Source organism: Hypanus sabinus, chromosome 10 (assembly GCF_030144855.1).
Source record: "Hypanus sabinus isolate sHypSab1 chromosome 10, sHypSab1.hap1, whole genome shotgun sequence".
Taxonomy (NCBI): domain Eukaryota; kingdom Metazoa; phylum Chordata; class Chondrichthyes; order Myliobatiformes; family Dasyatidae; genus Hypanus; species Hypanus sabinus.
In genome coordinates, this window is record NC_082715.1 from 153,985,102 (window position 1) to 154,129,280 (window position 144,179).

At 51.2% G+C, this 144,179-nt stretch overlaps 1 protein-coding gene across 1 annotated transcript; it reads left to right on the top strand.

Moving 5' to 3' along the window:
* The first annotated feature begins 20,564 nt into the window (after window positions 1-20,564).
* LOC132400391 (glutathione S-transferase theta-1-like) lies at window positions 20,565-115,656 on the top strand. Its single transcript, XM_059981335.1, has 5 exons — window positions 20,565-20,711; window positions 39,880-39,967; window positions 54,124-54,274; window positions 112,468-112,644; window positions 114,961-115,656. Exons 1-5 carry the CDS (start codon window positions 20,600-20,602, stop codon window positions 115,165-115,167), a joined length of 735 nt encoding a protein of 244 aa, XP_059837318.1. The 5' UTR covers window positions 20,565-20,599; the 3' UTR covers window positions 115,168-115,656.
* The last annotated feature ends 28,523 nt before the right edge of the window (window positions 115,657-144,179 follow it).

The window sequence follows — 144,179 nt, forward strand, 5'->3', positions numbered from 1 at the left end:
TCCAGTCCCCCGTCCCCCGGTCTGATTCCAGTCTCCCGTGCCCCGGTCTGATTCCAGTCCTCCGTCCCCCGGTCTGATTCCAGTCCCCCGTCCCCCAGTCTGATTCCCGTCCCCCGTCCCCCTGTCTGATTCCAGTCCCCCGTCCCCCTGTCTGATTCCAGTCCCCCAGTCTGATTCCAGTCCCCCGTCCCCCGGTCTGATTCCAGTCTCCCGTGCCCCGGTCTGATCCAGTCCTCCGTCCCCCGGTCTGATTCCAGTCCCCCGTCCCCCAGTCTGATTCCAGTCCCCCGTCCCCCTGTCTGATTCCAGTCCTCCGTCCCCCGGTCTGATTCCAGTCCCCCGTCCCCCGGTCTGACTCCAGGGTCCTCCCCCCATCTGATTCAAGTCTCCTGTCCCCTGTCTGATTCCACGGTCCTTCTCCCTGTCTGATTTCTGTCTTCTGCTCCCTGTCTGATTCCAGTCTCCTGCCTAATGACATTGATGTCTTTTCCTTCCCCTGTTCAGATACAATTGCTGCATTAGCTCTCTCCCTTTCCATAAATACATTTGGGTTACTTTCACAGTCTCTAAATCTCCTGGTGTCATGTCAACTGTTTGCCAGCTGCCTTCCCCGGATTTAGGTCTTGCACTGCCCCCTGGTGCAGGACACTTAGAAGTGCTTCTAAATATTTCACTCCATATGGGTAGAGCTGTGTCTCAAAAGTGTTCAAGCTTAATTTAATATCTAAGTACGTACATCTCTATTCTGAGATTCATTTTCTTTCAGTCATTTATAAGAAAACAAGGAAATACAATAGTCAATGTGAAACTACACACAAATACTGAGAAACAACAAAAGCTGAAGAAGTAAACTTTTGTTGAAGTACAGACACCCGAATTCTCGTTTTATGCGGGAGATACGTTCCTCACAGTCGACGCATAATATGAGTAATTATTTAAATAGAGAAAATAGGGATGCGTTCTGGAGGGCTTCCTAAATATGTTTTATCTGTAATTTATTCACATTTTCATACCAATGTGACACAAAAGCAGTACCACAAGTCCACATTCATATTATATTTCTTCAATTTAAGGTAATATTCAATGTAATAAATCATAGAAAGTTAACATACTAGGGTGTACAGTACTCACCAACAGTGGCAGGTGTGCTCACTCTGTGAGACGAATGGTTGTGGTGTCGGGCAGCTTTACAGAGTCAGGGTGGATGGTTGTGGTCGTCGGGATCATATCAAACACAGCACGGGGTGAAGGAAGACTCACAGAACTGTTAGAACTCCCGGCAGCAGGAGATGACACCGGTTTGAAGAAAGTGGTGAGGGTTGTTTGCTTGGTAACATTTTGTTTTTCAGCATAAGTTTGCTTGTAGGGAAGAAGGGTTGATGGTACGGAACTGCTGAGTCCGTTCCAAACTTGGGTCCATGTCAATCACCATTTGTGCCATGTGTTCCGACTTCCACCATTCCCTCACCGTTAGTAAACTCCCAGGATTTTCAAAATCATCTGAGATATAGTTGGCCGTTTAAAAACAAATGCCTTGAATGTGGATCACACCTTGGTCGAGTGGTTGAATCAGCGATGTTGTGTTAGGCAGCAGGAAACACACTGTTATGTTAGGATGTTCATCCAGATGTTTAGGATGGGCTGGCACATTGTCAAGCAACAAAAGAACTTTGAAGGCAAGATTCTGTTCCTGGCAGTAGCATCCCAGAGCTGTGCTACCTTCACCTGACGCCACACTGTTCATAATTTCCAACTTTTTTTATTTGATGATTCCCATCAGAACTGCATGCAAAGAGTGTGCACATTGGCAACACCAAGATACTCTTTGAGACATCTCCCTTCCCCACCATTGAGCCATTATTGCCCCCCATCACTCTGGCATTATTGACCCCATCACTCTGGCATTACTACCCCTCGTCACTCTGGCATTACTACCCCCTTTGCAGGCAGCTCCCTGCTATCCTGTTGGTAAGTGCACAGTCTTTGGAAAAAGAAATTAAAGATTCAGAGAGGGAGGCAAAAGACACTGCTGATCAGAGATAGTGTCACGGCTGTAGAAAAGGAGGAAGTCATGGAGGGATTATCTACGGAGTCTCTGTGGGTGGAAGTTAGGAACAGGAAAGGGTCAATAACTCTCCTGGGTGTTTTTATAGACCACCCAATAGTAACAGGGACATCGAGGAGCAGATAGGGAGACAGATTCTGGAAAGGTACAATAATAACAGGGTCGTGGTTGTGGGAGATTTTAATTTCCCAAATATCGATTGGCGTCTCCCTAGAGCGAGGGGTTTAGATGGGGTGGAGTGTGTCAGATGTGTTCAGGAAGGTTTTCTGACACAATATGTCGATAAGCCTACAAGAGGAGAGGCTGTATTTGATCTGGTATTGGGAAATGAACCTGGTCAGTGTCAGATCTCTCAGTGGGAGAGTATTTTGGAGATAGTGATCATAAATCTATCTGCTTTACCATAGCGTTGGAGAGGGATAGGAACAGACAAGTTAGGAAAGTGTTTAATTGGAGTAAGGGGAAATATGAGGCTATCAGACAGGAACTTGGAAGCATAAATTGGGAACAGATGTTCTCAGGGAAATGTACAGAAGAAATGTGGCAAATGTTCAGGGGGTATTTACATGGAATTCTGCATAGGTACGTTCCAGTGAGACAGGGAAGGGATGGTAGGGTACAGGAACCATGGTGTACAAAGGCTGTTGTAAATCTAGTCAAGAAGAAAAGAAGAGCTTATGAAAGGTTCAAAAAATTAGGTAATGATACAGATCTAGAAGATTATAATGCGAGCAGGAAGGAGCTGAAGAAAGAAATTGACAGAGCCAGAAGGGGCCATGAGAAGGCCTTGGCAGACAGGATTAAGGAAAACCTCAAGTCATTCTATGAGTATGTGAAGAGCAAGAGAATAAGACATGAGCGAATAGGACCTATCAAGTGGGACAGTGGAAAAGTGTGTATGGAACTGGAGGACATAGCAGAGGTACTTAATGAGTACTTTGCTTCAGTATTCACTATGGAAATGGATCTTGGTGATTGTAGTGATGACTTGCAGCAGATTGAAAAGCTTGAGCATGTATATATTAAGAAAGAAGATGTGCTGGAGCTTTTGGAAAGCATCAAGTTGGATAAGTCACCTGGACCAGATGAGACACACTCCAGGCTACTGTGGGAGGCGAGGGAGGAGATTGCTGAGCCTCTGGCGATGATCTTTGTATCATCAATGGGGACGGGAGAGTTTCCGGAGAATTGGAGGTTTGTGGATATTGTTCGCTTATTCAAGAAAGGGAGTAGAGATCGCCCAGGAAATTATAGACCAGTGAGTCTTACTTCAGTGGTTGGTAAGTTGATGGAGAATATCCCAAGAGGCAGGATTTATAAACATTTGGAGAGGCATAATATGATTAGGAATAGTCAGCATGGCCTTGTCAAAGGCAGGTCGTGCCTTACGAGCCTGATTGAATTTCTTGAGGATGTGACTAAACACATTGATGAAGATAGAGCAGTAGATGTAGTGTATATGGATTTCAGCAAGGCATTTGATAAGGTACCCCATGCAAGGCTTATTGAGAAAGTAAGGAGGCATGGGATCCAAGGGAACATTGCTTTGTGGATCAAGTATTGGCTTGCCCACAGAAGACAAAGAGTGGTTGTAGAGGGGTCATATTCTGCATGGAGGTCGGTGACCAGTGGTGTGCCTCAGGGATCTGTTTAGGGACCCTTACTCTTCATGATTTTTATAAATGACCTGGATGAGGAAGTAGAGGGATAGGTTAGTAAATTTGCTGATGACACAAAGATTGGAGGTGTTGTGGATAATGCGGAGGACTGTGAGAGGTTACAGCGGGACACTGAAAGGATGCAAAACTGGGCTGAGAAGTGGCAGATGGAGTTCAACCCAGATAAGTGTGAAGTGGTTCATTTTTGTAGGTCAAATATGATGGCAGAATATAGTATTAATGGTAAGACTCTTGGTAGTGTGGAGGATCAGAGGGATCTTGGGGTCCGAGTCCACAAAGCTGTTGTGCAGGTCGACTCTTTGGTTAATAAGGCATACGGTGTATTGGCCTTCATCAATCGTGGGACTGAGTTTAGGAGCCGAGAGGTAATGTTGCAGCTATGTAGGACCCGGGTCAGACCCCACTTGGAGTACTGTGCTCAGTTCTGGTTGCCTCAATACAGGAAGGATGTGGAAGCCATAGAAAGGGTGCAGAGAAGATTTACAACAATGTTGCCTGGATTGGGGAACATGCCTTAAGAGAATAGGTTGAGTGAACTTGGCCTTTTTTCCTTGGAGTGACAGAGGATGAGAGGTGACCTGATTGAGATGTGAATAAGATGATGAGAGGCATTGATCGTGTGGATGGTCAGAGGCTTTTTCCCAGGGCTGAAATGGCTGCCACAAGAGGGCACAGTTTTAAGTCACTTGGAAGTAGGTACAGAGGAGATGTTAGAGGTAAGTTCTTTACGCAGAGAGTGGGCTGCTGGCAATGGTGGTGGAGGCGGATACGATAGGGTCTTTTAAGAGACTCCTGGGTAGGTACATGGAGCTTAGAAAATTAGAGGGCTATGAGTAACCCGAGGTGATTTCTAAAGTAAGTACATGTTCAGCACAGTTTTGTGGACCGAAGGGCCTGTGTTGTGTTGCAGGTTTTCCATGTTTCTAAAGATCTCAGAACTAGGCTGCAGTATCAGAGGAATGTCAGAGTCTGCTGCGTGTTTTGCTTTACAGAAACATGGCTCAATCCCACCATTTCAGACACAGTGCTGCTTCTGAGTGTTTCACCATCCACCGCAGAGAGAGCTTACCTGCTGCACCCACTGATCAAGGTTCATTTTATTACCTGCCGAGGGATTTTTCCACCCTCACCCTGACAGCAGTGTGCCTTCCAGAGATCAGTTGTCTCGTCCGGCCGGTGTCACGTCTCCTCCACCATCAGATTTCTGAATTGTCAATGAATCCATTCACACTATCTCACGGAGGCAAAAAAAATCTGTGGATACCAGAAATCTGAGCAGCACACACAAAATGCTGGAGGAACTCAGCAGGCCAGGCAGCATCTACAGGGAGAAGCGCTGTCGACATTCCGGGCCGAGACCCTTCGTCAGGACAGACAACACACACAAAATGCTGGAGGAACTCAGCAGGCCAGGCAGCATCTACAGGGAGAAGCACTGTCGACATTCCGGGCCGAGACCCTTCGTCAGGACAGACAACACACACACAATGCTGGAGGGACTCAGCAGGCCAGGCAGCATCTACAGGGAGAAGCGCTGTCGACGTTCCGGGCCGAGACCCTTCGTCAGGACAGACAACACACACAAAATGCTGGAGGGACTCAGCAGGCCAGGCAGCATCTACAGGGAGAAGCGCTGTCGACGTTCCGGGCCGAGACCCTTCGTCAGGACAGACAACACACACAAAATGCTGGAGGGACTCAGCAGGCCAGGCAGCATCTACAGGGAGAAGCGCTGTCGACGTTCCGGGCCGAGACCCTTCGTCAGGACAGACAACACACACACAATGCTGGAGGGACTCAGCAGGCCAGGCAGCATCTATGGAAACAGTTGATATTTCAGGCCAAAACCCTTCAGTAGGACTCTTCATCACCTTTTCTTTCTCTAATTTTGCTCTGTTTTCACTACTCACTTAATTTAATTATTTTCTATGTATGTTTTCTGATTGAAATTTGTAGTTTTTTTATTATGTATGCACTGAACTCTGCCATCACTGAGGTCTGATCTTTGGGACAGTGAGCTGTTTACTGTTCACCTGGTCTGTACTTTACTACATGTGTTTTGAATGATGTTTTGTTTACCTGTTTAGAGGACATTTTGATTTATGTGCTGTATATGGTATATGTTTTGTGGGTGCACCATGGTACGTAATTCCATTTGGTTGTATATATGTACAGTCAGATGACAACAAACAAACTAGAACTTGAAAACAACAAATTTCATGACATATGCCAGAGATATTAAACCTGATTTTGATTCCAACACTACCCAACACCCCTTTTGGAAAGTGCTCTAGGGCTATTAAAATAGAAACTTAATGTCATCTTCAAAGACTTTTCTCTAGGTAGTTAATCTGATCAATCATTCTGAACAGCACCTGTCACCCTCACCCTTCACTCTTCACTCCCCACCCCTCCACCTTCACCCCCACCACTCATCCCCCATCCCTCACCCCCACCCTGAGTCTGCTCTACCATTTCAGCATATCTGATTTATTACCCCATCATCCCCATTCTTGGCCTCCCCCAGTAAACCCTAATGCCCTTGTTAGTTTGCATCCAGAAGACAAGGGGGTATGTACAATGAACTTTAACAATGTTGTTGAAGAGATTACAACTTCTTTTTAAGTTAGTTGTTTGGGAGATGGTGATGAACAGTCGGCTTCCAGCAGAGAAAACAAAACACTGGCAAAGACTACAGGCTGAACATTTTCTTTCATTCTGCTCTGCTCGAGTGATGACTTTTTTATGTGGTCTTTATGCAATTTTTATTCCAAGTCTGTGTTTGACCTACAGTCGTCGAGGCTATCCCTCGAGGTCGAGGATGATGGTCTTCGTTCCATTGATCTATCACAGAGTGAAGACACCTGTGCGTGTATTTGTTTAACGTGTACTCGATATTGCACTCCAAGAAGCACACGATATTTCACAAATCAGCCAACTGATTATAGTGGCATGGAAACCACGACGACTGGAGCTGATGGATTTGTTGCAGCCTTCATCCGCCTTCACAGCCATTGAGTTTGAAGTAACTTCGTCTGCCTGTTCCACCGTTGAGGTTCTTTGTCAGGGACCTCACCCTCGACCTTACCGCCATGGGTGACCCTACCAGGAGCAAAGCGCCAGACGGCATCACTCTCGGTATCTCAGGACCACACAAGCTTCTCCAGCACGACAAGGTGACAATCCACGGAGAAGGTTTGACCTGTATTTATATTTGATATCATTCTTTATCATTGTTGAAAGTTGCAGATTCCTAATCTAAATATACTGCACCAAGTACACCAGTGGACCTGCTCGTTAGTACAATTATCTAAGCAGCCAATCTTCGTAAAGTGGCCACTGTGTACATTGATCATTGAATCCCACCAGTCTCACCTCCTCCCCTCCTCACCCCATCCCCTTTGTAGAAACTTCACCCCTGTTCGTCCAACTCCCAGGTGGCCGTGCGCGTGCCACACTCACAGGAAGTAGGCTCGGTCTCGTGACCGCGCTTGGCGCGAGAAGGGCCTCGTTTCGCATCCTCTCCCTTTCAGCTGGGTTCAGCAGTGGGCCGTGGAAGGCTTCCAACCGCACTACCTGGCTTGGCCCCCTGGTGGCAGCGGTTAGCACGAATTTGCAGCTCTCCCCCAAAGAGTGAATGATAAACAGAAGAAATTCTACAGAGGCACGCACAAGGCACTGGTGGGACTCAGCAGGCCAGGCAGCATCAATAAACCGTCAACGTTTCATCCGAGATCGCTCTTCAGGACTGGAAAGCAAGGGGGAAGACGCTCGCATGAAGAGATGGGGTGTCGGGGAGGAGGATAGCTAGGTGATAGGTGAAACCAGGAGGGAAGGGGAGGGGCTGGAGAAGAAGCAATCTGATAGGAGAGGAGAGTGGACCACAGGAGAAAGGGAAGGGGAGGGAACCCAGGGAAACCTGATTCAAATGCCCTTAACTATTAGTTCTACTTTCTCCCAAGCTCAGTGGAAAAAGCCTGCTTGCATTTAACCTTTCTATAATGTTGTAGACCTCCATCAAATCTCCCCTCATCTCCTGTGCTCCATGAGTAGTTATTCACCTTTCCCCGTAAACCAGGAAACACCCTTGCAGCCACTCCTTTGAGGATTAACATGACAGAGTCACCGGTTGCTGTTGGTAACACCAGCTGAACTGTCAAACACCATTCTGTTTTCTGACCATGGCAGCAGCTCATGCTGAAGGGCTGAAACATCAATGGTCTCTTCCCCACATTGATTGCGCCTGGCTGGCTGGGTTCCGCAGTAGTTTGTGCGCTACTTTGTACGGGCTGAGGTTGGGCTCCATGAACCTTCGTCCACAAAGGGAGCAGATCAGGAGCTAGTGGTGCTGACCAGGCACGCGCACGGGGCTGCGTGGCCTGCTCCTCGCATTTCTTGTGCTCTGATGAAGCATGAAATTGAGAGTGGAGATGGACATCATCGCTGTTGCGGGTTTGAAATGGTCAGTAGTTCAGGGAGCCCCGGTGGAGAGAGAGGCAGGGGAACCCCTCCCAAGAACCACCCTGCACCCACTCCTGCCCTGAGCCTTTGCTCTGGACCCCACTTTCCCCTGCCATCGAGCCACACAGGCCCTCTGGCCCATCAGATTTGTGCCAACCATTTACACTGATCCTACATCAATCCCAGATCTTATCCTGCCCACGTTCCCATCAGCTCCGCCCTGCACCCATTCACCAGGGGCAATTAACTCACTGAGCTGCGTGCCTTTGGGTTACGGGAGGACCCGGAGCACCAAGAAAACTCACAAGGTTACCGGGAGAAGGTGCAAAGTCGAGGTTGAACCGGTCTCTGCTGTTGTGAGGTAGCAGCCCTACTCGGTGTGGTCCTGTACAGCACGTCTCCCAGCCCACAGACTGGACGGCATCCCTCCCTGGTCCCCTGCAACACCAAGTTCTCATGACCTCCTGCTTTCTCGAGTCAGTGAGGGCAGTGTTTGGGGCCTGGTGGTCGAAGTCCCATGATCAGCGAGGCCTAGTGACTCACTGGGGCGGTGGAAGGTTAAGGGCTGTGCTGGAGCTGGGGTTAGAAGGCTGGCTGTGTGAGGGAGGAATGAGGCTTGTTTTGTTGCTGAGCACCAGTTGGAACGTGTGGCGATGGTAGTCGGCAGCCCCGAGCACCACCCTCGTGTGTGCTGGCTGTCACTACTAACGCTGCCTTTCACTGTGTGTTTCAGTGTAAAAGGGAATCCTGAATCTTGCTCCTTGTGGATTTATGCGACTCTGTGCTGCTGGAGCACCAGACTCCCTTCCTCCTTCCACAAAGATAGACAATAGACAATAGGTGCAGAAATAGACCATTCGGCCCTTCGAGCCTGCACTGCCATTCTGAGATCATGGCTGATCATCTACTATCAATACCCGGTTCCTGCCTTGTCCCCATATCCCTTGATTCCCCTATTCATGAGATACCTATCTAGCTCCTTCTTGAAAGCATCCAGAGAATTGGCCTCCACTGCCTTCCGAGGCAGTGCATTCCAGACCCCCACAACTCTCTGGGAGAAGAAGTTTTTCCTTAATTCTGTCCTAAATGACCTATCCCTCATTCTCAAACCATGCCCTCTGGTACTGGACTCTCCCAGCATCTAGAACATATTTCCTGCCTCTATCTTGTCCAATCCCTTAATAATCTTACATGTTGCAATCAGATCCCCTCTCAATCTCCTTAATTCCAGCGTGTACAAGCCCAGTCTCTCTAACCTCTCTGCGTAAGACAGTCCAGACATCCCAGGAATTAACCTCGTGAATCTACGCTGCACTTCCTCTACAGCCAGGATGTCCTTCCTTAACCCCAGAGACCAAAACTGTACACAATACTCCAGGTGTGGTCTCACCAGGGCCCTGTACAAATGCAAGAGGATTTCCTTGCTCTTGTACTCAATTCCCTTTGTAATAAAGGCCGACATTCCATTAGCCTTCTTCATTGCCTGCTGCACTTGCTCATTCACCTTCAGTGACTGATGAACAAGGACTCCTAGATCTCTTTGTGTTTCTCCCTTACCTAACTTTACACTGTTCAGATAATAATCTGCCTTCCTGTTCTTATTCCCAAAGTGGATAACCTCACACTTATTCACATTAAATGTCATCTGCCAAGTATCTGCCCACTCACTCAGCCTATCCAAGTCACCCTGAATTCTCCTAACATCCTCATCACATGTCACACTGCCACCCAGCTTAGTATCATCAGCAAACTTGCTGATGTTATTCTCAATGCCTTCATCTAAATCGTTGACGTAAATCGTAAACAGCTGTGGTCCCAATACCGCGCCTTCAGGCAAAGTGGGCTTGTTGAGGGAGAGATTGCACACCCCCAACCTGATTGACATCTACGACCCTGCGAGTCAGGATATACGAGGGTCTGTAGGAACAGCCCCTCAGACGCACCAGAAGAAACGTTAAGTGACCACGTAACAGCAGAAAGTCATCTGACGGAGGCCACGTGCGTTCAGTTCCGTTGCTGGAATTGGTGGCTGGAACCACGGAAAACAGCTTGTAGCTAACAACGGGGAAGCCCGCTCCCCTGACTCAACGGATTGACATCATAAAAGACCTGGGGCAAGTTTAAAACGCATCGCTCTTAAACCCAAAAACGCTGCAGCATGAACTAACAGTGACTGTTATCTTTCCATCGGACAATACATTAGCTCCTAGACAATGATAGAGCGATTTCTTATTGATTATTATTATACCCACGCTTTAGATTTAGTATTGACGACGTATATTATCTGTATGTTTGCATTAATCTTATTTTTGTGCCCTTTATCAATAAATACTTTTAAAAATAGTACCATCAGACTTCAACGGACCTCTCTATCTTTGCTGGTAAGTGATCCAGTTACGGGATTTCATAACAAAATTGGGGTTCTCGCCTCGAGATTTGACACCAAATTGGGAGGCCAGTGAATCGGGCTTGTAAGTCCAAACTTGGATCTGGTACGTGGGTAGCCAGACGGGAAACCAGCAAAGATAGACGTGGGTGAATTTATAGAAAACCCGACTCTGGAGGCGCTGGAGGTGGCCTCCAAATCGGACTTGATAAAATTGGCAAAGGAGTTAAACCTCGCAGGGGTGAGGTTGTCAATGAAAAAGCAGGAGGTGCGAAGGGCAATAACTCAATATTATATCGGGAAGGACGTGTTTGCAGCTGCAGTGTTGGAGAACATCTCTGAAAAGGTACCTGCTAGTGGGACGGCTCAGTTGGAGTTGGAGAAATTAAAGTTGGAACCTGCAATTAAGTTAAAGCAGCTGGAGGCAGCTGAGAGAGAGCAAGAGAGGGAAAGCGTTGAGAGAGAGAGAGGGAGCATGTGCTCCAGCTGAAGGAGTTAGAGGTGAAACGAGAGCATGAAATTCAGTTAAAACAGCTGGAAGCAGCTGAGAAAGAGAAACAGAGGAAACATGACTTGGAGATGGAGAAGTTACGGCAGGAGCCACGAGTTCCGGGGTCAGACCGAGAGGAGTGGTTCAATGTTAGTCGAGAGTTGAGGTTAGTACCCCTGTTCGAGGAGACCGATGTTGATAGTTATTTCTTGCTTTTTGAAAAGGTGGCAGTGAATCAGAAGTGGCCCAGAGGTCAGTGGGTGGTGATGCTACAAAGTGTGTTAAAAGGGAAGGCACAGCGGGTATATACGGCGTTGGCCATGGAGGAGGGAGAGGACGAGAGTTATGACAAAGTAAAGGCGGCCATTCTCCGGAGTTATCAGCTAGTACCTGAGGCGTATAGACAAAAGTTTAGAAATTTAAAGAAAGGGTGGAATCAGACATATACTGAGTTTGCCTATGAGAAGGGTGTGCTCTTGGACCAGTGGTGCACCGCAGAGAGAGTGGGAGAGGATTATGGGCATCTCAGGGAGTTAATTCTGATTGAAGAATTTAAAGGTTGTGTTTCGGAGGATATCCGGACGTATTTGAATGAGAAGCCACATAAATCCATCTCGGAATTTGCTAGGTTCGCAGATGAATATGCCCTAACACACAAGACAAAGTTTTCCTCGAATAAAAGTTCCCAGAGAGACCGTGGGAACGATCGAGAAAGTCCACCGACTGAGGCAGAGGTCCCGCTGGGAGCTAGTGGTAAGGTTGAGGGGGAAAGGCCAGACGGCCAGAGATTTCCGGGCTTGACCTGTTTTAATTGTGGAAGGGGGGAGCATATTGCATCTCAGTGCTTTGCTCCAAGGAAAGAGACAGGAAAAGGGAAAGCAGCAGTCCCTATCGGATGTGCCGTGGTAATCAGTAAATCGACAAGAGAGCCCCGGGTAGACAGAGTACGAGAAGGGTCTGAGACTTGTCTGTCACACGGAACTGTGTCTGTGAGGGAGGGGGACACACCAGTTCCCATACGGATCTGGAGAGATACGGGGGCTGAGCTGTCGTTGATCAGCAGTAAGGTGCTAGAGTTTGGTCGCAAGATGAGAATGGTAGCTGTGAAGGGAATAAGTAAAGGGACAGAAATGGTGCCCTTACATGAGGTCATTATGGATTGTGAGCTGGTATCTGGACCAGTTGAAATAGGGGTGCGGTCAGAATTCCCGAGAACTGACGCGGACGTCCTTCTCGGTAACGATTTAGCAGGTGGTAAGGTTTGGGCAGCAATGATGCCGACCCGCCGACCGGCGAGTGCGGTGGCCCCGTCCCTAGAGTCCCAGATCTATCCCGCATGCGCGGTCACTCGCAGCCTGCCAAGAGAGGCAGCTGAGAACGAGAGCAGTTTAAATCCGGCCAGTTTTGATTTGGCCGAGACATTTCTACTGACCCTGTACCACGAGGGTTTAGAGGGTGGTAAAACGAAGAGTAGTAAAGTGGAAGAGGGTAAGGGAGAGGAGGTAGACCTGCCCTTAGCGAGGAGAAAGGTCCTAGAGGCAGAAAATAAAGATGAGGAACTGATAGACCGGTTAAGAGGTCCAGAGTTGGACAGGGATGATCTGTCTGGTTTGGCAGAACTGTTTGAAGAACAGTTTGAAAATTCTGAAGGTGTTCCCAATAATGAAATGAGGGCAGTCCTAGATGAAAAGGGTGCCCTTGCCTTGAAGAAGTCTGCTGATGAGGCAGAGGAGGTTGTTTCAGCCCGCGGGGTTGAGCTTACTCCGGAAGGGAGTTGCCCAGAGAGTAACTAGGAGGATCGGGGGAACTTAGAATTTGAAATGGGTACGGGTATTGAAAGCCTGGAAGAGGCCAATGTCCCGTTTGAGTGTGTCCAAGATGGGGATGCACGTGGTACTGAACCTAGTAATGGAGCGCAGAAAAAGTCTGAGGTATATGATTCAGTGGAACGAGACGGCCGTCCTCGTGGGTCAGATAGATTTGGTTCAGTGAAGAAAGGGTTAGCCTTGGTAATAGTGGGAAGTGAGAGTTCCCAGGTGTTTGTGCTCGAAAGTGTGTTGAAAGTTAATGCGGAGTTCACAAATGGGGAGATAAATATTATCATTGAAGGAAACGGGAAATCTGTAGTTCCCAAATCGAATGAAGAAATTTAAAACCCTGCCAATCGCTTACCGATTCAGCCGGAAGGTGATGGGGCCCCCCACGCTATTATTATTCCAAAATGCGGTGTGAAGAGGCAGAATTTGAAATGCTGCTCGAGCAAAGCGGTCGAATGAGAAACACATAGCCTGAAGGGTCCTGACTAGAGGGTTAGCCACCTGTGTAAAATTAAAGAGTTGGGTGGAAAGTCAGAAGATGGTCTAAGTTTGGGACACGGTGTTGATAAAATAATTCCTATATTTCGCCACATTACCCAAGCTCCCCACGTGGGAAGTACCTGGAAACAAGGCGAGGGTTAATGGGAACGCCATTTTTAAATAGCAAAGCCGGTTGTACGGGATTTCGACGCAGCCTGTGAATAATAAAGACAACCCCCTGGAAGCCTGCCAGTTCAGTTTGAAAACAACAGAAAGATTAGTATTTACATAAACTTTTGTAGATGCGCGGAAGCTAAGAGCACACCTCTTTAGTTTTGTTGCTGAAGGAAAGAAAAAAAATTAGGTGGTTATTAAATTGAAGTCTGATGCTACAAGACTTTAGTACGGTACACGATGGTAAGATATTGAAGAAAGTGACACTGTAATCGTTAACTGTTTAGATACTGAAGTGAATGTATCACTGTATTACTCTGTAGAAAAAACACTTTGGTGTTGTGTTAGATTCTAACACCCTGTAAGACTCTGTATTATTTCGTTTTTTCCCGATGGTAAAAAAACGCGGTGAAGAAAGGGGGTGTTACGTCTGTAGCCCCCTCCTTTGTGAGAATCGCAAGATCACTGTTTGGTTGGGTGAAGGGGCCCAGGAAATGAGAGAGAGATGTGCAGAATGTCTCATTTCCCCGGCGATGTAAAGCTACGGGACATGGCCATTGTCTCCGGAAGACAAAGTTGTGGATTGAGATACTATGCTGCTACGTGAACGCTCTCAGGCAAAGTGGGCTTGTTGAGGGAGAGATTGCACACCCCCAACCTGATTGACATCTACGACCCTGCGAGTCAGGATAAATGAGGGTCTGTAGGAACAGCCCCTCAGACGCACCAGAAGAAACGTTAAGCGACCACGTAACAGCAGGAAGTCATCTGACGGAGGCCACGTGCGTTCAGTTCCGTTGCTGGAATTGGTGGCTGGAACCACGGAAAACAGCTTTTAGCTAACAACGGGGAAGCCCGCTCCCCTGACTCAACGGATTGGCTTCATAAAAGACCTGGGGCAAGTTTAAAACGCATCGCTCTTAAACCCAAAAACGCTGCAGCGTGAACGAACTAACAGTGACTGTTATCTTTCCATCGGACAATACATTAGCTCCTAGACAACGATAGAGCTATTTCTTAATGGTTATTATTATACCCGCGCTTTAGATTTAGTATTGACAACGTATATTATCTGTATGTTTGCATTAATCTTATTTTTGTGCCCTTTATCAATAAATACTTTTAAAAATAATACCATCGGACTTCACCGGACCTCTCTATCTTTGCTGGTAAGTGATCCAGTTATGGGATTTCGTAACAATTGCAACAGACAGCTACGGATTCGTTGGGAACATTTAAAGCAGAGGTTGATAGGTTCCTGATTATTAAAGGTGTCAAAGGTCACAGGGAGAAAGCAGGAGAATGGGGTTGAGAAGGATAATTAATCAGCCATGATCTGCTGTGGAGTAGACTCGATGTGCAGAACGGCCTAATTTTGCTTGGACAGAACGTCTCAAGGTCTCATGATCTGACCTCTTACTTCCACCAAGATCGATTGAATCACCAACCTTCGTCCAAACTTACTTCCTCGTCCAAGTCTGAAATATTGTGAGGGTCTCTGCCCCCACCAACCCTCAGGCAGTGAGAAATCCAAACTCCACTTTCCCTCAGGGGCAAACATTCTTCATCAGTTACCCTTCAAACCTTTTACCACTTAAATACAATGCAATGGAATCAATGCTGTACCTCTCCTAATTTTGTATCTCCCCATCAGGTCCTCCACCTCAAGGGAACAGAAACGCTTGTGTCCTGTCAGTCCTCCCGCTTCACACGTAGCGGTACTAACCCAGGGGATGTAGAGACCAAATAGCAGGGCACTGGAGAACACAGTCAAACAGAGAGACCTTGGGTACAGGTACACAGTTCCCTGAAAGCAGAGACACAGGCAGACAGGGTGGTGAGGAAGGTGTACAGACACAGCACTGAGCACGGCAAGTCCATCTCTACCATGTGTTGGTGAGAGCTCAGTGCACAGTTTTACTGCCAAACTCTGGGAAGGATGGGATTCAGTAAGAGAGGATGCAGAAAACATTCAAACTGGCGTTGCTGGGACTGGAGGGCTTGTGTTATAAGGAGAGGCTGGATTGGCTGGGATTGAAGGGCTTGTGTTATAAGGAGAGGCTGGATTGGCTGGGATTGGAGGGCTTCTGTTATAAGGAGAAGCTGGATTGGCTAGGATTGGAGCAGTGGCATATCTAAGGTATGGCAGGTATGGCACGTACCCTGGGCACCACTGAGTAGTTTCTATTAAAGTCAGACAAGCCATCCTCGGATAGTGAAAAAGGAATTTTCTCCAGATGTATGACCTGTCTTTGATTATCATGGGTGAGAAGCACTAGGATGGCCTTATTTCAGAGCATTGTGTAAGACCATGAAACGTTTCTTCACGAAGAAGAAGGAAAGTGGAGCTGAAGGACAGAAGAGATGAAAGTTGGAAGTGGAGGAAGCCAAGAAGTCGAACAAGTTCTTCATGCCCTTCTTTGAAAAGCCCGGAACAAGTAGTTCGACACGTTCCATGGAGTCGCCTGCACCTGCTACAAATTTGTTAGAATCCGAAGGTGGATCAGGTGGAAATGCGTCACAAGCCGAGGAGGAAGTCAAGTCAGATAAATCCGAGTATGATGAGATAAGAGTGAGGCTGCCACGGAGAACGTGGACATGACAGGAGGGGAAGATGATGGTGGTGGTGGTGACGTCAGGTTTATTGACGAGATTGTACCTGACGAGATTGAACCTAGTGAACTGGATGGTGTCAAAGAGCCTCAAACTGTCATACCAGAAGTGATTAAACTGCACGATGCTGGACTTCTGAACTTCGACTAGGATACTGGAAAAGCAATTCTGCCTGAGGCGTTGAGAACAGGTATTGTTGAGAACAGATGTTGGAGCAGCATCTCCAACACCATCACACTGAGCACGAGGGCTCCCCAGGTTTGCGTGCTCAGTCCACTGCTGTTCACTCTGCTGACCCATGACTGTGCTGCAACACACAGCTTGAACCACATCATCAAGTTCACCGATGACACGACCGTGGTGGGTCTCATCAGCAAGAACAACGAGTCAGCTTACAGAGAGGAGGTGCAGCAGCTAACGGACTGGTGCAGAGCCAACAACCTGTCTCTTAATGTGAACAAAACAAAAGAGATGGTTGTTGACTTCAGGAGGGCACAGAGCGACCACTCCCCGCTGAACATCGACGGCTCCTCGGTAGAGATCGTAAACAGCACCAAATTTCTTAGTGTTCACCTGGCGGAGAATGTCACCTGGTCCCTCAACTCCAGCTCCATAGCAAAGAAAGCCCAGCAGCGTCTCTACTTTTTGCAAAGGCTGAGGAAAATCCATCTCCCACCCTCCATTCTCATCACATTCTACAGGGGTTGTATTGCGAGCATCCTGAGCAGCTACATCACTGACTGGTTCGGGAATTGCACCGTCTCGGATCGCAAGACCCTGCAGCAGATAGTGAGGTCAGCTGAGAAGATCATCGGGGTCTCTCTTCCTGCCAACATGGACATTTACACTACATGCTGCATGCACAAAGGAAACAGCATTATGAAGGACCCCATGCACCCCTCATACAATCTCTTCTCCCTCCTGCATCTGGGAAAAGGCTCCGAAGCATTCGGGCTCTCATGTCCAGACTTCCCCCAAGCTATCAGTTTCTTCCCCCAAGCTATCAGTTTCTTCCCCCAAGCTATCAGACTCCACAATACCCGAATCCCGGACTGACACCTTGCCCTACAGTCCTGTTTATTATTTATTGTAATGCCTGCACTGTTTTTGTGCACTTTATGCTGTCCAGTGTAGGTCTGTAGCTTTCTCTGTGTTTTTTTAATTATGCAGTTCAGTCTAGTTTTTGTACTGTGTCATGTAACACCATGGTCCTGAAAAACGTTTTCTGATTTTTACTATGCACTGTACCAGCAGTTATGGTCAAAATGACAATAAAAGTTGACTTGACTTGACTAAAGCTAGGTTCAAAGTATTTCCAGAACAGTGAGGGGCCTTTCCTACCAACAAATAACCATTCAATGAACAAAACTTGATTGAAGAGGAAATTGGGAAATTGGAAGTGCTGTTGTCTTCTCTACTCCCAGTCAGAACACCAATCCTCATTGGAGCAGGAAAGTGGATTCAACCAGTGGAAAGCACCTGAAAGGATTAGTGTTCATGAAAACGCCAAGAATCATTGGGAATGCTTCACACAGTGGAAAGAAATGGCAAGACATTTAGCTGGAAATGGAGTTATTGACACAGTATTTCGGTCACAGATTGAGAAGGAAAAGCAGAAGTGGCGTGATATCTTGACAAGAATCCTTCACTGCATAAAATTCCTTGCGACTCAGAACCTGGCTTTGCGAGGACACAGGAAGTCACTTCAGCTAGACGATAAGTCCAATGTGGGAAATTTCTTTGGCTTACTGAAACTACTGACCATCTTTGACCCTGTCATAAAAGAACACCTCACTCATTTGGAAAGTCATCCTGGATCCACATCTTATCTTTCACCGGGTGTCCAGAACGAATTCGTCCACATGACGGCATCCACTGCTTGCCAGAGTTTACTGAGAAGTATTCGTAAAGCCAAGTACTATGGTCTCATGTTCGACTCGACTCCTGATCAGGCACACCTTTGGCAGATGTCAGAAGTAGTGGGGTGTGTGGAAGTTGATTCTGACAGGAAAACAGTCCGTGTTAGAGAGTCTTTCCTTGGTTTTATCCACTTAAGCCAGAAGGATGCTGAGGAACTGGTTGAAGACATCTTGGAACAGCTAGAAAAGGACGAAATGGAGCTACAAGATTGTCGGTCACAGTGCTATGACAACGCTCCTGTGATGGCTGGACACAGAAGTGGTGTTCATCAGAGAATGTGAGAAAAACAACCTGGCAGTGTTTGTGAACTGTGACAATCACTCACTCAGCTTGATGGGTGTACATGCAGCCAAGCAGGATACAATGATGGTCACATTTTTTGGAACCATCAAAGCTCTCTACATGTTTTTCTCTCATTCAACACAGCGCTGGGAAAAACTCAAAACTGCTGTGCCTGTGGTTGTTAAGTCGGAGTTGTTAACCCGGAAACCAGGTGGAGTGCAAGGACAGAAGCAGTGAAGCCCATCAGCAATTACCTTCAGGAGATACTACAAGTTCTCCAGGACCGGATAGAAAATGAAAACGAGACCAATGTAACAAGAAATGATGCAAGGCAGCTGTACAACTGCATGTTGAGTTAAGATTTTCTGATTTTGCTAGGATTTTGGAATAAAGTACTCATTTGACTGTGTTCAAGAGGCTGCAGAATCCTAGCATGAACTTCCACGATGCTGCCCTGGATTTGAAAGCCCTCCGAGATCATTTTTATGATGAAAGAGAAGTGTTGGTCAGTGAGTCACTCAAAGAAAGAGTCGGTCTCTGTCAAGAATGGAATATTGAAGTTGAAAGTCGTCAGAGACAAAAGAAGCGAATGGCTGATGAGAACTCGAGAGACGCTGGGTTAACAGCTAAGGAAGAAATGGAAAGAGTCATGAAGGGAACACTCGACCATCTTCACAGAGAAATGGATGAAAGGATCACTCGTTTACACGACACTGACGCCAAGTTTGGGTTCCTTCTCGATGTAGAGGGACTGTGTTACGGTGCTGACAGTAACGACCTAAAGAAGAAGTGTGAAAATTTGGGTGAATTGTACAGCTCTGATGCTGGTGGACAGCAGCTATATGAAGAAATTTTGGATTGCAGAATGTTGCTATCAAGGCGGGTCAACATGAAAATATCAAGGCCTGAAGAGCTTCTTGAATTTATTGTTCAGTATGGAGATGAGAGCATCTTCCCCAATCTTCGCATTGCTATTCAGATAACGCTAACCATTGTAGTTTCCATCGCCAGCTGTGAGAGATCATTCAGCGAGTTAAAACCAATACTTTGGTATTTGAGAGCCTCCACGGGTCAAGGCAGACTCTGTGATCTTGCTCTGCTGAGTGTAGAAAGAGAAGAAACTGAGTTTGATCACATCGTCGACCAACTTGCGTCAGTGAAAGCAAGGAAGGTGCAGTTATAATTTTCACATAGTGCCGTAATCTGTTAATTAAAAGATTAATGAGCTTGACTTGTATTTTTGAGCTGATATTATTGGTAAAGTTATCTAAAAGATGGGTGTCAGATGTTTGGACAGGGGCGCAATTTCAGTGCTTGCCATAGGCGCTATTTTCCATAGATTCGCCCCTGGATTGGCGGGTTTGTGTTATAAGGAGAAGCTGGATGGCTGGAACTGGTTTCCCTGGAATGAAGGAGATGCTTATCAGTCATGAGCCATGGGGATAAACTGAATGATCACTTTGTTTTTGGTAGGGGAACATAAAAATAGAGAGTATAGGTTTAGAGTGGTAGTGGTTGGGGAGGGGAGATTTAAACGGAACTTGAGTTTAGTTTTTCACACAGAGGTTAGTGCTTATATGAAACAAGCTCCCAGAGGAGATGGTACAATGACATATATAAAAAGTATTTGGGCAGCTACATGGATAGGAAAGGTTGAGAGGGACATTGGCCATTTGCAGGAAGGCAGGGATGAGTTGAGCCGAACAGCCTAATTCTGTGTTATATAACTATTCTCTCGCAGCTGGCCGACACCTCTCTGTAACCTCCACTGACTTTCCTCCAATTTGCAAACTTACTCCTGTACCCACACTCAAATCACCAACATAGATGACTCCTGTGCTACACTGTTGGTCACTGACTTCTAAGATATCCCTCCACCATCACCCTCTGCCAGCTGTCCCCAGGCCTGTCATTTATTCAATTCCCTGGATCCCTTGTGCTCTGGTCTTTAGGGCCGGTCCTTCTCAGAGACTCACTGAAACCCAGCTGGACCAAAGCAGCTACATTATACTCATGGGTACACTTCAGTAACTTTCTGAAAACATTCAAATCAACGAGGCCAGGTGTGGGAGGGGCATGAGGCCAGGTGTGGGAGGGACATGAGACCAGGTGTGGGAGGGGCATGAGGCCAGGTGTGGGAGGGACATGAGATCAGGTGTGGGAGGGACATGAGATCAGGTGTGGGAGGGCCCAGGGATTAGTTTGGGTGGGGAAGAGCTTTAGGAAGTAGCCATGGCTCTGCAGCTGTATGGAGATCTGAGCTCCCAGCCCTGCCGCTCCGTCTACATCTTCCTGAAGAAGAATGCCATTCCTTTTGAGTACAAGGAGGTGCAGTTGTTCATGGGTAAGATCCATCTCTCTGAGGATGTGTGTGAGGTGGTGAGGGCTGGGGAAATATGGTGGAGGGGGGAGAGAGAGAGAGAGGGGGAAAGAAAGTGAAAGCAAGTGACAGTGAGATAGAGAGAGTGAGACAGACTGAGAGAGAAAGTGAGAGAGAGAGAGAGAGAGAGAGAGAGAGGGGGAAAGAAAGTGAAAGCAAGTGACAGTGAGATAGAGAGAGTGAGACAGACTGAGAGAGAAAGTGAGAGAGAGAGAGAGAGAGAGAGAGAGAGGGGGAAAGAAAGTGAAAGCAAGTGACAGTGAGATAGAGAGAGTGAGAGCGAAAGAGTGAGACAGACTGAGAGAGAAAGTGAGAGAGAGAGAGAGAGAGAGAGAGGGGGAAAGAAAGTGAAAGCAAGTGACAGTGAGATAGAGAGAGTGAGACAGACTGAGAGAGAAAGTGAGAGAGAGAGAGAGAGAGAGAGAGAGAGAGAGAGAGAGAGAGAGAGGGGGGGAAAGAAAGTGAAAGCAAGTGACAGTGAGATAGAGAGAGTGAGACAGACTGAGAGAGAAAGTGAGAGAGAGAGAGAGAGAGAGAGAGAGAGAGAGAGAGGGGGAAAGAAAGTGAAAGCAAGTGACAGTGAGATAGAGAGAGTGAGACAGACTGAGAGAGAAAGTGAGAGAGAGAGAGAGAGAGAGAGAGGGGGAAAGAAAGTGAAAGCAAGTGACAGTGAGATAGAGAGAGTGAGAGCGAAAGAGTGAGACAGACTGAGAGAGAAAGTGACAGAGAGTGAGAGAAAGAGAGTGAGATAGGGTGAGAGAAAGTGAGAGAGTGAGTGAGAAAATGAGAAACTGAGAGAGTGAGAGAGAGAGTGAGAGAGAGAGTGAGAGAGAGAGTATATGAAGGTATCAGCAGCTTCTTGTTACGTCAGTCTCCCTGTAAGAATAGTTTTTGAAGATAAAGCTGCAAGGGCCAGTAAAGGTGAGCTTTATTTGTTACACACACGGAAACATATGGTGAAATATTTCATTTTGTGTCGAGTCAAACAAATCAGGGTTGAGCTGTGCAGTCCACACTTGCAACACCAACAGAGCTTGCCTGCAACTTTTTCATCTTTATTGTACTTCAGTGGAGTGTGGGAGGAAACCGGAGCACCCGGAGGAGACCCTCGCAGTCACGGGGAGAACATGCAAACTCCTTACAGACAGCGACGGGAATTAAACCCTGATCTGATTGGTGCTTTTATTTACATGAAGGCATTGGAAGTGAAGTAGGGAACTCTGCAGCAGACTCAGGGCCCAGGTTCTAGGCATGATCTGCACTGGCCTAGATGATTCTGAGAAAGATGTGACATAACGTGACCCTATTATCTAAAGTTGTGTTCATATTCCACCAATCAGTCATCCCGTGTGATATCTGCCCACATCCTCTCTGTTAACACGAGTCCCAAGCTGGGCCATCTCAGTTCACCCGACAGCGCTCACACGCAGAGCACCGACCCCCCACCCCCATGGCGAGTGGCTGCTCCTGCTAACACAACACCATCATCATAGTGTCCTACTGCAAGCAAACAGGCCACTCAGCCCCTCATCCGTGCTAGTCCCAAATACAGGCAAATGGAATGAGACAGCACTGTATCGGTACTACCATGTCAGCAACCCCGGCCCAATGCCCCCACTGTCTGTACTTTCTCCCCGGATCCATGTGTTTCAGCTTCTTGCTCTGCGGGTTAATCAGTAAATGGTAGCACAGCTTCCATGCTGTATCAGTAAATAAAATTAATTTCAACCTTTATATCTATACAACCGTCCAAAAGCTTTTTCAACCATCTCCTCTTCCAAATATCAGCAGTGAAAATGTAGGTTCATTGGAGACAGAACCATAGAACATTACAGCACAGAAACAGGCCTTTTGGCCCTTCTTGGCTGTGCCGAACCATTTTTCTGCATAGTCCCACTGACCTGCACCTGGACCATATCCTTCCATACACCTCTCATCCATGTACCTGTCGAAACTTTTTCCTTAAATGTTAAAAGTGAGCCTGCAATTACCACTTCATCTGGCAGCTCATTCCACACTCCCACCACTCTGTGTGAAGAAGCTCCTACTAATGATCCCTTTAAACTTTTCTCCCTTCACCCTTAACCCATGTCCTCTGGTTTTTTTCTCCCCTAACCTCAGTGGAAACAGCCTGCTTGCATTCACTCTATCTATACCCATCATAATTTTATACACCTCTATCAAATCTCCCCTCATTCTTCTACACTCCAGGGAATAAAGTCCTAACCTATTCAACCTTTCTCTGTAACTCAGTTTCTCAAGTCCTGACAACATCCTTGTAAACCTTCTCTGCACTCTTTCAACCTTATTAATATCCTTCCTGTAATTAGGTGACCAAAACTGCTCACAATACTCCAAATTCGGCCTCACCAATGTCTTATACAACCTCACCATAACATTCCAACTCTTTTAATATTTTGATATATAAAGGCCAATGTACCAAAAGCTCTCTTTACGACCCTATGACGCCCCTTTTAGGGAATTATGTATCTGTATTCCCAGATCCCTCTGCTCTACTGCACTCCTCAGTGCCCTACCATTTACCTTGTATGTTCTACCTTGATTTGTCTTACCAAAGTGCAATACCTCACACTTGTCTGCATTAAACTCCATCTGCCATTTGTCAGCCCATTTTTCCAGTTGGTCCAAACCCCTTTGCAAGCTTTGAAAATCTTCCTCACTGTCCACTACACCTCTAATATTTGTATCATCAGCAAATTTGCTGATCCAATTTACCACATTATCATGCAGATCATTGATATAGATGACAAATAACAATGGACCCAGCACTGATCCCTGTGGCACACCACTAGTCACAGGCCTCCACTCAGAGAAGCAAACCTCCACTACCACTCTCTGACTTCTCCCATTGAGCCAATGTCTAATCCAATTTACTACCTCTCCATGTATACCTAGTGACTGAATCTTCCTAACTATCCTCCCATGCAGGAACTTGTCAAAGGCCTTACTGAAGTCCATGTAGACAACATCCACTGCCTTCCCTTCATCCACTTTCCTGGTAACCTCCTTGAAAAATTCTAATACATTGGTTAAACATGACCTACTATGCACAGAGCCATGTTGACTCTCCCCAATAAGTCCCTGTGTATCTAAATACTTGTAGATCCTATCTCTTAGTATTCCTTCTGTTACATACTTGTGACACGTGACAGTGGTACCCTTGTCACGTGACTGGGGTTGAAGCTATACTGGACTTGAGGTAATGGTCTTGTGATGGTGGAGTGACGTCATTTTCCCACCAGTAGAGGTCATGTGACAGGTTTTTTTTACAGGGTATAAAAGGAGTGTTCCACAGGGGTCTGTATTGGGACAGCTTGTTTTTTACATCATGTATCAATGATTTGGATGGCAGAGTTGATGGCTTTGTTGCCAAGTTTGAGGATGATTCGAAGTTATGTGGAGTGCAGGTAGTGTTGAGGAAGCAAGGAGCCACAGGACTTAGACAGATGAGGAGAATGGGCAAACTGGCTGATGGAATACAGTACAGGGAAGTGTAGGGTCATGCACTTTGGTAGAAGGAATAAAGATCTAGATGATTTTCTAAACGGGCAGAAAATTCAAAAATCCAAGGTGCCAAGGGATTTGGGAATCCTTATGCAGGATTTCCAAAAGGTTAACATGGAGGTTGAATTGGTGATGTTAGGATTCATTTCAAGAGGACTAGAATATAAAAGCAAAGATGAAATGCTGAAGCTTTGAAAGACACAGGTGAGGCCTCACTTGGAGTATTGTGAGCAGTTTTGACCCCATATCTAAGAAAAGATGTGTTGATTGATGCACCATCAATAACTCTCGGAGACGTGAGGCGAGATATCAGCTTTCATTGGCTGGAAGAAAGAACAAGCAGCAATTGACCACCACACTACATCCTGGAGACTGAGGCCGGGGCTGTGTCTCCAATCGCCTTTATACTGGGGTCTGTGGGAGGAGCCACAGGAGCAGTCAGCGGAGGTGGGGGGGGGGGGGCATGTCCAGACAGGTATATGTAGTTCACCACACTGATATGGAGAGGGTTCGGAGCAGGTTCACAAGGATGGTTCCGATAATGAAAGGTTTATCGTACAAGAAGCATTTGATGGCTCTGGACTTGTACTCACTGGAATTTAGAAGAATGAGGGGAGATCTCACTAAAACTTATCCAATGTTGAAAGGCCTGGAGAGAGTGGATGCGAAGAGGATGTTTCTTATAGTGGGGGAGTCTAGAACCAGAGGACACAGCCTCAGAATAGAGGGGTATCCTTTGAGAATGGAGATGAGGTGGAATTTCTTTAGTCAGAGGGTCGTGAATCTGTAGAATTCATTGCCACGGGCAGCTGTGGAGGTCAGATCAATGGGTGTATTTAATGCAGAGGTTGACAGGTTCTTGATTAGACAGGGTGTCAAAAGTTATGGGGAGAAGGCAGGAGAATGGGGTTGAAAAGGGAAAATGGATCAGCCATGGTAAAATGGCAGAGCAGACTCAATGGCTGAATTGCTCATTTATCATCCACCACACAAGCTGCTCTGTAGAATTCTGACAAACTTTCATGTAGCTTTCTCTCTCTCTCGGCATACTCTGAATCTCTCGACATATGTACATGTCTCTATCCAGTACTAGTCCTAAGAGATGAATCCCTCTCCCTTTCTCATCTCTCCTTCTCTCTCTCCCTCTTCCCCCCTCTATTCCTCTCTCTCTCCCTCTCTCTCTCCCTCCCCCTCTCCCCCTCCAACCTCCCCTCCCCTGCCCCTCCCTTTGCCCCATTTTATACCCTTCAAACCCCCTTACACAAGTAATTCCCCATAATGTTCCCTTGCATTTGGTTCCTGCACCCACAGAATGCTCTCACCTTCCCCGGACAAACACATTTTTTACCATTATCCATAATCATGGCTGAAGCCTTGCACTCCCATAACTTTCTCAAAACATTGCTGTGGACTTGTTCTCTTGAACTTCCCCACTCCATGCTAACACCATTTTCTCTTACATACTTCCATTGTTTTTCAGCATACACCAATGGGGCATTGCATTTAACTCTTTCCTTACAATCCTCTTCAGCAGGAGGGGATCAGTACATTGGGTATGTCAGGGAGAGAGGGGGCCTTTCACCGCAGAAAAATATTGCAGGTGCTGGAAACTACAAACGTTTGTAGAAAGCAAAACAGAAAATCCTGGAAATACTCAGCAGATCCGCCAGCACATGTGGGGAAAGAAACTGAGTCAATGTTTAGGACCAGGGACTCTCCTACAGAATTGGAAAACTGAGAAAACTCCAGACAAATGGACTCAGAATGAAATGTTGACTGTTTGCCCGACAACCATAGATGCTGCCTGACCTGCTGAGTTCCTCCAGGTTTTGTGTGTGATATTCCGGATTTGCAGAATCTGCAGAGTCTTCTGTGTCTAGAAAACAAACATGATTACTGTTCTGCAGCAAAAAAAAACTGCTGGAGACACAAGAGACTTAGCACTAAATGTCAATGATTAGGAAATCTCCCAGTGGTTACTGAAGAGTATGGAATTCAGGAAATCTCCCAGTGGTTACTGAAGAGTATGGAATTCAGGAAATCTCCCAGTGGTTACTGAAGAGTATGGAATTCAGGAAATCTCCCAGTGGTTACTGAAGAGTAGGGAATTCAGGAAATCTCCCAGTGGTTACTGAAGAGTACGGAATTCAGGAAATCTCCCAGTGGTTACTGAAGAGTATGGAATTCAGGAAACCTCCCAGTGGTTACTGAAGAGTATGGAATTCAGGAAACCTCCCAGTGGTTACTGAAGAGTATGGAATTCAGGAAATCTCCCAGTGGTTACTGAAGAGTATGGAATTCAGGAAATCTCCCAGTGGTTACTGAAGAGTATGGAATTCAGGAAATCTCCCAGTGGTTACTGAAGAGTACGGAATTCAGGAAATCTCCCAGTGGTTACTGGAGAGTATGGAATGAAGAACTCACACCTGGGTTAATTTCCAGAAGCAGGGAATCAACGTTCATGCCATCAGGTTGGAGGCTACCTAGATGGAGTGTGGGATGTTGCTCCTCCACCCTGAGAGTGGCCTCATTGTGGCAGTAGAGGAGGCCATGGACCGACATGTCAAATTGGGAATAGGCATTGGAATTAAGTTGTTTGGCCACCGGGAAATCCTACTCTTGCTGGATGAAGCAGAGGTGCTCAACACAGCAGTGTCCGATTTATATTCTCAGTATTACTTTTGTTTGCAGTTTGTCTTCTTTCTACGTCAGTTGTCTGCCAGTCTTGTATCTTTCTGGATAGCTTCCATAAAATTACATTTTATTGTTTCCTTGTAAATAACTGCAGGAAAATGAAACTTTCTTAGTAAATTTACTTTGCTCTTTGAATAATTACAGCCTGTGAGGAATATTTGCTGTAGAACACAAATTTGGAGTTTAATGCTGAGAAGTGTGAGGTTCTACATTTTGGCAGGAATAATCCAAATAGAACATACAGGGTAAATGGTAGGGCATTGAGGAATGCAGTGGAACAGAGAGATCTAGGAATAACAGTGCATAGTTCCCTGAAGGTGGAGTCTCATGTAGATAGGGTGGTGAAGAAGGCTTTTGGAACGCTGGCCTTTATAAATCAGAGCATTGAATACAGAAGTTGGGATGTAATGTTAAAATTGTACAAGGCATTGGTAAGGCCAAATTTGGAATATTGTGTACAGTTCTGGTCACCGAATTATAGGAAAGATATCAATAAATTAGAGAGAGTGCAGAGACGATTTATTAGGATGTTACCTGGGTTTCAGCACTTAAGTTACAGAGAAAGGTTGAACAAGTTAGGTCTCTATTCATTGGAGTGTAGAAGGTTGAGGGGGGATTTGATCGAGGTATTTAAAATTTTGAGAGGGATAGATAGAGTTGACGTGAATAGGCTGTTTCCATTGAGAGTAGGGGAGATTCAAACAAGAGGACATGATTTGAGAGTTAGGGGGCAGAAGTTTAAGGGAAACACGAGGGGGTATTTCTTTACTCAGAGAGTGAAAGCTGTGTGGAATGAGCTTCCTGAAGAAGTAGTAGAGGCCAGTTCAGTTGTGTCATTTAAGGTAAAATTGGATAGGTATATGGAGAGGAAAGGAGTGGAGGGTTATGGGCTGAAGTCAGGTAGGTGGGACTAGGTGAGATTAAGAGTTCGGCACAGACTAGGAGGGCCGAGATGGCCTGTTTCCGTACTGTGATTGTTATATGGTTATATGTTATATGGTTAACACCCAAAACGTTACCAACTTTAGGCATGTTATTCAGGGAGGATGCATTCTGGCAGTGTGCCAGCGGTCAGGAGCGGCCAGTGGTATAAGAAAAATCTCGCAGAACCAGATATTGTTGCCAGGTTGGAACAATACTCATTCAGAACAGCCAGAGATTGTATTCTGGCAGAAATGCAGGACCAGAAAGGCTGCTCAGATGTGAAATCAAGCCAGTGATCTCAGTGAGTGGGAGAGAGAAGCAGCAGTGGTGGTCTAGAGCAACTAACAAAGTGCTGAGGAACTCTGTGGGTCAGGCAGCATCTATGGAAAGGAATAGACAGTCGACATTTCGAGTCAAAACCCTCTTCAGGATCGGAAAGGAAGGGTGAAGACACCAGAATAAAAAGATGGGGGGAGGGAACTGAGGATAGTTGAAGGTGATAAGTGAAGCCAGGTGGGTAGGAAAGGTCAAAGGCTGGAGAAGAAAGAATCTGATAGGAGAAGATTTTGGACCATGGGAGAAAGAGAAGGAGGAGGGGACTCAGGGGGAGTGTGATAGGCATGTGAGAGGAGGTAAGAGGCCAGAGTGAGGAAGAGGAGATAAGGGGAGGGGAGGGACTGCTTTTACAGGAAGGAGAAATCAATATCCATGCCATGAGGTTGGAGGCTACCCAGACAGAATATAAAGAGTTGCTCCTGCACCACGAGGGTCATCCTAGCACAACAGGAGGCCACGGACTGACATGTCAGAATAGGATGGGAACTGGAATTAGAATGTTTGGCCAATGTGACGTTCTGCCTTTGCCGGCTGGAGCGGAGGTGCTCGACAAAGCCCTCCCCCAGTGTTGTAGAGGAGGCATAGTCAATGTGGTTTCTTCAAGGGAAGATATTGCATGACAAATCTGTTGGAATTCTTTGAAGAAATAACAAGCAGAATAAACAAAGGAGAATCAGCGGATGTTGTGTACTTGTATTTTCAGAAGGTCTTTTACAAGGTGCTACGCATAAGTCTGTTTAACAAGTCAAGAGCGCATGGTATTACAGGACAGATACTAGAATGGATAGAGCATTGACTGATTGGCAGAAGTTAAAGAGTGGGAATAATGGGGGCCTTTTCTGGTTGGCTGCCAGTGACTAGTAGTGTTCCACAGGGGTCCAAGTTAAGAGCCCATGGTATTACAGGAAAGTTACCGGCATGGTTAGAGCATTGGCTGATTGGTAGGAGGCAGTGAGTGGGAATAAAAGGATCCTTTTCTGGTTGGCTGCCAGTGACTAGTGGTGTTCCGTAGGGGTCGGCGTTGGGACCACTTCTTTTTATGCTGTATATCAATGATTTAGATGATGGAATAGATGGCTTTGTTGCCAAGTTAGCAGATGATACGAAGATTGGTGGAGGAGCAGGTAGTGTTGAGGAAACAGGTAGGATGCAGGAGGACTTAGACAGATTAGGAGAATGGGCAAGCAAGTGGCAAATGAAATATAATGTTGGAAAATACATGTTCCTACACGTTGGCAGTAGAAATAAATGTGTGGACTATTTCCTAAGTGGGGAGAATATCCAAAAATCTGAAAGGCAAAGGGGTTTGGGAGCCCTTGTGCAGAACACCCTAAAGATTAACTTGCAGGTTGGGTCGGTGGTGAGGAAGGCAAATGACATGTTGGCATTCATTTCAAGGGGTCTAGAATACAAAAGCAAGGATGTGATGCTGAGGCTTTATAAGGTACTGGTGAGGCCTCACCTTGAGCATTGTGAACAGTTTTGGGCCCCTCATCTTAGAAAAGGTGTGCTGGCATTGGAGAGGGTCCAGAGGAGGTTCACAAGGATGATTCTGAGAGTGACAAGGTTATCATACGAGGAACGTTTGATGGCCCTGCATCTGTACTCACTGGAATTCAGAAGGATAAGGGTGGGGGATCTCATTCAAGCCTTTTGAATGTTGAAAGGCCTAGAAACATAGAAAACCTACAGCACAATACAAGCCTCTTGGTCCACAAAGCTGTGCTGAACATGTACTTACTTTAGAAATTACCTACGGTTACCACAGTTGTCGGCAGCCCATTCCATACACACACCACCCTCTGCATAAAAACTTATCCCTGACATCTCCTCTGTACCAGGCACCTTAAAACTGTGTCCTCTCATGTTAGCCTTTTCAGCCCTGGGAAAAAGCCTCTGACTATCCACGCGATCAAAGCCTCTCATTATCTTATACACCTCTATCAGGTCACCTCTCGTACTCCATTGCTCCAAGGAGAAAAGGCCGAGTTCACTCAACCTATTCTCACAAGGCATGCTCCCCAATCCAGGGAACATCCTTGTAAATCTCTCCTGCACCCTTTCAATGTTTTCCACATCCTTCATGTAGTGAGGTGACCAGAACTGAGCACAGTACTCCGAGTGGGATCTGACCAGGGTCCTATATAGCTGTAAAATTGCCTCTTAGCTCTTAAACTCAATCCCATGGTTGATGAAGGCCAATGCACTGTACGCCTTCTTAACCACAGAGTCAACCTGCGTAACAGCTTTGAGTGTCCTGTGGATTTGAACCCCAAGATTCCTCTGACCCTCCACACTGCCAAGAGTCTTACCATTAATACTATATTCTGCCATCATATTTGACCTACCACAATGAACCACCTCACACTTACCTGGGTTGAACTCCATCTGCCACTTCTTAGCACAGTTTTGCATCCTATCGATGTCCCACCATAACCTCACCCCAAGCCTTGGGGTTTTCCTTAACCCTGCTCACCAAGGCCTTCTCATGGCCCCTTCTGCTCTCCTAATTTTATTCTTAAGGTCATTCCTGCTGGTCTTATAATTTTCTAGATCTCTAGCATTACCTGGTCAGAGTAGATGTGAAAAGGATGTTTCCCACGGTGGGAGAGTCCAGGAAAAGAGGGCGCACTCAGAATAGAGGGGTGCCCTTTCAATACAGAGATGCAGAGAAATCTCCTTAGCCAAAGTGTAGTGAATTTGTTGCCACATGCAACTGTGGAGGCCAGGTTTTTAGGTGTATTTAAGGCAGATCTTGATTGGATCTTGATTGGACATGGCCTCAAACCAAGACCAATCAAGAACCTATCAATCTCTGCCTTAAATATGGGGAGAAGGCCGGGAACTGGGTTTGAGGAGGAGAGGGAAAAAAGGACCAGCCATGATTGATGGAGGAGCAGACTTGATGGAGCAGATGGCCAAATTCTTCTCCTATGTTTTATGGTCTTATGGCATCTGTGTAAGTAATCAGATTGAGTTAATTATTATTATTCTTTTTGTATTTGCACTATTTGTTGGCTTTTGCACTTTGGCTGTTGTCTGTTTCTGTGTGCAGTGTTTCACTGATTCTATTGTGTTTCTTTGTATTTACCATGAATGCCCACAGGAAAACAAATCTCAGGGTAGAACATGGTGACGCATATGTACTTTGATAATAAATTTACATTGAACTGTAAACTTCGAGTAAAAAAGTGATACAGAGAACATGAGATGTAGAGTCCTGATTTGTGAAATCAGCTCAGTGTTGAGGTGAGTGAAATTCTCCAAGCTGGTTCCGGAGCCTGATAGTTGTAGGATGATAAGCTCTGCTGAACCCGGTGGTGTGGAACCTGCTTCCCATTAGTATCAGGAGCTTGGCCTGGATGGTGGGAACCCATCGTGCCTATCATGGGGAGCTTTCCTTTGCTTTCTTCCCTGGATAACCCATTTCAGCCCCACTGTGCACGAGCAGAGAAGATGCAAGTGTGGTCAGCTTTATTATCACTGAGAAATGCCACAAAACGTGTTGCTTCATGGCAGCAGTACTATGCGGTACATGAAAAATCACCGTTACAATTCAGAGTATAACCCCCAGTGGAAAGGAGGGACAGTTAGGTCATGTTCACGGTCTGTTTAGAAATCTGAAGGCAGAGGGGAGAGGCTGCTCCTGACTTGTTGTGTGCATATCTCAGGCTCCCGAATCTCCTCTCTGATGGTAGTGATGACTTGTCCTTGACGGTGATGGTCCTTAGAGATGAATGTCCCTTTCCTGAAGCATTGCCTTCTAAAGATGTCTCCACAGATGGGGAGGGAGCTGACTGAAGCTGCCAGCTTTTTCCGATCCTGTTCAGTGGCCTCTCCACACCTGACAGCAATGCAACTCATCAGAATGCTCTGTGGAACGTTGCTAGAGTCTTAGGGAGCATCCTGAACCTCGAACGTTCTGAGACCAAGGCATCCACATGTGTCTGTGCACACGTACACTGACTCTTTCCAAGGACAAATACTGGGTCAGTGAGGCCTGTGCTGACACACATTGTCCACAGGTGACCTCTCCACACGTACACTGACTCTTTCCAAGGACAAATACTGGGTCAGTGAGGCCTGTGCTGACACACATTGTCCACAGGTGACCTCTCCACACGTACACTGACTCTTTCCAAGGACAAATACTGGGTCAGTGAGGCCTGTGCTGACACACATTGTCCACAGGTGACCTCTCCACATGTACACTGACTCTTTCCAAGGACAAATACTGGGTCAGTGAGGCCTGTGCTGACACACATTGTCCACAGGTGACCTCTCCACACGTACACTGACTCTTTCCAAGGACAAATACTGGGTCAGTGAGGCCTGGGCTGACACACATTGTCCACAGGTGACCTCTCCACATGTACACTGACTCTTTCCAAGGACAAATACTGGGTCAGTGAGGCCTGTGCTGACACACATTGTCCACAGGTGACCTCTCCACACGTACACTGACTCTTTCCAAGGACAAATACTGGGTCAGTGAGGCCTGGGCTGACACACATTGTCCACAGGTGACCTCTCCACACAGACCCTGCCTCCTCCAGAACATCCCTATGTACACACACACACACACACACACAGATACACAGACACACACACAAACAAGTATATGCGCACTCACTCACATACACTCACACAAAACTACCAACATAAAAACATACCCACACACACATACACACAGACATACACAGACACATACACCCACACACGCGCACTCACACATACACACTCACAAACTGATGCACACACACAAAAATACAACACAAAAACACACAAACACATATAGACACACACACAGATGCACACACAGAGACACACACACACATACACAAACACTTGCATATGCACACTAATGCGTGCACTCATACACACATGCACACACACACTCACAGACACACAGAGACTCATACTATACATGCACACTGACTCTCGCGCGCGCGCACACACACACACAAACACGCAGAAATACATACACAGACACTCACACACACATTAACATGCACACACACACACACACAGAAGCACACATATAGACACGCATGCACACACACAAACACTTGCACATGCATACTAACATGCACACTAACACACACTCACAAACACACAGAGACACATACTACACACACACACTCACACATAAACACGCATGCACACACTCACTCACATATACATACTCACAAACTCACACACACACGGACACACACACAGACGCACAGACATGTACTGAGACACAGTCACACACACACTCGAACATGCACACTCACACATGCACACTCACTCACATATGCTCACACGTATACACTCACAAATTCACACACACACAAAAATACCAACACAAAAACATACACACACAAAACTGACAGACACACGTAGACACACACTCACACACACTGACACGCACACTCGCACACTCATAAACACACAGAGACGCATACTACACACGTGCACTCACACATGCACACACACTTGCACACACACATTCATACTCACGTTCACACTCATGCAGACTTTCACTCACATACACTCACACATACACACTCACAAACCCACCTACATACACACACAAATACCAACACAAAACATACACAAACACAGAGAAACACATTCATACACTTGCACACTCACACACAGACACACAGAAACACAAAAACACAGGGACACACACACACACACAAACACTCACACATGCACACTCACACACATGCATACACACTAACACACTCATGTGCACACACACACATACGCACATGCAGATGCACACACTCACATGTGCACACACATACTCACCCACAAACATACTCACAGATAAACATACTCACCCATATACACACACAAACACACTCACTCACAGATAAACATACTCACCCATACACACACACAAACACACTCACTCACAGAGATGCATACACAGACACGCATCACACAGAGACCCAGACCCATGATCTAGACCCAGTATTAGATCGTTCTTCTCTTAAGTCTGCCACACCTAATAAATCAGCTTTATTTATTCAATCCTTTCTAACAAAGTATGATATTGTTAATGTCTGGCAGTTTTTTCACCCAGCAGAAAGGTAGTATTCATTTTTCTCTCATGTCCATCATTCCTTTACCAGGATTAATTATGTTTTTATTGATAATCAAATGATTCCATTAGTTCGATCCACTGAATATAAAGAAATAGCTCTATCTGACCATTCTTCTGTATTTCTATCTTTAAAGCTTCCTGGTTTCACTCATATGTACAGATCCTGGCATTTTAATTTAACTTGGTTATGTGATAAGGACTTTTTTAAGTTTCTGGAGAATCAAATGACTCTATTTTTGAAGAAAATTATTATTATTTGGATGCTTTTAAGGCATATATTAGAGGACAAATTATCTCCTATACTGCGCATATTAAGAAAAATGCTAATAAAGAGAGAACTGATTTAGTTAATCAATTAAAACAATTAGACCAGAAATATGTTTTGGCACCAGACCCTGAACTATACAAAAGACGTATTGAAATTAAAACTAAATATGATCTTCTTAAATCATATCCAATTGAAAGCCAACTTTTAATAGATAGAAGCCAATTCTATATACATGGAGAAAAAAAACAAGTAAACTATTGGCTAATCAATTGAAGACCTCTATATCTAAACAGCAAATTAAAGAAATTTTCAAAACCAATGGTGATATGACAACTGACCATTTTGAAATAAATGACACTTTTAGAGAATTATATTCTAAATTGTATAGCCCTGATTCTGTTAAAGATAATACTGAAAGGAACAATTTTTAGACCAATTAAATATTCCTGGACTTTCAGTAAATAATCAAAAGTAGTTGGATCAACCTATTTCTCAGGAGGAAATCAATGAGGCTATACGTTTATTGTTTTCTGGGAAATCTCCAGGTCCTGACGGATTCTCTGGAGAATTTTATAGTCTTTTTCTTCATTGCTTGTACCTTATTTATGTTCTACCCTTTCTGATTCCTTCAAGATGGGTAGGTTGCCACAGTCTTTTCATGAAGCTTCCATTCCACTTATTCTTAAAAAGACTAAAAATCACACTGAATGCTCTTCATATAGACCAATCTCTTTACTCAATGTTGATGCTAAGATCTTATCTAAAGTTCTGGCCTGTAGACTCAAAAATATTTTACATTCTTTAATATCTGATGATCAGACAGGAGTTATTAAAATCGATATTCCCATTTTAATATATGGCAATTGTTAAATGTTACGTATTCACCATCTAAGGAAATATTGGAAGGTGTGATTTCTTTGGATGCGGAGAAGGCCTTTGATCGAGTTAAATGGAATTACCTATTTAAAACCTCAGAAAAATTTAATTTTGGGCCCAATTTTATTTATTGGATTAAATTACTTCACTTATCTCCCTCTGCTTGGGTCCTTACTAATTCTCAGATTTCCAAACCAATTAAACTCCAACATGGAACCAGACAAGGATGTCTGTTGAGCCCTTTGCTTTTTGATTTGGTATTAGAACCTTTAGCAATTGCCTTTCAAGAGTCTAAAGATATCACCGGCATCTTAAGGAAAGGTACTATTCCAAAAGTCTCGCTTTATGCTGATGACCTATTGCTTTTTATATCTAATGTTACAACTTCTTTACCCTCTAAGTTTCTTTTGCTGACTAATTTTAGTCCATTTTCGGGATATAAATTGAATTTACGTAAGAATGAATTGTTTCCTTTAAATAATTTGATACCAACCGATATTAACCTTCCTTTTAAAATTGTAAAAAAAACAATTTACATATTTGGGTGTAACAATCACTAAGAATTATAAAAACCTATTCAAAGAAAATTTTCTAACCTTAAAGAATTATGTGAAAAAGACACTTTCTAATTGGTCACCTCTCTCTTTATCATTGATTGGTCGAAACAGTTCTATTAAGATGAATATTTTACCTAAGTTTATATACCTTTTTCAAGCCATACCTGTTTTTATTCCTAAGTCTTTTTTTGATTCTTTAGATTTGACTCTTTCTTCCTATATATATGGAAGAATGAAAAACCTCGATTAAATAAAGCCCACCTTCAAAAAATTAAAAAGAATGGAGGCCTTGCTCTACCCAATTTTAAGTTATATTATTGGGCAACTAATATATGAAATCTTATGTTCTGGTTATATTATATTAATTGTGAGGATTGTCCAGTGTGAGTCTTTTTGGAAGCCAACTCTGTTATGAAATTTTCTATTATTTCTCTTATATATAATCATATAACAATTTCGTCACAGAAACAGGCCATCTCGGCCCTTCTAGTCCGTGCTGAATGTTTACTCTCACCTAGTCCCACTGACCCACACTCAGCCCATAACCCTCCATTCCTTTCCTGTCCATATACCTATCCAATTTTACTTTAAATGACAATACCGAACCACCCTCTCTCACTTCTACTGGAAGCTCGTTCCACACAACTACCATTCTCTGAGTAAAGAAATTCCCCCTCGTGCTGCCCCTAAACTTTTGCCCCCTAACTCTCAACTCATGTCCTCTTGTTTGAATCTCCCCTCCTCTCAGTGGAACCTCTCTTCTTGGATCCTCTCTTCCTCTATCTTTAAATAAACTATCTGACAGTTCGGTGGTTAAACACACTTTGAGGATCTAGCTACAATTTAGAAAACATTTTGGTTTATTGAGATTTTCCCTTTCTAGTCCTATTTTTTCTAAGTTTTATTTAAACCATCTATGACCGATCTGGTTTTTAGAGAATGGGATAGATCAGGCATTAAACAATTTCAGGATCTGTTTGTTGGAGGGACTCTTCCTTCTTTTGAGCAGCCCTCAGTGACATATAACCTATGAAGTACCCTCTTATTTTGATATCTACAGATTAAAGATTGTTTAAGATTTAAACTACATATATTTCCTACCAACCCAGATAAGAACATAATAGATGTAATTTTTAATTTGAAACTTTTTGATAATGGCTCAATATCTTCTATTTATGGTCTGTTGTTGGGATTGAGAATGGCTCCTTTAGACAAAATTAAAAAAGATTGGGAAAAGAATTTACAGACTTCATTATCTGATGAGACCCGGAGGGCTATTTTCAAAATGGTTAATTCTTCATCATTATGTGCTCATCATTCCCTCCTACAATTTAAAGTGGTACAGAGGGCTCATATGTTTAAAGATAAGCTTTCTCGTTTTTTTGCAGATATATCTCCTTATTGTGACAGATGTAATAACGAAGAAGCTTCATTAATTCATATGTTTTGGTCATGTTCAAGCCTTGAAAAATTTTGGAAAGATGTATTCCAAACTTTTTTTGTCCTTTTTAAAGTTAATTTTAAGCCCAATCCTTTAACTGCCTTATTTGGTATTGTTGAGGAAAGAGCTCTAATTTTGGAGCCTTCTCATTTGCGGTACTGGTTTTTATTTCTCTTATGGCTAGGAGGGCGATCTTGCTTAATTGCTTTGTGGATCCAGAACTGGCTTGCCCACAGAAGGCAAAGAGTGGTTGTAGAGGGGTCATATTCTGCGTGGAAGTCAGTGACCAGTGGTGTGCCTCAGGGATCTGTTCTGGGACCTCTACTTTTCGTGATTTTTATAAATGACCTGGATGAGGAAGTGGAGGGATGGGTTAGTAAATTTGCTGATACACAAAGGTTGGGGGTGTTGTGGATAGTGTGGAGGACTGTCAGAGGTTACAGTGGGACATTGATAGGATGCAAAACTGGGCTGAGAAGTGGCAGATGGAGTTCAACCCAGATAAGTGTGAGGTGGTTCATTTTGGTAGGTCAAATATGATGGCAGAATATAGTATTAATGGTAAGACCCTTGGCAGTGTGGAGGATCAGAGGGATCTTGGGGTCCGAGTCCACAAAGCTGCTGTGCAGTTTGACTCTGTGGTTAAAAAGGCATATGGTGTATTGGCTTTCATCAATCGTGGGACTGAGTTTAAGAGCCGAGAGGTAACGTTACAGCTATATAGGACCTGGGTCAGACCCCACTTGGAGTACTGTACTCAGTTCTGGTTGCCTCAATACAGGAAGGATGTGGAAACCATAGAAAAGGTGCAGAGGAGATTTACAAGGATGTTGCCTGGATTGAGGAGCATGCCTTATGACAATAGGTTGAGTGAGCTTGGCCTTTTCTCCTTTGAGCGACGGAGGATGAGAGGTGACCTGATAGAGGTGCATAAGATGATGAGAGGTATTGATCGTGTGGATAGTCACAGGCTTTGCCCCAGGATTGAAATGGCTAGCACTAGAGGGCATAGTTTTAAGTCACTTGGAAGTAGGTACAGAGGAGATGTAAGGGATAAGTTCTTTACACGGAGAGTGGGCTGCCGGCAACGGTGGTGGAGGTGGATACGATAGGGTCTTTTAATAGACTCTTGGACAGGTACATGGAGCTCAGAAAAATAGAGGGCTATGAGTAACCCTGGGTAATTTCTAAGGTAAGGACATGTTCAGCACAGCTTTGTGGACCAAAGGGCCTGTATTGTGCTGTAGGTTTTCTATGTTTCTAAATGGAAGGAGGTTACCCCCCCCCCGCACACATGCTCAATGGTTACGTGATGTTATGTCATGTTTAAGTCTAGAGGAGGTTCATTGTTTGATTTCTAATTCTAACCAAGATGTTCAAATGCTATGGGGACCCTTTCTGAACTATTTTAAAATATTTGAATTGTTATTAAAGTATAGATCTGGGCTATTATTATAAAACACAATGTGGTAAAGTACTCTTTTTTCTCTTGTTTTTTTTACCAACCAGCTTTGTCTTGGTAGTGGGTGTAGATTTTTTATATAATATAATTAACCATATTATTATTGTATTTCATAATTCAATGTATTTTATTTGATTGATCGTGAATATGGGATACCATGATTGTATCAGTGTGATTTATATATAGTGCATTTTGTGCTATCTTATTTTGATTTATAATAAGTATCCTTATGAATTCTGTATTTGTGTACATGAAATTTAATAAAAATATTGAAAGAAAGAAACACACACACCCATACACACGCACAACCACACTCACACACAGAGATGCATACACAGACACGCATCACACAGAGGAACACACCAAGACACAGATAGACATACAGACACTCACACACACAGGTACTCACACAAGCACATGCAAACACACACACACACACACACACACACACACACACACACACACTCTCTCACACACACACACACACACACTCACACACACACATGCAAACACACACACACACACACACACACACACACACACACTCACACACACACATGTAAACACACACACACACACACACACACACACAGACACACACACACACACACACACACACACACAGACACACACACACACACACACACACAGAGTCACACACACACACTCTCACAGACACAGTCACACACACACACACACACACACACACACACATGTAAACACACACACACACACACACAGACACACACACACACACACAGAGTCACACACACACACTCTCACAGACACAGACACACACACACACACACACACATACAGTCACACATTCACACTCACAGACTCACGCACACACACACACGCACGAGCCAGGGTGAATGAACGCGATTGGGGAAAGGCAGAGGGAGAGACAGGACTGACACAAAATGACCTGAAGCCATATGTTTCTACACAGGAGAACAGTATGCTGCACAATTCCAGAAAATCAACCCCTTGGGGAAGGTGCCAGTTATAAAGGAGGGGGACTTTGTGCTGACTGAGAGGTGGGTAAACTATGGCTTCTCTGATATCTGGAATGTTCTGCAACCACTGGGAGAGCTGGGCTGTGTGGAGGGGATTGGCTGTTGTGGGAGATGGGCTGTGAGGGGAGACAGGCTGTGAAGGGGGACGGGCTGTGGGAGAGACAGGTAGTGGGGGTGATGTGGTGTGGGGTACGGGGATGGGAAGGGAGGGATGTGGGGAGGGGGTATGGGGAAGGGAGGGGAGGGATGTGGGGAAGGGGATATGGGGAGGGGAGGGGAGGGATGTGGGGAAGGGGATATGGGGAGGGGAGGGGAGGGATGTGGGGAAGGGGATATGGGGAGGGGAGGGGAGGGGAGGGATGTGGGGAAAGGGATATGGGGAGGGGAGGGATGTGGGGAAGGGGATATGGGGAGGGGAGGGGAGGGATGTGGGGAAGGGGATATGGGGAGGGGAGGGGAGGGGAGGGATGTGGGGAAAGGGATATGGGGAGGGGAGGGATGTGGGGAAGGGGATATGGGGAGGGGAGGGGAGGGATGTGGGGAAGGGGATATGGGGAGGGGAGGGGAGGGATGTGGGGAAGGGGATATGGGGAGGGGAGGGGAGGGATGTGGGGAAGGGGATATGGGGAGGGGAGGGGAGTGGAGAAAGGGATATGGGGAGGGGAGGGATGTGGGGAAGGGGATATGGGGAGGGGAGGGGAGGGATGTGGGGAAGGGGATATGGGGAGGGGAGGGATGTGGAGGGGGGAGAATGTGTCCGTGAGGTTTTGGCCTGAGTCCTCCAGCTTCTTTTGTTTCCACGTCTTCAAACTGCTGTTTCATACCGCTAGGACGCTCAACAGGACATCTGTAAAAGTTTGTCAGATCAGTTAGTGACCAGCTGAACCTCCTTAGGAGTGCAGAGTGCAGGTAGTGTTGAGGAAGCAAGGAGCCACAGGACTTAGACAGATGAGGAGAATGGGCAAACTGGCTGATGGAATACAGTACAGGGAAGTGTAGGGTCATGCACTTTGGTAGAAGGAATAAAGATCTAGATGATTTTCTAAACGGACAGAAAATTCAAAAATCCAAGGTGCCAAGGGATTTGGGAATCCTTATGCAGGATTCCCAAAAGGTTAACATGGAGGTTGAATTGGTGATGGTAGGATTCATTTCAAGAGGACTAGAATATAAAAGCAAAGATGAAATGCTGAAGCTTTGAAAGACACAGGTGAGGCCTCACTTGAAGTATTGTGAGCAGTTTTGACCCTTTACCTAAGAAAAGATGTGCTGATTGATGCACCATCAATAACTCTCGGAGACGTGAGGCGAGATATCAGCTTTCATTGGCTGGAAGAAAGAACAAGCAGCAATTGACCACCACACTACATCCTGGAAACTGAGGCCGGGGCTGTGTCTCCAATCGCCTTTATACTGGGGTCTGTGGGAGGAGCCACAGGAGCAGTCAGCAGGTGGGGGGGGGGGGGGCATGTCCAGACAGGTATATGTAGTTCACCACACTGATATGGAGAGGGTTCGGAGCAGGTTCTCAAGGATGGTTCCGATAATGAAAGGTTTATCGTACAAGAAGCATTTGATGGCTCTGGACTTGTACTCACTGGAATTTAGAAGAATGAGGGGAGATCTCACTAAAACTTATCCAATGTTGAAAGGCCTGGAGAGAGTGGATGCAAAGAGGATGTTTCTTATAGTGGGGGAGTCTAGAACCAGAGGACACAGCCTCAGAATAGAGGGGTATCCTTTGAGAATGGAGATGAGGTGGAATTTCTTTAGTCAGAGGGTAGTGAATCTGTAGAATTCATTGCCACGGGCAGCTGTGGAGGTCAGATCAATGGGTGTATTTAATGCAGAGGTTGACAGGTTCTTGATTAGACAGGGTGTCAAAAGTTATGGGGAGAAGGCAGGAGAATGGGGTTGAAAAGGAAAATGGATCAGCCATGGTAAAATGGCAGAGCAGACTCAATGGCTGAAGGCTTCTATAGCTAAAGCAAAAAGTAAAGGACTAAGAGGACAACCTTGTCTAGTTCTCCGCTGTAATTTAAAGGGCTTAGAAATCTGAGAGTTAGTAATAATCTGAGCGGTAGGAGACAAGTAAACTAATTTAACCCAACAAATAAAATTAGGCCCAAAATTAAACTTTTCTAAGGTCTTAAGATAATTCCACTCAATCCTATCAAAGGCTTTTGCTGCATCTAAGGATAATATACACCCTGATTTTTTTTTTGGTTGGTGAATATATCACATTCAATAACCGACGTATATTAAAATGTGAGTAATGATTTTTAATAAATCCTGTCTGGTCATGTGATATAATAGATGGTAAAATATTTTCAAATTAAAATCTCCACCCATCACTAAGGAATACCGATTCAAATCAGGCAGAAAAGAGAAAAGCCATTCAAAGAACAAGGAGTCATCTGTATTTGGAGCGTATACATTCACAAATACGATTAGTTTATTCTCAAGACTACCCAAAACAATAACAAAACGGCCATTTATATCAGAAATTACATTATGTTGAATAAAGGATACATTCTGATCAAACAAGATAGAGACGACTCTCAATCTAGATTCAGAGGGTGAGTGAAAATGTATACCCTTCCATCCTTTGAAAGAACATGAAATATCATCTTTACGAATATAGGTTTCTTGAAGAAAGATTATACGAGTTTTAAGTTTCCGGATATGAGAAAATCTTATTTCGTTTAACAGGGTTATTTAGATCTTTCACATTAAAACTGAGTACATTAATAAAAGAATCCAACAAGTATCCTTTAGTAATGTATAAAAGAATATCACAGACATGTAGAAGGCGAATAAATAAAACAGTAAAAACTTCCAATCAGCTTTATGGAAGATCCCATTTCCCCCCTCGTTCCCCCCAAAGAGAGAAATCAGCCAAGGGAGGCTGAAGACTAATTCTAACGTTCCCAACCCAAAACTCTGGTGGCTCCAGAAAATATATATGTGTACCTGTGCTGAATAAACGATTGTAAATATATATATATACAAAAACAAAATATCAAAGTAAATAAGTTCGCTATTTACGAAAAAAAACCATGGGAAGATATAAGTATGAGTCTCGGTAAAAAGGAAAGACAATAAAATCAAGTATCAGTAGAAGCCAATCAGGAAAACAACATATGCTTGCGGGTGTAAAAAGTAAGAAGTATAGTATACTATTGAAAACCAGTAAAAGACCGAAAGGTATATAAATAATCAAAAGATAGGAAAAATCAGAGAGAATTTAAAGTGAACCAAAACACCCTACAGTTTCATTCCTCAGTAATTACTACATGTACACCCTACATAATCACTTTCAGTCAAGTTACCAAAAGGAAGGTAAAAATCAACATAACACTGAGAGAATATAACATATTGTTTAAAAAGAGCTGCGAAAAAGTAACATCAGAGAACCCGTGTAATGGCGGAAAACAGCAAAAGAAAAATTGGATGCGATCTGCCTGCATATTTTGCATAGTTTGAAAGATAACAAGGCTTCAATTACTTAAATCAAACAAATAATTAAGGCTTCGTAAACCAAGAAACCTTGTTATCAACGAAGCGCCAATTACTTGATTGAACACCTGAAATTAAAACATTTAGCATCAAGCAACTCAAGGTTGAATTTAAGTATGGAGACTATGTAAAAATTTCTTAGCTTTTTCAGGCTTCGTAAACCAAGCAACCTTATTATCAGAAGTAGTAACCTTGAGTTTACACGGATCTCTGAGAGAAAGGCGACAGCCAAGCTTAAAAAGATCAGACATGAGACATGACCGCTTTAAAAGCCTGTCTAGCTCTTAGAACTTCCGGTGGATAATCTTGAACGATCCGAAACTGTTGATCACGAAATTCACAAAGGATCTGTTCTTTAATCTGATAGTCATGAAAGTGAATGATAATAGAGCGAGGTTTGGCAGGATCCCAGTTAGGCAGGGTAACTCGGTGAAGGCGTTCAAATTTTGGTCGTTCCGATAATATATCAGGGAATAAATCTTTCAGCATTTGAGCACAAAAATCGGTAGGTTGATTCCCCTCCAGTTTTTTAGGAAGCCCAAGAATTCTGATATTGCACCTTCGGTTCCTGGTCTCCAAATCTGTCAGTTTCTTCAGTAACGTGTTGTATTTTTTAAGTTGTTCCTTAGAAGTTTTCTTGTGACCTGCAACACTGGCAGGGATTCTTCGTGTAGCTTAATACAAATTTCCTGGTCATTCACAGTCTGCTGTATACTTCCAAGTTTCCGATTAAGCGTTTTCAGTTCAGATTTAACCAGGTCGAAGGAATTCTGTAACAAGTCAAACTTGGATTCCAAGTCGTCCAGTTTATCCAATTTTTTGAGTCTCTCTGACATTTGTTGAAACATTTCAGTCAAAGTCTCTAAAGTAGCCTCTTTTTTAGAGTGTTAGGCCAGCTTAGTCACAGCCGGGCATAGGTGCAGGGGTCACTTGCTGTGTCAGTCTCGTTGGGTGTGAGGAGAGGGATGTTTCCTGGCTGGGTCCTTGTAGACTAAGGGAGGTTTACTTGAGGTGGGATCAGGAGGGAGATGTGTGATGCACCATCAATAACTCACACTGAGACGTAAGGCGAGATATCGGCTTTTATTGACTGGAAGAAGGAACCAGGAGTGAGTGTCTATCATACAATGTCCTGGAGACTGAGGCCGAGCGTCAGGCCTCAGATCTCCTTTATACAGGGGCCTGTGGGAGGAGCCACAGGAGCAGTCAGCAGGGGGCGTGTCCCGACAGGCACATAGTTCACCACAATGTGCCGTGAGGTGAGGCTCCTTCCCCAGTGTGTAGGGACTGATGAAGGAGGGAGCTGGAGGGCTGTGAAGAGCTGATGGTGGGCAGTGATGTCCTCTGGGCTGTCCCTGGATGCTGTCAGAAGATGTTACCGAAGTTCTGCCGTTTATGGATGGGACAGGACTCTTTCAGTTTGATGGGTTTCAGATTTTGTGATTTCACCCAGTCTTTCTCATTACTGTTTGGCAAGATTTTAAGCTTTTGTGCGGGGGGGGGGGGGGGTGTGGTGTGGGGGGTTTGGTGTTCTTGTCATTTTGACCAATTCTGTTAGTTTTTGTGCAGGTGGCGCGGGGGGGGGGGCGGTTGTTGGTAGGCAGGGGGTGAGGGGGTAGCAGTTAGATTTTCTTCCCATTTCTACGACTTGTTTTTTGGCATGAGGAGGATGCTTGATGTTCTAGGTGCTGTTTGCACGATGTTTTCATATCGGGGGTGTGATGATGGTGTTGGCATTCTTTCTTGTTGCTGTTTGGCACAATTTGTTATTTTTTTGTGCAGGGAGTTGGGTTTAATGTTCTTGCCGTTTGCATGATTTGTTTTTCTGCCTGTTGGGAGGAGTTGATGTTTTTCTTTGTTTATGGCTATCTGGAGAAGAGGAATCTCAGAGTTGTATAGTGCACGTGTACTTTGATGATAAGTGAACCTTTGAGATCCAGGTGCAGGTGAATGACCTGCAGGCTTCCCTGCCTCCTGCTGGCCAACACATTACTGGAGCTCCTGCACTGACGAGTGAGTTCCTGGGACCTCAGCGGCTGTGAACTACATATCTCTGTTGTGCAAAGACTGTGGTGTCAGTGAGTGGCTCAGCTCCCTCCCCTTCCTCTGGAGGGTGTGTGAAAGTCACTGAGAGGGTCAGTTTGGGAAGGGAAGGGGGCAGACTGAGGGAGGGAGCTTAAGTACCAATGGGGGATATAGGGGAAGGAGAGGAACCGAGGACGAGGGTGTGAGGATATTCACGTGTGTGTGATTCAAGGTCAAAATTGAGTTTGTTTTCTATGGGATAACGGATAACCTGACTGGCAGACCACAGTCTGTGTGATTTCAGAGCTGTGTGTCAGACATGGCTATGAGCAGCACTGGGGCAATACTGAGCCATGTCATTCGCAGAAATTCTCTGATGACTCTGGGTGTCTAATGGGAGGACGGGAGGATGAGTACAGGGCCCTGGTGGAGGAATTTGTCAAATGTGCAAGTTGAATCATCTGTAGCTCAACACCAGCAAGACAAGTGAGATGGTGAAGGGCTTCAGAAAGACTAAGGCTGCACTGCTCCCTATTATAGTTGATGGTGAGGATCCGGTAAGGGCCTACAAGCACCTGGAGGTGAAGCTGGATGACAGACTGTGTACAAGAAGGTGCCAGAGTCACCTCTACTTCCTGAGGAGACTGAGGTCTTTTGGAGTGTGCAGGCCCCTCCTTCACATGTTCTACCAGTCTGTTGTTGACAGTACAATCTCTATGTGGCGTGTGCTGGGGCAATGGCATCAGCAAAATGATTAGAAAGGCTGGCTTTGATATATGGACAAAATGGACCCACTGGAGGCTGTGGTAGAACAAAGGACCCTACTGAAAATCCTGGCAATTCTGGACATGTTTCTCACCCTCTGCATACCACCTTGGCTGAACAGAGGAGCAACTTTGAGCAACAGACTAAGACAACAGCGCTGCTCCAAAGGGTGCTATGGGAGGTCATTCTTACCCTTGGCATTAGGCTCTCTAATGATCGCCGGAGAAGTGATGACCCCCATTAGACTGTTCTTGGTAACCTTTTGTTACTCCTCTTTTAATATTTATTTAGCTGTGCATTTGTGCTGAATCAAAGGGACATTAGGACCGCTTGTGTCCTTTGTTTCATGGAATCCTGGTTAACCCTTCTGTGCCGGATGCAGCGATGCAGATCAACGGGTTTACTATACACTGCCAGGATAGATCCATAGATTCTCTCAAAAGTCAGAGGTGGAGGAGTATGTCTCATGATCAACTCTTCATGGTGCACAATTATATCAGTGCTGTCCCAATTCTGCTCACCAGACCTGGAATATCCAGCAGTAAAGTGCCATCCATTTTACCCACCACGGGAGTTCTCCAGGGTCATTTTGGTAGCTGATTACATTCCACCTCAGGTAAATGTCAATCGGGCTTTAGATGATCTGAGCAATGGCATCAGCATTCAGGAAACGCCTTTGCCATCGTTTTGGGAGATTTTAACCAGGCCAGTCTGAAAAAATCACTAAGTAACTACCATCAACAGATCACTTGCAATACTAGAGGAAACAACACACTGGACCATTGTTAAGACACCATCTAGAATGCCTACCGTGCTATTCCACACCCTCACTTCGGGAAGTCTGATCACCTGGCTGTACTTCTACTCCCCGAGTACAGGCAGAGACTGAAGGCTGCAGCACCAGCAGAGAGGACCAAGAAGGTTTGGACAAGGGAAGCACAGGAGCATCTGCAGGACTGCTTTGAATCGGTGGACTGGACTGTATTCAGGGATTCATCTTCAAACCTGGATGAGTATGCTGCAGTTGTTACCAACTTCATTAAAACCTGTGGGGATGAGAGTGTGCCCACAAAGACTTACTGTACATTCCCAAACCAAAAGCCGTGGATGAACCAGAAGGTTTGTCGTCTGCTGAAGGCTAGATCTGTGGCATTCAAGTCTGGTCACCCAGGCCTGTACCAGAAAGCCAGGTATGATTTGTGGAGGGCTATTTCAAGGGTGAAGAGACAATTTGAAATGAGGTTGGAGTCAACATTGGATGAACAGCAACTCTGGCAGAGTCTGCAAGACATTATTTCCTACAAAGCGAAACCCAGTAGCATGAATGACAGTGATTCTTCACTACCAGGTGAACTTAACTCCTTCTATGCCCACTTTGAAAGGGAGAACACAACTACAGCTGTGAAGATCCCTGCTGCACCTGATGACCCTGTGATCTCCGTCTCAGACGCCGATGTTAGGCTGTCTTTAAAGAGAGTGAACCCTTCAAGGCAGAAGGTCCCGATGGAGTACCTGGTAAGGCTCTGAAAATCTGTGCTGACCAACTGGGAGGAGTATTCAAGGACATTTTTAACTTCTTACTGTTACGAATTCCCGTAACTGGATCACTTACCTGGAAAGATAGAGAGGTCCGTTGAAGTCTGATGGTACTATTTTTAAAAGTATTTATTGATAAAGGGCACAAAAATAAGATTAATGCAAACATACAGATAATATACGTCGTCAATACTAAATCTAGCGCGCGGGTATAATAATAATCAATAAGAAATCGTTCTATCGTTGTCTAGGGGATAATGTATTGTCCGATGGAAAGATAACAGTCACTATCAGTTCGTTCAAGCTGCAGCGTTGTTGGGTTTAAAAGTGATGCAGTTTAAACTTGCCCCAGGTCTTTTATGATGCCAACCCGTTGAGTCAGGGTAGCGGGCTTCCCCGTTGTTAGCTAAAAGCTGTTTTCCGTGGTTCCAGCCACGGAATTGAATGCACGTGACCTCCTTCTAATGACTTCCTGCTGTTATGTGGTCGCTTAACGTTTCTTCTGGTGCATCTGAAGGGATTGTTCCCCAGACCCTCTTTTATACTTCCTCACGGGGTCTCAGAAGTCAATCAGGTTGGGATGATGCAATCCCTCAACCAGCCCACTCTGGTCATTCCCTGAGGGGCTTCAATGAATAGTACAGTATTCAATACACAACTTGGTCTTCCGGAGACAATGGCCATGTCCCTTAGCTTTACATCGCCGGGGAAACGAGCCAGCCTGCAGGTCTCTCTCTCATTTCCTGGGCCCCTTTACCCAACCCAACAGTGATCTTGCGATTCTCACAAAGGAGGGGGCTATGGACGTAAAACCCCCCTTCTTCAGGGCGTTTTTTACCATTGAAAAAAAACGAATACAGAGTTTCACAGGGTGTTAGAATCTAACACAACACCAAAGTGTTTTTTTCTACGGAGCAATACAGTGATACATTCACTTCAGTATCTAAACAGTTAACGATTACAGTGTCACTTTCTTCAATATCTTAACATTGTGTACCATACTAAAGTCTTGTAGCATCAGACTTCAATTTAATAACCACCTAATTTTTATTTCTTTCCTTCAGCAACAAAACTAAAGAGGTGTGCTCTTAGCTTCCGCGCATCTACAAAAGTTTATGTAAATACTAATCTTTATGTTGTTTCCAAACTGAACAGGCAGGCTTCCAGGGGGTTGTCTTTATTATTCACAGGCTGTGTCAAAATCCCGTACAACCGGCTTTGCTATTTTAAAATGGCGTCCCCATTAACCCTCGCCTTGTTTCCAGGTACTTCCCACGTGGGGAGCTTGGGTAATGTGGCGAAATATAGGAAAGATTTTATCAACACCGTGTCCCAAACTTAGACCATCTTCTGACTTTCCACCCAACTCTTTAATTTTACACAGGTGGCTAACCCTCTAGTCAGGACCCTTCAGGCTATGTGTTTCTCGTTCGACCGCTTTGCTCGAGCAGCATTTCAAATTCTGCCTCTTCACACCGCATTTTGGAATAATAATAGCGTGGGGGGCCCCATCACCTTCCGGCTGAATCGGTAAGCGATTGGCAGGGTTTTAAATTTCTTCATTCGATTTGGGAACTACAGATTTCCCGTTTCCTTCAATGATAATATTTATCTCCCCATTTGTGAACTCCGCATTAACTTTCAACACACTTTCGAGCACAAACACCTGGGAACTCTCACTTCCCACTATTACCAAGGCTAACCCTTTCTTCACTGAACCAAATCTATCTGACCCACGAGGACGGCCGTCTCGTTCCACTGAATCATATACCTCAGACTTTTTCTGAGCTCCATTACTAGGTTCAGTACCACGTGCATCCCCATCTTGGACACACTCAAACGGGACATTGGCCTCTTCCAGGCTTTCAATACCCGTACCCTTTTCAAATTCTAAATTCCCCTGATCCTCCCAGTTACTCTCTGGGCAACTCCCTTCCGGAGTAAACTCAACCCCGTGGGCTGAAACAACCTCCTCTGCCAACCCAGCAGACTTCTTCAAGGCAAGGGCACCCTTTTCATCTAGGACTGTCCTCATTTCATTATTGGGAACACCTTCAGAATTTTCAACTTCTTCAAACAGTTCTGCCAAACCAGACAGATCATCCCTGTCCAACCCTGGACCTCTTAACCGGTCTATCAGTTCCTCATCTTTATTTTCTGCCTCTAGGACCTTTCTCCTCGCTAAGGGCAGGTCTACCTCCTCTCCCTTACCCTCTTCCACTTTACTACTCTTCGTTTTACCACCCTCTAAACCCTCGTGGTACAGGGTCAGTAGAAATGTCTCGGCCAAATCAAAACTGGCCGGATTTAAACTGCTCTCGTTCTCAGCTGCCTCTCTTGGCAGGCTGCGAGTGACCGCGCATGCGGGATAGATCTGGGACTCTAGGGACGGGGCCACCGCACTCGCCGGTCGGCGGGTCGGCATCATTGCTGCCCAAACCTTACCACCTGCTAAATCGTTACCGAGAAGGACGTCCGCGTCAGTTCTCGGGAATTCTGACCGCACCCCTATTTCAACTGGTCCAGACACCAGCTCACAATCCATAATGACCTCATGTAAGGGCACCATTTCTGTCCCTTTACTTATTCCCTTCACAGCTACCATTCTCATCTTGCGACCAAACTCTAGCACCTTACTGCTGATCAACGACAGCTCAGCCCCCGTATCTCTCCAGATCCGTATGGGAACTGGTGTGTCCCCCTCCCTCACAGACACAGTTCCGTGTGACAGACAAGTCTCAGACCCTTCTCGTACTCTGTCTACCCGGGGCTCTCTTGTCGATTTACTGATTACCACGGCACATCCGATAGGGACTGCTGCTTTCCCTTTTCCTGTCTCTTTCCTCGGAGCAAAGCACTGAGATGCAATATGCTCCCCCCTTCCACAATTAAAACAGGTCAAGCCCAGAAATCTCTGGCCGTCTGGCCTTTCCCCCTCAACCTTACCACTAGCTCCCAGCGGGACCTCTGCCTCAGCCAGCGGGCTTTCTCTATCGTTCCCACGGTCACTCTGGGAACTTTTATTCGAGGAAAACTTTGTCTTGTGTGTTAGGGCATATTCATCTGCGAACCTAGCAAATTCCAAGATGGACTTATGTGGCTTCTCATTCAAATACGTCCGGATATCCTCCGAAACACAACCTTTAAATTCTTCAATCAGAATTAACTCCCTGAGATGCCCATAATCCTCTCCCACTCTCTCTGCGGTGCACCACTGGTCCAAGAGCACCCCCTTCTCATAGGCAAACTCAGTATATGTCTGATTCCACCCTTTCTTTAAATTTCTAAACTTTTGTCTATACGCCTCAGGTACTAGCTGATAACTCCGGAGAATGGCCGCCTTTACTTTGTCATAACTCTCGTCCTCTCCCTCCTCCATGGCCAACGCCGTATATACCCGCTGTGCCTTCCCTTTTAACACACTTTGTGGCATCACCACCCACTGACCTCTGGGCCACTTCTGATTCACGGCCATCTTTTCAAAAAGCAAGAAATAACTATCCACATCCGTCTCCTCGAACGGAGGTACTAGCCTCAACTCTCGACTAACATTAAACCACTCCTCTCGGTCTGACCCCGGAACTCGTGGCTCCTGCCGTAACTTCTCCATCTCCAAGTCATGTTTCCTCTGTTTCTCTTTCTCAGCTGCTTCCAGCTGTTTTAACTGAATTTCATGCTCTCCCTCTCTTTCTCTCTCTCAGCCCTTTCCCTCTCTTGCTCTCTCCCGGCCCTTTCCCTCTCTTGCTCTCTCCCGGCCCTTTCCCTCTCTTGCTCTCTCTCGGCCCTTTCCCTCTCTTGCTCTCTCTCGGCCCTTTCCCTCTCTTGCTCTCTCTCCTGGCCCTTTCCCTCTCTTTCTCTCTCTGGGCTGCCTCCAGCTGCTTTAACTTAATTGCATGTTCCAACTTTAATTTCTCCAACTCTAACTGAGCCGTCCCACTAGCAGGTACCTTTTCAGAGATGTTCTCCAACACTGCAGCTGCAAACACGTCCTTCCCGATATAATACTGAGTTATTGCCCTTCGCACCTCCTGCTTTTTCATTGACAACCTCACCCCTGCGAGGTTTAACTCCTTCACCAAATTTACCAAGTCCGATTTGGAGGCCACCTCCAGCGCCTCCAGAGTCGGGTTTTCTATAAATTCACCCACGTCCACCTTTGCTTGTTTCCCGTCTGGCTACCCACGTACCAGATCCAAGTTTGGACTTACAAGCCCGATTCACTGGCTCCCCAATTTGGTGTCAAATCTCGAGACGAGAACCCCAACTTTGTTACGAATTCCTGTAACTGGATCACTTACCAGCAAAGATAGAGAGGTCCATTGAAGTCTGATGGTACTATTTTTAAAAGTATTTATTGATAAAGGGCACAAAAATAAGATTAATGCAAACATACAGATAATATACGTCGTCAATACTAAAACTAGCACGTGGGTATAATAATAATCAATAAGAAATCGTTCTATCGTTGTCTAGGGGATAATGTATTGTCCGATGGAAAGATAACAGTCTCTATCAGTTCGTTCAAGCTGCAGCGTTGTTGGGTTTAAAAGTGATGCAGTTTAAACTTGCCCAGGTCTTTTATGATGCCAATCCGTTGAGTCAGGGGAGCGGGCTTCCCCGTTGTTAGCTACAAGCTGTTTTCCGTGGTTCCAGCAACGGAACTGAACCAACGTGACCTCCTTCTAATGACTTCCTGCCGTTACGTGGTCACTTAACGTTTCTTCTGGTGCGTCTGAAGGGGTTGTTCCCCAGACCCTCTTTTATCCTTACTCACGGGGTCTCAGATGTCAATCAGGTTGGGATGATGCAATCCCTCAACCAGCCCACTCTGGTCATCCCCTGAGGGGCTTCAATGAATAGTACAGTACTCAATACACAACCTGGTCTTCCGGAGACAATGGCCATGTCCCGTAGCTTTACATCGCCGGGGAAACGAGCCAGCCTGCACGTCTCTTTTCCCCTTTTCTGGGCCCCTTGACCCAACCCAACAGTGATCTTGCAATTCTCACAAAGGAGGGGGCTACAGACGTAACATTACTGCTACGGGCGGAAGTTCCCACTTGCTTCAAAAAAGCAAAAATTATACCAGTGTCCAAGAATAATCATGTGGGCTGCCTTAATGACTACTGCCCGGTAACACTCACATCGACAGTGATGAGATGCTTTGAGAGGTTGGTCATGACTAGACTGAACTCCTGCCTCAGCAAAGACCTGGACCCACTGCAATTGGCCTATCGCCACAATAGGTCAACGGCAGATGCAGTCTCAGTGGCTCTCCACACGGCTTTAGACCACCCGGACAACACAAACACCTACGTCAGAATGCTGTTCATCAACTATACCACAGCATTTAATACCATAACACATAGAAAACCTACAGTACAAAACAGGTTCTTCGGCCCACAAAGCTTTGCCGAACGTACTTTAGAAATTACCTAGGGTTACCTATTTTTCTAAGCTCCATGTACCTATCCAGGAATCTCTTAAAAGACCCTATCGTATCCACCTCCACAACTGCCACCAGCACCCCATTCCACGCACTCACCAGTCTTCTGTGTAAAAAACTTACCCCTGACATCCCCTCAGTACCTACTTCCAAGCACCTTAAACCTGTGCCCTCTCGTGTTAGCCATTTCAGCCCTGGGGAAAAGCTTCTGACTATACAGTGCATTGGACTTCTTCAACTGTGGGATTGAGGTTAAGAGCCGAGAAATAATGTTGCAGCTATATAGGACCCTGGTCAGACCCCACTTGGAGTACTGTGCTCAGTTCCGGTCACCTCACTATACAGGAAGGACGTGGAAAACATAGAAAGGATGCAGAGGAGATTTACAAGGATGTTGCCTGTATTGGGGAGCATGCCTTATGAGACTAGGTTGAGTGAACTCGGCCTTTTCTCCTTGGGGTGACAGAGATTGAGAGGTGACCTGACAGAGGTGTATAAGATGATGAGAGGCATTGATTGTGTGGATAGTCAGAGGCTTTTTCCCAGGGCTCCAAGTGGGGTCTGACCAGGGTCCTATACAGCTGTAACATTACCTCCCGGCTCTTGAACTCAATCCAACAATTGAAAAAGACCAATGCACTGTATAAGAACACAAAATGCTAGCAGAACTCAGCAGGCCAGACAGCATCTATGGGAGGAGGTAGTGAAGATGTTTTGGGCTGAAACCCCTCATCAGGAGTGAAGTAAAATGGGATGGCCGAGGGGGGATAAGAGGTGAGGGGAGGGATGAAGTAGAGAGCTGGGAAGCGGAAGAGGGTGTTTGATGTTGGCTGGAAGGTAACCTGATAAGAGAATGATGCTCCCTATCTCCTCCCCCCCCTCCCAGTGTGGCCATCCTGAAGTACCTGGCTGGTAAATACCGGACCCCCAACCACTGGTACCCCTCCGATCTGAAGCTGAGAGCCCGTGTGGACGAGTACCTGGCCTGGCAGCACACCAATCTGCGCCCACACGCTTCAAAAGTCTTCCTGCTCAAGGTGAGAGGCACTGGGATGAGTTGTCCAGAAATCTCCCCTGGGCCATGTTCGACAGTGACCCTCCTATCACACCAATGCCAAGTCACCAGTAGGGTTGTACTGGGTCTCTGAATACCCTGGAACAAGGACCTTTCTTGGTTCGATCCCTCTCTGTGAACAGCCTGGAGTCAGAAATAGACACTGAGATTCCTGTCCTCTAATTCCTCTCCCAAATCCATACCGTGCCCCCTCCCCCAGGCACCCGGCACTGGGCACACTGACACATCCCATGCTGGTTTTACCACCCAGTGTCCCCTCCCTGGGCACCGGGCACACTGACACATCCCATGCTGGTTTTACTCCACCCAGTGTCCCCTCCCTGGGCACCGGGCACACTGACACATCCCATGCTGGTTTTACTCCACCCAGTGACCCCTCCCTGGGCACCGGGCACACTGACACATCCCATGCTGGCTTTACCACCCAGTGACCCCTCCCTGGGCACCGGGCACACTGACACATCCCATGCTGGCTTTACTCCACCCAGTGTCCCCTCCCTGGGCACCGGGCACACTGTCACATCCCATGCTGGTTTTACCACCCAGTGTCCCCTCCCTGGGCACCGGGCACACTGACAACATCCCATGCTGGTTTTACTCCACCCAGTGTCCCCTCCCCGGGCACCGGGCACACTGATAACATCCCATGCTGGTTTTATCACCCAGTGACCCCTCCCTGGGCACTGGGCACACTGACAACGTCCAATGCTGGTTTTACCACCCAATGACCCCTCCCCCGGCACCGGGCACACTGACACATCCCATGCTGGTTTTACCACCCAGTGTCCCCTCCCTGGGCACCGGGCACACTGACACATCCCATGCTGGTTTTACCACCTAGTGTCCCCTCCCTGGGCACCGGGCACACTGATAACATCCCATGCTGGTTTTACCACCCAGTGTCCCCTCCCTGGGCACCGGGCACACTGATAACATCCCATGCTGGTTTTACCACCCAGTGACCCCTCCCTGGGTACCGGGCACACTGACAACATCCCATGCTGGTTTTATCACCCAGTGTCCCCTCCCTGGGAACTGGCACACTGACACATCCCATGCTGGTTTTACTCCACCCAGTGTCCCCTCCCTGGGCACTGGGCACACTGACACATCCCATGCTGGTTTTACCACCCAGTGTCCCCTCCCTGGGCACCGGGCACACTGACAACATCCCATGCTAGTTTTACCACCCAGTGTCTCCTCCCTGGGCACTGGGCACACTGACACATCCCATGCTGGTTTTACTCCACCCAGTGACCCCTCCCCGGGCACCGGGCACACTGACACATCCCATGCTGGTTTTACTCCACCCAGTGTCCCCTCCCTGGGCACCAGGCACACTGACACATCCCATGCTGGTTTTACTCCACCCAGTGTCCCCTCCCTGGGTACCGGGCACACTGACAAATCCCATGCTGGTTTTACCACCCAGTGTCCCCTCCCTGGGCACTGGCACACTGACACATCCCATGCTGGTTTTACTCCACCCAGTGTCCCCTCCCTGGGCACCGGGCACACTGACACATCCCATGCTGGTTTTACTCCACCCAGTGACCCCTCCCAAGGCACCGGGCACACTGACGCATCCCATGCTGGTTTTACTCCACCCAGTGTCCCCTCCCTGGGCACCGGGCACACTGACACATCCCATGCTGGTTTTACCACCCAGTGTCCCCTCCCTGGGCACCGGGCACACTGACAACATCCCATGCTGGTTTTACCACCCAGTGACCCCTCCCAAGGCACCGGGCACACTGACACATCCCATGCTGGTTTTACTCCACCCAGTGACCCCTCCCAAGGCACCGGGCACACTGACACATCCCATGCTGGTTTTACCACCCAGTGTCCCCTCCCTGGGCACCGGGCACACTGACACATCCCATGCTGGTTTTACCACCCAGTGACCCCTCCCCGGGCACCAGGCACACTGACACATTCCATGCTGGTTTTACCACCCAGTGACCCCTCCCTGGGCACCGGGCACACTGACACATCCCATGCTGGTTTTACTCCACCCAGTGTCCCCTCCCTGGGCACCGGGCACACTGACACATCCCATGCAGGTTTTACCACCCAGTGTCCCCTCCCTGGGCATCGGGCACACTGACACATCCCATGCTGGTTTTACTCCACCCAGTGTCCCCTCCCTGGGACCGGGCACACTGACACATCCCATGCTGGCTTTACTCCACCCAGTGACCCCTCCCCGGGCACCAGGCACACTGACACATCCCATGCTGGTTTTATCACCCAGTGTCCCCTCCCCGGGCACCGGGCACAGTGATAACATCCCATGCTGGTTTCATCACCCAGTGACCCCTCCCTGGGCACTGGGCACACTGACACATCCCATGCTGGTTTTACTCCAACCAGTGTCCCCTCCCTGGGCACCGGGCACACTGACACATCCCATGCTGGCTTTACTCTACCCAGTGTCCCCTCCCTGGGCACTGGGCACACTGACACAACCCATGCTGGTTTTACTCCACCCAGTGTCCCCTCCCTGGGCACTGGGCACACTGACACATCCCATGCTGGTTTTACTCCACCCAGTGACCCCTCCCTGGGCACCGGGCACACTGACACATCCCATGCTGGTTTTACTCCACCCAGAAACCCCTCCCCAGGCACCGGGCACACTGACACATCCCATGCTGGTTTTACCATCCAGTGTCCCCTCCCTGGGCACTGGGCACACTGACACATCCCATGCTGCTTTTACCACCCAGTGTCCCCTCCCTGGGCACCGGGCACACTGACACATCCCATGCTGGTTTTACCACCCAGTGTCCCCTCCCTGGGCACTGGGCACACTGACACATCCCATGCTGGCTTTACTCTACCCAGTATCCCCTCCCTGGGCACCGGGCACACTGACACATCCCATGCTGGTTTTACCACCCAGTGTCCCCTCCCTGGGCACCGGGCACACTGACACATCCCATGCTGCTTTTACCACCCAGTGTCCCCTCCCTGGGCACCGGGCACACTGACACATCCCATGCTGGTTTTACTCCACCCAGTGACCCCTCCTTGGGCACCGGGCACACTGACACATCCCATGCTGGTTTTACCACCCAGTGTCCCCTCCCTGGGCACCGGGCACACTGACACATCCCATGCTGCTTTTACCACCCAGTGTCCCCTCCCTGGGCACCGGGCACACTGACACATCCCATGCTGGTTTTACCACCCAGTGACCCCTCCCTGGGCACTGGGCACACTGACACATCCCATGCTGGTTTTACTCCACCCAGTGTCCCCTCCCTGGGCACCGGGCACACTGACACATCCCATGCTGGTTTTACTCCACCCAGTGTCCCCTCCCTGGGTACCGGGCACACTGACACATCCCATGCTGGTTTTACCACCCAGTGTCCCCTCCCTGGGCACCGGGCACACTGACAACATCCCATGCTGGTTTTACTCCAACCAGTGTCCCCTCCCTGGGCACCGGGCACACTGACACATCCCATGCTGGTTTTACTCCACCCAGAAACCCCTCCCTGGGCACCGGGCACACTGACACATCCCATGCTGGATTTACCACCCAGTGACCCCTCCCTGGGCACCGGGCACACTGACACATCCCATGCTGGATTTACCACCCAGTGACCCCTCCCTGGGCACCGGGCACACTGACACATCCCATGCTGGTTTTACTCCACCCAGTGACCCCTCCCTGGGCACCGGGCACACTGACACATCCCATGCTGGTTTTACCACCCAGTGACCCCTCCCCAGGCACCGGGCACACTGACACATCCCATGCTGGATTTACCACCCAGTGACCCCTCCCTGGGCACCGGGCACACTGACACATCCCATGCTGGTTTTACCACCCAGTGTCCCCTCCCTGGGCACCGGGCACACTGACAACATCCCATGCTGGTTTTACCACCCAGTGTCCCCTCCCTGGGAACCGGGCACACTGACACATCCCATGCTGGTTTTACCACCCAGTGACCCCTCCCTGGGCACCGGGCACACTGACACATCCCATGCTGGCTTTACCACCCAGTGTCCCCTCCCTGGGAACCGGGCACACTGACACATCCCATGCAGGTTTTACCACCCAGTGTCCCCTCCCTGGGCACCGGGCACACTGACAACATCCCATGCTGGTTTTACCACCCAGTGTCCCCTCCCTGGGAACCGGGCACACTGACACATCCCATGCTGGTTTTACCACCCAGTGTCCCCTCCCTGGGAACCGGGCACACTGACACATCCCATGCTGGTTTTACCACCCAGTGACCCCTCCCTGGGCACCGGGCACACTGACACATCCCATGCTGGCTTTACTCCACCCAGTGACCCCTCCCTGGGCACCGGGCACACTGACACATCCCATGCTGGTTTTACTCCACCCAGTGTCCCCTCCCTGTGTACCGGGCACACTGACACATCCCATGCTGCTTTTACCACCCAGTGTCCCCTCCCTGGGCACCGGGCACACTGACACATCCCATGCTGGTTTTACCACCCAGTGTCCCCTCCCTGGGCACCGGGCACACTGACACATCCCATGCTGGTTTTACCACCCAGTGTCCCCTCCTTGGGCACCGGGGACACTGACACATCCCATGCTGGCTTTACTCCACCCAGTGTCCCCTCCCCGGGCACCGGGCACACTGACACATCCCATGCTGGTTTTACCACCCAGTGTCCCCTCCCAGGGCACCGGGCACACTGACACATCCCATGCTGGTTTTACCACCCAGTGTCCCCTCCCTGGGCACCGGGCACACTGACACATCCCATGCTGGTTTTACTCCACCCAGTGACCCCTCCCTGGGCACTGGGCACACTGACACATCCCATGCTGGTTTTACTCCACCCAGTGTCCCCTCCCTGGGCACCGGGCACACTGACACATCCCATGCTGGTTTTACTCCACCCAGTGACCCCTCCCTGGGCACCGGGCACACTGACACATCCCATGCTGGTTTTACCACCCAGTGTCCCCTCCCTGGGCACCGGGCACACTGACACATCCCATGCTGGTTTTACCACCCAGTATCCCCTCCCCGGGCACCGGGCACACTGACACATCCCATGCTGCTTTTACCACCCAGTGTCCCCTCCCTGGGCACCGGGCACACTGACACATCCCATGCTGGTTTTACCACCCAGTGTCTCCTCCCTGGCACCAGGCACACTGACACATCCCATGCTGGCTTTACTCTACCCAGTATCCCCTCCCCGGGCACCGGGCACACTGACACATCCCATGCTGGTTTTACCACCCAGTGTCCCCTCCCTGGGCACCGGGCACACTGACACATCCCATGCTGGTTTTACTCCACCCAGTGACCCCTCCCTGGGCACCGGGCACACTGACACATCCCATGCTGGTTTTACCACCCAGTGTCCCCTCCCTGGGCACTGGGCACACTGACACATCCCATGCTTGTTTTACCACCCAGTGTCCCCTCCCTGTACACCGGGCACACTGACACATCCCATGCTGGTTTTACTCCACCCAGTGACCCCTCCCTGGGCACCGGGCACACTGACACATCCCATGCTGGTTTTACCACCCAGTGACCCCTCCCTGGGCACCGGGCACACTGACACATCCCATGCTGGTTTTACTCCACCCAGTGTCCCCTCCCTGGGCACCGGGCACACTGACACATCCCATGCTGGTTTTACTCCACCCAGTGTCCCCTCCCTGGGCTCTGGGCACACTGACACATCCCATGCTGGTTTTACCACCCAGTGACCCCTCCCTGGGCACCGGGCACACTGACACATCCCATGCTGGTTTTACTCCACCCAGTATCCCCTCCCTGGGCACCGGGCACACTGATAACATCCCATGCTGGTTTCATCACCCAGTGACCCCTCCCTGGGCACTGGGCACACTGACAACATCCAATGCTGGTTTTACCAGCCAGTGTCCCCTCCCCGGGCACCGGGCACACTGACATATCCCATGCTGGTTTTACTCCAACCAGTGTCCCCTCCCTGGGCACCGGGCACACTGACACATCCCATGCTGGCTTTACTCTACCCAGTGTCCCCTCCCTGGGCACCGGGCACACTGACACATCCCATGCTGGTTTTTCTTCACCCAGTGTCCCCTCCCTGGGCACCGGGAACACTGACACATCCCATGCTGGTTTTACTCCACCCAGTGTCCCCTCCCTGGGCACCGGGCACACTGACACATCCCATGCTGGTTTTCCTCCACCCAGTGACCCCTCCCTGGGCACCGGGCACACTGACACATCCCATGCTGGTTTTTCTTCACCCAGTGTCCCCTCCCTGGGCACCGGGAACACTGACACATCCCATGCTGGTTTTACTCCACCCAGTGTCCCCTCCCTGGGTACCGGGCACAATGACACATCCCATGCTGGTTTTCCTCCACCCAGTGACCCCTCCCCGGGCACCGGGCACACTGACACATCCCATGCTGGTTTTACCACCCAGTGTCCCCTCCCTGGGCACTGGGCACACTGACACATCCCATGCTGGTTTTACCACCCAGTGACCCCTCCCTGGGCACCGGGCACACTGACACATCCCATGCTGGTTTTACCACCCAGTGTCCCCTCCCTGGGCACTGGGCACACTGACACATCCCATGCTGGTTTTACCACCCAGTGTCCCCTCCCCATGCACCGGGCACACTGACACATCCCATGCTGGTTTTACCACCCAGTGTCCCCTCCCTGGGCACCGGGCACACTGACACATCCCATGCTGGTTTTACCACCCAGTGACCCCTCCCTGGGCACCGGGCACACTGACACATCCCATGCTGGTTTTACTCCACCCAGTGACCCCTCCCTGGGCAGCGGGCACACTGACACATCCCATGCTGGTTTTACTCCACCCAGTGACCCCTCCCTGGGCACCGGGCACACTGACACATCCCATGCTGGTTTTACTCCACCCAGTGACCCCTCCCTGGGCACCGGGCACACTGACACATCCCTTGCTGGTTTTACTCCACCCAGTGACCCCTCCCTGGGCACCGGGCACACTGACACATCCCATGCTGGTTTTACCACCCAGTGACCCCTCCCTGGGCACTGGGCACACTGACACATCCCATGCTGGTTTTACCATCCAGTGTCCCCTCCCTGGGCACCGGGCACACTGACACAACCCATGCTGCTTTTACCACCCAGTGTCCCCTCCCTGGGCACCGGGCACACTGACACATCCCATGCTGGTTTTACTCCACCCAGTGTCCCCTCCCCATGCACCGGGCACACTGACAACATCCCATGCTGGTTTTACCACCCAGTGTCCCCTCCCTGGGCACTGGGCACACTGACACTTCCCATGCTGGTTTTACTCCACCCAGTGTCCCCTCCCCGGGCACCGGGCACACTGACACATCCCATGCTGGTTTTACTCCACCCAGTGTCCCCTCCCTGGGCACTGGGCACACTGACACATCCCATGCTGGTTTTACCACCCAGTGTCCCCTCCCTGGGCACTGGGCACACTGACACAACCCATGCTGGTTTTACCTCCCAGTGACCCCTCACTGGGCACCGGGCACACTGACAACATCCCATGCTGGTTTTACCACCCAGTGTCCCCTCACTGGGCACCGGGCACACTGACAACATCCCATGCTGGTTTTACCACCCAGTGTCCCCTCACTGGGCACCGGGCACACTGACAACATCCCATGCTGGTTTTACCACCCAGTGTCCCCTCACTGGGCACCGGGCACACTGACACATCCCATGCTGGTTTTATCACCCAGTGTCCCCTCCCTGGCACCAGGCACACTGACACATCCCATGCTGGTTTTACCACCCAGTGACCCCTCCCTGGGCACCGGGCACACTGACAACATCCCATGCTGGTTTTATCACCCAGTGACCCCTCCCTGGGCACCGGGCACACTGACACATCCCATGCTAGTTTTACTCCACCCAGTGTCCCCTCCCTGGGCACCGGGCACACTGACACATCCCATGCTGGCTTTACTCTACCCAGTGTCCCTTCCCCGGGTACCGGGCACACTGACACATCCCATGCTGGTTTTACTCCACCCAGTATCCCCTCCCTGGGCACCGGGCACACTGATAACATCCCATGCTGGTTTTACTCCACCCAGTGTCCCCTCCCTGGGCACCGGGCACACTGACACATCCCATGCTGGTTTTACTCCACCCAGTGTCCCCTCCCTGGGCACCGGGCACACTGACACATCCCATGCTGGTTTTACTCCACCCAGTGTCCCCTCCCTGGGCACTGGGCACACTGACACATCCCATGCTGGTTTTACTCCACCCAGTGACCCCTCCCTGGGCACCGGGCACACTGACACATCCCATGCTGGTTTTACCACCCAGTGTCCCCTCCCTGGGCACCGGGCACACTGACACATCCCATGCTGGTTTTACCACCCAGTGTCCCCTCCCTGGGCTCCGGGCACACTGACACATCCCATGCTGGTTTTACTCCACCCAGTGTCCCCTCCCTGGGCACCGGGCACACTGACACATACCGTGCTGGTTTTACCACCCAGTGTCCCCTCCCTGGGCTCCAGGCACACTGACAACATCCCATGCTGGTTTTACTCCACCCAGTGTCCCCTCCCTGGGCACCGGGCACACTGACACATCCCATGCTGGTTTTACTCCACCCAGTGTCCCCTCCCTGGGCTCCGGGCACACTGACACATCCCATGCTGGTTTTACCACCCAGTGTCCCCTCCCTGGGCACTGGCACACTGACACATCCCATGCTGGTTTTACCACCCAGTGACCCCTCCCTGGGCACCGGGCACACTGACACATCCCATGCTGGTTTTACTCCACCCAGTGTCCCCTCCCTGGGCTCCGGGCACACTGACACATCCCATGCTGGTTTTACCACCCAGTGTCCCCTCCCTGGGCACCGGGCACACTGACACATCCCATGCTGGTTTTACTCCACCCAGTGTCCCCTCCCTGGGCACCGGGCACACTGACACATCCCATGCTGGTTTTACCACCCAGTGTCCCCTCCCTGGGCACCGGGCACACGGACACATCCCATGCTGGTTTTACCACCCAGTGACCCCGCCCTGGGCACTGGGCACACTGACACATCCCATGCTGGCTTTACTCTACCCAGTATCCCCTCCCTGGGCACTGGGCACACTGACTCATCCCATGCTGGTTTTACCACACAGTGTCCCCTCCCTGGGCACTGGGCACACTGACACATCCCATGCTGGTTTTACTCCACCCAGTGACCCCTCCCGGGGCACCGGGCACACTGACACATCCCATGCTGGTTTTACTCCACCCAGTGTCCCCTCCCTGGGTACCGGGCACACTGACAACATCCCATGCTGGTTTTACTCCACCCAGTGTCCCCTCCCTGGGCACCGGGCACACTGACACATCCCATGCTGGTTTTACCACCCAGTGTCCCCTCCCTGGGCACTGGCACACTGACACATCCCATGCTGGTTTTACTCCACCCAGTGTCCCCTCCCTGGGCACCGGGCACACTGACACATCCCATGCTGGTTTTACCACCCAGTGTCCCCTCCCTGGGCACCGGGCACACTGACACATCCCATGCTGGTTTTACTCCACCCAGTGACCCCTCCCTGGGCACCGGGCACACTGACAACATCCCATGCTGGTTTTACCATCCAGTGACCCCTCCCTGGGCACTGGGCACACTGACACATCCCATGCTGGTTTTACCATCCAGTGACCCCTCCCTGGGCACCGGGCACACTGACAACATCACATGCTGGTTTTACCGCCCAGTGTCCCCTCCCTGGGCACTGGGCACACTGACACATCCCATGCTGGTTTTACCACCCAGTAACCCCACCCCGGGCACTGGGCACACTGACACATCCCATGCTGGTTTTATCACCCAGTGTCCCCTCCCCGGGCACCGGGCACACAGACACATCCCATGCTGGTTTTACTCCACCCAGTGTCCCCTCCCTGGGTACCAGGCACACTGACACATCCCATGTTGGTTTTACCACCCAGTGTCCCCTCCCCAGGCACCGGGCACACTGACACATCCCGTGCTGGTTTTACTCCACCCAGAAACCCCTCCCCAGGCACCGGGCACACTGACACATCCCATGCTGGTTTTACAACCCAGTGTCCCCTCCCTGGGCACTGGGCACACTGACACATCCCAAGCTGGTTTTACCACCCAGTGTCCCCTCCCTGGGTACCGGGCACACTGACACATCCCATGCTGGTTTTACCACCCAGTGACCCCTCCCTGGGCACTGGGCACACTGACACATCCCATGCTGGTCTTACCACCCAGTGTCCCCTCCCTGGGCACTGGGCACACTGACACATCCCATGCTGGTTTTACTCCACCCAGTGTCCCCTCCCTGGGCACCGGGTACACTGACAACATCCCATGCTGGTTTTACCACCCAGTATCCCCTCCCTGGGTACCGGGCACACTGACAACATCCCATGCTGGTTTTACCACCCAGTGACCCCTCCCCAAGCACCGGGCACACTGACAACATCCCATGCTGGTTTTACTCCACCCAGTGTCCCCTCCCTGGGCACCGGGTACACTGACACATCCCAGGCTGGTTTTACCACCCAGTATCCCCTCCCTGGGTACCGGGCACACTGACAACATCCCATGCTGGTTTTACCACCCAGTGACCCCTCCCCAAGCACCGGGCACACTGACAACATCCCATGCTGGTTTTACCACCCAGTGTCCCCTCCCCGGGCACTGGCACACTGACACATCCCATGCTGGTCTTACTCCACCCAGAAACCCCTCCCCAGGCACCGGGCACACTGACACATCCCATGCTGGTTTTACTCCACCCAGTGTCCCCTCCCTGGGCACCGGGCACACTGACACATCCCATGCTGGTTGTACCGCCCAGTGTCCCCTCACTGGGTACCGGGCACACTGACACATCCCATGCTGGTTTTACTCCACCCAGTGTCCCCTCCCTGGGCACCGGGCACACTGATAACATCCCATGCAAGTTTTACCACCCCGTGTCCCCTCCCCGGGCACTGGGCACACTGACACAGCCCATGCTGGTTTTACCACCCAGTGTCCCCTCCCCGGGCACTGGCACACTGACACATCCCATGCTGGTCTTACTCCACCCAGAAACCCCTCCCCAGGCACTGGGCACACTGACACATCCCATGCTGGTTTTACCACCCAGTGTCCCCTCCCTGGGCACTGGGCACACTGACACATCCCATGCTCGTTTTACCACCCAGTGACCCCTCCCTGGGCACCGGGCACACTGACACATCCCATGCTGGTTTTACCACCCAGTGTCCCCTCCCTGGGCACCGGGCACACTGACAACATCCCATGCTGGTTTTACCACCCAGTGACCCCTCCCTGGGCACCGGGCACACTGACACATCCCATGCTGGTTTTACCACCCAGTGTCCCCTCCCCGGGCACTGGGCACACTGACACATCCCATGCTGGTTTTACTCCACCCAGTGACCCCTCCCTGGGCACCGGGCACACTGACAAATCCCATGCTGGTTTTATCACCCAGTGACCCCTCCACGGGCACCGGGCACACTGACACATCCCATGCTGGTTTTACTCCACCCAGTGTCCCCTCCCTGGGCTCCGGGCACACTGACACATCCCATGCTGGTTTTACTCCACCCAGTGACCCCTCCCTGGGAACTGGGCACACTGACACATCCCATGCTGGTTTTACCACCCAGTGTCCCCTCCCTGGGCACCGGGCACACTGACACATCCCATGCTGGTTTTACTCCACCCAGTGACCCCTCCCTGGGCACCGGGCACACTGACACATCCCATTCTGGTTTTACTCCACCCAGTGACCCCTCCCTGGGAACTGGGCACACTGACCCATCCCATGCTGTTTTTACCACCCAGTGTCCCCTCCCTGGGCACCGGGCACACTGACAACATCCCATGCTAGTTTTACCACCCAGTGTCCCCTCCCTGGGCACCGGGCACACTGACAACATCCCATGCTAGTTTTACCACCCAGTTACCCCTCCCTGGGCACTGGGCACACTGACACATCCCATGCTGGTTTTACCACCCAGTGTCCCCTCCCTGGGCACCGGGCACACTGACACATCCCATGCTGGTTTTACCACCCAGTGTCCCCTCCCTGGGCACCGGGCACACTGACAACATCCCATGCTGGTTTTACCACCCAGTGACCCCTCCCTGGGCACCGGGCACACTGACACATCCCATGCTGGTTTTACCACCCGGTGTCCCCTCCCCGGGCACCGGGCACACTGACACATCCCATGCTGGTTTTACCACCCGGTGTCCCCTCCCTGTACACCGGGCACACTGACACATCCCATGCTGGTTTTACCACCCGGTGTCCCCTCCCCGGGCACCGGGCACACTGACAACATCCCATGCTGGTTTTACTCCACCCAGTGACCCCTCCCTGGGAACTGGGCACACTGACAACATCCAATGCTGGTTTTACCACCCAGTGTCCCCTCCCTGGGCACCGGGCACACAGACACATCCCATGCTAGTTTTACCACCCAGTGTCCCCTCCCCGGGCACCGGGCACACTGACACATCCCATGCTGGTTTTCCCACCCAGTGTCCCCTCCCTGGGCACCGGGCACACTGACACATCCCATGTAGGTTTTACCACCCAGTGACCCCTCCCCGGGTACTGGGCACACTGACACATCCCATGCTGGTTTTACCACCCAGTGTCCCCTCCCTGGGCACTGGGCACACTGACAACATCCAATGCTGGTTTTACCACCCAGTGTCCCCTCCCTGGGCACCGGGCACACAGACACATCCCATGCTAGTTTTACCACCCAGTGTCCCCTCCCCGGGCACCGGGCACACTGACACATCCCATGCTGGTTTTACTCCACCCAGTGACCCCTCCCTGGGAACCGGGCACACTGACACATCCCATGCTGGTTTTACCACCCAGTGACCCCTCCCTGGGCACCGGGCACACTGACACATCCCATGCTGGTTTTACCACCCAGTGTCCCCTCCCTGGGCACCGGGCACACTGACACATCCCATGCTGGTTTTACCACCCAGTGTCCCCTCCCTGGGCACCGGGCACACTGACACATCCCATGCTGGTTTTACCACCCAGTGTCCCCTCCCTGGGCACCGGGCACACTGACAACATCCCATGCTGGTTTTACTCCACCCAGTGACCCCTCCCTGGGAACTGGGCACACTGACACATCCCATGCTGGTTTTACCACCCAGTGTCCCCTCCCTGGGCACCGGGCACACTGACACATCGCATGCTGGTTTTACTCCACCCAGTGACCCCTCCCTGGGAACTGGGCACACTGACACATCCCATGCTGGTTTTACTCCACCCAGAAACCACTCCCCAGGCACATGGCACACTGACACATCCCATGCTGGTTTTACTCCACCCAGTGACCCCTCTCTGGGCACCGGGCACACTGACACATCCCATGCAAGTTTTACCACCCCGTGTCCCCTCCCCGGGCACTGGGCACACTGACACAGCCCATGCTGGTTTTACCACCCAGTGTCCCCTCCCCGGGCACTGGCACACTGACACATCCCATGCTGGTCTTACTCCACCCAGAGACCCCTCCCCAAGCACCGGGCACACTGACAACATCCAATGCTGGTTTTACCACCCAGTGTCCCCTCCCTGGGCACTGGGCACACTGACACATCCCATGCTTGTTTTACCACCCAGTGTCCCCTCCCTGGGCACCGGGCACACTGACAACATCCCATGCTGGTTTTACCACCCAGTGACCCCTCCCTGGGCACCGGGCACACTGACACATCCCATGCTGGTTTTACCACCCAGTGACCCCTCCCTGGGCACCGGGCACACTGACACATCCCATGCTGGTTTTATCACCCAGTGTCCCCTCCCTGGGCACCGGGCACACTGACACATCCCATGCTGGTTTTACCACCCAGTGACCCCTCCCTGGGCACCGGGCACACTGACACATCCCATGCTGGTTTTATCACCCAGTGTCCCCTCCCCGGGCACCGGGCACACTGACACATCCCATGCAGGTTTTACTCCAACAAGGGTCCCCTCCCTGGGCACTGGGCACACTGACACATCCCATGCTGGTTTTACTCCACCCAGTGACCCCTCCCTGGGAACTGGGCACACTGACACATCCCATGCTGGTTTTACCACCCAGTGTCCCCTCCCTGGGCACCGGGCACACTGACACATCCCATGCTGGTTTTACCACCCAGTGTCCCCTCCCCGGGCACTGGCACACTGACACATCCCATGCTGGTCTTACTCCACCCAGTGACCCCTCCCCAGGCACCGGGCACACTGACACATCCCATGCTGGTTTTACCACCCAGTGTCCCCTCCCTGGGCACTGGGCACACTGACACATCCCATGCTAGTTTTACCACCCAGTGTCCCCTCCCTGGGCACTGGGCACACTGACACATCCCATGCTGGTTTTATCACCCAGTGTCCCCTCCCCGGGCACCGGGCACACTGACACATCCCATGCAGGTTTTACTCCACCCAGTGTCCCCTCCCTGGGCACCGGGCACACTGACACATCCCATGCTGGCTTTACTCCACCCAGTGTCCCCTCCCTGGGCACCGGGCACACTGACACATCCCATGCAGGTTTTACTCCAACAAGGGTCCCCTCCCTGGGCACTGGGCACACTGACACATCCCATGCTGGTTTTACTCCACCCAGTGACCCCTCCCTGGGTACCGGGCACACTGACACATCCCATGCTGGTTTTACCACCCAGTGTCCCCTCCCTGGGCACCGGGCACACTGACACATCCCATGCTGGTTTTACCACCCAGTGTCCCCTCCCTGGGCACCGGGCACACTGACAACATCCCATGCTCGTTTTACCACCCAGTGTCCCCTCCCTGGGCACCGGGCACACTGACAACATCCCATGCTGGTTTTACCACCCAGTGACCCCTCCCTGGGCACCGGGCACACTGATAACATCCCATGCTGGTTTTACCACCCAGTGACCCCTCCCTGGGCACCGGGCACACTGATAACATCCCATGCTGGTTTTATCACCCAGTGTCCCCTCCCTGGGCACTGGGCACACTGACAACATCCAATGCTGGGTTTACCACCCAGTGTCCCCTCCCAGGGCACCGGGCACACTGACACATCCCATGCTGGTTTTACCACCCAGTGTCCCCTCCCTGGGTACCGGGCACACTGACACATCCCATGCTGGTTTTACTCCACCCAGTGTCCCCTCCCTGGGTACCGGGCACACTGACAACATCCCATGCTGGTTTTACTCCACCCAGTGTCCCCTCCCTGGGCACCGGGCACACTGACACATCCCATGCTGGCTTTACTCCACCCAGTGTCCCCTCCCTGGGCTCCGGGCACACTGACACATCCCATGCAGGTTTTACTCCACCCAGTGTCCCCTCCCTGGGCACCGGGCACACTGACACATCCCATGCTGGTTTTACTCCACCCAGTGTCCCTTCCCCGGGCACCGGGCACACTGACACATCCCATGCTGGCTTTACTCCACCCAGTGTCCCTTCCCCGGGCACTGGGCATACTGACACATCCCATGCTGGTTTTACCACCCAGTGTCCCCTCCCTGGGTACTGGGCACACTGACACATCCCATGCTGGTTTTATCACCCAGTGACCCCTCCCCGGGAACCGGGCTCACTGACACATCCCATGCTGGTTTTATCACCCAGTGACCCCTCCCCGGGAACCGGGCTCACTGACACATCCCATGCTGGTTTTACCACCCAGTGACCCCTCCCTGGGAACTGGGCACACTGACACATCCCATGCTGGTTTTATCACCCAGTGTCCCCTCCCTGGGCACCGGGCACACTGACACATCCCATGCTGGCTTTACTCCACCCAGTGTCCCCTCCCTGGGCACTGGGCACACTGACACATCCCATGCTGGTTTTACTCCACCCAGTGTCCCCTCCCTGGGCTCCGGGCACACTGACAAATCCCATGCTGGTTTTACCACCCAGTGTCCCCTCCCCGGGCACCGGGCACACTGACACATCCCATGCTGGTTTTACCACCCAGTGTCCCCTCCCTGGGCACCGGGCACACTGACACATCCAATGCTGGTTTTACTCCACCCAGTGACCCCTCCCCAGGCACCGGGCACACTGACACATCCCATGCAGGTTTTACTCCACCAAGTGACCCCTCCCTGGGAACTGGGCACACTGACACATCCCATGCTGGTTTTACCACCCAGTGTCCCCTCCCTGGGCACCGGGCACACTGACAACATCCCATGCTGGTTTTACCACCCAGTGACCCCTCCCTGGGCACCGGGCACACTGATAACATCCCATGCTGGTTTTATCACCCAGTGACCCCTCCCTGGGCACTGGGCACACTGACAACATCCAATGCTGGGTTTACCACCCAGTGTCCCCTCCCAGGGCACCGGGCACACTGACACATCCCATGCTGGTTTTACTCCACCCAGTGACCCCTCCCGGGGCACCGGGCACACTGACACATCCCATGCTGGTTTTACTCCACCCAGTGTCCCCTCCCCGGGCACCGGGCACACTGACACATCCCATGCTGGTTTTACTCCACCCAGTGTCCCCTCCCCGGGCACCGGGCACACTGACACATCCCATGCTGGTTTTACTCCACCCAGTGACCCCTCCCCGGGCACTGGGCACACTGACACATCCCATGCTGGTTTTATCACCCAGTGTCCCCTCCCTGGGCACCGGGCACACTGACACATCCCATGCTGGCTTTACTCCACCCAGTGTCCCCTCCCTGGGCTCCGGGCACACTGACAAATCCCATGCTGGTTTTACCACCCAGTGTCCCCTCCCCGGGCACCGGGCACACTGACACATCCCATGCTGGTTTTACCACCCAGTGTCCCCTCCCTGGGCACTGGGCACACTGACAACATCCAATGCTGGTTTTACCACCCAGTGTCCCCTCCCTGGGCACCGGGCACACAGACACATCCCATGCTAGTTTTACCACCCAGTGTCCCCTCCCTGGGCACCGGGCACACTGACACATCCCATGCTGGTTTTACTCCACCCAGTGACCCCTCCCTGGGAACTGGGCACACTGACACATCCCATGCTGGTTTTACCACCCAGTGTCCCCTCCCTGGGAACCGGGCACACTGACAACATCCCATGCTAGTTTTACCACCCAGTGTCCCCTCCCTGGGCACCAGGCACACTGACAACATCCCATGCTAGTTTTACCACCCAGTGTCCCCTCCCTGGGCACCAGGCACACTGACACATCCCATGCTGGTTTTACTCCACCCAGTGACCCCTCCCCGGGTACCGGGCACACTGACACATCCCATGCTGGTTTTACCACCCAGTGACCCCTCCCCGGGTACCGGGCACACTGACACATCCCATGCTGGTTTTACCACCCAGTGTCCCCTCCCTGGGCACCGGGCACACTGACACATCCCCTGCTGGTTTTACCACCCAGTGTCCCCTCCCCGGGCACTGGGCACACTGACACATCCCATGCTGGTTTTACTCCACCCAGTGACCCCTCCCCATGCACCGGGCACACTGACACATCCCATGCTGGTTTTACTCCACCCAGTGACCCCTCCCTGGGCACCGGGCACACTGACAACATCGCATGCTGGTTTTACTCCACCCAGTGTCCCCTCCCTGTACACCGGGCACACTGACAACATCGCATGCTGGTTTTACTCCACCCAGTGTCCCCTCCCTGGGTACCGGGCACACTGACAACATCGCATGCTGGTTTTACTCCACCCAGTGTCCCCTCCCTGGGTACCGGGCACACTGACACATCCCATGCTAGTTTTACCACCCAGTGTCCCCTCCCTGGGCACCGGGCACACTGACACATCCCATGCTAGTTTTACCACCCAGTGTCCCCTCCCTGGGCACCGGGCACACTGACAACATCCCATGCTGGTTTTACCACCCAGTGTCCCCTCCCCTGGCACTGGCACACTGACACATCCCATGCTGGTTTTACTCCACCCAGTGTCCCCTCCCTGGGCACCGGGCACACTGACACATCCCATGCTGGTTTTACTCCACCCAGTGTCCCCTCCCTGGGCACCGGGCACACTGACACATCCCATGCTGGTTTTACTCCACCCAGTGACCCCTCCCAAGGCACCGGGCACACTGACACATCCCATGCTGGTTTTACCACCCAGTGTCCCCTCCCTGGGCACCGGGCACACTGCCCATGCTGGTTTTACTCCACCCAGTGACCCCTCCCTGGGCACTGGGCACACTGACACATCCCATGCTGGTTTTACCACCCAGTGTCCCCTCCCTGGGCACCGGGCACACTGACACATCCCATGCTGGTTTTACCACTCAGTGTCCCCTCCCTGGGCACCAGGCACACTGACACATCCCATGCTGGTTTTACCACCCAGTGTCCCCTCCCTGGGCACCGGGCACACTGACACATCCCATGCTGGTTTTACTCCACCCAGTGTCCCCTCCCTGGGCACTGGGCACACTGACACATCCCATGCTCGTTTTACCACCCAGTGACCCCTCCCTGGGCACTGGGCACACTGACACATCCCATGCTGGTTTTACCACCCAGTGTCCCCTCCCTGGGCACCGGGCACACTGACAACATCCCATGCTGGTTTTACTCCACCCAGTGACCCCTCACTGGGTACCGGGCACACTGACAACATCCCATGCTGGTTTTACTCCACCCAGTGTCCGGTCCCTGTACACCAGGCACACTGACACATCCCATGCTGGTTTTACTCCACCCAGTGACCCCTCCCTGGGCACCGGGCACACTGACACATCCCATGCTGGTTTTACCACCCAGTGTCCCCTCCCTGGGCACCAGGCACACAGACACATCCCATGCTGGCTTTACTCCACCCAGTGTCCCCTCCCTGGGCACCGGGCACACTGACACATCCCATGCTGGTTTTACCACCCAGTGTCCCCTCCCTGGGCACCGGGCACACTGACACATCCCATGCTGGTTTTACTCCACCCAGTGACCCCTCCCTGGACACCGGGCACACTGACACATCCCATGCTGGCTTTACTCCACCCAGTGTCCCCTCCCTGGGCTCCGGGCACACCGACACATCCCATGCTGGTTTTACTCCACCCAGTGACCCCTCCCTGGGAACTGGGCACACTGACACATCCCATGCTGGTTTTACCACCCAGTGTCCCCTCCCTGGGCACCGGGCACACTGACACATCCCATGCTGGTTTTATCACCCAGTGTCCCCTCCCTGGGCACCGGGCACACTGACACATCCCATGCTGGTTTTACTCCACCCAGTGTCCCCTCCCTGGGCACCGGGCACACTGACAACATCCCATGCAGGTTTTACCACCCAGTGACCCCTCCCCGGGTACCGGGCACACTGACAACATCCCATACTGGTTTTACCACCCAGTGACCCCTCCCCGGGCACCGGGCACACTGACACATCCCATGCTGGTTTTACCACCCAGTGTCCCCTCCCTGGGCTCCGGGCACACTGACAAATCCCATGCTGGTTTTACCACCCAGTGACCCCTCCCTGGGAACTGGGCACACTGACACATCCCATGCTGGCTTTACTCCACCCAGTGTCCCCTCCCTGGGCTCCGGGCACACTGACAAATCCCATGCTGGTTTTACCACCCAGTGACCCCTCCCTGGGAACTGGGCACACTGACACATCCCATGCTGGTTTTACCACCCAGTGTCCCCTCCCTGGGCACCGGGCACACAGACACATCCCATGCTAGTTTTACTCCACCCAGTGTCCCCTCCCTGGGCACCGGGCACACTGACAACATCCCATGCTGGTTTTACTCCACCCAGTGACCCCTCCCTGGGAACTGGGCACACTGACACATCCCATGCTGGTTTTACCACCCAGTGTCCCCTCCCTGGGCACTGGGCACACTGACAACATCCAATGCTGGTTTTACCACCCAGTGTCCCCTCCCTGGGCACCGGGCACACAGACACATCCCATGCTAGTTTTACCACCCAGTGTCCCCTCCCTGGGCACCGGGCACACTGACAACATCCCATGCTGGTTTTACTCCACCCAGTGACCCCTCCCTGGGAACTGGGCACACTGACACATCCCATGCTGGTTTTACCACCCAGTGTCCCCTCCCTGGGAACCGGGCACACTGACAACATCCCATGCTAGTTTTACCACCCAGTGTCCCCTCCCTGGGCACCAGGCACACTGACACATCCCATGCTGGTTTTACCACCCAGTGACCCCTCCCTGGGCACCGGGCACACTGACACATCCCATGCTGGTTTTACCACCCAGTGTCCCCTCCCTGGGCACCGGGCACACTGACAACATCCCATGCTAGTTTTACCACCCAGTGTCCCCTCCCTGGGCACCGGGCACACTGACAACATCCCATGCTGGTTTTACCACCCAGTGTCCACTCCTTGGGCACTGGGCACACTGACACATCCCATGCTGGTTTTACTCCACCCAGTGACCCCTCCCTGGGAACTGGGCACACTGACACATCCCATGCTGGTTTTACTCCACCCAGAAACCACTCCCCAGGCACATGGCACACTGACACATCCCATGCTGGTTTTACCACCCAGTGTCCCCTCCCTGGGCACCGGGCACACTGACAACATCCCATGCTAGTTTTACCACCCAGCGTCCCCTCCCTGGACACCGGGCACACTGACACATCCCATGCTGGTTTTACTCCACCCAGTGACCCCTCCCTGGGAACTGGGCACACTGACACATCCCATGCTGGTTTTACCACCCAGTGTCCCCTCCCCGGGCACCGGGCACACTGACACATCCCATGCTGGTTTTACCACCCAGTGTCCCCTCCCTGGGCACCGGGTACACTGATAACATCCCATGCTGGTTTTATCACCCAGTGTCCCCTCCCTGGGCACTGGGCACACTGATAACATCCCATGCTGGTTTTACCACCCAGTGTCCCCTCCCTGGGCACTGGGCACACTGACACATCCCATGCTGGTTTTACCACCCAGTGTCCCCTCCCTGGGTACCGGGCACACTGACACATCCCATGCTGGTTTTACTCCACCCAGTGACCCCTCTCTGGGCACCGGGCACACTGACACATCCCATGCAAGTTTTACCACCCCGTGTCCCCTCCCCGGGCACTGGGCACACTGACACAGCCCATGCTGGTTTTACCACCCAGTGTCCCCTCCCCGGGCACTGGCACACTGACACATCCCATGCTGGTCTTACTCCACCCAGAGACCCCTCCCCGGGCACTGGGCACACTGACACAGCCCATGCTGGTTTTATCACCCAGTGTCCCCTCCCCGGGCACCGGGCACACTGACACATCCCATGCTGGCTTTACTCCACCCAGTGTCCCCTCCCTGGGCACCGGGCACACTGACACATCCCATGCAGGTTTTACTCCAACAAGGGTCCCCTCCCTGGGCACTGGGCACACTGACACATCCCATGCTGGTTTTACTCCACCCAGTGACCCCTCCCTGGGAACTGGGCACACTGACACATCCCATGCTGGTTTTACCACCCAGTGTCCCCTCCCTGGGCACCGGGCACACTGACACATCCCATGCTGGTTTTACCACCCAGTGTCCCCTCCCCGGGCACTGGCACACTGACACATCCCATGCTGGTCTTACTCCACCCAGAGACCCCTCCCCAGGCACCGGGCACACTGACACATCCCATGCTGGTTTTACCACCCAGTGTCCCCTCCCTGGGCTCCGGGCACACTGACACATCCCATGTTGGTTTTACCACCCAGTGACCCCTCCCTGGGCACTGGGCACACTGACACATCCCATGCTAGTTTTACCACCCAGTGTCCCCTCCCTGGGCACTGGGCACACTGACACATCCCATGCTGGTTTTATCACCCAGTGTCCCCTCCCCGGGCACCGGGCACACTGACACATCCCATGCTGGTTTTACCACACAGTGACCCCTCCCCGGGTACTGGGCACACTGACACATCCCATGCTGGTTTTACTCCACCCAGTGACCCCTCCCTGGGAACTGGGCACACTGACACATCCCATGCTGGTTTTACCACCCAGTGTCCCCTCCCTGGGCACCGGGCACACTGACACATCCCATGCTGGTTTTACTCCACCCAGTGACCCCTCCCTGGGAACTGGGCACACTGACACATCCCATGCTGGTTTTACCACCCAGTGTCCCCTCCCTGGGCACCGGGCACACTGACACATCCCATGCTGGTTTTACCACCCAGTGTCCCCTCCCTGGGCACCGGGCACACTGACAACATCCCATGCTGGTTTTACCACCCAGTGACCCCTCCCTGGGCACCGGGCACACTGATAACATCCCATGCTGGTTTTACCACCCAGTGTCCCCTCCCAGGGCACCGGGCACACTGACACATCCCATGCTGGTTTTACTCCACCCAGTGTCCCCTCCCTGGGTACCGGGCACACTGACACATCCCATGCTGGTTTTACTCCACCCAGTGACCCCTCCCCGGGCACCGGGCACACTGACACATCCCATGCTGGCTTTACTCCACCCAGTGTCCCCTCCCTGGGCACCGGGCACACTGACACATCCCATGCTGGCTTTACTCCACCCAGTGTCCCCTCCCTGTACACCAGGCACACTGACACATCCCATGCTGGTTTTACTCCACCCAGTGTCCCCTCCCTGGGTACCGGGCACACTGACACATCCCATGCTGGTTTTACCTCCCAGTGTCCCCTCCCTGGGTACCGGGCACACTGACACATCCCATGCTGGTTTTACCTCCCAGTGACCCCTCCCTGGGTACCGGGCACACTGACACATCCCATGCTGGTTTTACCTCCCAGTGTCCCCTCCCCGGGCACCGGGCACACTGACACATCCCATGCTGGTTTTACCTCCCAGTGACCCCTCCCTGGGCACCGGGCACACTGACACATCCCATGCTGGTTTTACTCCACCCAGTGTCCCATCCCTGGGCACCGGGCACACTGACACATCCCATGCTGGTTTTACTCCACCCAGTGACCCCTCCCCGGGAACCGGGCACACTGACAAATCCCATGCTGGCTTTACTCCACCCAGTGTCCCCTCCCTGGGCTCCGGGCACACTGACACATCCCATTCTGGTTTTACTCCACCCAGTGACCCCTCCCTGGGAACTGGGCACACTGACACATCCCATGCTGGTTTTACCACCCAGTGTCCCCTCCCTGGGTACCGGGCACACTGACACATCCCATGCTGGTTTTACCACCCAGTGTCCCCTCCCTGGGCACCGGGCACACTGACACATCCCATGCTGGTTTTACTCCACCCAGTGACCCCTCCCCGGGCACCGGGCACACTGACACATCCCATGCTGGTTTTACCACCCAGTGTCCCCTCCCTGGGCACCGGGCACACTGACACATCCCATGCTGATTTTACTCCACCCAGTGACCCCTCCCCGGGCACCGGGCACACTGACACATCCCATTCTGGTTTTACTCCACCGAGTGTCCCCACCCCGGGCACCGGGCACACTGACACATCCCATTCTGGTTTTACTCCACCGAGTGTCCCCACCCCGGGCACCGGGCACACTGACACATCCCATGCTGGTTTTACTCCACCCAGTGACCCCTCCCTGGGCACTGGGCACACTGACACATCGCATGCTGGTTTTACTCCACCCAGTATCCCCTCCCCGGGCACCGGGCACAATGACACATCCCATGCTGGTTTTACCACCCAGTGACCCCTCCCTGGGAACCGGGCACACTGACACATCCCATGCTGGTTTTACCACCCAGTGTCCCCTCCCCGGGCACAGGGCACACTGACACATCCCATGCTGGTTTTACCACCCAGTGTCCCCCCCTGGGCACCGGGCACACTGACACATCCCATGCTGGTTTTACCTCCCAGTGTCCCCTCCCTGGGCACAGGGCACACTGACACATCCCATGCTGGTTTTACCACCCAGTGTCCCCCCCTGGGCACCGGGCACACTGACACATCCCATGCTGGTTTTACTCCACCCAGTGAACCCTCCCCGGGCACTGGGCACACTGACACATCCCATGCTGGTTTTACCACCCAGTGACCCCTCCCCAGGCACCGGGCACACTGACACATCCCATGCTGGTTTTACCACCCAGTGTCCCCTCCCTGGGCACCGGGCACACTGACACATCCCATGCTGGTTTTACTCCACCCAGTGTCCCCTCCCTGGGCACCGGGCACACTGACACATCCCATGCTGGTTTTACTCCACCCAGTGTCCCCTCCCTGGGCACCGGGCACACTGACACATCCCATGCTGGTTTTACTCCACCCAGTGTCCCCTCCCTGGGCACAGGGCACACTGACACATCCCATGCTGGTTTTACCACCCAGTGTCCCCCCCTGGGCACCGGGCACACTGACACATCCCATGCTGGTTTTACCTCCCAGTGTCCCCTCCCTGGGCACAGGGCACACTGACACATCCCATGCTGGTTTTACCACCCAGTGTCCCCCCCTGGGCACCGGGCACACTGACACATCCCATGCTGGTTTTACTCCACCCAGTGAACCCTCCCCGGGCACTGGGCACACTGACACATCCCATGCTGGTTTTACCACCCAGTGACCCCTCCCCAGGCACCGGGCACACTGACACATCCCATGCTGGTTTTACCACCCAGTGTCCCCTCCCTGGGCACCGGGCACACTGACACATCCCATGCTGGTTTTACCACCTAGTGTCCCCTCCCTGGGCACCGGGCACACTGATAACATCCCATGCTGGTTTTACCACCCAGTGTCCCCTCCCTGGGCACCGGGCACACTGATAACATCCCATGCTGGTTTTACCACCCAGTGACCCCTCCCTGGGTACCGGGCACACTGACACATCCCATGCTGGTTTTACTCCACCCAGTGTCCCCTCCCTGGGCACCGGGCACACTGACACATCCCATGCTGGTTTTATCACCCAGTGTCCCCTCCCTGGGCACTGGGCACACTGACACATCCCATGCTGGTTTTACCACCCAGTGTCCCCTCCCTGGGCACCGGGCACACTGACAACATCCCATGCTAGTTTTACTCCACCCAGTGACCCCTCCCTGGGAACTGGGCACACTGACACATCCCATGCTGGTTTTACCACCCAGTGACCCCTCCCTGGGAACTGGGCACACTGACACATCCCATGCTGGTTTTACTCCACCCAGTGACCCCTCCCCGGGCACCGGGCACACTGACACATCCCATGCTGGTTTTACCACCCAGTGTCCCCTCCCTGGGCACCGGGCACACTGACAACATCCCATGCTAGTTTTACTCCACCCAGTGACCCCTCCCTGGGAACTGGGCACACTGACACATCCCATGCTGGTTTTACCACCCAGTGACCCCTCCCTGGGAACTGGGCACACTGACACATCCCATGCTAGTTTTACCACCCAGTGTCCACACCCTGGGCACTGGGCACACTGACACATCCCATTCTGGTTTTACTCCACCCAGAAACCCCTCCCCAGGCACCGGGCACACTGACAACATCCCATGCTAATTTTACCACCCAGTGTCCACTCCCTGGGCACCGGGCACACTGACACAACCCATGCTGGTTTTACCACCCAGTGACCCCTCCCTGTGCACCGGGCACACTGACACATCCCATGCTGGTTTTACCACCCAGTGTCCCCTCCCTGGGCACTGGGCACACTGACACATCCCATGCTGGTTTTACTCCACCCAGTGTCCCCTCCCTGGACACCAGGCACACTGACACATCCCATGCTGGTTTTACTCCACCCAATGACCCCTCCCCGGGCACCGGGCACACTGACACATCCCATGCTGGTTTTACTCCACCCAGTGTCCCCTCCCTGGGCACTGGGCACACTGACACATCCCATGCTGGTTTTCCCACCCAGTGTCCCCTCCCCGGGCACCGGGCACACTGACACATCCCATGCTGGGTTTACAACCCAGTGTCCCCTCCCTGGGCTCCGGGCACACTGACACATCCCATGCTGGTTTTACTCCACCCAGTGTCCCCTCCCCAGGCACCGGGCACACTGACACATCCCATGCTGGTTTTACCACCCAGTGTCCCCTCCCTGGGCACCGGGCACACTGACACATCCCATGCTGGTTTTACCACCTAGTGTCCCCTCCCTGGGCACCGGGCACACTGACACATCCCATACTGGTTTTACCACCCAGTGTCCCCTCCCTGGGCACCGGGCACACTGACACATCCCATACTGGTTTTACCACCCAGTGTCCCCTCCCGGGGCACCGGGCACACTGACACATCCCATGCTGGTTTTACTCCACCCAGTGTCCCCTCCCCCGGCACCGGGCACACTGATAACATCCCATGCTGGTTTTACCACCCAGTGTCCCCTCCCTGGGCACAGGGCACACTGACACATCCCATTCTGGTTTTACCACCTAGTGTCCCCTCCCTGGGCACTGGGCACACTGACACATCCCATGCTGGTTTTACCACCCAGTGTCCACTGCCTGGGCTCCGGGCACACTGACACATCCCATGCTGGTTTTACTCCACCCAGTGTCCCCTCCCCCGGCACCGGGCACACTGATAACATCCCATGCTGGTTTTACCACCCAGTGACCCCTCCCTGGGCACCGGGCACACTGACACATCCCATGCTGGTTTTACCACCCAGTGACCCCTCCCTGGGCACTGGGCACACTGACACATCCCATGCTGGTTTTACTCCACCCAGTGTCCCCTCCCCCGGCACCGGGCACACTGACAACATCCCATGCTGGTTTTACCACCCAGTGACCCCTCCCTGGGCACCGGGCACACTGACACATCCCATGCTTGTTTTACCACCCAGTGTCCCCTCCCCAAGCACCGGGCACACTGACAACATCCCATGCTGGTTTTACTCCACCCAGTGTCCCCTCCCCCGGCACAGGGCACACTGACACATCCCATGCTGGTTTTACCACCCAGTGACCCCTCCCTGGGCACTGGGCACACTGACACATCCCATGCTGGTTTTACCACCCAGTGTCCCCTCCCTGGGCACTGGGCACACTGACACATCCCAATGCTGGTTTTACCACCCAGTGTCCCCTCCCTGGGCACCGGGCACACTGACACATCCCATTCTGGTTTTACCACCCAGTGTCCCCTCCCTGGGCACCGGGCACACTGACAACATCCCATGCTGGTTTTACCACCCAGTGTCCCCTCCCTGGGCACCGGGCACACTGACACAACCCATGCTGGTTTTACTCCACCCAGAGTCCCCTGCCCCGGCACCGGGCACACTGATAACATCCCATGCTGGTTTTACCACCCAGTGACCCCTCCCTGGGCACTGGGCACACTGATAACATCCCATGCTGGTTTTACCACCCAGTGACCCCTCCCTGGGCACCGGGCACACTGACACATCCCATGCTGGTTTTACTCCACCCAGTGACCCCTCCCTGGGCACCGGGCACACTGACACATCCCATGTTGGTTTTATCACCCAGTGTCCCCTCCCCGGGCACCGGGCACACTGACACATCCCATGCTGGTTTTACCACCCAGTGTCCCCTCCCTGGGCACTGGGCACACTGACACATCCCATGCTGGTTTTACCACCCAGTGTCCCCTCCCTGTACACCAGGCACACTGACACATCCCATGCTGGTTTTACTCCACCCAATGACCCCTCCCCGGGCACCGGGCACACTGACACATCCCAATGCTGGTTTTACCACCCAGTGTCCCCTCCCTGGGCACCGGGCACACTGAGACATCCCATGCTGGTTTTACCACCCAGTGACCCCTCCCCGGGCACCGGGCACACTGACACATCCCATGCTGGTTTTACTCCACCCAGTGACCCCTCCCTGGGCACCGGGTACACTGACACATCCCATGTTGGTTTTATCACCCAGTGTCCCCTCCCCGGGCACCGGGCACACTGATAACATCCCATGCTGGTTTTATCACCCAGTGACCCCTCCCTGGGCACTGGGCACACTGACACATCCCATGCTGGTTTTACCACCCAGTGTCCCCTCCCTGTACACCAGGCACACTGACACATCCCATTCTGGTTTTACTCCACCCAGTGTCCCCTCCCTGGGTACCGGGCACACTGACACATCCCATGCTGGTTTTATCACCCAGTGTCCCCACCCCGGGCACCGGGCACACTGACACATCCCATGCTGGTTTTACTCCACCCAGTGACCCCTCCCCGGGCACCGGGCACACTGACACATCCCATGCTGGTTTTACTCCACCCAGTGTCCCCTCCCTGGGTACCGGGCACAATGACACATCCCATGCTGGTTTTACCACCCAGTGTCCACTCCCTGGGCACCGGGCACACTGACACATCCCATGCTGGTTTTACCACCCAGTGACCCCTCCCTGGGCTCCGGGCACACTGACAAATCCCATGCTGGTTTTACCACCCAGTGACCCCTCCCTGGGCACCGGGCACACTGACACATCCCATGCTGGCTTTACTCCACCCAGTGTCCCCTCCCTGGGTACCGGGCACACTGACACATCCCATGCTGGTTTTACCACCCAGTGACCCCTCCCTGGGCTCCGGGCACACTGACAAATCCCATGCTGGTTTTACCACCCAGTGACCCCTCCCTGGGCACCGGGCACACTGACACATCCCATGCTGGCTTTACTCCACCCAGTGTCCCCTCCCTGGGTACCGGGCACACTGACACATCCCATGCTGGTTTTACCACCCAGTGTCCCCTCCCTGGGTACCGGGCACACTGACACATCCCATGCTGGTTTTACCACCCAGTGTCCCCTCCCTGGGCACCGGGCACACTGACACATCCCATGCTGGTTTTACCACCCAGTGTCCCCTCCCTGGGCACCGGGCACACTGACAACATCCCATGCTAGTTTTACCACCCAGTGTCCACTCCCTGGGCACTGGGCACACTGACACATCCCATGCTGGTTTTACCACCCAGTGTCCCATCCCTGGGCACCGGGCACACTGACACATCCCACTCTGGTTTTACTCCACCCAGAAACCCCTCCCCAGGCACATGGCACACTGATAACATCCCATGCTGGTTTTATCACCCAGTGACCCCTCACTGGGTACTGGGCACACTGACACATCCCATGCTGGTTTTACCACCCAGTGTCCCCTGCCCCGGCACCGGGCACACTGATAACATCCCATGCTGGTTTTACCACCCAGTGACCCCTCCCTGTGCACCGGGCACACTGATAACATCCCATGCTGGTTTTATCACCCAGTGACCCCTCACTGGGTACTGGGCACACTGATAACATCCCATGCTGGTTTTACCACCCAGTGTCCCCCCCTGGGCACCGGGCACACTGACACATCCCATGCTGGTTTTACCACCCAGTGTCCCCTCCCGGGGCACCGGGCACACTGACACATCCCATGCTGGTTTTACCACCCAGTGTCCCCTCCCTGGGCACCGGGCACACTGACACATCCCATGCTGGTTTTACCACCCAGTGACCCCTCCCTGGGCACCGGGCACACTGACACATCCCATGCTGGTTTTACTCCACCCAGTGACCCCTCCCTGGGCACCGGGCACACTGACACATCCCATGCTGGTTTTACCACCCAGTGTCCCCTCCCCGGGCACCGGGCACACTGACACATCCCATGCTGGTTTTATCACCCAGTGACCCCTCCCTGGGCACTGGGCACACTGACACATCCCATGCTGGTTTTACCACCCAGTGTCCCCTCCCTGTACACCAGGCACACTGACACATCCCATGCTGGTTTTACTCCACCCAATGACCCCTCCCCGGGCACCGGGCACACTGACACATCCCATGCTGGTTTTACTCCACCCAGTGACCCCTCCCCGGGCACCGGGCACACTGAGACATCCCATGCTGGTTTTACCACCCAGTGACCCCTCCCTGGGCACCGGGCACACTGACACATCCCATGCTGGTTTTACTCCACCCAGTGACCCCTCCCTGGGCACCGGGCACACTGACACATCCCATGTTGGTTTTATCACCCAGTGTCCCCTCCCCGGGCACCGGGCACACTGATAACATCCCATGCTGGTTTTACCACCCAGTGACCCCTCCCCAGGCACCGGGCACACTGACACATCCCATGCTGGTTTTACCACCCAGTGTCCCCCCCTGGGCACCGGGCACACTAACACATCCCATGCTGGTTTTACCACCCAGTGTCCCCTCCCTGGGCACTGGGCACACTGACACATCCCATGCTGGTTTTACTCCACCCAGTGAACCCTCCCCGGGCACTGGGCACACTGACACATCCCATGCTGGCTTTACTCCACCCAGTGTCCCCTCCCTGGGAACTGGGCACTCTGACAACATCGCATGCTGGTTTTACCACCCAGTGTCCCCTCCCTGGGCACCGGGCACACTGACACATCCCATGCTGGTTTTACCACACAGTGTCCCCTCCCCGGGCACCGGGCACACTGACACATCCCATGCTGGTTTTACCACCCAGTGACCCCTCCCTGGGCACCGGGGACACTGACACATCCCATGCTGGTTTTACCACCCAGTGACCCCTCCCTGGGCACCGGGGACACTGACACATCCCATGCTGGTTTTACCACCCAGTGTCCCCTCCCCGGGCACTGGGCACACTGACACATCCCATGCTGGTTTTACTCCACCCAGAAACCCATCCCCGGGCACTGGGCACACTGACACATCCCATGCTGGTTTTACCACCCAGTGTCCCCTCCCTGGGCACCGGGCACACTGACACATCCCATGCTGGTTTTACCACCCAGTGTCCCATCCCCGGGCACTGGGCACACTGACACATCCCATGCTGGTTTTACCACCCAGTGTCCCCTCCCTGGGCACCGGGCACACTGACACATCCCATGCTGGTTTTACCACCCAGTGTCCCCTCCCCGGGCACTGGGCACACTGACACATCCCATGCTGGTTTTATCACCCAGTGACCCCTCCCTGGGCACCGGGCACACTGACACATACCATGCTGGTTTTACCACCAAGTGTCCCCTCCCTGGGCACCGGGCACACTGACACATCCCGTGCTGGTTTTACCACCCAGTTACCCCTCCCTGGGTACCGGGCACACTGACACATCCCATGCTGGTTTTACCACCCAGTGTCCCCTCCCTGGGCACCGGGCACACTGACACATCCCATGCTGGTTTTACCACCCAGTGTCCCCTCCCTGGGCACCGGGCACACTGACACATCCCATGCTGGTTTTACCACCCAGTGTCCCCTCCCTGGGCACCGGGCACACTGACACATCCCATGCTGGTTTTACCACCCAGTGTCCCCTCCCTGGGCACCGGGCACACTGACACATCCCATGCTGGCTTTACCACCCAGTGTCCCCTCCCTGGGCACCGGGCACACTGACACATCCCATGCTGGTTTTACCACCCAGTGTCCCCTCCCTGGGCACCGGGCACACTGACACATCCCATGCTGGTTTTACCACCCAGTGTCCCCTCCCTGGGCACCGGGCACACTGACACATCCCATGCTGGTTTTACCACCCAGTGTCCCCTCCCTGGGCACTGGGCACACTGACACATCCCATGCTGGTTTTACTCCACCCAGTGACCCCTCCCCGGGCACTGGGCACACTGACACATCCCATGCTGGTTTTACCACCCAGTGTCCCCTCCCTGGGCACTGGCACACTGACACATCCCATGCTGGTTTTACTCCACCCAGTGTCCCCTCCCCAGGTACATGGCACACTGACACATCCCATGCTGGTTTTACCACCCAGTGTCCCCTCCCTGGGAACCGGGCACACTGACAACATCCCATGCTAGTTTTACCACCCAGTGTCCCCTCCCTGGGCACCGGGCACACTGACACATCCCATGCTGGTTTTACCACCCAGTGTCCCCTCCCTGGGAACCGGGCACACTGACAACATCCCATGCTAGTTTTACCACCCAGTGACCCCTCCCTGGGCACCGGGCACACTGACACATCCCATGCTGGTTTTACCACCAAGTGTCCCCTCCCTGGGCACCGGGCACACTGACACATCCCATGCTGGTTTTACCACCCAGTGTCCCCTCCCTGGGCACCGGGCACACTGACACATCCCATGCTGGTTTTACCTCCGAGTGTCCCCTCCCTGGGCACCGGGCACACTGACACATCCCATGCTGGTTTTACCACCCAGTGTCCCCTCCCCGGGCACCGGGCACACTGACACATCCCATGCTGGTTTTACCACCCAGTGTCCCCTCCCTGGGCACCGGGCACACTGACACATCCCATGCTGGTTTTACCACCCAGTGTCCCCTCCCTGGGCACCGGGCACACTGACACAACCCATGCTGGTTTTACCACCCAGTGTCCCCTCCCTGTACACCAGGCACACTGACACATCCCATGCTGGTTTTACCACCCAGTGTCCCCTCCCTGGGCACCGGGCACACTGACACATCCCATGCTGGTTTTACCACCCAGTGTCCCCTCCCTGGGCACCGGGCACACTGACACAACCCATGCTGGTTTTACCACCCAGTGTCCCCTCCCTGTACACCAGGCACACTGACACATCCCATGCTGGTTTTACCACCCAGTGTCCCCTCCCCGGGCACTGGGCACACTGACACATCCCATGCTGGTTTTACCACCCAGTGTCCCCTCCCCGGGCACTGGGCACACTGACACATCCCATGCTGGTTTTACCACCCAGTGTCCCCTCCCCATGCACCGGGCACACTGACACATCCCATGCTGGTTTTACCACCCAGTGTCCCCTCCCTGGGCACTGGGCACACTGACACATCCCATGCTGGTTTTACCACCCAGTGTCCCCTCCCTGGGCACCGGGCACACTGACACATCCCATGCTGGTTTTACTCCACCCAGTGACCCCTCCCCAAGCACCGGGCACACTGACACATCCCATGCTGGTTTTACCACCCAGTGTCCCCTCCCTGGGCACTGGGCACACTGACACATCCCATGCTGGTTTTACCACCCAGTGTCCCCTCCCTGGGCACCGGGCACACTGACACATCCCATGCTGGTTTTACTCCACCCAGTGACCCCTCCCTGGGCACCGGGCACACTGACACAACCCATGCTGGTTTTACTCCACCCAGTGACCCCTCCCTGGACACCGGGCACACTGACACATCCCATGCTGGTTTTACTCCACCCAGTGTCCCCTCCCCATGCACCGGGCACACTGACACATCCCATGCTGGTTTTACCACCCAGTGTCCCCTCCCTGGGCACTGGGCACACTGACACATCCCATGCTGGTTTTACCACCCAGTGTCCCCTCCCTGGGCACCGGGCACACTGACACATCCCATGCTGGTTTTACTCCACCCAGTGACCCCTCCCTGGGCACCGGGCACACTGACACATCCCATGTTGGTTTTATCACCCAGTGACCCCTCCCTGGGCACCGGGCACACTGACACATCCCATGCTGGTTTTCCCACCCAGTGTCCCCTCCCTGGGAACCGGGCACACTGACACATCCCATGCTGGTTTTACTCCACCCAGTGTCCCCTCCCCGGGCACCGGGCACACTGACACATCCCATGCTGGTTTTCCCACCCAGTGTCCCCTCCCTGGGCACTGGGCATACTGACACATACCGTGCTGGTTTTACCACCCAGTGACCCCTCCCCGGGCACCGGGCACACTGACACATCCCATGCTGGTTTTACTCCACCCAGTGACCCCTCCCCAAGCACCGGGCACACTGACACATCCCATGCTGGTTTTTCCTCCCCCCGGTGTCCCCTCCCTGGGCACTGGGCACACTGACACATCCCGTGCTGGTTTTACCACCCAGTGACCCCTCCCCGGACACATCCCTTGCTGGTTTTACTCCAGCCCTGTGCCCTCTCCCCGGGCACTGGCACATCTGAAGGTGTGTCTGAATTCCCTCTGCCCTGTACTTGCTCTCTATAAAGTGCATTCTCCACAGCTGGCAAAGCACTAATCCTTGGCCTGATTCTCCACGTGGTCAGTGGGGGAACTCCCAGCCTTAACTCAGCTTACGTCCCAGACTTGCAGGCAAACTGTGGCAGTGTGATCTGTCACAGGGCAGAGGGTAGAATTCAGTATCCCACGGGCCAGGTACCCCTCTGTGGGGAGGTGGGGGTTCTGGGGGGCTGGAAGGGAGGGGAAGGTAGGGGAAGGGAGGGGAGAGAAGTGGACCGGAAGGTAGAGGAGTGGACAGGAGGGAAGTGGAGTGTAAGGGAGAGGATGGGCATGGACAGTAGGAGAGGGGAGGGAAGGGAAGTGGAAGTAAGATGAGTGGGTGGGGTGGGGTGGGAAGGAAAGGGAAGGGGAGAGGAATGTAGTGAGTCGGAGGGGAGGGATGGGGAGTTGAAGGGAGGGGACAGGGAGTGTTGGGGGGGGGGGAGAAATTCTGATTCTCCATGCCACAGCCCCAGGCCCTGGAATGACTTTGCACAATTTCAAAGTGTGTGCTGTAATACCTTGGTGTTTGTGGAATCATGAGACCATGAATCAGCCCCTCAAACCTCCTCCCATATATCTCAACCCCTGTAAACTCCTCCCCATATAACTCAACCCCTCTAACCTCCTCCCCATGTAACCCAACCCCCCTAATCTCCACAACACATAACCCAACCCCCCTAACCTCCAGACCACATAACCCAACCACCCTAATCTTCCATACCACATAACCCAACACCCCTAATCTCCTCCCCAGATAACCCAACCCCCTAATCTCCACACCACATAACCCAACCCCTCTAATCTCCACTCCACATAACCCAACCCCCCTAATCTCCACACCACATAACCCAACCCCCTAATCTCCACACCACATAACCCAACCCCTCTAATCTCCACTCCACATAACCCAACCCCTCTAATCTCCACTCCACATAACCCAACCCCCCAAATCTCCTCCCCAATTAACCAACCCCCCTAATCTCTCCCCACATAACCCAACACCCTTAATCTCCACACACAATAACCCAACCCCCTAATCTCCTCCACACATAACCCAACCCCCTAATCTCCACACCACATAACCCAACCCCCTAATCTCCACACCACATAACCCAACCCCCCTAATCTCCACACCACATAACCCAACCCCTCTAATCTCCACTCCACATAACCCAACCCCCCTAATCTCCACACCACATAACCCAACCCCCCTAATCTCCACACCACATAACCCAACTCCCCAATCTTCTCCCCACATAACCCAAACCCTCTAATCTCCACTCCACATAACCCAACCCCCCTAATCTCCACACCACATAACCCAACCCCCCTAATCTCCTCCCCACATAACCCAACCCCCTAATCTCCACACCACATAACCCAACCCCCCTAATCTCCACTCCACATAACCCAACCCCTCTAATCTCCACTCCACATAACCCAACCCCCCAAATCTCCTCCCCAATTAACCAACCCCCCTAATCTCTCCCCACATAACCCAACACCCCTAATCTCCTCCACACATAACCCAACCCCCTAATCTCCACACCACATAACCCAACCCCCTAATCTCCACACCACATAACCCAACCCCCCTAATCTCCACACCACATAACCCAACCCCTGTAATCTCCACTCCACATAACCCAAACGCCCTAATCTCCACACCACATAACCCAACCCCCCTAATCTCCACACCACATAACCCAACCCCCCAATCGTCTCCCCACATAACCCAAAACCTCTAATCTCCACTCCACATAACCCAACCCCCCTAATCTCCACACCACATAACCCAACCACCCTAATCTTCTCCCCACATAACCCAACCACCCTAATCTCCACACCACATATATCAACCCCCCTAATCTCCACACCATATAACCCAACCCCCCAAATCTCCACTCCACATAACCCAACACCCCTAATCTCCACAACACATAACCCAACCCCCCTAATCTTCACCCCACATAACCCAACCCCTCTAATCTCCACTCCACATAAACCAACCCCCCTAATCTCCACACCACATAACCCAACCCCCCTAATCTCCTTCCCACATAACCCAACCACCCTAATCTCCACACCACATAACTCAACCCCCAATCTCCTCCCCACATAACCCAACCCCCCCTAATCTCCTCACCACATAACCCAACACCCCAATCTCCACACCACATAACCCAACGCCCCTAATCTCCTCACCAGATAACCCAACCCCACTAATCTCCTCCCCACATAACCCAACCCCCCTAATCTCCACACCACATAACCCAATCGCCCAATCTCCTCCCCACATAACCCAACCCCCTAATCTCCACACCACATAACCCAACCCTCCTAATCTCCTCACCAAATAAGCCAACCCCCTAATCTCACCATATAACCCAACCCCCCCTAATCTCCACACCACATAACCCAATCCCCCTAATCTCCTCTCCAGATAACCCAACCCCCCTAATCTCCTCCCCAAATAACCCAACCACCCTAATCTCCACACCACATAACCCAACCCCCCCAGTCTCCTCCCCACATAACCTAACCCACCTAATCTCCACCCCACATAAACCAACCCCACCGAATCTACACACCACATAACCCAACCCCCCAATCTCCTCCCCACATAACCCAACCCCTCTAATTTCCACACCACATAACCCAATCCCCCAATCTGCTCCCCACATAACCCAACCCCCTGATCTCCACACCACATAACCCAATACCCCTAATCTCCTCACCAGATAACCCAACCCACCTAATCTCCTCCCCATATAACCCAACCCCCATAATCTCCACACCACATAACCCAACCCCACTAATCTCCTCCCCACATAACCCAACCACCCTAATCTCCACCCCACATAACCCAACTCCCCCTAATCTCCACACCACATAACCCAACCCCTCTAATCTCCACTCCACATAACCCAACCCCCCTAATCTCCACACCACATAACCCAACCCCCCTAATCTCCACACCACATAACCCAACCCCCCAATCGTCTCCCCACATAACCCAAACCCTCTAATCTCCACTCCACATAACCCAACCCCCCTAATCTCCACACCACATAACCCAACCCCCCTAATCTCCTCCCCACATAACCCAACCACCCTAATCTCCACACCACATATATCAACCCCCCTAATCTCCTCCCAACATAACCCAATCCCCCTAATCTCCTCACCACATAACCCAACCCCCCTAATCACACCACATAACCCAACCCACTAATCTCCACACCACATAACCCAATCCCCCAATCTCCTCCCCACATAACGCAACCCCCATAATCTCCACACCACATAACCCAACCCCCCTAATCTCTCCCCACATAACCCAACCCCCCAAATCTCTCCCCACATAACCCAAACCCCCTAATCTCCACACCACATAACTCAACCCCCTAATCTCCACACCACATAACGCAACCCCCCTAATCTCTTCCCCATATAACTCAACCCCCTAATCTCCTCCCCACATAACTCAACGCCCCTAGTCTCCACACCACATAACACAACCCCCCAATCTCCACACCGCATAACCCAACCCCCCTAATCTCCTGCCCATATAACCCAACCCCCTAATCTCCTCACCACATAACCCAACCACCCTAATCTTCTCCCCATATAACCCAACCCCCCTAATCTGCACACCACATAACCCAACCCCCCTAATCTCCACACCATATAACCCAACCCCCCAAATCTCCACAACATATAACCCAACCCCCCTAATCTGTCCCCACATAAACCAACCCCCCTAATCTCCACACCACATAACTCAACCCCCCAATCTCCACACCACATTACTCAACCCCCCTAATCTCCTCACCATTTAACCCAACCCCCCTAATCTCGACCCCACATAACTCAACCCCCCCGAAGCTCCTCACCACATAACGCAACCCCCCAAATCTCCTCCCCACATAACCCACCCCCCTAATCTCCACACCTCATAACCCAACCCTCCTGATCTCCTCCCCACATAACCCAACCCCTCTAATCTCCACTCCACAAAACCCAAACCCCCTAATCTCCTCCCCACATAGCCCAACCCCCCTAATCTCCACACCACATAACCCAAACCCCCTGATCTCCTCCCCACATAACCCAACCCCCCTAATCTCCTCCCCACATAACCCAACCCCCAGTCTCCTCCCCAGATAACCCAACCCCCCTAATCTCCACACCACATAACCCAACCCCCTAATCTCCTCACCAGATAACCCAACCCCCCTAATCTCCTCCCCACATAACCCAACCCCCCTAATCTCGACAGCACATAACCCAATCCCCAATCTCCTCCCCACATAAACTAACCCCCTAATCGCCACACCACATAACCCAACCCCCCTAATCTCTCCCCACATAACCCTACCCCCCTAATCACTCCCCAAATAACCCAACCCCCCTAATCTCCACACCACATAACCCAACCCCTCTAATCTCCACTCCACATAACCCAACACCCCTAATCTCCACAACACATAACCCAACCCCCCTATTCTTCACCCCACATAACCCAACCCCTCTAATCTCCACTCCACATAAACCAACCCCCCTAATCTCCACACCACATAACCCAACCCCCCTAATCTCCTCCCCACATAACCCAACCCCCCTAATCTCCACACCACATAACTCAACCCCCAATCTCCTCCCCACATAACCCAACGCCCCCAATCTCCACACCACATAACCCAACCCCCCAATCTCCACACCACATAACCCAACGCCCCTAATCTCCTCACCAGATAACCCAACCCCACTAATCTCCTCCCCACATAACCCAACACCCCTAATCTCCACACCACATAACCCAATCGCCCAATCTCCTCCCCACATAACCCAACCCCCTAATCTCCACACCACATAACCCAACCCTCCTAATCTCCTCCCCAAATAAGCCAACCCCCTAATCTCACCATATAACCCAACCCCCCCTAATCTCCACACCACATAACCCAATCCCCCTAATCTCCTCTCCAGATAACCCAACCCCCCTAATCTCCTCCCCAAATAACCCAACCCCCCTAATCTCCACACCACATAACCCAACCCCCACAGTCTCCTCCCCACATAACCTAACCCCCCTAATCTCCTCCCCACATAAACCAACCCCACCGAAACTACACACCACATAACCCAACCCCCCAATCTCCTCCCCACATAACCCAACCCCTCTAATTTCCACACCACATAACCCAATCCACCAATCTGCTCCCCACATAACCCAACCCCCTGATCTCCACACCACATAACCCAATCCCCCTAATCTCCTCACCAGATAACCCAACCCCCCTAATCTCCTCCCCATATAACCCAACCCCCATAATCTCCACACCACATAACCCAACCCCGCTAATCTCCTCCCCACATAACCCAACCACCCTAATCTCCACCCCACATAACCCAACTCCAACTAAACTCCACTCCACATAACCCAACCCCCCTAATCTCCACACCACATAACCCAAAACCCCTGATCTCCTCCCCCATAACCCAACCCCCCAATCTCCTCCCCGCATAACCCAACCCCCCTAATTTCCACACCACAAAACCCAAACCCCCTGATCTCCTCCCCACATAACCCAACCCCCCTAATCTCCACACCACATAACCCAACCCCATAATCTCCTCCCCATATATCCCAAGCCCGCTAATCTCCTCACCACATAACCCAACCCCCCTAATCTCCACACCACATAACCCAACCCCCCTAATCTCCACACCATATAACCCAAACCCCCTAATCTCTCCCCACATAACCCAACCCGCCTAATCTCCACACCACATAACTCAACCCCCCAATCTCCACACCACATAACCCAACCCCACTGATCTCCTCACCACATAACCCAACCCCCCTAATCTCCACACCACATAACGCAACCCCCCAAATCTCCTCCGCACTTAACCCAACCCCCTAATCGCCACACCACATAACTCAACCCCCCTAATCTCCACACCACATAACCCAACCCCCCTAATCTCCTCCCCAAATAACCCAATCCCCCTAATTTCCTCACCAGATAACCCAACCCCCCTAATCTCCTCCCCACATAACCCAACCCCCCTAATCTCCACACCACATAACCCAACCCCCCCAGTCTCCTCCCCACATAACCTAACACCCCCTAATCTCCTCCCCTCATAAACCAACCCCCCCGAATCTCCACACCACATAACCCAACCCTCCAATCTCCTCCCCACATAACCCAACCCCTCTAATTTCCACACCACATAACCCAATCCCCCAATCTGCTCCCCACATAACCCAACCCCCTTATCTCCACACCACATAACCCAACCCCCCTAATCTCCTCCCCACATAAACCAACCCCCTAATCTCACCATATAACCCAACCCCTCCAATCTCCACACCACATAACCCAACCCCCCTAATCTCCTCCCCACATAACCCAACCCCCCTAATCTCCACACCATATAATCCAAACCCCCTAATCACACCACATAACCCAACCCCACTAATCTCCACACCATATAACCCAACCCCCCTAATCTCTCCCCACATAACCCAACCCCCCTAATCTCCTCCCCACATAACCCAACCCCCTAATCTCCACACCACATAACCCAACCCCCTAATCTCCACACCACATAACCCAACCCTCCTGATCTCCTCCCCACAGAACCCAACCCCCCTAATCTCCACACCACATAACCCAACCCCGCTAATCTGCTCCCCACATAACCCAAAAACCCTAATCTCCACACCACATAACTCAACCCCCCTAATCTCCTCCCAAGATAACCCAACCCCCCTAATCTCCTTACCAGATAACTCAACCCACCTAATCTCCTCACCACATAACCCAACCCCCCTAATCTCCTTACCAGATAACCCAACCCCCCTAATCTCCTCCCCACATAACCCAACCCCCCTAATCTCCACACCACATAACCCAACCCCCCCATTCTCCTCCCCACATAACCTAACCCCCCCTAATCTCCTCCCCTCATAAACCAACCCCACCGAATCTCCACACCACATAACCCAACCCTCCAATCTCCTCCCCACATAACCCAACCCCTCTAATTTCCACACCACATAACCCAATCCCCCAATCTGCTCCCCACATAACCCAACCCCCTTATCTCCACACCACATAACCCAACCGCTCCAATCTCCACACCACATAACCCAACCCCCCTAATCTCCTCCCCACATAACCCAACCCCCCTAATCTCCACACCATATAACCCAAACCCCCTAATCACACCACATAACCCAACCCCACTAATCTCCACACCATATAACCCAACCCCCCTAATCTCTCCCCACATAACCCAACCCCCCTAATCTCCTCCCCTCATAACCCAACCCCCTAATCTCCACACCACATAACCCAACCCCCTAATCTCCACACCACATAACCCAACCCTCCTGATCTCCTCCCCACAGAACCCAACCCCTCTAATCTCCAATCCACATAACCCAACCCCCCTAATCTCCACACCACATAACCCAACCCCGCTAATCTGCTCCCCACATAACCCAAAAACCCTAATCTCCACACCACATAACTCAACCCCCCTAATCTCCTCCCCAGATAACCCAACCCCCCTAATCTCCTTACCAGATAACTCAACCCACCTAATCTCCTCACAACATAACCCAACCCCCCTAATCTCCTTACCAGATAACCCAACCCCCCTAATCTCCTCCCCACATATCCCAACACCCCTAATCTCCACACCACATAACCCAACCCCCCTAATCTCACCATATAACCCAACCCCCCCTAATCTCCACACCACATAACCCAATCCCCCTAATCTCCTCTCCAGATAACCCAACCCCCCTAATCTCCTCCCCAAATAACCCAACCCCCCTAATCTCCACACCACATAACCCAACCCCCCCAGTCTCCTCCCCACAAAACCCAAACCCCCTGATCTCCTCCCCACATAACCCAACCCCCCTAATCTCCACACCACATAACTCAACCCCCCAATCTCCACACCACATAACCCAACCCCCCTGATCTCCTCACCACATAACCCAACCCCCCTAATCTCCATACCACATAACGCAACCCCCCAAATCTCCTCCGCACTTAACCCAACCCCCTAATCGCCACACCACATAACTCAACCCCCCTAATCTCCACACCACATAACCCAACCCTCCTAATCTCCTCCCCAAATAAGCCAACCCCCTAATCTCACCATATAACCCAACCCCCCCTAATCTCCACACCACATAACCCAATCCCCCTAATCTCCTCTCCAGATAACCCAACCCCCCTAATCTCCTCCCCAAATAACCCAACCCCCCTAATCTCCACACCACATAACCCAACCCCCCCAGTCTCCTTCCCACATAACCTAACCCCCCTAATCTCCTCCCCACATAAACCAACCCCACCGAAACTACACACCACATAACCCAACCCCCCAATCTCCTCCCCACATAACCCAACCCCTCTAATTTCCACACCACATAACCCAATCCCCCAATCTGCTCCCCACATAACCCAACCCCCTGATCTCCACACCACATAACCCAATCCCCCTAATCTCCTCACCAGATAACCCAACCCCTCTAATCTCCTCCCCATATAACCCAACCCCCATAATCTCCACACCACATAACCCAACCCCGCTAATCTCCTCCCCACATAACCCAACCACCCTAATCTCCACCCCACATAACCCAACTCCCACTAAACTCCACTCCACATAACCCAACCCCCCTAAACTCCACACCACATAACCCAAAACCCCTGATCTCCTCCCCCCATAACCCAACCCCCCAATCTCCTCCCCGCATAACCCAACCCCCCTAATTTCCACACCACAAAACCCAAACCCCCTGATCTCCTCCCCACAAAACCCAACCCCCCTAATCTCCACACCACATAACCCAACCCCGTAATCTCCTCCCCATATATCCCAAGCCCGCTAATCTCCTCACCACATAACTCAACCCCCCAATCTCCACACCACATAACCCAACCCCCCTGATCTCCTCACCACATAACCCAACCCCCCTAATCTCCACACCACATAACGCAACCCCCCAAATCTCCTCCGCACTTAACCCAACCCCCTAATCGCCACACCACATAACTCAACCCCCCTAATCTCCACACCACATAACCCAACCCCCCTAATCTCCTCCCCACATAACCCAATCCCCCTAATTTCCTCACCAGATAACCCAACCCCCCTAATCTCCTCCCCACATAACCCAACCCCCCTAATCTCCACACCACATAACCCAACCCCCCCCAGTCTCCTCCCCACATAACCTAACCCCCCCTAATCTCCTCCCCTCATAAACCAACCCCCCCGAATCTCCACACCACATAACCCAACCCCCCAATCTCCTCCCCACATAACCCAACCCCTCTAATTTCCACACCACATAACCCAATCCCCCAATCTGCTCCCCACATAACCCAACCCCCTGATCTCCACACCACATAACCCAACCCCCCTAATCTACTCCCCACATAAACCAACCCCCTAATCTCACCATATAACCCAACCCCCCCAATCTCCACACCACATAACCCAACCCCCCTAATCTCCTCCCCACATAACCCAACCCCCCTAATCTCCACACCATATAACCCAAACCCCCTAATCTCCACACCACATAACCCAACCCCACTAATCTCCACACCATATAACCCAACCCCCCTAATCTCTCCCCACATAACCCAACCCCCCTAATCTCCTCCCCACATAACCCAACCCCCTAATCTCCACACCACATAACCCAACCCCCTAATCTCCACACCACATAACCCAACCCTCCTGATCTCCTCCCCACAGAACCCAACCCCTCTAATCTCCACTCCACATAACCCAACCCCACTAATCTCCACACCACATAACCCAACCCCGCTAATCTCCTCCCCACGTAACCCAACCACCCTAATCTCCACACCACATAACTCAACCCCCCTAATCTCCTCCCCAGGTAACCCAACCCACCTAATCTCCTCACCACATAACCCAACCCCCCAATCTCCACACCACATAACCCAACCCCCCTAATCTGCTCCCCACATAACCCAACACCCCTAATCTCCACACCACATAACCCAACCCCCCTAATCTCACCATATAACCCAACCCCCCCTAATCTCCACACCACATAACCCAATCCCCCTAATCTCCTCTCCAGATAACCCAACCCCCCTAATCTCCTCCCCAAATAACCCAACCCCCCTAATCTCCACACCACATAACCCAACCCCCCCAGTCTCCTCCCCACAAAACCCAAACCCCCTGATCTCCTCCCCACATAACCCAACCCCCCTAATCACCACACCACATAACCCAACCCCGTAATCTCCTCCCCACATATCCCAAGCCCGCTAATCTCCTCACCACATAACCCAACCCCCCTAATCTCCACACCACATAACCCAACCCCCTAATCTCCACACCATATAACCCAAACCCCCTAATCTCTCCCCACATAACCCAACCCCCCTAATCTCCACACCACATAACTCAACCCCCCAATCTCCACACCACATAACCCAACCCCCCTGATCTCCTCACCACATAACCCAACCCCCCTAATCTCCACACCACATAATGCAACCCCCCAAATCTCCTCCGCACTTAACCCAACCCCCTAATCGCCACACCACATAACTCAACCCCCCTAATCTCCACACCACATAACCCAACCCCCCTAATCTCCTCCCCACATAAGCCAATCCCCCTAATTTCCTCACCAGATAACCCAACCCCCCTAATCTCCTCCCCACATAACCCAACCCCCCTAATCTCCACACCACATAACCCAACCCCCCAGTCTCCTCCCCACATAACCTAACCCCCCCTAATCTCCTCCCCTCATAAACCAACCCCCCCGAATCTCCACACCACATAACCCAACCCCCCAATCTCCTCCCCACATAACCCAACCCCTCTAATTTCCACACCACATAACCCAATCCCCCAATCTGCTCCCCACATAACCCAACCCCCTGATCTCCACACCACATAACCCAACCCTCCTAATCTCCTCCCCACATAAACCAACCCCCTAATCTCACCATATAACCCAACCCCCCCAATCTCCACACCACATAACCCAATCCCCCTAATCTCCTCACCAGATAACCCAACCCCCCTAATCTCCTCCCCACATAACCCAACCCCCCCAAATCTCCACACCACATAACCCAACCCCCCAATCTCCTCCCCACATAACCCAACCCCTCTAATTTCCACACCACATAACCCAAACACCCTGATCTCCTCCCCACATAACCCAACCCCCCCAATCTCCTCCCCACATAACCCAACTCCCCAGTCTCCACCCCACATAACCCAACACCCCAGTCTCCTCCCCACATAACCCAACCCCCCTTATCTCCTCCCCACATAACCCAACCCCCCTAATCTCCACACCACATAACCCAACCCCCCTAATCTCCACATCACATAACCCAAGCCCCCTGATCTCCTCCCCACATAACCCAACCCCCACAATCTCCTCCCCGCATAACTCAACCCCCCTAATTTCCACACCACAAAACCCAAAGCCCCTGTTCTCCTCCCCACATAACCCAACCCCCCTAATCTCCACACCACATAACCCAACCCCCTAATCTCCTCCCCATATAACCCAAGCCCGCTAATCTCCTCACCACATAACCTAACCCCCCTAATCTCCACACCACATAACCCAACCCCCCTAATCTCCACACCATATAACCCAAACCCCCTAATCTCTCCCCACATAACCCAACCCCCCTAATCTCCACACCACATAACCCAACCCCCCCTAAGCTCCACACCACAAAACCCAACCCCCCTGATCTCCTCCCCACATAACCCAACCCCCCTAATCTCCACTCCACATAACCCAACCCCGTAATCTCCTCCCCATATATCCCAAGCCCGCTAATCTCCTCACCACATAACCCAACCCCCCTAATCTCCACACCACATAACCCAACCCCCCTAATCTCCACACCATATAACCCAAACCCCCTAATCTCTCCCCACATAACCCAACCCCCCTAATCTCCACACCACATAACTCAACCCCCCAATCTCCACACCACATAACCCAACCCCCCTGATCTCCTCACCACATAACCCAACCCCCCTAATCTCCACACCACATAACGCAACCCCCCAAATCTCCTCCGCACTTAACCCAACCCCCTAATCGCCACACCACATAACTCAACCCCCCTAATCTCCACTCCACATAACCCAACCCCCCTAATCTCCTCCCCACATAACCCAATCCCCCTAATTTCCTCACCAGATAACCCAACCCCCCTAATCTCCTCCCCACATAACCCAACCCCCCCAGTCTCCTCCCCACATAACCTAACCCCCCTAATCTCCTCCCCTCATAAACCAACCCTCCCGAATCTCCACACCACATAACCCAACCCCCCAATCTCCTCCCCACATAACCCAACCCCTCTAATTTCCACACCACATAACCCAATCCCCCAATCTGCTCCCCACATAACCCAACCCCCTGATCTCCACACCACATAACCCAACCCCCCTAATCTCCTCCCCACATAAACCAACCCCCTAATCTCACCATATAACCCAACCCCCCAATCTCCACACCACATAACCCAATCCCCCTAATCTCCTCACCAGATAACCCAACCCCCCTAATCTCCTCCCCACATAAACCAACACCCCCAAATCTCCACACCACATAACCCAACCCCCCAATCTCCTCCCCACATAACCCAACCCCTCTAATTTCCACATCACATAACCCAAACACCCTGATCTCCTCCCCACATAACCCAACCCCCCCAATCTCCTCCCCACATAACCCAACTCCCCAGTCTCCACCCCACATAACCCAACACCCCAGTCTCCTCCCCACATAACCCAACCCCCCTTATCTCCTCCCCACATAACCCAACCCCCCCCTAATTTCCACACCACAAAACACAAACCCCCTGATCTCCTCCCACATAACCCAACCCCCCTAATCTCCACACCACATAACCCAACCTCCTAATCTCCTCCCCATATAACCCAAGCCCGCTAATCTCCTCACCACATAACCCAACACCCCTAATCTCCACACCACATAACCCAACCCCCCTAATCTCCACACCATATAACCCAAACCCCCTAATCTCTCCCCACATAACCCAACACCCCTAATCTCCACACCACATAACCCAACCCCCCCTAAGCTCCACACCACATAACCCAACCCCCCAAATCTCCTCCCCACATAACCCAACCCCCAATCTCCACACCACATAACCCAACCCCCCAAATCTCCTCCCCACATAACCCAACCCCCTAATCTCCACACCACATAATCCAACCCCCCTAATCTCCACACCACATAACCCAACCCCCCTAATCTCCTCCCCACATAACCCAACCCCCCTAATCTCCACACCATATAACCCAAACCCCCTAATCTCCACACCACATAACCCAACCCCACTAATCTCCACACCATATAACCCAACCCCCCTAATCTCTCCCCACATAACCCAACCCCCCTAATCTCCTCCCCACATAACCCAACCCCCTAATCTCCACACCACATAACCCAACCCCCTAAACTCCACACCACATAACCCAACCCTCCTGATCTCCTCCCCACAGAACCCAACCCCTCTAATCTCCACTCCACATAACCCAACCCCCCTAATCTCCACACCACATAACCCAATCCCGCTAATCTCCTCCCCACATAACCCAACCACCCTAATCTCCACACCACATAACTCAACCCCCCTAATCTCCTCCCCAGATAACCCAACCCACCTAATCTCCTCACCACATAACCCAACCCCCCAATCTCCACACCACATAACCCAACCCTCCTGATCTCCTCCCCACAGAACCCAACCCCTCTAATCTCCACTCCACATAACCCAACCCCCCTAATCTCCACACCACATAACCCAATCCCGCTAATCTCCTCCCCACATAACCCAACCACCCTAATCTCCACACCACATAACTCAACCCCCCTAATCTCCTCCCCAGATAACCCAACCCACCTAATCTCCTCACCACATAACCCAACCCCCCAATCTCCACACCACATAACCCAACCCCCCTAATCTCCTTACCAGATAACCCAACCCCCCTAATCTCCTCCCCACATAACCCAACACCCCTAATCTCCACACCACATAACCCAACCCCCCTAATCTCCTCACCACATAACCCAACCACCCAATCTCCACACCACATAACCCAACCCCCCTAATCTCCTCCCCACATAAGCCAACCCCCTAATCTCACCACATAACCCAACCCCCCCTAATTTCCATGCCACATAACCCCATCCCCCTAATCTCCTCACCAGATAACCCAACCCCACTAATCTCCTCCCCACATAACCCAACCCCCTAATCTCCACACCACATAACCCAACCCTCCTAATCTCCTCCCCAAATAAGCCAACCCCCTAATCTCACCATATAACCCAACCCCCCCTAATCTCCACACCACATAACCCAATCCCCCTAATCTCCTCTCCAGATAACCCAACCCCCCTAATCTCCTCCCCAAATAACCCAACCCCCCTAATCTCCACACCACATAACCCAACCCCCCCAGACTCCTCCCCACATAACCTAACCCCCCTAATCTCCTCCCCACATAAACCAACCCCACCGAATCTACACACCACATAACCCAACCCCTCTAATTTCCACACCACATAACCCAATCCCCCAATCTGCTCCCCACATAACCCAACCCCCTGATCTCCACACCACATAACCCAATCCCCCTAATCTCCTCACCAGATAACCCAACCCCACTAATCTCCTCCCCATATAACCCAACCCCCATAATCTCCACACCACATAACCCAACCCCACTAATCTCCACACCATATAACCCAACCCCCCTAATCTCTCCCCACATAACCCAACCCCCCTAATCTCCTCCCCACATACCCAACCCCCTAATCTCCACACCACATAACCCAACCCCCTAAACTCCACAGCACATAACCCAACCCTCCTGATCTCCTCCCCACAGAACCCAACCCCTCTAATCTCCACTCCACATAACCCAACCCCCCTAATCTCCACACCACATAACCCAACCCCGCTAATCTCCTCCCCACATAACCCAACCACCCTAATCTCCACACCACATAACTCAACCCCCCTAATCTCCTCCCCAGATAACCCAACCCACCTAATCTCCTCACCACATAACCCAACCCCCCAATCTCCACACCACATAACCCAACCCCCCTAATCTCCTTACCAGATAACCCAACCCCCCTAATCTCCTCCCCACATAACCCAACAACCCTAATCTCCACACTACATAACCCAACCCCCCTAATCTCCTCACCACATAACCCAACCACCCAATCTCCACACCACATAACCCAACCCCCATAATCTCCTCCCCACATAAGCCAACCCCCTAATCTCACCATATAACCCAACCCCCCCTAATTTCCATGCCACATAACCCCATCCCCCTAATCTCCTCACCAGATAACCCAACCCCACTAATCTCCTCCCACATAACCCAACCCCCCTAATCTCCACACCACATAACCCAATCGCCCAATCTCCTCCCCACATAACCCAACCCCCTAATCTCCACACCACATAACCCAACCCTCCTAATCTCCTCCCCAAATAAGCCAACCCACTAATCTCACCATATAACCCAACCCCCCCTAATCTCCACACCACATAACCCAATCCCCCTAATCTCCTCTCCAGATAACCCAACCCCCTAATCTCCTCCCCAAATAACCCAACCCCCCTAATCTCCACACCACATAACCCAACCCCCCCAGTCTCCTCCCCACATAACCTAACCTCCCTAATCTCCTCCCCACATAAACCAACCCCACCGAATCTACACACCACATAACCCAACCCCTCTAATTTCCACACCACATAATCCAATCCCCCAATCTGCTCCCCACATAACCCAACCCCCTGATCTCCACACCACATAACCCAATCCCCCTAATCTCCTCACCAGATAACCCAACCCCCCTAATCTCCTCCCCATATTACCCAACCCCCATAATCTCCACACCACATAACCCAACCCCGCTAATCTCCTCCCCACATAACCCAACCACCCTAATCTCCACCCCACATAACCCAACTCCCACTAAACTCCACTCCACATAACCCAACCCCCCTAATCTCCACACCACATAACCCAAACCCCCTGATCTCCTCCCCTCATAAACCAACCCCCCCGAATCTCCACACCACATAACCCAACCCCCCAATCTCCTCCCCACATAACCCAACCCCTCTAATTTCCACACCACATAACCCAATCCCCCAATCTGCTCCCCACATAACCCAACCCCCTGATCTCCACACCACATAACCCAACCCCCCTAATCTCCTCCCCACATAAACCAACCCCCTAATCTCACCATATAACCCAACCCCCCAATCTCCACACCACATAACCCAATCCCCCTAATCTCCTCACCAGATAACCCAACCCCCCTAATCTCCTCCCCACATAACCCAACCCCCCCAAATCTCCACACCACATAACCCAACCCCCCAATCTCCTCCCCACATAACCCAACCCCTCTAATTTCCACACCACATAACCCAAACACCCTGATCTCCTCCCCACATAACCCAACCCCCCCAATCTCCTCCCCACATAACCCAACTCCCCAGTCTCCACCCCACATAACCCAACACCCCAGTCTCCTCCCCACATAACCCAACCCCCCTTATCTCCTCCCCACATAACCCAACCCCCCCTAATCTCCACACCACATAACCCAACCCCCCTAATCTCCACACCACATAACCCAAACACCCTGATCTCCTCCCCACATAACCCAACCCCCCCAATCTCCTCCCCGCATAACTCAACCCCCCTAATTTCCACACCACAAAACCCAAACCCCCTGATCTCCTCCCACATAACCCAACCCCCGTAAACTCCACACCACATAACCCAACCTCCTAATCTCCTCCCCATATAACCCAAGCCCGCTAATCTCCTCACCACATAACCCAACCCCCCTAATCTCCACACCACATAACCCAACCCCCCTAATCTCCACACCATATAACCCAAACCCCCTAATCTCTCCCCACATAACCCAACCCCCTAATCTCCACACCACATAACCCAACCCCCCTAATCTCCACACCACATAACCCAACCCCCCTAATCTCCTCCCCACATAACCCAACCCCCCTAATCTCCACACCATATAACCCAAACCCCCTAATCTCCACACCACATAACCCAACCCCACTAATCTCCACACCATATAACCCAACCCCCCTAATCTCTCCCCACATAACCCAACCCCACTAATCTCCTCCCCACATAACCCAACCCCCTAATCTCCACACCACATAACCCAACCCCCTAATCTCCACACCACATAACCCAACCCTCCTGATCTCCTCCCCACAGAACCCAACCCCTCTAATCTCCACTCCACATAACCCAACCCCCCTAATCTCCACACCACATAACCCAACCCCGCTAATCTCCTCCCCACATAACCCAACCACCCTAATCTCCACACCACATAACTCAACCCCCCTAATCTCCTCCCCAGATAACCCAACCCACCTAATCTCCTCACCACATAACCCAACCCCCCAATCTCCACACCACATAACCCAACCCCCCTAATCTCCTTACCAGATAACCCAACCCCCCTAATCTCCTCCCCACATAACCCAACACCCCTAATCTCCACACCACATAACCCAACCCCCCTAATCTCCTCACCACATAACCCAACCACCCAATCTCCACACCACATAAGCCAACCCCCTAATCTCACCATATAACCCAACCCCCCCTAATTTCCATGCCACATAACCCCATCCCCCTAATCTCCTCACCAGATAACCCAACCCCCCTAATCTCCTCCCCACATAACCCAACCCCCCTAATCTCCACACCACATAACCCAATCCCCCCAGTCTCCTCCCCGCATAACCTAACCCCCCTAATCTCCTCCCCACATAACCCAACCCCCCGAATCTCCACACCACATAACCCAACCCCCCTAATCTCCACACCACATAACCCATCCCCCCAGTCTCCTCCCCACATAACCTAACCCCCCTAATCTCCTCCCCACATAACCCAACCCCCAGTCTCCTCCCCACATAACCTAACCCCCCTAAACTCCGCCCCATATAACCCAACCCCCCAGTCTCCTCCCCACATAACTCAACCCCCCTAATCTGCTCCCCAGATAATCCAACCCACCTAATCTCCTCACCACATAACCCAACCCCCCAGTCTCCACACCACATAACCCAACCCCCCTAACCTCCTTACAAGATAACCCAACCCCCCTAATCTCCGCCCCATATAACCCAACCCCCCAGTCTCCTCCCCACATAACCCAACACCCCTAATCTCCACACCACATAACCCCATCCCCCTAATCTCCTCACCAGATAACCCAACCCCCCTAATCTCCTCCCCACATAACCCAACCCCCCTAATCTCCACACCACATAACCCAATCCCCCTAATCTCCACACCACATAACCCATCCCCCCAGGTTCCTCCCCACATAACCTAACCCCCCTAATCTCCTCCCCACATAACCCAACCCCCCAGTCTCCTCCCCACATAACCTAACCCCCCTAATCTCCGCCCCATATAACCCAACCCCCCAGTCTCCTCCCCACATAACCCAATCCCCCTAATCTCCTCACCAGATAACCCAACCCCCCTAATCTCCTCCCCATATTACCCAACCCCCATAATCTCCACACCACATAACCCAACCCCGCTAATCTCCTCCCCACATAACCCAACCACCCTAATCTCCACCCCACATAACCCAACTCCCACTAAACTCCACTCCACATAACCCAACCCCCCTAATCTCCACACCACATAACCCAAACCCCCTGATCTCCTCCCCTCATAAACCAACCCCCCCGAATCTCCACACCACATAACCCAACCCCCCAATCTCCTCCCCACATAACCCAACCCCTCTAATTTCCACACCACATAACCCAATCCCCCAATCTGCTCCCCACATAACCCAACCCCCTGATCTCCACACCACATAACCCAACCCCCTAATCTCCTCCCCACATAAACCAACCCCCTAATCTCACCATATAACCCAACCCCCCAATCTCCACACCACATAACCCAATCCCCCTAATCTCCTCACCAGATAACCCAACCCCCCTAATCTCCTCCCCACATAACCCAACCCCCCCAAATCTCCACACCACATAACCCAACCCCCCAATCTCCTCCCCACATAACCCAACCCCTCTAATTTCCACACCACATAACCCAAACACCCTGATCTCCTCCCCACATAACCCAACCCCCCCAATCTCCTCCCCACATAACCCAACTCCCCAGTCTCCACCCCACATAACCCAACACCCCAGTCTCCTCCCCACATAACCCAACCCCCCTTATCTCCTCCCCACATAACCCAACCCCCCCTAATCTCCACACCACATAACCCAACCCCCCTAATCTCCACACCACATAACCCAAACACCCTGATCTCCTCCCCACATAACCCAACCCCCCCAATCTCCTCCCCGCATAACTCAACCCCCTAATTTCCACACCACAAAACCCAAACCCCCTGATCTCCTCCCACATAACCCAACCCCCGTAAACTCCACACCACATAACCCAACCTCCTAATCTCCTCCCCATATAACCCAAGCCCGCTAATCTCCTCACCACATAACCCAACCCCCCTAATCTCCACACCACATAACCCAACCCCCCTAATCTCCACACCATATAACCCAAACCCCCTAATCTCTCCCCACATAACCCAACCCCCTAATCTCCACACCACATAACCCAACCCCCCTAATCTCCACACCACATAACCCAACCCCCCTAATCTCCTCCCCACATAACCCAACCCCCCTAATCTCCACACCATATAACCCAAACCCCCTAATCTCCACACCACATAACCCAACCCCACTAATCTCCACACCATATAACCCAACCCCCCTAATCTCTCCCCACATAACCCAACCCCACTAATCTCCTCCCCACATAACCCAACCCCCTAATCTCCACACCACATAACCCAACCCCCTAATCTCCACACCACATAACCCAACCCTCCTGATCTCCTCCCCACAGAACCCAACCCCTCTAATCTCCACTCCACATAACCCAACCCCCCTAATCTCCACACCACATAACCCAACCCCGCTAATCTCCTCCCCACATAACCCAACCACCCTAATCTCCACACCACATAACTCAACCCCCCTAATCTCCTCCCCAGATAACCCAACCCACCTAATCTCCTCACCACATAACCCAACCCCCCAATCTCCACACCACATAACCCAACCCCCCTAATCTCCTTACCAGATAACCCAACCCCCCTAATCTCCTCCCCACATAACCCAACACCCCTAATCTCCACACCACATAACCCAACCCCCCTAATCTCCTCACCACATAACCCAACCACCCAATCTCCACACCACATAAGCCAACCCCCTAATCTCACCATATAACCCAACCCCCCCTAATTTCCATGCCACATAACCCCATCCCCCTAATCTCCTCACCAGATAACCCAACCCCCCTAATCTCCTCCCCACATAACCCAACCCCCCTAATCTCCACACCACATAACCCAATCCCCCCAGTCTCCTCCCCGCATAACCTAACCCCCCTAATCTCCTCCCCACATAACCCAACCCCCCGAATCTCCACACCACATAACCCAACCCCCCTAATCTCCACACCACATAACCCATCCCCCCAGTCTCCTCCCCACATAACCTAACCCCCCTAATCTCCTCCCCACATAACCCAACCCCCAGTCTCCTCCCCACATAACCTAACCCCCCTAAACTCCGCCCCATATAACCCAACCCCCCAGTCTCCTCCCCACATAACTCAACCCCCCCTAATCTGCTCCCCAGATAATCCAACCCACCTAATCTCCTCACCACATAACCCAACCCCCCAGTCTCCACACCACATAACCCAACCCCCCTAACCTCCTTACAAGATAACCCAACCCCCCTAATCTCCGCCCCATATAACCCAACCCCCCAGTCTCCTCCCCACATAACCCAACACCCCTAATCTCCACACCACATAACCCCATCCCCCTAATCTCCTCACCAGATAACCCAACCCCCCTAATCTCCTCCCCACATAACCCAACCCCCCTAATCTCCACACCACATAACCCAATCCCCCTAATCTCCACACCACATAACCCATCCCCCCAGTCTCCTCCCCACATAACCTAACCCCCCTAATCTCCTCCCCACATAACCCAACCCCCCAGTCTCCTCCCCACATAACCTAACCCCCCTAATCTCCGCCCCATATAACCCAACCCCCCAGTCTCCTCCCCACATAACCCAAACCCCCTAATCTCCGCACCACATAACCCAATCCCCCAATCTCCTCCCCACATAACCCAACCCCCCTAATCTCCTCCCCACATAACCCAACCCCCTAATCTCCACACCACATAACCCAACCCCCCTAATCTTCTCCCCACATAACCCAACCCCTCTAATCTCCACTCCACATAACCCAACCCCTCTAATCTCCACACCACATAACCCAACCCCGCTAATCTCCTCCCCACATAACCCAACCACCCTAACCTCCACACCACATAAATCAACCCCCCTAATCTCCTTCCCACATAACCCAACCCCCCTAATCTCCTCACCACATAACCCAACCCCCCAATCTCCACACCACATAACCCAACCCCCCTAATCTCCTCACCAGATAACCCAACCCCCCTAATCTCCTCCCCCACATAACCCAACCCCCTAATCTCCTCACCACATAACCCAATCCCCCAATCTCCTCCCCACATAACCCAACCCCCTAATCTCCACACCACTTAACCCAACCCCCCTAATCTCCTCCGCACATAAGCCAACCCCCTAATCTCACCATATAACCCAACCCCCCTAATCTCATCCCCACATAACCCAAACCCCCTGATCTCCTCCCCACATAACCCAACCCCCCCAATCTCCTCCCCACATAACCCAACCCCCCTAATTTCCACACCACATAACCCAAACCCCCTGATCTCCTCCCCACATAACCCAACCCCCCTAATCTCCTCCCCACATAACCCAACCCCCCTAATCTCCACACCACATAACCCAAACCCCCTGATCTCCTCCCCACATAACCCAACCCCCCCAATCTCCTCCCCACATAACCCAACCCCTCTAATTTCCACACCACATAACCCAAACCCCCTGATCTCCTCCCCACATAACCCAACCCCCTAATCTCCACACCACATAACCCAACCCCCCTAATCACCCCCCGACATAACCCAACCACCCTAATCACCACACCACATAACCCAACCCCCCTAATCACCACACCACATAACCCAACCCCCCTAATCTCCTCCCCACATAACCCAACCCCCCTAATCTCCTCCCCACATAACCCAACCCCCCTAATCTCCACACCACATAACCCAAACCCCCTGATCTCCTCCCCACATAACCCAACCCCCCCAATCTCCTCCCCACATAACCCAACCCCTCTAATTTCCACACCACATAACCCAAACCCCCTGATCTCCTCCCCACATAACCCAACCCCCTAATCTCCACACCACATAACCCAACCCCCCTAATCACCCCCCGACATAACCCAACCACCCTAATCACCACACCACATAACCCAACCCCCCTAATCACCACACCACATAACCCAACCCCCCTAATCTCCACACCATATAACCCAACCCCATAATCTCCACACCACATAACCCAACCCCCCTAATCTCCACACCACATAACCCAACCCCCCTAATCTCCTCCCCACATAACCCAACCCCCCCAATCTCCTCCCCACATAACCCAACCCACTAATCTCCTCACCATATAACCCTACCCCCTTAATCTCCACACCACATAACCCAACCCACTAATCTCCACACCACATAACCCAACCCCCCTAATCTCCACACCACATAACCCAACCCACTAATCTCCACACCATATAACCCAACCCCCCTAATCTCCACACCACATAACTCAACCCACTAATCTCCACACCATATAACACATCCACACCCCAACCTCCCCATATAACCCAACTGCCGGACAGCAGGCAGCCTGACAACAAGCCAATCTCCCGGTGCCTTCGTCTGCCAGGTCCTGGACCCAGCCTCAGCTCCCTGGTGCTGTGAACCCAGTGGTCAGTGATCAATATTGTATGAATTTACCTGTGCCCAACCCATCCCCCTGGAGAGTCACTATCACCCACATTTGGAATTCTCTTCTCCTCACCTACCCATCTAGTGCCCATCCTCCCCTTTCTTCCATGGGTTTCTGTCCCCCTTCATCTTCACTCCTTTAACTCTTCCATCTATCAGACCAGCTTCTGACTTTGTCTCCAGCCATTCACCTTCCCCTCACCTTGGTCTCACCTATCACCTGCCCAATTGTACATCCCCCCCCCCCCACCCCACCCCACTCCTCCACCTTCTTATTCTGGCCTCTGCCTCTTTCCTTTCCAGTCCTGGTCGGAGGTCTCAGCCCAAAACATCCCACACAGATGCTACCTGCCCTGTGTGCGTTCTGAATTAACAGCTTCTGTAGAATCTCTTGTCTTTATTAAACATCTCCGCCACCAACCCTGACAGATTATTCCAGGCACCCACGATACTCTGTAAAAGACTTATCCAAACAGCTTCTTTAAATGTTCGCACTCTCACCTCAATACCTGCCCCATGCTATAAGGCATTTTGACTCTTGGTAAAGATTCCTGCTCTCTACTCTATGCCTCTCGTAGGTTTAAAAATCTCAGCTGGTCAGTCAGTGTCCGTGGAGGGGAATCAACAGTCAACATTTCAGGACTGGAAAGGAATGAGGAAGATGCCAGAGTAGGAAGTTGGGGAGGGAAGGAGTCCCAGCTGGCAGGGTGAAGGAGACAGGCAGTGGGTGAGGGGGAAAGGGAATGAAGTAAGAAGCTGCGAGGTGATAGGTAGAAGAGGGAAAGGGCTGAAGAAGAAGGAATCTGATAGGAGAGGAGAGTGGACAACAGAAAGGGAAGGAGGAGGAGGAGCAGCAGAGGAGAGGAGAAGGGATAAGAGAGGAGTCAGAATGAGGAATAGAAAAAGGGGGGGGAGAAGGAGAAATGCCCCCCCTTGTAGATGCCCATCCACAGGTTGCCAGGGGCAGCTCTCTGCCCTTCCCTCAGCCTCAGCCTGTGTTGTGTGGTTCCCACAGGGTCTGGTGCCGGTCATTGCTGGGAAGCTGGAGTCAGACACCGGGTCGACGGCAGCTGTGAACGAGCTGAGCCAGAGCCTGGGGAGGTTCCAGCAGAAGTTCCTGCAGGACAAGCCCTTCATCGCCGGAGCTGAGATCTCTCTGGCAGACCTGGTGGCCATTGTGGAGCTGATGCAGGTGGGTAGGAGATCTTCAGCACCAGAGACTGTTCATTTGTTATCATCCCGTTTCCTCTCTGTTTTCTCCCACATTCTTATCATCTGCATCCCTTGGCCGTTGGACCATAAAACACAGCAGCAGAATGAGGCCATCGAATGTCCTGTCAGAGAATATGGTACAGCACATTACAGGCCCTTCGGCCCACAATGTTGGGCTGAGCATGCAACAGCCTCGAGAAACTGCCGAGAATTCCCCGACAGCATAGCCCTCTACTTTTCTAAGCTCCATGTACCTATCTAAGAGGCCCTTAAAAGACCCTATCGTATCCACCTCCATCACCACTCGAAAGAGAAATTCTTCCTTCTTCATCTCTGTTCAGAGTGGACACCCCTCTATTCTGAGGCTGTGCCCTCTGGTCCTAGATTACCCCCCCATTACAGGAAACGTCCCCTCAACCTCCACTCTCAATAGGTGTTTCAATCACTCTCCCCACACCACCTCTGCAGTGAAGCCGTTGATGGTTGAGCAACCATTACCCCCCACCACGGGGGGGGGGGGATCTCCCTGCGACACCACGCTGCCCACCGGAAAGCCCCTGTGATACCGCAAGCATAGGGAGAGGCCATGATCACTGACACTTTTCCACTTGCCCAAACACCTGGCTACGGGCTTTATGAGCTGGGATCTCCTCCTCATTCAAACACAAACAAGTTGTGTGGGGGGGGAGAGGTTGGGAAGGAATGGGGGAGAGAGTGGGTGGGGGAGGGAGGGGGAGAGGTTGGGAAGGAATGGGGGAGAGAGTGGGTGGGGGAGGTGGGAAGGAATGGGGGAGAGAGTGGGTGGGAGGGAGGGGGAGAGGTTGGGAAGGAATGGGGAGAGAGTGGGTGGGGGGAGGGAGGGGGGAGAGGTTGGGAAGGAATGGGGAGAGAGTGGGTGGGGGAGGGAGGGAGGTGGGAAGGAATGGGGGAGAGAGTGGGTGGGGGAGGTGGGGAGGTGGGAAGGAATGGGGAGAGAGTGGGTGGGGAGGGGGAGAGGTTGGGAAGGAATGGGGAGAGAGTGGGTGGGGAGGGGGGAGAGGTTGGGAAGGAATGGGGGAGAGAGTGGGTGGGGGAGGGAGGGGGAGAGGTTGGGAAGGAATGGGGGAGAGAGTGGGTGGGGAGGGGGGGAGAGGTTGGGGAGGAATGGGGGAGAGAGTGGGTGGAGGAGGGGGAGAGGTTGGGAAGGAATGGGGGAGAGAGTGGGTTTGGGAGGGGGGAGAGAGAGTGGGTGGGAGAGGGGGGAGAGGTTGGGAAGGAATGGGGAGAGAGTGGGTGGGGGAGGGGGGAGAGAGAGTGGGTGGGAGAGGGGGGAGAGGTTGGGAAGGAATGGGGAGAGAGTGGGTGGGGGAGGTGAGGAATGGGGGAGAGAGTGGGTGGGGGAGGTGGGAAGGAATGGGGAGAGAGTGGGTAGGGGAGGGAGGGGGAGAGGTTGGGAAGGAATGGGGGAGAGAGTGGGTTTGGGAGGGGGAGAGAGAGTGGGTGGGAGAGGGGGGAGAGAGAGTGGGTGGGAGAGGGGGGAGAGGTTGGGAAGGAATGGGGAGAGAGTGGGTGGGGGAGGTGAGAAGGAATGGGGGAGAGAGTGGGTGGGGGAGGGAGGGGGAGAGGTTGGGAAGGAATGGGGGAGAGAGTGGGTGGGGGAGGGAGTGGGGAGAGGTTGGGAAGGAATGGGGGAGAGAGTGGGTGGGGGAGGGGGTGGAGAGAGTGGGTGGGAGAGGGGGGAGAGGTTGGGAAGGAATGGGGGAGAGAGTGGGTGGGGGAGGGGGTGGAGAGAGTGGGTGGGGGAGGGAGGGGGGAGAGGTTGGGAAGGAATGGGGGAGAGAGTGGGTGGGGGAGGTGGGAAGGAATGGGGAGAGAGTGGGTGGGGGAGGGGGTGGAGAGAGTGGGTGGGGGAGGGGGTGGAGAGAGTGGGTGGGAGAGGGGGGAGAGGTTGGGAAGGAATGGGAGAGAGAGTGGGTGGGGGAGAGAGTGGGTGGGGGAGGTGGGAAGGAATGGGGAGAGAGTGGGTAGGGGAGGTGGGAAGGAATGGGGAGAGAGTGGGTGGGGGAGGGGGTGGAGAGAGTGGGTGGGAGAGGGGGAGAGGTTGGGAAGGAATGGGAGAGAGTGGGTGGGGGAAGGAGGGGGGAGAGGTTGGGAAGGAATGGGGGAGAGAGTGGGTGGGGGAGGAAAGGAACACAGTCCCCTCTCGCTCTCAGAGGTCTTGAGGTGAGTGTTGGGACACTGGCTCTCCCAGCAGGTGAGGTGTGTGATTACATTGCAGGCATCTCATTGGCGACACCTTGTGCCCTCTGTCCCACAGCCCCTGGGTGCCGGTTATGACCCACTCGATGGAAACTCCTCCCTCACCGCCTGGCGAGAGCGGGTGATATCCGCGGTTGGGCGAGGTCTGTTTGATGAAGTCCACGAACCGGTCCTAAACACACAGCAGAGGTTGAAGTGGATTGCAGAGAACCAGCCAGCTCTGTTAGAAGCCCTAAAAACGATGCTCCTCAAAGAGGGGAAGTAAAGTGTGGACCCAGAACACTCTCAGCTCTCCTGGACCCTGAGCCTGCGGAGAAGGCACTGTCCCACACGCCTGGAGACACACGAGGGAAGTCAGATGTTGGAGCAACACACGAGTCAGGCACCATCCCTGGATGGAAATGAAGAGTTTTGGGCCAGTCCTCATGAAGGGTCTCAGCCCGAAACATTGACTGTTTTTCCAGCATTTTGTGTGTTGTCCTACGCACACTGTACACGTACAAAAGCTGGATGAGCTCAGCAGGTCGGGCAGCATCCGTTGAAATGAGCAGTCAACGTTTCGGGCCGAGACCCTTCGTCAGGGTTGACTGCTCCTTTCAACGGATGCTGCCCGACCTGCACAGTTCATCCAGCTTGTTTGTACACACCCGTCCCTGCGCGCCACCCTGTGATGACATTTCTAGCAGGAATGGATTCGGTGTTGCTCGTCACAAAAGTCTCCCTGTGTCACTTCTCCTAGCAACAATGGAATAAATGTTTGTGCTGATGTTTGTTTACAGTCTTCACTGCCTCGCTGTCTGCTGTTGCTTCATTCGCCCTGGGCAGCAGCATCCGATCGCTCGTGCTCAGTCAGGATTGAAAGGGAAAGTGAGGCTGGTATTTATATCGTCCCTTCACCTTGTAGACGTGCCAAGGATCCACACAAACACAGATAACAAATCATACATGGGACCTCAGACAGTTTGGGCGGGGTTTTGCAGAACGGCTAGGTTATACAAATTAGAAGATAGAACACTACAGTAAGCCCAGGCCCTTCGGCCCACAATGCTGTGCTGACCTTTAAAACTAGTCTAAGATCAATGTAATCCTTCCCTCCTGTGCAGCCCTCTGTTTTTCTATCTTGTACCTACCTAAGAGTTTCTTAAACGTCCTGATGTATCTACCTCTGGCCCCAGTGTATTCCATGCACCCAGCACCCTCCGTGTAAAAATCCTACCTCCAACATTCCCGTTTAACAAATCATGTTAAAATTATGCTGCCTCGTATGGGATATTTCCACCCTGACCACTCTAACCATGTCTCTCACGTATTTCTGTTCATTCACCCTCATCCTCCTTTGATACAAAGAGAAAAGCCCTCGCTTGCTGAACCTATCCTCAAAAGACACGCTGTCTGATCCTGGTAAATCTACTCTGCATCCTCTCTGAAGTTTTCATATCTTTCCAGTCATGAGAACACCAGAAGTGACCACCCCAAGCTTAGTCTGACCAGAGCTGATACTTGGCCTTGGACTCAGTACCGTGACTAATGGAGACTAACACCTTGTTAACCACTCTGCCAACTTCCACGAGGGGTCTACGTACATCAGATTCCTAAATTCCCCCGCATCACCAAGAGTCCTAAGGGAGGGAATTTCCTGACATGATTAGTGAGGAATACAGCTGGTAACAATGGGGTGGCCGCAGAAAGTTTATTAAAACTGAGAGGCCTTAAATGAAAGGGCTCCAATCTAAACAGCAGGGTAAACATTTCCACCCATGGGGTGTGTTTGTTCTTTGGCCTCTGGTGTGTCCAGGCCAATGCCCCACGGCATGAGCACAGCACACAGTGGCCTGCAGCAGGAGGCTCAGGCATCGGACCCCCCGCCATCTCCGAGGTCACACAGCCAACAGCCCACCGGGGTGACGAACAGGAACATGAACTGAGCAGGTGAAAGGCTGTATCCAAGGGTCAGGCCCCATGGACAGCTCGACCCACCCCGCCCGAGAGACTGTCTGAAACCACCTCCTTCTGCGACCGACCCTGAGTGGCCACCAGACCACAAACCTGAGTAGCCAGGCAGTCATCCAGAGCCCCGGATGATCAGACAAGCAAGGACCACAATAACTCCAGCTCAAATCCCGTACATCAACTCCTATCCCACTTCTCATCTCCTATCCCTCTTCTCGTCTCCTATCCCACTTCTCGTCTCCTATCCCACTTCTCGTCTCCTATCCCTCTTCTCAGCTCCTATCCCTCCTCTCGTCTCCTATCCCTCTTCTCGTCTCCTATCCCTCCTCTCGTCTCCTATCCCACCCTCACCTCCTATCCCACTTCTCGTCTCCTATCCCACTTCTCGTCTCCTATCCCACTTCTCGTCTCCTATCCCTCTTCTCAGCTCCTATCCCTCCTCTCGTCTCCTATCCCTCTTCTCGTCTCCTATCCCACTTCTCGTCTCCTATCCCACTTCTCGTCTCCTATCCCTCTTCTCAGCTCCTATCCCTCCTCTCGTCTCCTATCCCTCTTCTCAGCTCCTATCCCTCCTCTCGTCTCCTATCCCTCCTCTCGTCTCCTATCCCTCCTCTCGTCTCCTATCCCTCTTCTCGTCTCCTATCCCTCTTCTCGTCTCCTATCCCACTTCTCGTCTCCTATCCCTCTTCTCGTCTCCTATCCCTCTTCTCAGCTCCTATCCCACTTCTCAGCTCCTCTCCCACTTCTCAGCTCCTCTCCCACTTCTCGTCTCCTATCCCACCCTCACCTCCTATCCCACTTCTCGTCTCCTATCCCACCCTCACCTCCTATCCCACTTCTCGTCTCCTATCCCACCCTCACCTCCTATCCCACTTCTCGTCTCCTATCCCACTTCTCGTCTCCTATCCCACTTCTCGTTTCCTATCCCACCCTCACCTCCTATCCCACTTCTCGTCTCCTATCCCACTTCTCGTCTCCTATCCCACCCTCACCTCCTATCCCACTTCTCGTCTCCTATCCCACTTCTCGTTTCCTATCCCACCCTCACCTCCTATCCCACTTCTCGTCTCCTATCCCACTTCTCGTTTCCTATCCCACCCTCACCTCCTATCCCACTTCTCGTCTCCTATCCCACTTCTCGTCTCCTATCCCACCCTCACCTCCTATCCCACTTCTCGTCTCCTATCCCACTTCTCGTCTCCTATCCCACTTCTCGTCTCCTATCCCACTTCTCGTCTCCTATCCCACTTCTCGTCTCCTATCCCACTTCTCATCTCCTATCCCACCCCTCAGCTCCTTCCCTACTTCTCAGACCCTATCCCACCCTTTGGCTCCTTTCTCATTCCTCACCAACCAACTCCTCAGCTCCTCTCCCATCCATAACCCGCTATCCCTGCCATCCACTCGTTTCCCACTCATCATCTCCATTGGGTTCAAGAGCCTGATGGTTGAGGGGTAATTCCTGTTCCTGGTGGCATCAGTGAGAAGAGAGCATGGCCTGTGTGGTGGGGGGTCTTGATGATGGACGCTGTTTTCCTGTAACTGCACTCCATGTCGGTGTGCTCAGTGGAGGGGAGGGCTTTACTCATGATGGACTGGGCCGAAGTACTGGCACTCACGTGCTGGTCCCAGGACAGATCCTTTGAAATGAAAACACCGAGGGTCTTAAAGTTGCCGACCCTCTCCACCTCCGATCTGCTGATGAGGACTGGCTCGGGGAGCTCCGCTTTCCTCCTCCTCTGATCAATAATCAGCTCTTCGGACATTGTGTGAGGGTTTGTCAATGGGGCACCTCCCTCCTACACGCTGATTCGTCACCACCTTTGACTCAGCCTACGACAGAGACGTCGTCAGCAAACTTGAACATGGCACTGGAGCTGCGCTTCACCACACAGTCGTAAGCGTAAGGTGAGTAGATCAGGGGGCTAGGCACACAGGCCTGTGCTGATGGAGATTGTGCAGGAGATGCTGTTGCCAATCCACACTGACCTGGATCTGCAAATGAGGAAATCAGGGATCCAGTTGCACAAGGAGATATTGAGGCTTAGGTTTTGAAGCTTATTGATGAGTTTGATGGGGTAGTGTTGAATGCAGAGCTGTAGTCGAAGATGATCATCCTGATGTATGCATCTTTACTGCCTAGATGTTCCAGGACTGAATGAAAAGAATGAAGTGGCGTTTGCTGTTGATCTGTTGTGCTGGTAGGCACATTTGATGGATCTAAGTCACCCCTCAGGCAGGAGTTAGAAACATAGAGAACCTACAGAGCAATACAGGCCCTTTGGCCCACAATGCTATGCTGAACATGTACTTATTTTAGAAATTACCTAGGGTAACCCACAGCCCTCTATTTTCCAAGCTAAATGATATGTTTCATCACCAACCTTTCAAAGCACTTCATTACAGTGGATTTAAGTGCTATTGAATGATAGTCACTGATGCAGGTAACCACATTCTTCTTGGGCACTGGTACAATCGAAGCCTGCTTGAAGGAGACGAGAACCTCAAACTCCCAAAGCAAGGTACACTGTCCGGGCACAATGCTTTCATCCTGCTGATGGATGCTCTGTCATCAATCTCAGAGACTGAAATCACAGGGTCATCGTGGGCTTTTCTGATGCTTTTCTGGAGATCATACCTGGATCTCTTGTATTTCACCTGCTTGCTAGACTCAGCCGATTGTGGATCTCTTGGTTCATCCAGGGCTTCTGATTGGGGAAGACTGAATGATTTTGTGGGGAATACTCATCCATGAGTGACTATTAAGTTTATGACAACCGTGGCTCATTTGTTCAGACCCCCGATGAGTCCTTGAACACGGCCAGTCCACCAACTCAACGCAGTCCTGTAGTTGCTCCTCTCCCTCTTGCAACCACCTCTTCGTTGTCCTTATCGCTGGAGCCTTGCTCACTGGCTTCTGCCTGTCTGCAGCCAGATGTTCAAATTTCCCTAAATGTGGTGTAGGGATGGGATAGTGGGCACTCCTAATTGTAGTGTAACAGTGGGTGAGCGTGTTTGAACCCTTGATGATGCAAGTTATATGTGATACATTTCTTCAACAAATCTGATTGAAATCCCCAGCAGTGACTTGAAGGTAGTGTCAGGAGCAGACATAGAATGGACCCAAATGCAGGACGCAGGCACTGAAGTACTAGGGGTAGGGTAGGATGAGGATGCCATGGCGTGCAAGGGGTAATGCAGGTGGGGCTGGACCCCAGAGTTCGGGCAGGCAGAAGAGCCCCCTGGGGCGGGCACATAACTCCTGGGCAGGGCTGCCTCCCATGCAGGAACACGGAGGCCCGGGCAAGACGTGGAACACCAGGGCAGGTGCGGGCACAACCCATGGGAAACGAGGGGAAGAAAGGGTAGGAGTCCTCGGGGGGTGGGGGGGGGGCCACATGGATCCCAGGCAGAAACACGGAGGCCTGGGCAGGTGCAGGGCACAACCCATCAGAGATGAGGGGTAGGAAGGGACAGAACAACCCATAGGGTAACAGCAACAACCTGGCTTACCCGACAGAGGCAAGGGACAGGAAGGGAGCTGGGTCCAGGGTGGGCAGCAGGACAACCGGGATACACCGGGAAATAGGAAAAGGCAAGCAGACAGTGCGACAGCCCGGGCAAGGCAGCAGGACCAGTGCACACGAGAGAAGCAGGGGAACAAGACCAACCGGACACAACAGATACAGATCAGGATGACCGCCCCCCCCCCCCCAACTAGGCTCAGCCCCCGAGCCCCTTATAAACACCTGCCCCCTAATAGGCGACAGGTGTACCTCCTTAAGCCAAGATGATCCAATGGCTCCGGGTGACAGGAGTGCCGGCTGCACGGTCTGGAGTCTGGAGTCCGCGGACCGGAGCAACACCCGGCAGTTGGGCTCCGGACCGGACCCTAACAGGTAGGCATCAGGTGAACGAGGTACGATGACCCTTTAGGGTCATGAATCATTGAGACTGGAGTTTGAGGCCTAGTGTTTGGGATGCCATCACCAAGGCCTGTTGTTCAGGGTCAGTGGGTCCTGGGGTTGATGCTGAGGGTCAAATTGGAAGTCTGCAATTTGAAGCCCATTGGCCACAGACCTGGGTCTGCAAATCACTACAAGCCTGCTGAAGTGGTTGAAGGCCCAATGTCTGCATGTCCAAGCCTGCTGGTGGCCGGAGGCTGAAGAGATCAGCCTGCCTTGGGGTTAGAAGATCGTGTTTGTGTGTGTTTGCTTTGTTGTTGTCTTGTTGCTCGTGGTGTTCTGTGTTGTGCTGCCTGGCATTGTGGGCCTGCCATGTTGGCATTGGAGTGTGTGGTGACACTTGCAGGCTGCCCCTAACACATCCCTCACACTTGTTGGTTGCTAGGCAACATGGTGGTGTAGTGGTTGGCACCACGCTTTACAGTACAGCTGACCTGGGTTCAATTCCCGTCACTGCCCGTAAGGAGTTTGTATGTTTCCCCATCTGCTCTGGTTCCCTCCCACAGTCCAAGGACCTTTGGTCATTTGGTCATCGTAAATTGTCCCGCGATTAGGCTGGGGTTAAATCGGGGCAGTGCAGCTCAAATGGCTGGAGGGCCTATTTCACATCATAATAAATAAATGAACACAAACAACACATTTCACTAGAAAACATGAGGAAGTCTGCAGATGCTGGAAATTCAAACATCACACACAAAACGCTGGTGGAACACAGCAGGCCAAGCAGCATCTATAGGAGAAGCACTGTTTACGTTTCGGGCTGAGACCCTTCGCCAGGACTAACTGAAAGGAAAGATAGTAAGAGATTTGAAAGTAGGAGGGGGGAGGGGGAAATGTGAAATGATAGGAGAAGACCAGAGGAGGTGGGATGAAGCTAAGAGCTGGAAAGGTGATTGGCAAAAGGGATACAGAGCCAGAGAAGGGAAAAGGATCATGGAATGGGAGGCCTAGGGAGAAAGAAAGGGGGAGGGGAGCACCAGAGGGAGATGAAGAACAGGTAGAGTGATGGGCAGAGAGAGAGAAAAAAACAACTAAATATGTCAGGGATGGAGTAAGAAGGGAAGGAGGGGCATTAACGGAAGTTAGAGAAGTCAATGTTCAAGTTTCACTGTGTGTTCCAATGTCGATGTGATTAATAAACCTGAACACGTCCATCTGGAGCTTGACCTCACCGTGAAACAGCAGGTTGTGGCCTTTACACTGTTTTGGGCCTCATTCCTCGAGGGATTCCCCTCCACAGCCTCCAGCCTCGTGGTGCCTCAGCCTGTGCTGGGGTCAGGGCAATACCTTTCTCTGAGGGTGTGGAACTCTCTCCCCCAATGGTCAGAGTCCGGAAGGCAGAGGGAGAGAGGTTCTCGGAAGAAGAGTGAGTGGTTATTGAGTGTGGAATCAAGTTTATATTCAGAGTAGTCATCAGCTTATCAGGTGCCAACATTATGGCATGAGCATCAATTTCTCCAACTCCTCTGTTTCCCCTCCCTCTTTCATTTGTTTTTTGCCCATTCTGGTGGCCCTCTCTCCCTTTCTCTTCTCCTCCCTGTCCTGATAACATGCCTTTTGCCCTTCTCTAGTTCCCTATCTCCTTCCCTTTCTTTAGCCCTTTCCCTTTTCCACCTGTCACCTCCCAGCTCCTCACTTCATCCTCCTCCCCCACTCCACCACCTTTCCCCTCACCTGTCACCTCCCAGCTCCTCACTTCATCCTCCTCCCCCACTCCAACACCTTGCCCCTCACCTGTCACCTCCCAGCTCCTCACTTCATCCTCCTCCCCCACTCTGCCACCTTTCCCCTCACCTGGTCTCACCTGTCACTTCCCAGCTCCTCACTTCATCCTCCTCCCCCACTCCGTCACCTTGCCCCTCACCTGTCACCTCCCAGCTCCTCACTTCATCCTCCTCCCCCACTCCGTCACCTTTCCCCTCACCTGTCACCTCCCAGCTCCTCACTTCATCCTCCTCCCCCACTCCAACACCTTTCCCCTCACCTGGTCTCACCTGTCAGCTCCCAGCTCCTCACTTCATCCTCCTCCCCCACTCCGTCACCTTTCCCCTCACCTGTCACCTCACAGCTCCTCACTTCATCCTCCTCCCCCACTCCAACACCTTTCCCCTCACCTGTCACCTCCCAGCTCCTCACTTCATCCTCCTCCCCCACTCCGCCACCTTCCCCCTCACCTGGTCTCACCTGTCACCTCCCAGCTCCTCACCATCCTCCTCCCCCACTCCACCACCTTTCCCCTCACCTGTCACCTCCCAGCTCCTCACCATCCTCCTCCCCCACTCCACCACCTTTCCCCTCACCTGTCACCTCCCAGCTCCTCACCATCCTCCTCCCCCACTCCACCACCTTTCCCCTCACCTGTCACCTCCCAGCTCCTCACCATCCTCCTCCCCCACTCCGCCACCTTTCTCCTCACCTGGACTCACCTGTCACCTTCCAGCTCCTCACTTCATCCTCCTCCCCCACTCCGTCACCTTGTCCCTCACCTGTCACCTCACAGCTCCTCACTTCATCCTCCTCCCCCACTCCACCACCTTTCCCCTCACCTGTCACCTCCCAGCTCCTCACTTCATCCTCCTCCCCCACTCCAACACCTTGCCCCTCACCTGGTCTCACCGAACGTGCAGCCAAAGTCAAGTGAAAGAACACTTGGTACTGAACTACACATCGGTCACAATATCCACCCTTGGGTTTCATTTTCCCCGGGCATTTACAGGAAAATAAAGAAATACCATAGCACTTGTGAATAAGTATAGATAAAGAAAAGCTGCCAAACGTATGTCACATGTTGAGAAGCAGATGTAATGATTTCTGATTTACAGCCTGGGGGAATTGCTGCACAGTGGAAAGTCAGTGAGAATTAAATATGTGGCAGGAAGTTTGTGGTGGGAGAAGTGGGGTTCAAAAGGGTAATGGGAACAGTGGAAAGAGGCAACTGTGGGACAGGTTTAATTTGACCTGGGGTGGCATTGAGTCCTGGGGAAACAAACGACTGATGTTCATGACAAGGGTTCAAAGCTAAATAGTGGGTTGGGTTTGATGAAGGAAAATTTATCAGGTTGAAGGAGAAGGTGATGGGCACCACGTAACTGAGTGGTTGGAACGACATCGTCACAACTCGGGTCAATTCCCACGTCATGTGCCAAGAGTCTGGAATGTGTGGGTTTCCTCCGGATCCTCTCACAGTCCGAAGACATACCGGTCAGTAGGTTAATTGGACTTTGTAAATTGTCCTGTGATTAGGGCTGGGTTAAATCGGGGGTTGCTGACTGTCGAGGCCCTGTGCTGTCCTTCTGACTAACTCAGATTTGTGAAAGAGGTGATGCAGTCCTGAGTTTCTCTGGGACAGAACATATAAATGTAGCGGAGTGTCTCCAGTTAGAGTCAAAAGGGGACAAATGGTGAATAGACAGAAACAAAATGCTTCATCGGAAAGCAAACAGCGTTTTCAACAAGATGGATGAATTAGAGTTCAACAGGTTTGAACTGATAATGAACCAACTTATTCCCACATTAACCCCATTTTAATGGTAATTTCCCATCAGCTCCCCACTCACCACCGCACCAGCAGCCTCTTAGCCCAATGGCCCCCACGTCTTTGGGATGTGGGAGGAAGCTAAGGAGGACATGGTGATTTTCTTCTGAAGAAGAATACAGGTTAGCTCTGCAGATAGCACAAAGGTGCAGTTACAAAGTCACTAGGCTGGCAGCTAAATACTCCCAAATACTTAACTTTGAAAGAACTAGGGAAAATGGAAAAAGAAGCGAGAAAGGTTGGGTGGAACTCAAGGGGATGCAAGGGCAGAGGTTTACAGACCTCCCCCCACCAGCCCAGCAGTGACACAGAGCAGAGCAGAAACTAGGAGGTGAGAGGCAGGTGTAACAACAGCAACTGTAATAGATTAGGGAAAATATAGTGAAGTTATGGAAACAGTATCAGGGTGCTGTCAAGAGAGGAATTTTACAACAGTCTCTGGAGGAACCAATCAGGGAAAAGGTTATTTTGGATTCAGCATCATGTAATGAAAGTTAAGAGAGCTTTCTAATTAATATAACAATATGGTAGATTTTTGGATAAACGTTTGGGATGTGGGAGGAAATGGTGGAAATGTGACGTGGCCACAGAGCGGCACACCAGCAGCACCTGGGGTCAGGATAGAAGCTAGTTCAGTGGAACTGTGAGACAGCAAGTCTACAAGTTGTGACACCAGGCTGCTTGGTTAACAGACTGTTTACCAAAGTTATGTTTATCACATTGAGGTACTAAGTCCAACAGGAAGCCTGTTCTGGTCTGGTCAGTAAACTGAAGAAAAACATATTACAGGCCCCATTAAAGAGGGCTGAACATTGCCAAAAAATGCATCGACCTGGAATGGGAAAGCTCAGAAATCAACTGAGGAGGTTGAAGGCAGTCTGTCGGCTCAGAATTCAACTGAGGAGGTTGAAGGCGGTCTGTAGGCTGAGATTTCAACTGAGGTGGTTGAAGGCAGTCTATAGGCTGAGATTTCAACTGAGGAGGTTCAAGACAGTCTGTAGGCTCCGAATTCAACTGAGGAGGTTTAAGGCAGTCTGTAGGCTCCGAATTCAACTGAGGAGGTTGAAGGCAGTCTACAGGCTCCGAATTCAACTGAGGAGGTTGAAGGCAGTCTACAGGCTCCGAATTCAACTGAGGAGGTTGAAGGCAGTCTGCAGGCTCCGAATTCAACTGAGCAGGTTGAAGGCAGTCTGTAGGCTCAGAATTCAACTGAGGAGGTTGAAGGCAGTCTGCAGGCTCAGAATTCAACTGAGGAGTTTGAAGACAGTCTGTAGGCTCAGAATTCAACTGAGGAGGTTGAAGGCAGTCTGTAGGCTCAGAATTCAATTGCGGAGGTTGAAGGCAGTCTGTAGGCTCAGAATTCAACTGAGCAGGTTGAAGGCAGTCTGTAGGCTGAGAATTCAACTGAGCAGGTTGAAGACAGTCTATAGGCAGAAAATTCAACAGGAGGTTGAAGGCAGTCTATAGGCTGAGAATTCAACAGAGGAGGTTGACGGCAGTCGGTAGGCTGATAATTCAACTGATGAGGTTGAAGACAGTCTGTAGGCTGAGAATTCAACGGAGGAGTTTGAAGGCAGTCTATAGGCTGAGAATTCAACAGAGGAGGTTGACGGCAGTCGGTAGGCTGATAATTCAACTGAGGAGGTTGAAGACAGTCTATAGGCAGAAAATTCAACAGGAGGTTGAAGGCAGTCTATAGGCTGAGAATTCAACAGAGGAGGTTGACGGCAGTCGGTAGGCTGATAATTCAACTGATGAGGTTGAAGACAGTCTGTAGGCTGAGAATTCAACGGAGGAGTTTGAAGGCAGTCTATAGGCTGAGAATTCAACAGAGGAGGTTGACGGCAGTCGGTAGGCTGATAATTCAACTGAGGAGGTTGAAGGCAGTCTGTAGGCTCCGAATTCAACTGAGGAGGTTGAAGGCAGTCTGTAGACTGAGAATTCAACTGAGGAGGTTGAAGACAGTCTGTAGGCTCCGAATTCAACTGAGGAGGTTGAAGGCAGTCTGTAGACTGAGAATTCAACTGAGGAGGTTGAAGGCAGTCTGTAGGCTCCGAATTCAACTGAGGAGGTTGAAGGCAGTCTGTAGACTGAGAATTCAACTGAGGAGGTTGAAGGCAGTCTGTAGGCTCCGAATTCAACTGAGGAGGTTGAAGGCAGTCTGTAGACTGTGAATTCAACTGAGGAGGTTGAAGGCAGTCTGTAGACTGAGAATTCAACTGCGGAGGTTGAAGGCAGTCTGCAGGCTCCGAATTCAACTGAGGAGGCTGAAGACAGTCTATAGGCTGAAAATTCAACAGGAGGTTGAAGGCAGTCTTTAGGCTGAGAATTCAACTGAGGAGGTTGAAGGCAGTCTGTAGGCTGAGATTTCAACTGAGGTGGTTGAAGGCAGTCTATAGGCTGAGATTTCAACTGAGGAGGTTGAAGGCAGTCTATAGGCTGAGATTTCAACTGAGGAGGTTCAAGACAGTCTGTAGGCTCCGAATTCAACTGAGGAGGTTGAAGGCAGTCTATGGGCTCAGAATTCAAATGAGGAGGTTGAAGGCAGTCTATAGGCTCAGAATTCAACTGAGGAGGTTGAAGGTAGTCTATAGGCTGAGAATTCAACTAGGGAGGATGATAGCAGTCTACTGGCTGAGAATTCAACTGAGGAGGCTGAAGACAGTCTGGAGGCTCAGAATTCAACTGAGTAGGTTGAAGGCAGTCTGCTGGCTCCGAATTCAACTGAGGAGGTTGAAGACAGTCTATAGGCTGAAAATTCAACAGGAGGTTGAAGTTAGTCTTTAAGCTGAGAATTCAACTGAGGAGGCTGAAGGCAGTGTATAGGCTGAGAATTCATCTGAGGAGGTTGAAGGCAGTCTATAGGCTGAGAATTCAACAGGAGGTTGAAGGCAGTCTATAGGCTCAGAATTCAAATGAGAAGGTTGAAGGCAGTCTATAGGCTCAGAATTCAACTGAGGAGGTTGAAGGTAGTCTATAGGCTGAGAATTCAACTGAGGAGGATGATAGCAGTCTACAGGCTGAGAATTCAATGGAGGTGGTTGAAGGTAGTGAAAAGGCTGTGAATTCAACTGAGGAGGTTGAAGGCAGTCTGTAGGCTCAGAATTCAACTGAGGAGTTTGAAGACAGTCTGCAGGCTCCGAATTCAACTGAGGAGGTTGAAGACAGTCTGTAGGCTCAGAATTCAACTGAGGAGGTTGAAGACAGTCTGCAGGCTCCGAATTCAACTGAGGAGGTTGAAGGCGGTCTGTAGGCTCAGAATTCAACTGAGGAGTTTGAAGGCAGTCTGCAGGCTCCGAATTCAACTGAGGAGGTTGAAGGCGGTCTGTAGGCTCAGAATACAACTGCGGAGGTTGAAGGCAGTCTGTAGGTTCAGAATTCAACTGAGGAGGTTGAAGACAGTCTATAGGCTGAGAATTCAACAGAGGAGGTTGAAGGCAGTCGCTAGGATGATAATTCAACTGAGGAGGTTGAAGACAGTCTGTAGGCTGAGAATTCAACTTAGGAGGTTGAAGGCAGTCTGTAGGCTCAGAATTCAACTGAGGAGGTTGAAGACAGTCTGCAGGATCCGAATTCAACTGAGGAGGTTGAAGACAGTCTGCAGGCTCAGAATTCAACTGAGGAGGTTGAAGACAGTCTGCAGGATCCGAATTCAACTGAGGAGGTTGAAGACAGTCTGTAGGCTCCGAATTCAACTGAGGAGGTTGAAGACAGTCTGTAGGCTCAGAATTCAACTGAGGAGGTTGAAGACAGTCTGCAGGCTCAGAATTCAACTGAGCAGGTTGAAGACAGTCTGCAGGATCCGAATTCAACTGAGGAGGTTGAAGACAGTCTGTAGGCTCCGAATTCAACTGAGGAGGTTGAAGACAGTCTGTAGGCTCAGAATTCAACTGAGGAGGTTGAAGACAGTCTGCAGGCTCCGAATTCATCTGAGGAGGTTGAAGACAGTCTGTAGGCTCGGAATTCAACTGAGGAGGTTGAAGAGAGTCTGCAGGCTCCGAATTCAACTGAGGAGGTTGAAGACAGTATATAGGCAGAAAATTCAACAGGAGGTTGAAGGCAGTGTGTAGGCTGAGAATTCAACTGAGCAGGTTGAAGGCAGTCTATAGGCTGAGATTTCAACTGAGGTGGTTGAAGACAGTCTATAGGCTGAGAAGTCAACTGAGGAGGCTGAAGACAGTCTGTAGGCTCAGAATTCAACTGCGGAGGTTGAAGGCAGTCTGCAGGCTCAGAATTCAACTGAGGAGGTTGAAGGCAGTCTATAGGCTCAGAATTCAACTGAGGAGGTTGAAGGCAGTCGGTAGGCTGAGAATTCAACTGCGGAGGTTGAAGACAGTCTGTAGGCTGAGAATTCAACTGAGGAGGTTGAAGACAGTCTGCAGGCTCCGAATTCAACTGACGGGATTGAAGACAGTCTATAGGCTGAAAATTCAACAGGAGGTTGAAGGCAGCCTGTAGGCTGAGAATTCAACTGAGCAGGTTGAAGGCAGTCTATAGGCTCAGATTTCAACTGAGGTGGTTGAAGACAGTCTAGAGGCTGAGAATTCAACAGAGGAGTTTGAAGGCAGTCGGTAGGCTAATAATTCAACTGAGGAGTTTGAAGGCAGTCTATAGGCTGAGAATTCAACTGAGGAGGTTGAAGGTAGTGTATAGGCTGTGAATTCAACTGAGGAGGTTGAAGGCAGTCTGTAGACTGAGAATTCAACTGAGGAGGTTGAAGGCAGTGTTGGCTCAGAATTCAACTGCGTAGGTTGCAGGCAGTCTGTAGACTGAGAATTCAACTGAGGAGGTTGAAGGCAGTCTACAGGCTCCGAATTCAACTGAGGAGGTTGAAGGCAGTCTATAGGCTGAGAATTCAACTGAGGAGTTTGCAGGCAGTCTGTAGTCTGAGAATTCAACTGCGTAGGTTGAAGGCAGTCTATAGGCTGAGATTTCTACTGAGGTGGTTGAAGACAGTCTATAGGCTGAGAATTCAACAGAGGAGGTTGAAGGCAGTCGGTAGGATGATAATTCAACTGAGGAGGTTGAAGACAGTCTGTAGGCTGAGAATTCAACTGAGGAGGTTGAAGGCAGTCGGTAGGCTCAGAATTCAACTGAGGAGGTTGAAGACAGTCTGCAGGCTCAGAATTCAACTGAGGAGGTTGAAGACAGTCTATAGGCTGAAAATTCAACAGGAGGTTGAAGTTAGTCTTTAAGCTGAGAATTCAACTGAGGAGGCTGAAGGCAGTGTATAGGCTGAGAATTCATCTGAGGAGATTGAAGGCAGTCTATAGGCAGAGAATTCAACAGGAGGTTGAATGCAGTCTAGAGGCTGAGAATTCAACTGAGTAGTTTCAAGGCAGTCTTTAGGCTGAGAATTCAACCGAGGAGGTTGAAGGCAGTATATAGGCTGAGAATTCAACAGGAGGTTGAAGGCAGTCTATAGGCTCAGAATTCAAATGAGGAGGTTGAAGGCAGTCTATAGGCTCAGAATTCAACTGAGGAGGTTGAAGGTAGTCTATAGGCTGAGAATTCAACTGAGGAGGATGATAGCAGTCTACAGGCTGAGAATTCAATGGAGGAGGTTGAAGGCAGTGAAAAGGCTGTGAATTCAACTGAGGAGGTTGAAGGCAGTCTGTAGGCTCAGAATTCAACTGAGGAGGTTGAAGACCGTCTGCAGGCTCCGAATTCAACTGAGGAGGTTGAAGACAGTCTGTAGGCTCAGAATTCAACTGAGGAGGTTGAAGACAGTCTGCAGGCTCCGAATTCAACTGAGTAGGTTGAAGGCGGTCTGTAGGCTCAGAATTCAACTGAGGAGGTTGAAGACAGTCTGCAGGCTCCGAATTCAACTGAGGAGGTTGAAGGCAGTCTGCAGGCTCCAAATTCAACTGAGGCGGTTGAAGGCAGTCTATAGGCTGAGATTTCTACTGAGGTGGTTGAAGACAGTCTATAGGCTGAGAATTCAACAGAGGAGGTTGAAGGCAGTCGGTAGGATGATAATTCAACTGAGGAGGTTGAAGACAGTCTGTAGGCTCAGAATTCAACTGAGGAGGTTGAAGACAGTCTGCAGGATCCGAATTCAACTGAGGAGGTTGAGGACAGTCTGCAGGCTCCGAATTCAACTGAGGAGGTTGAAGACAGTCTGTAGGCTCAGTATTCAACTGAGGAGGTTGAAGACAGTCTGCAGGCTCCGAATTCAACTGAGGAGGTTGAAGACAGTCTGTAGGCTCGGAATTCAACTGAGGAGGTTGAAGACAGTCTGCAGTCTCCGAATTCAACTGAGGAGGTTGAAGACAGTATATAGGCAGAAAATTCAACAGGAGGTTGAAGGCAGTCTGTAGGCTGAGAATTCAACTGAGCAGGTTGAAGGCAGTCTATAGGCTGAGATTTCAACTGAGGTGGTTGAAGACAGTCTATAGGCTGAGAAGTCAACTGAGGAGGCTGAAGACAGTCTGTAGGCTCAGAATTCAACTGCGGAGGTTGAAGGCAGTCTGCAGGCTCAGAATTCAACTGAGGAGGTTGAAGGCAGTCTATAGGCTCAGAATTCAACTGAGGAGGTTGAAGGCAGTCGGTAGGCTGAGAATTCAACTGCGGAGGTTGAAGACAGTCTGTAGGCTGAGAATTCAACTGAGGAGGTTGAAGACAGTCTGCAGGCTCCGAATTCAACTGACGGGGTTGAAGACAGTCTATAGGCTGAAAATTCAACAGGAGGTTGAAGGCAGTCTGTAGGCTGAGAATTCAACTGAGCAGGTTGAAGGCAGTCTATAGGCTGAGATTTCAACTGAGGTGGTTGAAGACAGTCTAGAGGCTGACAATTCAACAGAGGAGTTTGAATGCAGTCGGTAGGCTAATAATTCAACTGAGGAGGTTGAAGGCAGTCTGTAGGCTCAGAATTCAACTGCGTAGGTTGCAGGCAGTCTGCACGCTCCGAATTCAACTGAGGAGGTTGCAGGCAGTCTGTAGACTGAGAATTCAACTGAGGAGGTTGAAGGCAGTCTGCACGCTCCGAATTCAACTGAGGAGGTTGAAGGCAGTCTGCACGCTCCGAATTCAACTGAGGTGGTTGAAGGCAGTCTATAGGCTGAGAATTCAACTGAGGAGGTTGCAGGCAGTCTGTAGACTGAGAATTCAACTGCGTAGGTTGAAGGCAGTCTATAGGCTGAGATTTCTACTGAGGTGGTTGAAGACAGTCTATAGGCTGAGAATTCAACAGAGGAGGTTGAAGGCAGTCGGTAGGATGATAATTCAACTGAGGAGGTTGAAGGCAGTGTATAGGCTGTGAATTCAACTGAGGAGGTTGAAGGCATTCTGTAGGCTGAGAATTCAACTGAGGAGATTGAAGGCAGTCGGTAGGCTCAGAATTCAACTGAGGAGTTTGAAGACAGTCTGCAGGCTCAGAATTCAACTGAGGAGGTTGAAGACAGTCTGCATGATCCGAATTCAACTGAGGAGGTTGAAGACAGTCTATAGGCTGAAAATTCAACAGGAGGTTGAAGTTAGTCTTTAAGCTGAGAATTCAACTGAGGAGGCTGAAGGCAGTGTATAGGCTGAGAATTCATCTGAGGAGGTTGAAGGCAGTCTATAGGCAGAGAATTCAACAGGAGGTTGAATGCAGTCTAGAGGCTGAGAATTCAACTGAGAAGTTTGAAGGCAGTCTTTAGGCTGAGAATTCAACCGAGGAGGTTGAAGGCAGTCTATAGGCTGAGAATTCAACAGGAGGTTGAAGGCAGTCTATAGGCTCAGAATTCAAATGAGGAGGTTGCAGGCAGTCTGTAGACTGAGAATTCAACTGCGTAGGTTGAAGGCAGTCTATAGGCTGAGATTTCTACTGAGGTAGTTGAAGACAGTCTATAGGCTGAGAATTCAACAGAGGAGGTTGATGGCAGTCGGTAGGATGATAATTCAACTGAGGAGGTTGAAGACAGTCTGTAGGCTGAGAATTCAACTGAGGAGATTGAAGGCAGTCGGTAGGCTCAGAATTCAACTGAGGAGGTTGAAGACAGTCTGCAGGCTCAGAATTCAACTGAGGAGGTTGAAGACAGTCTGCAGGATCCGAATTCAACTGAGGAGGTTGAAGGCAGTCTGCAGGCTCCGAAATCAACTGAGGAGGTTGAAGACAGTCTATAGGCTGAAAATTCAACAGGAGGTTGAAGTTAGTCTTTAAGCTGAGAATTCAACTGAGGAGGCTGAAGGCAGTGTATAGGCTGAGAATTCATCTGAGGAGGTTGAAGGCAGTCTATAGGCAGAGAATTCAACAGGAGGTTGAATGCAGTCTAGAGGCTGAGAATTCAACTGAGAAGTTTGAAGGCAGTCTTTAGGCTGAGAATTCAACCGAGGAGGTTGAAGGCAGTCTATAGGCTGAGAATTCAACAGGAGGTTGAAGGCAGTCTATAGGCTCAGAATTCAAATGAGGAGGTTGAAGGCAGTCTATAGGCTCAGAATACAACTGAGGAGGTTGAAGGTAGTCTATAGGCTGAGAATTCAACTGAGGAGGATGATAGCAGTCTACAGGCTGAGAATTCAATGGAGGAGGTTGAAGGCAGTGAAAAGGCTGTGAATTCAACTGAGGAGGTTGAAGACATTCTGCAGGCTCCGAATTCAACTGAGGAGGTTGAAGACAGTCTGTAGGCTCCGAATTCAACTGAGGAGGTTGAAGACAGTCTGCAGGCTCCGAATTCAACTGAGGAGGTTGAAGACAGTATATAGGCAGAAAATTCAACAGGAGGTTGAAGGCAGTCTGTAGGCTGAGAATTCAACTGAGCAGGTTGAAGGCAGTCTATAGGCTGAGATTTCAACTGAGGTGGTTGAAGACAGTCTATAGGCTGAGAAGTCAACTGAGGAGGCTGAAGACAGTCTGTAGGCTCAGAATTCAACTGCGGAGGTTGAAGGCAGTCTGCCGGCTCAGAATTCAACTGAGGAGGTTGAAGGCAGTCGGTAGGCTGAGAATTCAACTGCGGAGGTTGAAGACAGTCTGTAGGCTGAGAATTCAACTGAGGAGGCTGAAGACAGTCTGCAGCCTCCGAATTCAACTGACGGGTTTGAAGACAGTCTATAGGCTGAAAATTCAACAGGAGGTTGAAGGCAGTCTGTAGGCTGAGAATTCAACTGAGCAGGTTGAAGGCAGTCTATAGGCTGAGATTTCAACTGAGGTGGTTGAAGACAGTCTAGAGGCTGAGAATTCAACAGAGGAGTTTGAAGGCAGTCGGTAGGCTAATAATTCAACTGAGGAGTTTGATGGCAGTCTATAGGCTGAGAATTCAACTGAGGAGGTTGAAGGCAGTGTATAGGCTGTGAATTCAACTGAGGAGGTTGAAGGCTGACTGTAGGCTCAGAATTAAACTGAGGAGGTTGAAGACAGTCTGCAGGCTCCGAATTCAACTGAGGAGGTTGAAGGCAGTCTGTAGACTGAGAATTCAACTGAGGAGGTTGAAGGCAGTGTTGGCTCAGAATTCAACTGCGTAGGTTGCAGGCAGTCTGCACACTCCGAATTCAACTGAGGAGGTTGCAGGCAGTCTGTAGACTGAGAATTCAACTGAGGAGGTTGAAGGCAGTCTGCACGCTCCGAATTCAACTGAGCAGGTTGAAGGCAGTCTATAGGCTGAGAATTCAACTGAGGAGTTTGCAGGCAGTCTGTAGACTGAGAATTCAACTGCGTAGGTTGAAGGCAGTCTATAGCCTGAGATTTCTACTGAGGTGGTTGAAGACAGTCTATAGGCTGAGAATTCAACAGAGGAGGTTGAAGGCAGTCGGTAGGATGATAATTCAACTGAGGAGGTTGAAGACAGTCTGTAGGCTGAGAATTCAACTGAGGAGGTTGAAGGCAGTCGGTAGGCTCAGAATTCAACTGAGGAGGTTGAAGGCAGTCTGCAGGCTCAGAATTCAACTGAGGAGGTTGAAGACAGTCTGCAGGATCCGAATTCAACTGAGGAGGTTGAAGACAGTCTGCAGGCTCCGAATTCAACTGAGGAGGTTGAACACAGTCCGTAGACTCAGAATTCAACTGAGGAGGTTGAAGGCAGTCTGCAGGCTCCGAATTCAACTGAGGAGGTTGAAGACAGTCTATAGGCTGAAAATTCAACAGGAGGTTGAAGTTAGTCTTTAAGCTGAGAATTCAACTGAGGAGGCTGAAGGCAGTGTATAGGCTGAGAATTCATCTGAGGAGGTTGAAGGCAGTCTATAGGCAGAGAATTCAACAGGACGTTGAATGCAGTCTAGAGGCTGAGAATTCAACTGAGAAGTTTGAAGGCAGTCTTTAGGCTGAGAATTCAACTGAGGAGGTTGAAGGCAGTCTATAGGCTGAGAATTCAACGGGAGGTTGAAGGCAGTCTATAGGCTCAGAATTCAAATGAGGAGGTTGAAGGCAGTCTATAGGCTCAGAATTCAACTGAGGAGGTTGAAGGTAGTCTATAGGCTGAGAATTCAACTGTGGAGGATGATAGCAGTCTACAGGCTGAGAATTCAATGGAGGAGGTTGAAGGCAGTGAAAAGGCTGTGCATTCAACTGAGGAGGTTGAAGGCAGTCTGTAGGCTCAGAATTCAACTGAGGAGGTTGAAGACAGTCTGCAGGCTCCGAATTCAACTGAGGAGGTTGAAGACAGTCTGCAGGCTCCGAATTCAACTGAGGGGGTTGAAGGCAGTCTGTAGGCTCAGAATTCAACTGAGGAGGTTGAAGACAGTCTGCAGGCTCCGAATTCAACTGAGGAGGTTGAAGTCAGTCTGCAGGCTCCGAATTCAACTGAGGAGGTTGAAGGCGGTCTGTAGGCTCAGAATACAACTGCGGAGGTTGAAAGCAGTCTGTAGGTTCAGAATTCAACAAAGGAGGTTGAAGGCAGTCTATAGGCTGAGATTTCTACTGAGGTGGTTGAAGACAGTCTATAGGCTGAGAATTCAACAGAGGAGGTTGAAGGCAGTCGGTAAGATGATAATTCAACTGAGGAGGTTGAAGACAGTCTGTAGGCTGAGAATTCAACTGAGGAGGTTGAAGGCAGTCGGTAGGCTCAGAATTCAACTGAGGAGGTTGAAAGTCTGCAGGCACAGAATTCAACTGAGGAGGTTGAAGACAGTCTGCAGGATCCGAATTCAACTGAGGAGGTTGAAGACAGTCTGCCGGCTCCGAATTCAACTTAGGAGGTTGAAGACAGTCTGTAGGCTCAGAATTCAACTGAGGAGGTTGAAGACAGTCTGCAGGCTCCGAATTCAACTGAGGAGGTTGAAGACAGTCTGTAGGCTCGGAATTCAACTGAGGAGGTTGAAGACAGTCTGCAGGCTCCGAATTCAACTGAGGAGGTTGAAGACAGTATATAGGCAGAAAATTCAACAGGAGGTTGAAGGCAGTCTGTAGGCTGAGAATTCAACTGAGCAGGTTGAAGGCAGTCTATAGGCTGAGATTTCAACTGAGGTGGTTGAAGGCAGTGTATAGGCTGTGAATTCAACTGAGGAGGTTGAAGGCAGTCTGTAGGCTCAGAATTCAACTGAGGAGGCTGAAGACAGTCTGCAGGCTCCGAATTCAACTGAGGAGGTTGAAGACAGTCTGTAGGCTCAGAATTCAACTGAGGAGGTTGAAGACAGTCTGCAGGCTCATAATTCAACTGAGGAGGTTGAAGGCAGCCTGTAGGCTCAGAATTCAACTGAGGAGGTTGAAAACAGTCTGCAGTCTCCGAATTCAACTGAGGAGGTTGAAGGCAGTCTGCAGGCTCCGAATTCAACTGAGGAGGTTGAAGACAGTCTATAGGCTGAAAATTCAACAGGACGTTGAAGTTATTCTTTAAGCTGAGAATTCAACTGAGGAGGCTCAAGGCAGTGTATAGGCTGAGAATTCATCTGAGGAGGTTGAAGGCAGTCTATAGGCAGAGAATTCAACAGGAGGTTGAATGCAGTCTAGAGGCTGAGAATTCAACTGAGAAGTTTGAAGGCAGTCTTTAGGCTGAGAATTCAACTGAGGAGGTTGAAGACAGTCTATAGGCTGAGAATTCAACTGAGGAGGTTGAAGACAGACTGCAGGCTCCGAATTCAACTGAGGAGGTTGAAGACAGTATATAGGCAGAAAATTCAACAGGAGGTTGAAGGCAGTCAGTAGGCTGAGAATTCAACTGTGCAGGTTGAAGGCAGTCTATAGGCTGAGATTTCAACTGAGGTGGTTTAAGACAGTCTATAGGCTGAGAAGTCAACTGAGGAGGCTGAAGACAGTCTGCAGGCTGAGAATTCAACTGCGGAGGTTGAAGGCAGTCTGCAGGCTCAGAATTCAACTGAGGAGGTTGACGGCAGTCTGTAGGCTGAGAATTCAACTGAGGAGGTTGAAGGCAGTCGGTAGGCTGAGAATTCAACTGCGGAGGTTGAAGACAGTCTGTAGGCTGAGAATTCAACTGAGGAGGTTGAAGACAGTCTGCAGGCTCCGAATTCAACTGACGGGGTTGAAGACAGTCTATAGGCTGAAAATTCAACAGGAGGTTGAAGGCAGTCTGTAGGCTGAGAATTCAACTGAGCAGGTTGAAGGCAGTCTATAGGCTGAGATTTCAACTGAGGTGGTTGAAGACAGTCTATAGGCTGAGAATTCAACAGAGGAGGTTGAAGGCAGTCGGTAGGCTAATAATTCAACTGAGGAGTTTGAAGGCAGTCTATAGGCTGAGAATTCAACTGAGGAGGTTGAAGGCAGTCTGTAGGCTCAGAATTAAACTGAGGAGGTTGAATACAGTCTGCAGGCTCCGAATTCAACTGAGGAGGTTGAAGGCAGTCTGTAGACTGAGAATTCAACTGAGGAGGTTGAAGGCAGTCTGCACGCTCCGAATTCAACTGAGGAGGTTGAAGGCAGTCTAGAGGCTGAGAATTCAACTGAGGAGGTTGCAGGCAGTCTGTAGACTGAGAATTCAACTGCGTAGGTTGAAGGCAGTCTGTCGGCTCAGAATTCAACTGAGGAGGTTGAAGGCAGTCTACAGGCTGAGAATTCAAATGAGGAGGTTGAAGGCTGTCTGTAGGCTGAGAATTCAACTGAGGAGATTGAAGGCAGTGTATAGGCTGAGAATTCAACTGCAGAGGTTGACGGCTGTCTATAGGCTGAGAATTCAACTGAGGAGGTTGAAGACAGTCTATAGGCTGAGAATTCAACTGAGTAGGTTGAAGACAGTCTGTAGGCTGAGAATTCAACTGAGGAGGTTGAAGGCAGTGTATAGGCTGAGAATTCAACTGCAGAGGTTGAAGGCAGTCTATAGCCTGAGAATTCAACTGAGGAGCTTGAAGACAGTCTATAGGCTCAGAATTCAACAAAGGATGAAGGCATTTTATAGGCTGAGAATTCATCTGAGGAGTTTGAAGACATTCTATAGGCTGAAAATTCAACTGAGGAGGCAGAAGGCAGTGTATAGGCTGAGAATTCATCTGAGGAGGTTGAAGACAGTCTGTAGGCTGAAAATTCAACTGAGGAGGTTGAAGGCAGTCTGTAGGCTCAGAATTCAACTGAGGAGTTTGAAGGCAGTCTATAGGCTGAGAATTCAACTGAGGAGTTTGAAGGCAGTGTATAGGCTGTGAATTCAACTGAGGAGGTTGAAGGCATTCTGTAGGCTCAGAATTCAACTGAGGAGGTTGAAGACACTCTGCAGGCTCAGAATTCAACTGAGGAGGTTGAAGGCAGTCTGTAGGCTCAGAATTCAACTGAGGAGGTTGAAGGCAGCCTGTAGGCTCAGAATTCAACTGAGGAGGTTGAAGACAGTCTGCAGTCTCCGAATTCAACTGAGGAGGTTGAAGGCAGTCTGCAGGCTCCGAATTCAACTGAGGAGGTTGAAGACAGTCTATAGGCTGAAAATTCAACAGGAGGTTGAAGTTAGTCTTTAAGCTGAGAATTCAACTGAGGAGGCTGAAGGCAGTGTATAGGCTGAGAATTCATCTGAGGAGGTTGAAGGCAGTCTATGGGCTCAGCATTCAAATGAGGAGGTTGAAGGCAGTCTATAGGCTCAGAATTCAACTGAGGAGGTTGAAGGTAGTCTATAGGCTGAGAATTCAACTAGGGAGGAAGATAGCAGTCTACTGGCTGAGAATTCAACTGAGGAGGCTGAAGACAGTCTGGAGGCTCAGAATTCAACTGAGTAGGTTGAAGGCAGTCTGCACGCTCCGAATTCAACTGAGGAGGTTGAAGGCAGTCTGCAGGCTCCGAATTCAACTGAGGAGGTTGAAGACAGTCTATAGGCTGAAAATTCAAAAGGAGGTTGAAGTTAGTCTTTAAGCTGAGAATTCAACTGAGAAGTTTGAAGGCAGTCTTTAGGCTGATAATTCAACTGAGGAGGTTGAAGGCAGTCTATAGGCTGAGATTTCTACTGAGGTGGTTGAAGACATTCTATAGGCTGAGAATTCAACAGAGGAGTTTGAAGTCAGTCGGTAGGATGATAATTCAACTGAGGAGGTTGAAGACAGTCTGTAGGCTGAGAATTCAACCGAGGAGGTTGAAGACAGTCTGTAGGCTCAGAATTCAACTGAGGAGGTTGAAGACAGTCTGCAGGCTCAGAATTCAACTGAGGAGGTTGAAGACAGTCTGCAGGATCCGAATTCAACTGCGGAGGTTGAAGACAGTCTGCAGGCTCCGAATTCAACTGAGGAGGTTGAAGACAGTCTGTAGGCTCAGAATTCAACTGAGGAGGTTGAAGACAGTCTGCAGGCTCCGAATTCAACTGAGGAGGTTGAAGACAGTCTGTAGGCTCGGAATTCAACTGAGGAGGTTGAAGACAGTCTGTAGGCTCGGAATTCAACTGCAGAGGTTGAAGGCAGTCTATAGCCTGAGAATTCAACTGAGGAGCTTGAAGACAGTCTATAGGCTCAGAATTCAACTGGGTATGTTGAAGACAGTCTGTACGCTCAGAATTCAACTAAGGATGAAGGCATTGTATAGGCTGAGAATTCATCTGAGGAGTTTGAAGACAGTCTGTAGGCTGAAAATTCAACTGAGGAGGTTGAAGACAGTCTGCAGGCTCAGAATTCAACTGAGGAGGTTGAAGGCAGCCTGTAGGCTCAGAATTCAACTGAGGAGGTTGAAGACAGTCTGCAGTCTCCGAATTCAACTCAGGAGGTTGAAGTCAGTCTGCAGGCTCCGAATTCAACTGAGCAGGTTGAAGACAGTCTATAGGCTGAAAATTCAAAAGGAGGTTGAAGTTAGTCTTTAAGCTGAGAATTCAACTGAGGAGGCTGAAGGCAGTGTATAGGCCGAGAATTCATCTGAGGAGGTTGAAGGCAGTCTATAGGCAGAGAATTCAACAGGAGGTTGAATGCAGTCCGGAGGCTGAGAATTCAACTGAGAAGTTTGAAGGCAGTCTTTAGGCTGATAATTCAACTGAGGAGGTTGAAGGCAGTCTATAGGCTGAGATTTCTACTGAGGTGGTTGAAGACATTCTATAGGCTGAGAATTCAACAGAGGAGTTTGAAGGCAGTCGGTAGGATGATAATTCAACTGAGGAGGTTGAAGACAGTCTGTAGGCTGAGAATTCAACTGAGGAGGTTGAAGACAGTCTGTAGGCTCAGAATTCAACTGAGGAGGTTGAAGACAGTCTGCAGGCTCAGAATTCAACTGAGGAGGTTGAAGACAGTCTGCAGGATCCGAATTCAACTGAGGAGGTTGAAGACAGTCTGCAGGCTCCGAATTCAACTGAGGAGGTTGAAGACAGTCTGTAGGCTCAGAATTCAACTGAGGAGGTTGAAGACAGTCTGCAGGCTCCGAATTCAACTGAGGAGGTTGAAGACAGTCTGTAGGCTCGGAATTCAACTGAGGAGGTTGAAGACAGTCTGCAGGCTCCGAATTCAACTGAGGAGGTTGAAGACAGTATATAGGCAGAAAATTCAACAGGAGGTTGAAGGCAGTCTGTAGGCTGAGAATTCAACTGAGCAGGTTGAATGCAGTCTATAGGCTGAGATTTCAACTGAGGTGGTTGAAGACAGTCTATAGGCTGAGAATTCAACTGAGGAGGCTGAAGACAGTCTGTAGGCTCAGAATTCAACTGCGGAGGTTGAAGGCAGTCTGCAGGCTCAGAATTCAACTGAGGAGGTTGAACGCAGTCTATAGGCTCAGAATTCAACTGAGGAGGTTGATGGCAGTCGGTAGGCTGAGAATTCAACTGCGGAGGTTGAAGGTAGTCTATAGGCTGAGAATTCAACTAGGGAGGATGATAGCAGTCCACTGGCTGAGAATTCAACTGAGGAGGCTGAAGACAGTCTGGAGGCTCAGAATTCAACTGAGTAGGTTGAAGGCAGTCTGCACGCTCCGAATTCAACTGAGGAGGTTGAAGGCAGTCTGCAGGCTCCGAATTCAACTGAGTAGGTTGAAGGCAGTCTAGAGGCTGAGAATTCAACTGAGGAGGTTGCAGGCAGTCTGTAGACTGAGAATTCAACTGCGTAGTTTGAAGGCAGTCTGTCAGCTCAGAATTCAACTGAGGAGGTTGAAGGCAGTCTACAGGCTGAGAATTCAAATGAGGAGGTTGAAGGCAGTGTATAGGCTGAGAATTCAACTGCAGAGGTTGAAGGCAGTGTATAGGCTGAGAATTCAACTGCAGAGGTTGACGGCTGTCTATAGGCTGAGAATTCAACTGAGGAGGTTGAAGACAGTCTATAGGCTGAGAATTCAACTGAGTAGGTTGAAGACAGTCTGTAGGCTGAGAATTCAACTGAGGAGGTTGAAGGCAGTGTATAGGCTGAGAATTCAACTGCAGAGGTTGAAGGCAGTCTATAGCCTGAGAATTCAACTGAGGAGCTTGAAGACAGTCTATAGGCTCAGAATTCAACTGGGTATGTTGAAGACAGTCTGTACGCTCAGAATTCAACTAAGTATGAAGGCAGTGTATAGGCTGAGAATTCATCTGAGGAGGTTGAAGACAGTCTGTAGGCTGAAAATTCAACTGAGGAGGTTGAAGGCAGTCTGTAGGCTCAGAATTCAACTGAGGAGGTTGAAGACAGTCTGCAGGTTCCGAATTCAACTGAGGAGGTTGAAGGCAGTCTTTAAGCTGAGAATTCAACTGAGGAGGTTGAAGGCAGTCTATAGGCTGAGAATTCAACAGAAGGTTGAAGGCAGTCTATGGGCTCAGAATTCAAATGAGGAGGTTGAAGGTAGTCTATAGGCTGAGAATTCAACTAGGGAGGATGATAGCAGTCTACTGGCTGAGAATTCAACTGAGGAGGCTGAAGACAGTCTGGAGGCTCAGAATTCAACTGAGTAGGTTGAAGGCAGTCTGCACGCTCCGAATTCAACTGAGGAGGCTGAAGACAGTCTGCAGGCTCCGAATTCAACTGAGGAGGTTGAAGACAGTCTGTAGGCTCAGAATTCAACTGAGGAGGTTGAAGACAGTCTGCAGGCTCATAATTCAACTGAGGAGGTTGAAGGCAGCCTGTAGGCTCAGAATTCAACTGAGGAGGTTGAAAACAGTCTGCAGTCTCCGAATTCAACTGAGGAGGTTGAAGGCAGTCTGCAGGCTCCGAATTCAACTGAGGAGGTTGAAGACAGTCTATAGGCTGAAAATTCAACAGGACGTTGAAGTTATTCTTTAAGCTGAGAATTCAACTGAGGAGGCTCAAGGCAGTGTATAGGCTGAGAATTCATCTGAGGAGGTTGAAGGCAGTCTATAGGCAGAGAATTCAACAGGAGGTTGAATGCAGTCTAGAGGCTGAGAATTCAACTGAGAAGTTTGAAGGCAGTCTTTAGGCTGAGAATTCAACTGAGGAGGTTGAAGACAGTCTATAGGCTGAGAATTCAACTGAGGAGGTTGAAGACAGACTGCAGGCTCCGAATTCAACTGAGGAGGTTGAAGACAGTATATAGGCAGAAAATTCAACAGGAGGTTGAAGGCAGTCAGTAGGCTGAGAATTCAACTGTGCAGGTTGAAGGCAGTCTATAGGCTGAGATTTCAACTGAGGTGGTTTAAGACAGTCTATAGGCTGAGAAGTCAACTGAGGAGGCTGAAGACAGTCTGCAGGCTGAGAATTCAACTGCGGAGGTTGAAGGCAGTCTGCAGGCTCAGAATTCAACTGAGGAGGTTGACGGCAGTCTGTAGGCTGAGAATTCAACTGAGGAGGTTGAAGGCAGTCGGTAGGCTGAGAATTCAACTGCGGAGGTTGAAGACAGTCTGTAGGCTGAGAATTCAACTGAGGAGGTTGAAGACAGTCTGCAGGCTCCGAATTCAACTGACGGGGTTGAAGACAGTCTATAGGCTGAAAATTCAACAGGAGGTTGAAGGCAGTCTGTAGGCTGAGAATTCAACTGAGCAGGTTGAAGGCAGTCTATAGGCTGAGATTTCAACTGAGGTGGTTGAAGACAGTCTATAGGCTGAGAATTCAACAGAGGAGGTTGAAGGCAGTCGGTAGGCTAATAATTCAACTGAGGAGTTTGAAGGCAGTCTATAGGCTGAGAATTCAACTGAGGAGGTTGAAGGCAGTCTGTAGGCTCAGAATTAAACTGAGGAGGTTGAATACAGTCTGCAGGCTCCGAATTCAACTGAGGAGGTTGAAGGCAGTCTGTAGACTGAGAATTCAACTGAGGAGGTTGAAGGCAGTCTGCACGCTCCGAATTCAACTGAGGAGGTTGAAGGCAGTCTAGAGGCTGAGAATTCAACTGAGGAGGTTGCAGGCAGTCTGTAGACTGAGAATTCAACTGCGTAGGTTGAAGGCAGTCTGTCGGCTCAGAATTCAACTGAGGAGGTTGAAGGCAGTCTACAGGCTGAGAATTCAAATGAGGAGGTTGAAGGCTGTCTGTAGGCTGAGAATTCAACTGAGGAGATTGAAGGCAGTGTATAGGCTGAGAATTCAACTGCAGAGGTTGACGGCTGTCTATAGGCTGAGAATTCAACTGAGGAGGTTGAAGACAGTCTATAGGCTGAGAATTCAACTGAGTAGGTTGAAGACAGTCTGTAGGCTGAGAATTCAACTGAGGAGGTTGAAGGCAGTGTATAGGCTGAGAATTCAACTGCAGAGGTTGAAGGCAGTCTATAGCCTGAGAATTCAACTGAGGAGCTTGAAGACAGTCTATAGGCTCAGAATTCAACAAAGGATGAAGGCATTTTATAGGCTGAGAATTCATCTGAGGAGTTTGAAGACATTCTATAGGCTGAAAATTCAACTGAGGAGGCAGAAGGCAGTGTATAGGCTGAGAATTCATCTGAGGAGGTTGAAGACAGTCTGTAGGCTGAAAATTCAACTGAGGAGGTTGAAGGCAGTCTGTAGGCTCAGAATTCAACTGAGGAGTTTGAAGGCAGTCTATAGGCTGAGAATTCAACTGAGGAGTTTGAAGGCAGTGTATAGGCTGTGAATTCAACTGAGGAGGTTGAAGGCATTCTGTAGGCTCAGAATTCAACTGAGGAGGTTGAAGACACTCTGCAGGCTCAGAATTCAACTGAGGAGGTTGAAGGCAGTCTGTAGGCTCAGAATTCAACTGAGGAGGTTGAAGGCAGCCTGTAGGCTCAGAATTCAACTGAGGAGGTTGAAGACAGTCTGCAGTCTCCGAATTCAACTGAGGAGGTTGAAGGCAGTCTGCAGGCTCCGAATTCAACTGAGGAGGTTGAAGACAGTCTATAGGCTGAAAATTCAACAGGAGGTTGAAGTTAGTCTTTAAGCTGAGAATTCAACTGAGGAGGCTGAAGGCAGTGTATAGGCTGAGAATTCATCTGAGGAGGTTGAAGGCAGTCTATGGGCTCAGCATTCAAATGAGGAGGTTGAAGGCAGTCTATAGGCTCAGAATTCAACTGAGGAGGTTGAAGGTAGTCTATAGGCTGAGAATTCAACTAGGGAGGATGATAGCAGTCTACTGGCTGAGAATTCAACTGAGGAGGCTGAAGACAGTCTGGAGGCTCAGAATTCAACTGAGTAGGTTGAAGGCAGTCTGCACGCTCCGAA

Bases quoted from the DNA above. Each gene is read 5' to 3' on its own strand.
- LOC132400391 (XM_059981335.1), top strand. From the start codon at position 20,600: ATGGCTCTGCAGCTGTATGGAGATCTGAGCTCCCAGCCCTGCCGCTCC. The intron at 54,275-112,467 runs GTGAGAGGCACT...TGGTTCCCACAG, and splicing joins CAAAAGTCTTCCTGCTCAAG to GGTCTGGTGCCGGTCATTGC. The intron at 112,645-114,960 runs GTGGGTAGGAGA...TCTGTCCCACAG, and splicing joins CCATTGTGGAGCTGATGCAG to CCCCTGGGTGCCGGTTATGA.